This window comes from Adiantum capillus-veneris, chromosome 7 (assembly GCF_014529385.1).
Source record: "Adiantum capillus-veneris isolate H3 chromosome 7, ASM1452938v2, whole genome shotgun sequence".
NCBI classification, from domain to species: Eukaryota; Viridiplantae; Streptophyta; class Polypodiopsida; order Polypodiales; family Pteridaceae; genus Adiantum; species Adiantum capillus-veneris.
In genome coordinates this window covers 129520795-129633052 of record NC_140937.1, presented here as the reverse complement: position 1 = coordinate 129633052, position 112258 = coordinate 129520795, and the positions used below count along the sequence as shown (strand labels likewise).

The 112258-nt window shown below is 42.2% G+C and overlaps 2 protein-coding genes across 2 annotated transcripts; both read left to right on the top strand.

The window, feature by feature from the left end:
- Positions 1-13360: 13360 nt before the first annotated feature.
- On the top strand, positions 13361-75340 carry LOC147454615 (uncharacterized). The gene is made up of 7 exons (XM_086517382.1): positions 13361-13789; positions 63527-63601; positions 63728-63805; positions 74147-74272; positions 74381-74512; positions 74610-74681; positions 74941-75340. Exons 1-7 carry the CDS (start codon positions 13468-13470, stop codon positions 75180-75182), a joined length of 1047 nt encoding a protein of 348 aa, XP_086373508.1. The 5' UTR covers positions 13361-13467; the 3' UTR covers positions 75183-75340.
- Positions 75341-94430: 19090 nt separating this feature from the next.
- LOC147454614 (uncharacterized) lies at positions 94431-95066 on the top strand. The gene has a single exon (XM_086517380.1). The coding sequence runs from the start codon at positions 94431-94433 to the stop codon at positions 95064-95066; it is 636 nt and encodes a 211-aa protein (XP_086373506.1).
- Positions 95067-112258: the final 17192 nt, after the last annotated feature.

The window sequence follows — 112258 nt, the reverse complement described above, 5'->3', positions numbered from 1 at the left end:
TTTTTCTCAAGCTTATCTATTGTCACGTGTATACATGCAAGGCTTCAAAACAAGCACTCGAGACACGCTATAGTGAACCATAGATGATGAGCGCATATACAGGATTGTCATGTGAAATCTTGATGTTGAGAAGAAGATGATGGAAGATCTAGAGGCTAAAATCAACCGATTTTACATGCTTCACATCCAGTGATGAAAAGTGGATTTCACAATACGAGGATGCAAAGCAAGAGCGACAAAGGGTACGAATCGAGTGGAGACAGGGAAGACGACCGCCGATGCATTATCCGACGGGTCTGGAGAGTCTACCAACATTCATGAGCTTAAGATGGTCGCACAACCAATTGAAAAGCGCACAACAGTGCGGTGAAGAAGTGACTGAGGAGGAGTGGGAGTACTCTCGGGGTTGCGCGACCAAGATAAGTTTGCAATGTACGACTAGCGACTTTCTAGATGTTTGAACGGCCACTCATAATCTTTGTTGGTTGTAGTATAAGTCATACATAGCAGTGTGCTATAAAGGTCAACATTTAAGGGTGGAACGGATAGACAAAAAGCGTTTCACACAAGATTGTGGAATCATGGCAAAATTTGAACAGTCTAGTCGATGACGGTCCTCTGATGCAGATCCTGCGGTGGTGGAACTCACTTACTTCGACACGCTACAAGAGATTTTGAGGATCGATTATAGAGGATTTTTTGTCGACTTGTTCGACGTGCAATGGTTCAAGATAAACATGGAGGGTCGCAACGCTACTGTGTGCAGAGGAGAGTCTGGTTTCCTTGAGGTGGATTCAACTAAAAAATGGACCGACCTAAGAGAAACTTTCGTACTACCCGAGCATTGTGAACAAGTAAGTCTATAAATATTTAACATCCAATTTTAGAATCTATGTTCTTGGAAGCTCTCATGTAAATTATGTGGCTCTTGCAGGTGATATTTCATCCTACAAAGTCTCCATCAAACTGGTGGTATGTCATAGAGGTAGCCCCTCGTAGTGCACAAACGTATGAGGTCTACCATGTGCCAATCACAGCGGCATCAATGGAGGAAATCGGAGAAGATGCTCAGTCAGAAGCCGCAGAGGTGGTGCCAGACAAGCATCAACCTGCTTGCAGAGGATCGACAAAATGAAACGGAGGACATCTGCCTAAACGAAGAGCTCTATATAGACATAGGGAGTTATTTTGAGCTATGTGAGGATGAGAGAGACCTCTTAGAGTCATAAACATTGTATTTGAACAATTTTGCTCCATTTTATAATATATATTGTATTCACGTGGCTTTTTGTCCATTCTTGTCTATATGCTATACTTGAGAAATTTAAATTGTGTTTAATCGTCATTGCTTCCACTCCAGGTATGCTCCTTCTCTCTCCTCCCTCTCATATACGCCTTGCTGGGGCGAGCACTATTGTTGCCATGATCACTCATACTGATGGAGTTCGAGAATCTGCAACTGCCCAAGAATATAGAAACTTGCATAAACAAAATAGATAGACATACTGCTCTCTCTCTCTCTCTTGATAGATAAAGATATGTCGCAAGTAATCAAGAAAACTATGGCAACTAGAAAAGAAATTTAATTTATGACCAGAGTGTCTTGTCACAGCTACATATAAAAGGCATGTTGTCCAAAACATAGCATTTACAAGATACGTAGAATGCACCATGGGAGACAAATTCACAAGAACTTCACAAGAATCTCTCTACACATGAATCCCTCCCCCTTTATGAGTCCTCTCTCCCTCTCTCTCTCTCTCTCTCTCTCTCTCTCTCTCTCCCTCTCTCTCTACACAGGAATCCCTCTCCCTATTAACTATAGTATAGATTATAACTTGTCCATGTTTTCTTCTCCATTCAATATTAAGATTAAATGTTCGTGTGTTTAATGCAGGTATGGATGATGATGAGTTTATTTCTTCTTTGTCACCCCAGCAGAGGAGGTGGTACGAGGAGCATCATCGCTCTGGAGCACCATCACGTCGTTCCACTCCTTCAGTGTCTCCCTCTGTTTTGAAGCATTCAGCATGCTCCGAAGCTTCGGTGTCGACGAGACGATCTTCACACTCGTCTAGGCACCGACGCTCTAGTGGTGGCGACGCCGGTTGCTATGGGGATGCCATCGCTGATTCCTCGACACCGCCTCATGTTTGACGAGGCTCGTTACCTTCCCCTTCTTTGCCCGCCCCCACACCAGCCACGACATCGCCATCTATGCCAGGTTTTGTGCGGCTATTGGCCGTTCCTGGCTACACACTACTAGCTACTCCTCTTGGAGTGACCCAGTCAACACTCCTTGCTTCGGGGCCCAGACTCCAGTGGAGACACCTGACATTCGTACCCCCATCGAGATGCCGCTAGAGACCCTTGTTGAGACGCCCAAGTTCACGCGTCAAAGGCGAGAGGGCTTGCCGTACTCAATCGACATCAACGACGACATCATTTTGGATGACGAAGGCAAGAAGGTGATCTCGCACATGCGCGGCCTTTGCTCTCAGGTGTTTAAACACTACATACTAAACACCTAGAGTGAAGTGCCAAATGAATTAAAAGACAGAGTCATCAGCATGCTGCATGACAAGTTTCCCGTGTCAAGTCGGGATGAGCACTTCAATGAAGACTTGATGAAGGTTCGAATGCGCGAATACTGCAAGCACAAGCGTTTGGAAGTACAAAAAGCAATAAAGCATGGGTGGAACATACCAGATTGGATGGCCAAAGAAGATTGGAAGAATGCAAAGCGAGCAACGTGTGAGAATCCTGACAAGTGGAAGCAACAAAAGGAGGCAGCCAAAGCGCGAGTAGAGGCAGGGAGCTCGTACCACTTGGGGAGCAGCGGGTGGGCATCATTTGAGGCCGATTTTGTAAGTGTTTTTGCATTGCTCTTTGGTTTGGTAGTTACGTCTATTTGTACTTTTAAATTATAACATAATGGATTCTTTGTATGTTTTGACTAGTGGTTGATGACAGGACGTGACCCACACCGTACGAGCGGGAGTACGCAGGTAGAAAGGGCTTAAACGCCCTAATGGACATTCTGAGTTCTCGCGGTGATATGGTTAGTATTTCACTTTACTCTTTTACATTTGTTGTATTTTAATGATAAGCTAAGAAAATAGATTGTTTTGTAATTATATGTTTATACTTATAGAAAGTCTTATTGTTTTTTTCTGCAGAATTCGCCAGATACGCCGTTTGGATGCGATGAGATGTCTGATTAGACGACATCAGTCTAGCCATAGCAAGATAGCATTAGTTTTCTTTTTTCATAGCATGTATAATGAAATGACGTGTTGAAAAACCATGTATTTTCTCAATAATGACAATTGTGTTGTAACTATTACATTTGCAAAGCTTAACAATCAAGTGAATTTGTCTATGATGTGTATAATTGTCATTGATTTACTTTCATCCAATACTTTTGTCAGTTTTGTATCTTTATTCTGCAAACAATACTATGCACGATGGAGTGAATGGTTATATTGTCTTGTGGGTGACTGCTTTGGGGTCTATACCTTGCACTTTCAAAGGTGAATTTGAGCTTATCTTGGATTCATTTAGGTTTACTCTATTCTGGAAACATTCAATATGGTTGATGGGTGGCAGGGCATTCAATGCCTTGCCATCCAAAAAATTTTTCTCTCGGACGTCGCTATAAGCGTCTCTATATAAGGTTATGCTACGTCGCTATAAGCATCGCTACAAAAGGGTTGTAACCGTCACTATATGCGTTGCTATATAGGGATGCATATAGCGACGATTATAGTGACGTTCCTGTAGCGACGCTGTTAGCGACGGTCTTAGCGATGCGGGGAGTAGAAAAACCCAATGTATTTTTGTCACTAAAAGCGTCACAAGTGCACATAACCTCTTGTAGTGATACTTTTCATTTGCATGAATTTAGCACGTATACTAGAAAAACCTTTCATCAGTTGACAACCTCGCTTGGATATAATCTCAATTGTAACCATTTTGGGAAGCTATGAAAGTTTGAACTTTTTTTTGGCTTTGAAAAGGTGTTGCACTCAAATCCCTTGCTAACCTTAAAAAAATAAAAGTTTGAAAACATAAAAGAGTTGACGTTTTGGTACCACTTGTTGACCTTCATCACCTTGGAAAGAGAAACTAATCAATGCATCCCTCGATGATGCCTTGGTCAGTGTGCATGTGTGTGACCAATCAAGCCTGCTCACTACGCCCTAGAGAGAGAGTACACTGCGTGTGTGTGTGTGTGTGTCAGAGAGAGAGAGAGAAAGAGAGAGAGGGCATAATGCAACTACTCACAGCTTGAGAGAGAGAGAGAGAGAGAGAGAGAGTTAAGAAGGAGAGGTGGTTTGAAGGTGGGCATGCGGACAAGGTTGCTCTCTCTCTCTCTCTCTCTCTCTCTCTCTCTCTCTCTCTCTCCCTCTCTCTCTCTCTCTCTCTCTCTCTCTCTCTCCCCCCTTCAAGGCACCAAATGCCCTATTTGTGTTGGAGCTATGGGGGGTAGAAGTTGAGTGCAGTTATCTCAGCTTGGCACCATCTATAGGGGAAGTATGCTCTACAAAATTTTCCTCTCCTTGCTTCTCCAAGAACGCTTCACAAACCCTTCTCGCAATAAATGCCGACGACCACGGCAATCTGCATGGGAAGAGACACTCTCATGTGCGTGCGCGCGATATCGTCCACCCGTTGTCCGAACTCCATGTGCGCGGGCGTGCACTGTAGAGATTGCCTGCAATCAACTCAATAGCTGGTACATCAGTGCACTACCTCTCATGTATGCAGGTTACGGCTGAGGTTTCTAAGCGCCTGTTGAGGTTAAATCAACTAGATAGCCGGTACATCAGTGCGCTACCTCTCATGTCTGCAGGTTATGGCTGAGGTTTCTGAGTGCTTGCTGAGGTTAATGCTATAGTGCATATCTATCTCTCTCTCTCTCTCTCTCTCTCTCTCTCTCTCTCTCTCTCTCTCTCTCTCTCTCTCTCTCTCTCACACACACACACACACACACACACACACACAAAACACACACACACACACACACAAAACTATGAAGTAGCACCTATCCAGATTCAGCTATGAATGTTGTAGTGCAATTCTGTGTGTGTGTGTGTGTGTGTATGTGTGTGCAGTTAAACGTCCAGGTGTGTGTGTGCGTGCAACTGCAAAAGGAGAATCTATAATCTTTTCATACTCAAAGAGAGTTATCAAGGTCCTTGATCTGCTGAGTGGGCGCGTGTATGAGCAACTGAGAAAAAACACGGCAAGTTGCTGAATAGCAAGTCAATTGCTTGCTAGAGAGAGAGAGAGAGAGAGAGAGAGAGAGAGAGAGAGAGAGAGAGAGAGAGAGAGAGGTGGGGAGGGATCCACAAGCTTTTCAATCTCTTCTTGAACGATTTTTGCATATTTAGGATTCATGGGGTAGGGTCGTTGCTGAACTGGTTTAGCCATGATATTCATGGGGATTGTGTGTTGCACCATGGAAGGTGGAACACCTTTCATATCATGATATGTCCATGCAAATATATCCATGAATCCCTTGAGAAGTTCTTTAAGTACACACTCCTCAGTCTCTGTCAGATCTTGGGCAATGAAAACAGGTTTAGACTCTTCTCTTGGGTCTGCTAACTCTATTTCCTTAACTATCGTTGTACCGTCATAGACTCCACTGCTCCCATCGATAGGTTTTCTTTGAGCCTTTGCATACACAACCTTACGTTCCTCTGTGGTATAGGATTTGAAATGTTGAGGTGTAGTGTGTAAGTCTGTGGGGTCCTGTTGTTTTGTGGACTGTGATTTCACTTTCGATTCCTTTTGTTGTTGCGCTAACTCTCAATTTTATCGTCTCCTTACAGTACGGCTCAACTTTGGCTTCTCTGTAGCCTCTAGTTGTGCGATGTCAATGGATTGTGGACTACACCACATAACGCTTTGAAGGTATTCACCCCAGTTATTTACCAACTTCCGATGAGTATCACATGCCCCTATATAATTAAGCCATTCTGTGGTAGATTTCTTTTCATTTATTCTAGCACGCACATTTTCTTGATATCTTCGCCTCTTATATCGCTTACTCTTCTTGTCTAATTTTCGATTACAACATATCTCTAGTGAAGAGTCACTAGATGAATCGCTTCTTGTGTCTTCTACTTCCTTGGATAGATTGTCATATGGGGTATCACTGGGCCCTGAATGGTTTGTCCCCACATTTGCACTAAAATTTGACTCAGATTCTTCGTCCTCAGGGTCAATTTCAATTGATGATTCTGACCCCAAATCATGTGGGCTATAGTCTCGTGAGGCACTACTGGTTCCAATGCCAGTCAAACTTTCACCTTGTAGGCCATCAGAAGCTATATACATTGCTTCTAGCATATTTAAGGGTATGAGTGGTGGCATTTCATCCCCCTCAGGTGTTATCCAGGTCGTTCCCCTATTTTCCCAAGTGTCTATGGTTGCTGCTAGATGGACCCAATCCACATTGTTCGACTCAGTCATCCCAGGTAGTACATCCATATAAGGAGAATCTTCCCCAATATCAGTGTCCGCTTTACACGTGTAACAATACTGCAATGGGGCCGAGTGAACTATGGTGTCAGATCTATGATCAATTTTAAACCTGTTTCCTAGAGGATGTGCTCAACCAGTCACAAGATCCACTCGAATGACAAAATCTTGGAACTGCGAGTAGACATGGTTTTTAGACCAGTCATGCACCATTTTTTGCTTTCCTCATGAAAGGACGTCCTAAGATCATCTCTGATGCCATAGTGTGTTTGGAGAAATCCATAACAATGAAGGTAATCCTTATTTTATGTCCAAAGACCTTGATCTTGAGATCTTCTAGCATCCCAATAGGTTTAACAACAGACCCATTGGCCATCATGGTTGTGGTCGTAAGGTGAGGTCTTCCCATAGTTTCCCAATGATTTTTTGTCACAATGCTAACCCCAGCGCCACCATCAAGGATTCCCTTCATAGTTAATCCCTTAGTAGTGATTGGTATGGTCGCATTGGATTCATCACCCTCAAAGTATTGTCCCAACTTGTTAACAGGTATTTCTATAACAAGGTTCTCATCTAAGTTGGGTTGTGGATCTAAATGTTCCTCCTCTATTGGCATCTCCCCAGCTCCATCCATCTGTGAAAATTGTAGTAGCCCAAACTTCAGTTCTCCATTGAGGAAGGCTCGAAGAGCTGAGACTAGCTCAGGGTCTTTATATAGTTTGGACATGATGGTGGTTCTGAATTCTGAAGACATGAAATCCATCAATTTGGCAATGTTTAACGGCACCTTTTGGACTTCAGTCCCTTGACGTGGGGAAGATGGGATCTCCATTTCTTCGATAGGATCAGGTAGTCCCTCTGTAAACATTCTTTCTGTCAAGAAGTGAGTATGCCCACTTTCCCATGACTTTAAGTCACTTTCTTCTTGGATGACACTAGGTATGGCTAAGGGTCTATAGACTTGGTGAGGTTGTTGTTACGTAGGGAACACGGTGTCTGTAATCTCGATCTACCTAGGTGCTGGTTCTAGATCCCTTTGGGTATCTTCTACCAAACTCCTTAATTGCTTGACTCGCTCAATCTCCTCTGTAGGGTTTGGATAAGTTCCTATCTTCTTCTTGGATCCTGGCCATTGTGGCTCATGAAGATCTTCCTTGCTGGTTTCTATCTTAGTGGTCGTTTTTCTCTCCATGGTTTCAGCTGAATCAGAATCCTCTTCAGCGTCATTCATATATACGGGGTCATCACCAGTCCCTATGTTGGTCTTTGAACTGGGGTCTGACTTCATTGCGTTTTGCGATCTCTTCCTTCGTGTTTTCTTCTTTTTCTGAGATTGGGCAATTGATTCCGTGTCTCTTTCCTCAAGAATATAATTTTGTTTTTGGAGCATCGATCGTGTGAGTACGTTCACTAGTACCACAGGTGTACTTTGTGATGGCTGCTCGATAACCTCAATCAAGTTTAATGGCGTGATCTTCGGTGCATTTGGATTATTTGGACATTGGGCAATCAAATGATCTATGCCACATCGATTACACATGAGTATCGTCATTGTAGACGTGCTCGCTTAATTGGTTTGCATTAGTGTGGAATTCTTTTGTAGCCTAATAGGACACTTGGCTACACGATGTGGACCTCCACACTCATAGCATTGAAGAGGTGGTCTCTTAGCAGTGTAATTGATATTTTGGTCTCTTGCCGCAAGAGCAGCTACTTGATATACAGGTTTGACTTGTCCCCAATAGTCCTCCATGTAGTATTGTGGACTTTCTTCAAGCACATCCATCCCATAGGCAATATTAGGATCTATATCTTCCTCATAGCCTTCCAAACAAGCAATAGATGACTCACAACCCACTTGATTCACTGAAGTTGCGGTCCTAGCACTGGAGGTGGTAAGGGTGTTGTTTGAACAAAATTTTGGGCCCTAGGGACCATGTGTTGTGTTGTTTGTTCAAGAGGTGGGACCGGCATCAATGCAGGCACTCAAGGTGTGTCTGTCCATGCTAAGGTTGGTCTATTGGCCATCGCGCGCTTAAATACTATGCAATCCTTAGTTTGATGACCATACCTCCCACATGCATTGCAATTCCCATTGAATTTTACTCTAAAAGTAGGGAATTCACTGGTACTATGCGGTCCATAGCATACTGAGCACCATTTTTTCTCCCTTCTTGGATACATATGATTGTTTTGCGGAGCACGATTGTCTCTAAGACTCTCTTGAATAGCCTTGGTGAGATCTGCTAAAGTCATCTCAGATATCTTTGGCTCCTTAGCAATAAGGCTTTAGGATCATTAGCTGATGCCTGATGCTTGCCAGCTAATAGATTTAGGCTCAACAGACACTCTTTCTCCTTGAATCATTAAATTATCCTCCAATTGGATCACATTGGTGGTGACTGCTTCCCAAGTGGTGATACCTCTAATGACTAGGCCATTGTAGATATCCTCATGTCGTAATCCCCTAATGAATCTATCAAGCAATTGATTATTATTGAAGCGCTCATTTGGATTACAACGAGAATTCAAATGCTTCAAGCGACTAATAAAGTCTCTCATCGACTCTCCTTCCTCTCGTTGGGCTTTCTAGATCTAAAAGGCTACACCCCAAAGAACTCCCTCTCATATGTATTCTTTCAAGAACAGTCTCCTAAGAGTAGGGTAAATCATTTTTTCTTCCACCCTTAGGGTTCTATACCAATCCCTTTCCACTTAAGGTTAGGCTTAAAGCATTACTCTTATGCAGGTCATTGTGTTCTCCTAGAGAATCTCATATTTGTTCAAACACTTCGATATGCTTTCTCACATCCCCGTCTCCACTAAATTTTTGTGTGAGCTTGGCTATTTGTACTGCCTTACTTCTAAGCTCTCTATCAGGCTTGTTACGCATATTCTCAGCAATAGACCGACCAATAGCTTGAGCAAATGTTGCCAAGTCACCTAAGTGAGCAGGCACAGTGGGTGAAGGCGCTCCAAAGACTACATGTGGAGTAGGTATTGACATTGGGCTTGGCACATAGGAAGCCCTTGGGTTCCACGTTTGGTACGGTGTTGTGCCATGTGGCAGCCCAAAGTTCATATGGGTGGCCCTGGGCATAGCAAACGTAGGATGTGACATGCTACTGCTAGCCGGTATGGTCCCATGGAAATAAGAGCTTGGGTGTTGTGGTTGTGGAGCATAGGTCGTTGAAACAATGGGAGGGGTAGGGATTACATGAGTACGAGGACCCATGGGTGTATATGATTGGTACACACTTGTAGGTATTGTTGCAGGCATTGAGCTACCATGTAACGGTGATTTACTAACAAATGAGGTCCATGGCGTGTTTCTTGGCATGCCCATCATTGGGATAGGCATGGTAGCTGTGGTGTCATCAAGGGAAAGATGAGCTAGACTTGGAAAGGTAAAGCTATCACTTGTAGGCTCAGATTGCACTGAGACCCCTGGCAAAACAACATATGGGGGATCCATCGGACTTACCGAGGGAGTCTCCATTTGCGATAAGGTTGGTTGTTTAGCCTTTCCTGTATCCAAGAATCTCATGAGACCTGTTGAAGGCATGTTGATCCCCTTGTTCTATCTCTCTAACTCGATGACCCTATGGATAACCTCACAAACTCTTTGTTGTTGATCCTCCACACTAGTAGCACCCATTGTGGATTGTAGGACATCTAACCAACCCACATGATAAGTGTGACCTGTGTATAGGTCGGTTAGAGTTTGTGTTTGTAGTTCGTACTCTTAGTTCTCATTTAAGAACACTCCATCTAAGATTGGGGTGCTAGGGGTGTCCTTTGAGCTAGATGCAATGTTGCTTTCCAAGGGTTGGCCCTTAGCGGTTGCTAACTCAGGAGCACTCGATTGATCTCCTAGCAAGGATATTGACATAGGGGCTTTCGCTTTTAACTCTCTTTGTTGCTCTGCCTTACGTAAGCTCTCGACTTCCTTTTCCCTAGCCGCAATGATATATCGCTCAACCTCTTGCACTTCGGCAAGGCTTCTACCATAGGGTAATATGACCTCGGAGGGGAATAGTTCTGAAGAGTCAAGAGGTGTAGTGAATGAAGTATTCACGTGCACATTCTCTAAGGGCATAGGGTCTACGTTGGTCATGAATGGAGAATTTACTTCCCCACCCCCCTCATTTACATCATTAGCTCCATGTTCGGAGCGAGTGGCTCTACTAAAGGTTTCCTTCAAGTGGCTAAGCACACTCGGCTCGGACCGCGGGCCCATGGCATGCATGTCTTGACTTGAGCTATCGGGATTAGGCATTCGGAAACCCTCCATGACGTCGTAGTCAGAGGAAGAGTTACTAGCCGCTATGTTTGGGTCTTGGTTTGTACTACCTTGAGGGCCCGAAACCTAAGGTAGGTGGATAATGAGAACTCAAGTAAGTCGAAATTCTCTCTAGTTGCTCCGTCTCTAGCACATGACCAGAGCGTAGATGCATGTGCCTTTCACACCCTACAAGCGTCGGCGAATAACCTCGAAGGTTAACCGCTTACTTTTTTAGGTGTCCGTTTTCACTCGTTTTTTTAAAAATGTTTTTTAATGATCGTTTTTTTTAATTAAAGTGTGTGAAAGCTCGAAACGAGTGTATCACTCAGAGGGTCGCGGTGTGCTTTACAGCACAACGTTCGGTCACCTGAAATTCCGTTGGTCCAAAAAAAAGTCGATTTTTAGCTACGTGTGAAGCTAAAATATGTAATTTTAAAGGGTGACTGAGGCCTGAGCCTGAACGTGATCTTGGGCTTAGGTTTGGGAGATATTCCCGATCCCGATCTTACCTTTAAAATTTTTAGTCGCTGCGGTCTGCGCACGAGCACACACACACTCTACCTACCTACTTCCAACTAATACACCTACTGTTACACACTAACACACTTCATTAGCTCTAACAGATATACTTCCTACTTACTGTACTTTACATCACACAGAGAAAACACAACACCTTTCAAAACTTCATTAACAAAGAAATACACTGTAGCAAAAACAAAATCCTTCTTCTCAACACATACACCTTCCTTCCCTACCTTTCCTACAATTGAAATTGCACCACAAAAGAAGCACAGAGTGCCATTCAAGCTTAGTGTATGGCATTCCCCGGCAATGGCGCCAAAAATGTGTGCGTCTATCGCACGTGTCAATGCAAGGAACTTATCGATACACTGTGTGCGAGCCATAAATGGCTCCAAATACACAACAAGCCTAAACTAGTAAGCTCAAAGATGACGATGGTGTGTCACTCACCGCTCTACGCTTGCTGTCATGGAGGATTCCTCACCGCGAAAAAGAAGGAGCCGCCACTGCGCCGTGCTCAATTGCTTCGCCGCCGCCGTGCTGTCGTCGCAATGCTCGATCGCACTCTCTCTCTCTCTCTCACATATACGCGCACGCGCACGCGCGCACACACACACACACACACACACACACACAAGGAGATGAAGAAGAAGAAGATGGAGATGGAGCAAGAGCACTCTTCAATTGCACAAATGAGAGAATGAGTGAATTTTAGATTTAGTTCACTTTTATATGAGCTCGCCCCATTCACACTTGGGCGCCCATGCTTAGCCAACTACTCCCTTGAATGTTCCAGTTAGAGTGCGCCTCTCGTCGACGATCACTCTTACCGTTTTCCTATTGGACCAACAAGCCCGGTACTTGATCACTCTAACAAATAAATAATACGACATCCGTTGTAGGTGATAGGATTGTGCGTGAGGGTTAATAAGGAATCACTATTATCGTGATAACATTTTAATGGAAGTGCAGGAGTTTTACGGAGGACTCCAAGGATACTTTCATATCAGTGTGTCTTTGAATCGTAATGCAGGTTCAGCTCACATACGGTTTCGCGAGTTCGGAGATCGCTTGACGGCCAATGCAGAATACTCTTATAGAGATAGATAAGAGAATTGGAGGATTGTATTATACACCCTATATGAGGGGCGTCGTCGTTTTGATAGGAGCGTTCGTTGTGTGGGTCCATGGGTTCTACGAGTACCAAATGCAACATCCCGAAGGCTGTCGTTTTGAAGTTGTAGTTGTTTTATCAGTTAAGATTTAGTGGCTTTCAAAAAACTTCTTGTTTAGAGACGAATATTACGTTATGCTTATAACAACTACTTACAGTAATGGAAGTGGATTGTTGTTTTTCTTTTAGTCTCCTTTTCTCTCTCACTCTCTCTCTAAAGTTAAAAAAACCATGTTCTTATTCTACTCTCTCTCTCTCTCTCTCTTATGTGTAGTCTTTTAGATTTATGCTCTATAGTTGTTATGTTCATTTAATTCTGTATGCACTTTTTATTGTCGCACAAAGTCAATGTGATTTAAAGCATTATTGCACAAAGTCAATATGCACAAAGCATTATTGCACATAATAAAGCATTTAAGATATGATTCTCACTATCTTGAATTGGATGCATAAAGAATACTTACACATGTTATCCTTTATAAGAAGGGGGAGGCGGGTTTACACAAAATTGAATGATACTACTTCTTGGCCGCAACAATGTACGGGTCACATACTAGTAGACATTATAGCATTTTCCAAATATATATCCTTTTCACGCAATGCGGTCCTTGTCAAATTAGTCATGCTCTTGTTCCCTTCAGTGCTAAATACTAAAGGTCAATTTGCATATGTCCTTTGACATTCTATAGATGTTATATAGCAAGGCCCACCAAGCAAGTAGGATATACCCAGTCTGTTTTAATGTTTAATAGTGAGAATCTGGGAAGACAAAGCGAACGGGTGCAGAACGAAGGCGACGGCAAAGATCTTGAAAATCGTGATAATCCGTCGATGAAGGTATGTGTCATCACGACCTTTGAAATCGTTTTAGAAAGATCTTCAGTCTTAGTCTAAGGGCGGGTTCAGACGGAGGGGACGCCAAAGGCCTAGATTTTCCCAGGCTGCCGAGCCTTTGCTCGCAAGAGGCGGCGTGTAGGCGCAGGCGAGGTCCCTGATGACGGCTGCGGCGCTGGTGGAGCTGTGCGTGGAGAAAGTGAGCAGAGAACTAGTTGCTTTCAATCCGGAGGATTTGGCGAGCTTACCCCGCCATCTTGCAGAAGAGGTGGTGAAGCGCGTGTTGGAGCGTCCATGGCCGTCCCTTCTGCACCAACTCCTCATTTTATGCCAGGCCTTCTGGAAACCCTCTTCACTCTCCCTTCACCAACACCTTCCCCCCCTCCATAGCCACTCCCTCTCTTACCTCAACTACGCGCCTTCTATCGTCAAGCTCGACCTCAGCTGCAACGCTTGGCTAGACTCGCTTGAGTTCCTCCCTGGTACGTTTTCTTGCTTTATGTGTATGAGAGAGAGAGAGAGAGAGAGAGAGAGAGAGAGAGAGAGAGAGAGAGAGAGAGAGAGCACGCCTGAACGTAATCAAATGAACGACATCCTGCGCACCCCCTGCGCACATGCATGGACAATCGCTCGCAGGCTTGCTGATGTAAGCTGCAGATTTTGGCAGAGCTTGCACAGGCTGGTTGTAGAAGGATTGCAGCCATTTGGATACCCTCCCATCTCCTGGTTAAAAAATGGCCATTTTCCTTTATATCTGTTTGTTGGTAGTGCCTGCTCTGTAGGTAGTGACATAGGAGCGGTGCTTATCAAATTTTGTACACATTTTTTAGGCTTTCTTTTAGGTTTTTCAAAACTATTCTTTAGGCTTCGAAATAAAAATAGCTTGCGTAGATCTCTCTCTCTCTCTCTCTCTCACACACACACACACACACATTTGCGCTACCATTCAAAGCTCTCTCTTTCTCACACACCAAGAAGTGCCGCCGTCTGCATGTTAGTGACGGCCTTGTTTGATAAATGTATCTATTTTTCTTTTTCGTATAAAATTAGTGTAGTTATGGGGTTAATTTTTTGATTAAGTGTTTACTTACTGACACATGTTATAATTTGCTGAAGTTAGGATGATTTTACAAGCTTGTTTTCGTTAGTAGAATTGGAAATGAATATGAATTTTTTGGAATTCTGTAAGTTAAGGTAATGGAGATTACTGTCCTTCTTAGCTTATTTGATTCCTTTAACTTTGAGCCTTGCTCCTGTCCTTGCCTTGCTATGCAAGGCTTTAGAATATTTATCGATGGATGGCTGCTTTTGTATTTGATTAAGAAGGTTTTACTCATGAGGGCTTACACGAGCATTTCTCTGTTTCAATCAAGTCCATAGCTGGACGTTTGAGGCTGGTGGCTTGCTCTTGCAAGGGATGTCGGTGGCTTTGCCATGTGATGAATAAAATATGTTAATTCATGTGGTTTTCTACATTGCCATTGTGGTTAGTTACTTCTATGCATTTTGACAGTTAATAGCGTAGAATAATTCGTTTTAGTCAATTGTATTTCTTTTTTGAACCTTATGGAACTTCTCTCTCTCTCTCTCTCTCTCTCTCTCTCTCTCTCTCACACACACACACACACACACACACACACACACACAATTTGTATCAAGAAAGATCTAAGTTTTTAGCTAAGTTTAATTTGAAGAATTTGCATATTCATAGCTATGGTCCTATTTGTTGGGCTTCTTTCAAGAATGTCTTAGTTAGTATTCATTACACAAGTTGTTTCATAAAAGCCCTCAATCGTTTGAGGTTTAAGGAAAAACATCTTATGGTAGATCCTCCTTTAAGTCTGGTTCATACCTCTCAAGTTATCCTTTCAAACAGCTTTGTCCATTTTCAGGATCACATAAAGAGAAGCGAGAAAAGTTCAAAGTAAGAGCACCGTACGTGAAAGTGTGAAACCGTTGTATGCAGCAATAGCAAAACATGGCTTTGAATCTTTCCGTTGTTTTTCTATTGGTACATAGAGGGTAATTTTAGAAATCCTAAAGAGTTTTGTAAATCAACATACCGTTTTCCTATAAGGTTTCAACTTGGAAGGAAAGTCTTCTTTACGTAAAAATAAGACAATTTACCATAAGAAACCTATGATTTGACGAAGGCATCCCAAACCTGAGTTAGTTCTCCTTTCAAGTCAGTCTAAAAGAACTTGGATTCCTAAAGGTTCTTGTTCAAATCCACCTTCTATCTCTGAAATCAATCTAGTTGTTTTGCAGAACAACTATTTCTAGAGTACAAGGTCTCCCTAGGGCTTCAATCTCTAGAATTGAGAGTGATGGCCCTTCTAACCAAAGAGTTTCTGCATATTAGGTATTTTAAACGGAGATTGATTTACCTATCTAGAGCCATGGAGTTATGTTCTTTTTGTTATAAATTATTTGAGAGGTATAATATAAGGATCCTATTTAAACTCTTGTATATCCTTGAGAACTACTCTTATGAAGATTTAGAGCTAAGAGAGTCTCATAGTACTCAACTTCGAGTAGTGTTAGGCAAATTTTTGAAGTCAAAGTGTCTTAGTTTGGAAAATCCCTTGGTTGGAAAGAAACATTTGTTGATAACTATCTTTACCTCCCCCGACTTAGACAAGATTGGATTAAGCTCTATTTTGAGATCTCAAGAAGCTTCGGATGCTCTCCCTCTCTAACAAACTTGGACACCCCAAGTGAAGATTTTACCGCGACATAGCAGAGATTCGCTTCAAAATACTTCACAAATCAAAAGAGAGTAGACACGGCCCGAGGTAGTTCCGTGCCAAGAGATATTGGCCCCAAAGACTTGTGCCCCTTTTGATATTTCTTTTTATATTAATCTTTGAGCAAAGTATAACCGGCCCGCGGGTGCTCGCTCTTAGACTCTGCGTCTAGATGCTCTAAGAAGTGAGTCTTCTTGGGTCACTTATAAAGGTTTTTACAAGGGTTGCTAAAAGCAGAGCCCCAAAAGCATTAAACTTCAAAAGCCACGTCTCCCAAAAGCTAGCGTTGCCAAAAGCAGCCGACAGAAATTCATACAATTATTGCCACGTTAGCATGCTCTTGGCTTCTTATTTATGGCACCTAGGCCCCTCGGTAAAGGTCCATAAGTTGGACATGCCACGCCATCAATTTGTGACATACCCCCTTCTTGAAAGAATTGTAGCTTTCCAAAAACGCTATGGGCTGAAATCTGCGACTAGTCCAAAAACGTTGTTTCTGTAGGTCTTTGACGTTGAAAATCTGCAGGTCTTAGGTTGAAAACTTAGGCTTCTTGGGGCTGAATGTGCTACTCTTTAGGGGTTGAATCTGCTATGACAAAAAACGCTAGGCATGGGGGTTTCTGCTGTTGGCGATGGCAAGGCTGAAAACGCTGGTGTTTGCAGGCTGCTGAAAACGTTAGGAGAACTGCCGCATTTTGTTGGTAAAAACGCTACGGAATGCTGGTGCGTTTTGGGGTAAAAGCGCCAGGGCTATGTTGGTGTGGGGTTGTTGAAAAACGCCAAGGATGCTTGCAAGAGGGAATCGCCTAGCACTTGGGGAGTCTTGCTTGAGAAGTTGCCTGTTGAGCGGTGGGGCTCTTGCTGCCTCTTCTGCCATTTAGTGCTAGTCTAGGTTTGCTTATATACAAACTTACTCAATTTGCCCTACCTACTTTTCAACAAAAGTCACTTAAAAATAATAAGTGAAAAATGTCAAAAATAGGTAAAATAGGCTAAATGCACTGGAAAATTCCCCTGAAGGATTCTGATGGGAATGCTTATGATCATGTTGTGTGCAACCAGAGGATATGCATCTACACTAAGTGACTGGGCATGCACGGTCTACGAATAGACTCACAAAAGTGCCAGATCACTTCTAATCTAGACTGACTGCATTGACTGAACCTTGATCATGCTGTAGCTTGTCCACGGACACATAGGGTTGGATGTGTCACGTGACATCCCCTCCTTTTCAAAGTGAGGTACTGGTACCGAACTGTATGGCGTCGAGGGAGATCGCCAATAGCATCCGGAATCCTGGAAGGGACTCTTCGCTGGCCCACTCTGATGCGTGGGTCATGCGATACTTGAACTTCATAAAGGTCTACAACGCTTGCTTCTTTGGGCCGTGTCGAAAGCGACAAAGTCTTTTGTGGCTCTTCGATGCTTCAACTGCGTCTAGAGTCATGCTTCTTTCTTCTTCAAGAATCTCCATGGCTGAAAATTCATGAAACCATTTCCAACACAAAACCATGAACATACCTATTTCATGTAAAGTGAGTGGAAAAATCTTGTCTTCCTCAAAGACTGTGCATGCAATGTAGATGAACAAAGAGACGGAGTGCCAAACCGTTCACCACACACATGCAAACAATGAGATCGAATCTTGTCTTTCTGATCTAAAGCAATCAACTGTGGCAATTCACAACGGAAATGCCCATGCTTGGTGCTCATACTTTCATGTGCTCTTTCTACAAATGTGTCATGCCAAGGGAGAGACATGGAATGTGACTTCCTTGAATGCATACTTTTCAGCTTTTCACGAACAATCCGCATACATTCGTGCTCATTCATGATTGAAACGTGCTCAACGTACAATATGTCATGCCTAGGAAAAGGGATCACATAAAGACGTTATTCAAATACAGGAAACGATCACGAATGAAATACTCGAACAATGCGTGCGTATCAATCATGCGAACACATAATACTTCCTGTGAAGGTTCTTTGGACCTAGGCTCGAGAGCCAAGATTGGTTCTTCCTGAAGGGGTTCTTTGGACCTCGACTCGAAAGCCAAGATCGATTCTTCGTGATTGATCGAATGTGCAATGAGGTTAGCTTCACAAGAGAAAGTATCAACTAACACATCATCCTTCTTGTGAACAATCACATCTTCTTCATGCAACTCATCATGCTTGTGAGAAATCACATCTTGATCATGCAAATCATCATGCTTGTGAGAAATCATATCTTGATCATGCAAATCATCATGCTCATCATTATCATCCAAATCATCATGCTTATCATTGTCATGCAAATCATGTGTATCATGCTTATCATCATGCAAATCATGTATATCATGCTTTGGAGAAGAAGAGACTGATAGAGTCTCCTTTTCCCGAATCTCTTGCATGTGTGTCTGCACTTGAGAAAAAAGAGTTGCAACAACTCTTTCATGTGTCGGTCGCTCTATTCTTGTCTTGCTTTGGCTGCCTTTCTTTCTGCTTTTCTTTCTGTGTGTCTACGATCCATTTTTGCCATTCTTGCTTCGCATTCTAACTTCCTTTCCATAAACATATGGTCCAAAGCCTCCATAGGAGTTAGTGCAATCCTTGACGTAGATGGGGAAGGGGGAGGGTCGGAAAAACCTCCTGGTGGGGAAAAATCTTCTTCGCCTCTCTCATGCTCATCACTTCCAAGCGAAGTATCCATTCCGCTTCGAGTGACGACCATCCACTGAAGTCGTGGGTTCTTGTGGTCTTGGGTTCTTAAGTTCACGAGGAACTTGGGGGTCTTGGTTCTTGGGGTTCTTGAGTTCTTGAGGTTCTTGCAAGTCTTGAGGTTCTTGAGTTTCTTGAGGGTCTTCTTTTGCTTGCAATCTGTGTTAGAGAATCTTCTCTTCACCCGAGTTCTGCTCTTTCCTGCGGGCGCACCCCTTGGCGACCTTGCGCTTACACCAAGGTTGCTTTTTCCCACCTCATGTCGATTGGCCGGCCGCCGCTAAGTACACGCTCCGCTCTCAATGAGTGAAAAGAGACACAAGGGGAGGCTGGACAAGCCCTTCTTTCCTGGGATTCTTGCCACTGTTCAAAACATAGTTACATGGGACGGCGGGTCGGGGTCGGGAACGGGGTCGGGACGGCAAAAGTCAAGAAACGGGGACGGGGTCGGAACGGCAAAAAAAAAAAGGAGTTTTTTGGCATTTTTTGACCTACACACATGCCACACACATAGAGCATCACTTTGACCATAAATTTACACTAAATAGACCAAAGAACACGAGTCATATAGGCTGAAATGTGCTAATAAAACATCGATGATTGATGGATACAAAATGAGAAGTGCATGCCACAAGGGCTCAAGAGTCAAAAAGCCTAAAGGACTTAGGACAAGCCTGAGGCCTCAAGGATAACAAAAAGTACAAAGGGCTTTGTAGTAGGTAGAGTCGTATACTCGAGAGTCGAGTGATCAATGATCATCAAACTCAAGAAGTGCTCGCCTGTTGAATCTCCACATCGTCGTCGTAGTCGAGGTCGTCAGCGACGTATGAGGGCTCGGGAGGCTCGCATTGAGGCTCGAAATCCTCCTCTAGCTCCTCCAAAAGAGTATCGGCCATAGATGGATTCTCTTTTGTCATCTCCCACTCAGTGAAAGGATCTGCCTTGTGTGTGACGCTCTTGGCAAGCATGCGTAAGTTAGCGCTCACAAACACCAAATCATTGGCCCTCTGAACCCCAAGGCGATTCCTCTTCTTAGAGGCAATGTGGCTGTACACACTCCATAGTTGCTCCAAGCAACTAGTGGTACATGCTTGGCTAAGGACACGAACAGCCAAGCGCTGCAAATGTGGGCCATCTCCTCCCATCACAAAACCGAGCCAATCTTGTTGCGATCAAGCTGTGCATCTACACATCCATAGGAGCCCTTCTTTTGCCTGTAGTTGAGTAGCTCGTCTCTAATCTTGCGCCTAATGTCACTGCTAGGCTCAAGGCACTCCAATGCAAGCCGCCATCCTTTGCTCACCTCCTTGTCGGTCTCTTGACGCCTTCCTTGAAACTCAGGGTCAAGCACATAAGCTGCCGCATGAAGTGGAGAGTAGTATCCATTCCACCTCGACTCACAAGCCATGAATCTCCGCATACTGAACAGGGTCAGGCACAAGCTTCTCAAGTTCCTCTATCATCCGATCCATGGCTTCGTAGACTTTGCCAATGCATGGCTGCAAGCCATCCACCACTCGAAGTAGGTGTAGAATAGGCTTGACCATGGCGTCAAGAGTCTTCACCTCCTCCCACCGAGCGGCGTCGTCGGCCCATTCTCGGCATTTCAATTCTATTACTGATGTAGACTCCGGCATGGCTTGGAACTCTTCACTGAGAAAGAGGCCCCTTAAGGCTCCGCCACATGTAGACAAGCGGCCTAGCATAAGCCAATTAAATGCAAATCTTGTCTCTGAATATTTGAGCAAGGACAAGTGGCTCCTCTTTGAGAATTCATGGCGCACTTTTTGATGGTTGAGCACAAAGGAGAATTCGAGAGGCGTCACCAATGGTGGGTGAAATCCATGACAAGTTCCCTATGTCCTTGAGGAGGTTATTGAGGCAATGCGCCATGCAAAATGTGACATGGATGCTGGGATACATGCCCTCAATGATAGCTCCGGCTGCCCTATTTGACGCCTCTCCATCTGCAACCATACAAAGGACATTCTCCGGGCCGGTGATCTCTATGGTGCTTGTCCACTCCGCAGCAAGCATCTCGGCGGCCTTGCCACTATCGGATGCATCATGTGACTCCACAAAGTACATCTCCCCCCGAGAGTAGGCCACCACCCCGTGGATGGACCGCTTGCGGGTGTCGCTCCATCCATCTACAAGAAGAGAGACGCCATTGGTCTCCCACAAATCCTTTGTTGCTTGGGCCACTTGCTCCACGACAAGCTTCTCTTTGTCAAGGAGGGTGGTGCGAAGCCTCTCCGATGAAGGTGGCACATAAGAGGAGCCATATTCCCCTATTTTCGTAACCATGGTTCGAAAGTATGGAGACCTATCCACACAAAATAGAGCATGTTGTGTGAGTATGGAGAGTCGAGAGTCGAGAAGTTATAACCCATTATGAATACAAAATGGAAGATTGCAATGTGCATATGTCAAGGGAAACTCACCGCGAAGGATGGAAGGCAATGTGGTCTTGGAAGAAGAATCGGGCAACCGACCTATCCACCTCTTCCTTCAATTTAGGATTCCAATTTTCGTTGAGAGTGGTTTGGCGATGCGGAACGGAAGAGGACGGTGTAGATCCATGGCTCTTGAAGGTTCGAGAGATGTCGTTAAGGTTGGCTTCCCTTTGCTCTCGCGGTGTCGCCGTGGCGGAGGGATCAACGGCAACAAAACGGCCCCTCTTGGCCGCTTCCGCAACCTCATACACTGTGAGCTTCTCAAGAAGATCCAACCTCTTCTCGGGAGCTACATGAGGGCAAAACTTCACGTCGTGACCGGGTTCATGAAGAAGATGGGCTCGCACTTTGTTGAACCACCCGATCTCTTGTATGGACATAGCTTGCACGTCCATGGTCTTGCACCGCTACCTTTGCCACGCGAGCTAAAGTCGACTTCATCCCACCACGACCACGTTTGCACGGCGGGCCTCCTTCGAGAAGAACCGGCTTTGAGAAGTGGAGTTGGCTTGAGACATGATGGTGGAGAGACTCGAGAGAGTAGAGCTTAGAAGTTAGAAGAGTTAGAGGAGAGCTTGTGTGGAGAGAGAGTAGAGGAGAGCTTCAAAGTGGGTAGAAGAGGGAGAGGAGAGCTCTAAAGTTCAAACTTCAAAGTGGGTAGAAGAGGGAGAGACTTGAGAGTGGAGACTAGAGTGTAGAGTAGTCAATGGTCATGCTTCAAGCTTGAGCAATGAGCATTGAGTAGAGAGGAAAGCATTGATGATTGAGACTTGAGTAGCTTGAGCCTTGAGCTTGAGGGAAATGGAATGAGCATTGAGACTATGAGTATTAAGAGGCCCAAGGGAGCCTTTTATAGCCTCCCAAGGGCCAAGGCTCCCAAAATGTGGCAGTTGGAGCTGCACAGATCCGTTAAAAACGGTCAAAAACGGGCAAATTTTTGAATGGACCCGGTCCGACCCCGGCCGTCCCGTTGACCCCGGTTCGTCCGCGGCCGTCCCCGGTCCGTCCCTCCTACAACCTGCCCGTCCGGCCCGATTTCTGTCCGTCCCTCGGCGTTCCCTTCCGTTCCCGGCCCGGTTACGGCCGTCCCCCGGCCCTAGGGCCCGTCCCCCCCGTCCCCTGTAACTATGGTTCAAAAATACGATTAGGAATTGACACGCCCAAGCGAACTTGGGTTCGTGCGACCGCAACAAGCAAAAAAAAAATCTTGTGATTCTTGTAAGTAAAGATGTTGTCAAGGATACTACGCTCCTTGACAAAACTCGTCTGAGTCCCATGTATAATGCTCTCTAGAAGTGGCTGAATCCTCAAACTCAGAGCCTTGGCAAGAATTTTGTAGGGTGAGTTGAGGATGATGATGGGGCGCCACTATCAAATCTCATCCAAGGAGCCACCCTCCTTGGGAATGAGGTAGATGAGGTCCTCACTCATGCTGCTAGGCATCTCTCCTGTGTGCAGGATGCACTGAAAAGCACTACAGAGATCTGAGCCAAGCAAGTCCCAGTACTCCAAGAACAAGCCATCCTAACTTGGACAGCTACCACGTGGGAGTGCCCTAAGAGCCGTGTGTAGCTTCTCTAGCTGAAGAGGCAGCTCAAGCCTCTGGCGCATCTCCTCAGTCACAAGACAAGGCATCTGTGCCCACACGTGCTCTCTACATGCATCCTGACTTTCACTTTACCCTAAGAGCAACAAAGTTTTGTACTTTCGTTCATTTGATTCGGTTCGAGCCCCACGCAATGTGGTACCAATTTTGTTTTCATTTGGCTTTTTTTTTTTTGCCACATTCCTTTGCTACTCTAGAACTCTCTGGCCTGTCTTCAGTCTGCTCTTGCTGTGCCTTTTTGGGGCACTTTGCAGAGATGTGTGTTCGCGGATACGCCGCGACGGACGTCAGTATAGCGAGAACTCACCTAACATATAATGTCAACTGAGGACGGAGCTCGACCCGCAGGCGCGTGGAAGCAAGCAAAGGGTGTCAACCTCTACTCGACCGACTAATGACTACTTCCTACAGAGATATCAAATCTACATGCCATCGGTTCTGTGAATGTGGGAGTCTCCTATGATGCTACCGCAAGTCAAAAGCCCATCAAACGATCTCGAAACTTCACGAAACTCAAGGGAAGTGCTACACACACTGGAATGCTGCTATCCCTAAGGTCTCTGACCACAAATCCTAACCCAATACCCTCCGTGTAGAAAACGCGTAGTATGTCTGGTCGGATTTTACAGGTCACTGTTTCTAAAATCTAACATGCCTAATGCGTAGCTCTCGCTCTGATCGCGTGGATATGTTGAAATGCAAAAACGGACACGTTTACTCACCGAAACTCCAAAAGTAGCTCGCGGGTGAATCTGCCAAAACACAGACGAACGCGCGTGAGGTAAGCATCCACGCGTAGCTCTCCTCGTGGGCAACACGATGCTGCTCTCCGTTTGCGATTCCGACCACCGTAGCTCTTATAGCACACACACACTCTCTCACTCTCTCGTAGTCTCCCAGACAACACAGAAGATAAGATTATTAGAAGTCCCTTTACAACGCTTTAGGTTTTGGTTTATATACTAAGCCTTAGAAAACCTAATGTCCGGCCAAAATGACCTGATTTGTCCCTATACTTCTATAGAGCTTAATTACAACACTGTGAGCTGGCTTTGCTCATCAACAAGCATCTGCGGCCAAAATACAATTGCCGATTTAAAATATGAAGTTTTTGTAACCATTACAAAAGTGGCCGTAATGGCTCAAAATAATAATAACGGGATATTCGATGATGTCCATGAGCTTGTATCTTCACATTTACAACATCCATCTTCATCTTCATCACTTCGTCAGCATCTTCATATGGAATCTTTAGAGAATCTTTGAGGAATCTTCATGGAATCTTTGTGGAAGCGTTGTTGAAAGATTTGCCTGTCAACACTCTCCCCCTTTGAATTCTTGTCGTCTCCGACAAGACCCTATGTCTGTAGTGGCCTTGACGAGTGCTTCATGTTTTGGGTTGGTTAAAGCTTTTGTTGTTGTAGTTGCTTCTACTAGATGCTTTGTATGTTGTAGAGGTACTTTTTTCTTGTACATGTAGTGTAGTTGAAGCCATAGCTATCCCCCTCCGATTGGTGGTTGTATCGTGAATAGGTTGAGTGAGGTTTGTTGTTGTAGCAAGTCTTTATCTTGGCAGCTTTGTATTGTTTGTTCTTTGGGTGTCATCTTGCATGTGTATCTGTAAACTTGAAGCCTTTTTGATTTTTTTCTGGGCCGTTCCCCTTTGATTTTCTAATTGATGAGCATGTAGTTGTTTGGGGATGTGGTTGTTCTGCTTTTCTGTGTTTATATAAAAAATAAAATAGTAAAAATAAAATGTGGTGTATATTACAAAATGAAGGTCTTGGATACCTGGATAGGACTAAAGTGAAAAACCTAGTGGGAAAAAAATGCCTTTAGTCACAATTAAATGTGAGGCTATATGTACTTATGTTTTGATATAACCGAGTTTTGTTGAGTTAAAGTACTTACGGTCGAATGGCTACTATTATTGACTGGATATACATTGGATAAGTGTTAGTAGCTTGAAGTCAGAGTCGTTGTTGAGCAAATGCTTATGAAACCTGTTACCGCTTCGTCATCGTCATTTTGTTGTGTAAGTGCATGGGTGAAACACAAATCGTGTCAAATGCAAATGTCCAATGATGGGACATTATATATGCTTGCACAGATAGATGCATGGGAAACAATATGTTGTGCGAGAAGAGTGTGAATGGGTGCTTCTAGGAGTGAATGTAGCTAGAGAAGCAAAAATATATTTGACTTCAAGAGCTCCCATTACTCACAAGAAGGGTTGTTGATGCTCGAGGTTTTTTCACTCTCCTCACTGTGTACGTGTGCGTGAGTGTTTTGTAGATTACTCCGCCTCTCCACCAAATAATGTTGTTAGACTTTGACTCTTCTGCTCACCTATCTAGCATGAGCGACTCAATTTTACAATATGCTCAACTCTTCCAGCTTGAGCTATAATCTAAATATCTAGACTCATAGACCACAAAAAATATTAAGACATGAAGCTTGGGTTTGACGCTTGCTCATTTAGTGGCTCAGCTGCCCGACTCTTGACTCTTATGCCATGATTTTATGGTGACTTGACTTACTCACGGGAGCTTTCGACCAAGAATAGGTTTTGAAATTCAAAACTCCCATCCTCGAAGAGAGGATTTGTAAAGGATCATACTCGCAATATTGGTTTCTTTTGCCATACCTTGGTGACCTTGGTTGTTAAAATTTCTTTTTGTTGTTGTTGGTCCTTTGGTTGAGAAGATTGGCTCGCTCCATTTTCCGTAACCCTTTGTCTATCATGTCTTGACATTTCTTGAGAGCTAGAGATGACTTCAATCTTCTTCGGTGTGTGTTGTTCTTTTGGCATCCATTTGTATCTGCATCGTGTGATTAGCGCGCGTTTGCAGATATCCCTTGCCTTGACTGTGACATTGTCCTTGATTTCGTCTTCCGTGAAATTGCGATTATTTTCAAGCTGAAGTCGTTTGATTGAAGAATGTTTATCTGGCATCTTTAGTAGCCAGATTCTTCGATTTCCTTGATAGTAACCTTGTGCTTGAAGAATTGTAGATGGCACTTCCCATGATGTTTTGATGTCGTATTGAGATGTACAAGAGTGCCATTTTTGGGATTATTTACCGATGAAGTCCTATGTTGATATGAAGGCCACTTGGATTTGAAATTTCGTGCGTACCTTTGGCGAGCCTTGTTGGTTGGTCTCCTTATATAAATATGAGCTTTGTTGCTTTTGGGGACGCTTTTTGAAACCTTTATCCACCGCATAAGCCGAGGTCTGTGGTTTTGGTAACCAAAGTTTCTTTTGGCCCTCATAATAGCCTTGCTCTGCTGAGCGGTAGTGGGAGGCTATCCATCCCATGTGTTTACCTTTCGTCAGTTGGCTAGGATCATTTACCCATATTGGGTCCTTGACCTTTATTTCTTCAGCTTTAATGTAGACCTTTGAAAACCTTTGGCGGCGGTGATCTCGCAGTGTAGGGTATTTCGGTTGAAAGATTTTCTTTGGAATGTGCCTTTCATGTGTAAGCATGATGTGGTCATTTGATATAGAAGCTCTGTATTGAACTTTTCTGGGTTGGATTGAAGACTTTGATTTAAGGGGCTACTTCTGTTGGTAGGACATTTGTGGGCTCATTTTGGCTTTGCCTTTGTCGGCAGCCGATAATCTTGGAGCGGTAGTACGCTGGCTTTCTTGAGAGCTAGTCGTGATGATCATCATTGAAGTTTCAGATTCTTCTTCAAGTGTTTTTCCCCATATCTTGGACAAAATCAAATGTGTACTCATTTTGGAAGAATCCACTACTAGGAATTTGTCTTTGATTACCTTTGACCGTAGTGTAAGGGTAGCTTTTGCAATCCCTAAACTTGTAACGGCTATTCCATGTGATATAGGAACCTGTACCTGAATTTCATACAGTTTCGGCTTATCTAGAAGTAACCACAGCTCATAAGACATGACATTCATCGTGGCAGTGTCATCTATCTCTACTGTGAAATTGAATTTCAGTTTCTCATGCACATCCAACGAGAATTTAATCTTCTTGTTGGCTGCCAAGTAACTGATGTTCTCTTTGCTTTTGGTACTTGTCTTGGTTTTTTGTGCCTTGGAAGCTTTGTCATCCTCTTGTATGTTGAACTTCTTTGTCATTTGACTGGTTGTAGCATGTCCCAAGTGCTTACTATCTTTTGATCTATAGCTTTGGGGAAGGTCTATAGCCTGAGATGCTTGTTGGTCTTCATTGCTAGTTTCTACTCTGACACCTTGATTCTTGATTTCAGAAGCTCTCTGTCACTATTTACTTCTTCTAGCACTTGAAGGTCATTCAATGGTGACTTTTCTTCTTGGAAATCTTTTGAAGCTTGTGTAGCAGGATGTTGAGGTTGACTCTCTTCTTTTGATGCAGTGGTCGCCGTGGCCTTTGGTTCCCATTGTTCCATGGGTTTTTGTAGAGTCTCTTCTCGAAAATATTCATTCATATCCTGCATTGCTTTTCCTTGGTAGTCAATTTTGGAGTCGGTCATTTCTCTTTCTTCTGTGGGTTCTAAAACTTCAGCTACATCTTCTTTTAGCTTCTTTTGCTCTTTGATTTCTTTAATCATCCTTGTAGAGTCTAGAGTAGAGGAATTCTCTTGTAGAATTTCAGCTTCATCCATTGATTCAACTTGCATGTCTTTGTCTCGTGAGGTGACACTAAGTTTTGTTGTTACCTCTGCCACCTCTTCTTGGGTTTGCTTACCATCTTCAAAATCTTGGCTTCTTTTGCTCTCGAATTCTGAACTGCGAGCTTCATCTTCATCACCTTGTGGATGCTTTGACTTGTCCTCACTGAGGTTCTTTAAGCTATCTTGAATCAGCTGCATCAATTGATCTTTTTTGAAAGCCCGATTCTCTATGATAATGTCGTTGACACCCTTGACTTCAAGCAACTGTGTCTTGAGCCTATCTTTTGTGCTCTGCGACAAGATCTGCTTCTTTTTCGGAGATCTTGTTAGGGATTCTTACCTCCGTTCCCTTGTTGTCACTGTCTGAACTTTGCTTTTGGCTTGTTGCTTCTTCTTTTCCATGTAGAGCTTTGCTGGGCAGTCCTTCACTAAATGACCAATGGCACATTGGTTGCAATATGTCGCTATCTCAACATGTGCACCCTTTGGACGAGGCAGCTCTCCATAATACTGTTGATAATGGTTTCCTGTGGTATCTAGATACAGATATGACCTCTTCTTTGCATGCATGAACCTGTAGATTACGACTGACTTAGGTGTATCCACTAGCTTCGTCTCTTTATCCTCCATCGTCTTGTCCCTTCCATTATTGCTTGCATACAAGATCAAATCACTATCCATGGTTTCTAGCAGTTGTAATGCTAATTCTTCCATCAGCATATGGTCTTTGACGTGGGGCTTCTGCATAGCCTTGGGGCTATGTTTCCGAGTTGATTTTGGCGAGGTTTGCACCGAGGGTGAAGATCGAACCGAATCTTTGTTTTCCGTTTCCCTGGATGGTGCTTTTGGACGGGGTCCAAGTATGTGACTTACAAGTTGCCCACAAATGCTAAACTCATCCATATTTTTCACATTGGCTATTTCATAGTGCCTACCGTATTTGTCGACCACAATGACATCTTGACCTGTTGGGTTCACAGATTTAAACCAATAAAACTTTTTCATTTTACTTAATTCTCCAGGTTTGGGATCTAAGTATATGTAGTATGTGGTAGACTTAGTCTCAGAATTTCAAAATTTGTATAATCCCACATCCCCTTGATCTAAGTCAACCATATATAGCTCACCTGACCTTCTACATTTGGCATTGTGAATTTCCAGTGGTCTCTCCTTCGGCTCGGCATCTTCCAATGCTTCTTGAAATTCCACTTGGGCTCCTGAAAAGGACATTGCTTCTTATAAAATTGGACTTCTTAATCCCACTCTTGAAGAGATAGGGTCTCTTTGTTGAGTTTGAACTCCCCCCATCCGAGAGGGTTCCATATTTGATGTTGGCATCTGTTTAATGCCTGATGATATGACTTGTTGTGCTTTGTTAAGTAGCTCTTGAGACCGAGCTAGTTCTTTTTGAAGTTGTGCTATCTTCATAGCTGGTACTTCTGGCGTATTCCCTGTTTGTGCAAGTTGGTGTGTTTGTGCTTTGTCTTGTGCTCGTACGGTGCACGAGACTTGTGCCATGTCTTTCTATGTTGTGTCTTGTTGTGTGTCATGTGGTGTCACTTATTTGTGTAGTGACAGCTGTAGGTGCCAATTCTTCCAGGTGCATAGTTAGAGCTAAACCTATGACGAGATGGTATACATTACCACCTTTAGACATGTAGTCTTCTCCTCTTGAGCCAAACGCTTCTGCTGTAAAATAATGATTGTTTTCTACAGGAACTTCATGACTTGTGACAGTCTTGTAGTATCGACCGTCTTCGTCTCCATAGAGGGTACCAATTTTTCGTTTTCCATCTGGTGCTTTGTACAAAAAAATACTTGGAGGATATGTGTAGATATCTGTAAGTTGATCTCTATTCAACATTTCTATCTCATTGTTGATGTGTTTTCTGTGCCTCATGTAGATTGATCCCAGACAGTCTTCCATGAAATCTGGATGTGGGTGCAGTATATTCTTCGCTGTTTTAACTTCCACATATTGAGATGTCCGAGTTTCCTCTGTATCTTTCTTTGTCTTGATGTACAAATTCCGATTGACATTCTCATAGCATGGCAGTCCTTTGTAGTGGCCAATCAGATAGATCCAAATTTGCTCTCTTGTAATTTCTGTGGATGTACTTGAAGCTTCATCTCGGCTGGTCTGATTCCTTTGAGACGCCATTGCTTTCGTTTTGACTCCCTTGTTATACTTGTTTAGTGATAGCTCTAATTGCTTGCCTCAATGCTAATAAAAATTATTAGCACCCTTGTGTCGGTTTTTTTCGCTTGAGGTCCTTCAGCTTTTGTGGATGCCTTAATCTTTGAGTTTTCTGAACTGGGCTTTGCTTGCACTGCTTGAACTTCTTAGCTCCCTTGCTTGCCAAGGCGCATACTGACTTGTCTCGTTGCTTGCTTTGCCTAGAGCTTTTTAGCAGGCCTCGATCTATTGGAAGCACTGTGATAAGTTATGCAACTTACCACTATACTGCAACGACTGCTTCCTTCGTAGTGATTCTTGAGTCGAGCTAACCTGTGTTCACTTTAGCATACAATTTGCAAAATTCTATTTAGCTGGCAAACTTTTTCACAATGAATGTAAAAATTCTTGATGTGTCTTTGACGGCCACACTTGTTCCATGGGCTCGGAAGTGACTTTCAAGTTCGCTTTTAGCTGAACTAAACTTAAGCTAGCACAAGACAATTATGCACAAGTTGCACTGATTTGCTAGCAAAAATCTTGTGTTAAAGTTCTCCAAAACTTGCGACTGTTGTTGCAAAATCAAGAGTCGTTGTGTATGGTCTTACTGCTACCAAATTTGTGTATGGACGCTCAAATTTTACACTAGGCCGTAGTTAACTTTTACACCTTCCCGCGGGTGACCAATGGTTTTCCCAAAAGATAATTTCAATCTGCTAACTTAGCAGTCTTTAATGGTCAATTAGAAGGCCTAGAGACCAAATCTGGTTTCAAATTTCAGCTTCCCGATGATGAAAATCTCACATGCACTCATGTCCGCTCCAGGTCGATTTGAGCGGTCTGTTCCAGAGCCTGGGTTGACTCTAGCCGATGACCTCGCTTATGGCTCACTAGCCCCTCTTCTAGAGAAAAGTCAAAACTATGTTCAAAACCGTGACTGTTTTCTCACAATTCTTTCGAACTGTCGGTTTTAGACACTCTTGACTTTCGGATGCATTTTGAGGCCTTAAACAATGTTTTTTTTCAAAGTTGACCTAAATGGTTGCCAAAGTCATACATTTAGTTCAAGTTTTACTCTAAGATTTGTAGTGTCGCTCTCAGGCTACGTTTTGATATAAAAACTTTTCCAATCCAATATCGTTTGTGAAAGTTATGGCCAAAATAGTGAAATGCAGTTTAGAATGGTCAAAATGAGTCCAAATTCAATTTTAAAAGAAGATTTGGGATCTCTGTGACACTGTGAACACCCCTTGTATGGTCAAAATTACAGTTGGATCCCAAAACTGGCCTGGAGACATCCTACGGGTAGGATGTCTTTTTGCTCAGAATTGAATAAAATTTGGTTCAGAGACTCCCCTTGGTGTGTTGAACCTGGTCAAATGCTCAAGAATCTGTTTCAGAAGCTGGATACTCTATCAGCTGATTTTTCAAGTCAAATGAGCTCCAAATTGGACCAAAATTGATTGGCAGGCTTATAAGATGCTATGAAACACTTTGGTATTGTCAAATGTTGGTTTAGGGTCCAAAATCATGCAGGAGACATCCTACGGGTAGGATGTCTTTTTGCTTAGAATTGGCCCAAATTTGAACCCTAGATTCCCCTTGAGTCAAGCAACCCAATGCTATTCTCAGAATTGAATTTGGATGCCAAAAGGTCAAGATTTGGGCTGCATAAGCTTCTGGTGCACTCAGAGGGTAGGATGTCTTTTTTCAGGAGCAAATGATGTCCAAATGACTTGAAACTTGATGGCTAAGCTTAATAGGACATGATAAACAATTGTATGAGGTCAAAATCTCCCCAGAAGTTCATTTAGCACCTGGAGGTAGGATGTCTTTTTGCTTAGATTTGGCCAAAATTTGAACCACAGGTTCCCCTGGAGTCTAACAACACACTGGTTGAAACCGGCCCGAAGGGCGGTAGGCGTTGGATTTCACCCGAAATTCTTTACTTTATACACACACACAGAGCACTTTGCAAAGAGAACCTGCGACGGGAGTTAACACTTAAACACACACACGGCTCGGAAGCTAGAATGCTCCGAGCAGACGCCGACAATCTGTAGGCCCCAAAATTGGCGCCCCTTTCGGTATTTCTTTATTCTTTAGGAGGGTAAATTACAAGGTAAGGTCCTGGGAATCCTTCACGTGTATCCACCTAGATACCATTTGATTTGGCCAAATTTCGGCAGCATAACAACCCCAAAACTTGTGCGAAACCAATTCCCCTGCTGGAACTCGCTTGCACTGTCGTATACCCTCTGATTCCTGTCCAAAAACAGTAAATTCAGCACGCTGTATTTACTGGTTTTTGCCCTGTTTTCAGCCCCAAACAGTCCCCTAACTGTCCTCTGCCAGTGGGGCACGATTCCCAATGATCGTGGCGTCCGTATGGCTGGAAAACAGTAAATATACAGCGCATACACAGCGCTGATTTTGCACCTGTATGGTGAGGTTATGACCCTCACCAGTGCCTGCTTTGGAGCAGCAGCTAGCTACCCCTGTTCCTGCTCAAGGAGGCTCTTGCCTCAGCACAAAAGCATGAACCCACACAACTGTACATCAGTCAAATGAGGAGCCCTCTTGTGGGGCATCACATAACTGCACGTAGGGGGGAGAGAGAGCAGTGTGTAGTGTGCAGGGCATCACTCCTAGCACCACACTGTACATGAGAGGGAAAGGAAGCACTCCATAGCTCTTAACCTGTGACAAAAGCTGAAACGAGGCCTCTCCCAGCATAAAAATCAGCGCCCATTTTTCTGCAAGAGGAAAGTTCACGAAAATGTGACACTTGGCGCATTTTCAAGCATTTTCCAGTTTCGGGTTCGCCGCTTAAAAATATCCCAACCGACGCGTCAGTTGACTTCGCGGCAGAGTTATAAAGTGTTCCCCTAGTCATACTGGAGGTAATGACGTGAACACATTTCACGGCCCAAAATAGCAGTTCTCTAAATTTTAGGAGATGCTTCCGTTGGGTTGCCACTGGTCTTCTGACCATCTATCCTCATTGGAGCCGCATCAAAAAGTGCAATGTGGCCCAACTGTCGGATACTTTTTGTTGGTAGTCCCACCTTGACTTTACGCCTTAATTGAGTTCACTTCCTAGTATCCACCAACTTGCTAAGTGCGACGGGGGGGCCTATATGATCTTGCTCTGAGCCTAGACATCCTCTTACCATACGAATTCCAGTGCCGACCACTTCCCGTCTGCGGGTGAATCCACCGTTCACATTGGCCATACAATGTCCGACCGTTTGCTACTTCAAAAAGAGGGTCTCAAAACAAATAAAATAAACCCCATTGGAAAGAAACCAACAACCAAGGTTAGCAGTTGCCACATCTCTGTGACATGGTTAATAACTACCACGTCCTCGTGACATACCCCCCTCTTGAAATCGCAAACGTCCTCGATTGCATACCATAAATACACGCCATTGATGATCTTGTGCTATTAACACTCTTTTATCATCGCATGTATCCGCAAGAAAGGTCGTAACATACATAGATACAAATGACTTAATGAGGCCTTCATACTTTTGCCATTTCCATCTATGGCACTGAATTCATATGTACATTTGATGTACTAGCTCTATCATTACCCCTCCTTTGCACACGTTGGGTTGGGGCATAAGTAGGCTGTAACCCAAAGGCTTCAAGGTAAAGCTGCAATACATTTGGTGACTCTGACAGTTCATGCTCTTCCATCCACTTTGCATCCATAGGTGGATAGTTCTTGAACTTCACCAAATAACGTCTTGCAACTTGTCCTTTAACTTTTCTGTCCTTATGTGCCAAAACTTGCTCAGGTACCAGGATCTCATCAAGTTCCTCAACTTCTGGCTGATCCTCAACTGGCATATCTTCTGGCACATCACCCACGAAGGGTCTTAGAAGACTCACGTGAAATGCATTATGAATCTTCCACGCATCAGGCAATTTCAGCCTGTAAGCCACATCGCTGATCTTGTCAAGCACTTGAAAAGGCCCATAGTAACGCATGCTGAGCTTAGGAAACAGCCGTTCCTTGCCCTTCATCTTCTTTAACCTTGCCTTTTCGAACCTTAAGAGAACCCAATCACCAGGTGATAGTAACAATTCACGACGGTGACGATCAGCAGCCTTTTTCTGTTTTGCCTGAGTCTTCTCCAAGGCAACTTTAATCTTCTTATACATCTCATCCATGTTCTCAACATATCGATCTGCCTCAAAGATCTTTGTCCTTTGTATGCAAAATGGGAGGAACCTTTTTGCCGCCTTCAACAATTTCAAAAGGTGCTTTGCCAGTAGATGAATGCACCGTATTATTGTACGCATACTCAAGCATAGGCAAATACTGTTCCCACTTGCCCTTATTATCTGACACATAGCATTTCAGCAGATCTAAGACAGTAGAATTGGCCTCTTCTGACTGTCCATCAGTTTGTGGATGAAACGAAGACGAGAACTTGAGCGTAGTACCCATGTTCTCAAACAATCCTCTCCAAAACAAACTGGTCATGCGAGGATCACGATCACTGATAATCGATTGTGGCATACCATGGTACTTAAACACATTGTACATGAACAAGCGTGCCATCTGATCAGATTTTATCTTCTTCTTGACAGGGATAAAATGGGCTTGCTTGCTGAACCTGCAGATAATGGTCCATATACCATCATTCCCTGTTGGCGTCCTTGGAAGATCAAAGATAAAGTCCATAGCAATGCTTTCCCATGGCTTATCCGGAATCGGGAGTGGTTGTAACAACCCTGGTGCCTTTTGCCTGTCAAACTTGACCTTTTGGCAAACTATGCATGCTCGCACAAAGGCATCCACATCTCTCCTCAAGGTAGGCCAATAGAAGAACGTCTCTACCGCTCTAACTGTTGCATCAATGCCACGATGCCCTGCATACGGTGGGACATGACTCTCTTCCATGACCTTATGTCGCAGTGGCCTAGTGACACAAAGTCTGCCATGCATCATCATAAAACCATCTCTGAGGAGGTAGTGCTCGTGATGTTGCCCCTCTTGTAACTGTTCAAAGATCCTTGCAAAATCTTCATCAACAGTATACTGTTCCTTCATGTCATCTAACTCATGATGATAAGGAATTGACACAGCTGAAATTTGTGGCTTTCTTGATAACGCATCAGCCACAACATTCTTCTTGCCTTCCACATGCATAATCTGGAAGTGGAACATGGAAAGAATGTTTGCCCATTGCATATGCTTTTCGGATAACTTTGACTGTGTCAAGAAGTATCGCAAGGTTTGATGATCTGTTTGGACAACAAAATCAGCACCTAAGAGGTAGTGCTTCCAGCTAGAAAGCGCATGAATAACGGGCAAGAGCTCTTTCTCATAGATTTGCATAGTCCTCTCTGGCCCTTGCAAAATTCGGCTTTCATAGGCTACTACCCGTCCATCTTGCATTAGCACTGCTCCGATGCTACTGCCACACGCGTCACACTGGACCACAAATGACTTCCTGAGATCTGGCAAAACAATAACTGGATCTGAAGTCAACTTTTCCTTTAAGAGACTAAAAGCTGAAATCTCTTTTTGGGTCCATCTGAAAGTGACCTCTTTCTTTTGCAATGCGTGAAGAGGCGATGCTATCTCTGCAAAATTTCTGATAAACCTTCTATAGTAGGAACACAATCCCAAGAAGCTTCTGACATCGTGCACAGTCTTCAAGTCTGGCCATGTCTTGATAGCTTCGACCTTTGCGGGATCCATTCTAACACCATCTTTTGAGACTATATGGCCCAGAAAGTGGATCTCTTCGAGGAAGAATTCACTTTTCTTAGGATTGACAAGTAACCTGTGACTGCGCAGCTCTTCGAACACAATGGTCAAGTGACGCCTATGCTCCTCTTCATTCTTCGAATACACAATCATGTCATTGAAGAATGTTCCAACAAACTGTTGATGCGAGCGGAAAATCCGGTCCATCATTCTGTTGAACATGGCAGGAGCATTTGTTAGCCCAAACGGCATCACTAGAAACTCATAAAGACCAAATGTCGTTCTAAACGCAGTCTTGTGCACATCCTCTGGGCTTATACGAATCTGATGGTACCCACTCTTAAGGTCTATCCTGCTGAAAATTGCAGCACCCTCTAAACGATCAAGAATATCATCAATGCGAGGAATAGGAAACCTATTCTTGATGGTATTCTTATTCAACGCACGGTAATCAATACACATGCGCCATGAGCCATCCTTCTTCTGCACTAGGAGCACTGGGAAGCAAAAGGGTGAAGAACTAGGCTGAATCAGCCCCTTCTCTAATAACTCCTCAACCTGGCCCATAATCTCTTTCTGCTGCGCCGCACTAACCCTGTAGGGAGGTCTATTTGGTGGGTTACACCCTGGCACCAAATCTATCTGATGGTCCTCAGGTCTCTCTGGCGGCAATTGCGACGGTAATGAATCAGAAAAACAGTCACTAAACTTTTGCAAAAATGCTGACCTTTCTTTATCTAACACAGATAAATTTGACTGATCCCTATATGAGACATCACGTGCAAAAATCAAGTACACAGAAAGATGATTCTTTATTACAGAAGTGATAGCAGAAGCAGATACAATAGGGACTGACTCTCCTTTAAGCTTTACATCCAAGATGTGAGTTTTGTCCCTATGCTGTACAGTGATCTTTTTGTTGTAGGCATCCAAGACTCCATGCACTCGGAACATCCACGGGATCCCCAACAAGGCGTCACAACCTTCCAGCGGCATGATGTAAAACTCTTCAGTGTCCACATACGACTGAATATGCAGACGCAGTTTTCCAATGATGGGAGTAACACACTCTGAGTGGCCAGGACATGCCAACCCTGCCTCTGCTGTGTACCCCATCTCTTCAGCTCTGATGCCCAGCTTCATAGCTAACTCTGGTTAGATAAAGTTGGCTTTGGCACCTGGATCAAAGAAGATGAGTGCCGTCTGATCCCTAAGTTTACCCCATGCCCTGCATAACTCACTGGCATCTGTGTTAGGCCTGTCACCCACCATGTCTGGCACTAAACCTGCCGTGGGTTTAGGCTTGTTGCCTTTCTAGTCTTCTTTATCTTCTGAGTCAGCTGGCCTTTTCCTTTGTGGACAATTGATAGAAATATGACCAGGCTGCTCGCATATAAAGCATTTGTTCTCAGCCATTAGGACCTTCTTTTCCTCGAGCGACTTGCGCACAAAAGGCTTCCTTTTTTGTTTCTTTGCCTGCGCTCCAGAAGTCCCAACTGAATCCTTGTCTTTGGTGGCCTGTTCTGACCCCTGTGACGCATCAGGAGCCGTTTTCACAAAGGGCTTCTTCGCTGAATTTTTCTTTTGCTGCCCTCCTTTATCACTGCTCGGAAATCCACTGTCCTCTCCTTTCAACAGGGCAAGACCAGTGTTCGCAACTTCCATAAGCTGAGTAAGGGTAGCCACTCTGTTCTTTATACAGTAATCGCGAAGCCCTTTAGGCAGCCCACAACAATACTTCTCTATCTGCTTTGTCAATGGCACAAATCTGTAGGAGGTCACTGAGAGTAATGCTTTGCAAAACCTCCTATTGTACTCCAGCAAGCTCTTGCACGAAGCTGCCGTAAGTTGGTGCCAATCTGTCAGGACATCGGCTTCAAATTCATTTGATAGCCAAGCAGATGCAAACATTTGCTTGAAGTAAACCCAAGTGGCGGGTGCTTGTCCTTGCATTAACAATGTCGTCCACCATGTAAGCGCATTGTCCTTTAAGAAAGTGACAGCTTTCCTGACCTTCGAGGCCTCTGTAAAATTCCCTCCCGCATAAGCTGTATCAAACTGCTGGAGGAAAGTGAGTGCCTTTGTCTTGTCCTCGAAACCACTGAAGGTACTGAACTTTACCGCTGCACCACCTTCTTTGTAAGCCTTCGGCTTCTCTAGTGTCCCCAAGTTGTCATACGGAATGGTCTGCAACATGGGCACTGTACTAGGCATGATCGGCACGTGTTGGCCATTCACATTTTGCATCAGAGGTGCGATATCTGGCTGCTGTCCAGAAAAACCAGCCATGCCAAAATGAGCCTGTGGCACCCCAAACTGGCCCTGGTTGCCGTGGAAACCTTGCTGCATGCCGATAGTACCATACATGGGGTTTGGCATGATGCCTTGCATACCCCCGAACACTGTTCCTGGCATGTACGGCTGACTTCCAGATGCATAACCAGCCATACTTTGGAACACTGATCCACCCCCGAAATACCCAGGATGTACCGTGGGTGGTGGAAAAACTGAGTGCATAGCCTGGTATCCAGCTCCTTGTCCATTCAAGACAGCATGCTGGCTCTGAAAGGTGGCGGGCTGAACTGGCATAACCTGTGGAATAGGCGTTCTAGCCACCTGTTTAGGCACGGGAGGAACCTGCTTTGGAGCCCCCGACTCCGCAACATGCGAGTGTTCCCTTTCCTCCTGCGCCTCATGAAGTACCTGGGCTTGAGCTTCAACAAGCTCCGTACGCGGCGTAGGTTGCCTATTTTGCTGTTGCACTGGTGGCGCTTGCAAGAATTTCATAAACCTCGGATTCTGCACCAGCTGCGAAAAGACATTCACCGCGGCAACTAACTGAGTCTTAAACGCATCATCCTCAAGTTGCCCTGTCATAAAGCCCTGTACTACTGAAGGGACATTCACGTTGACAGGAGGTACAGACTGACGTGGCCGTGAGCTCTCACCAATCTCAAAAACCATAGGAATCTCCTGCCTCTCCTTTGGAGAGGAACCCTCTTCCATAATTCCCTTCCCCTTGTCGGCCATAGTGTAATCCCCGCGTTCTTGCACTGTGTGCCTTTACCCTGAACAATTCAGGCTCACTCTTTGAGGAAAAAGTGATTGATGTCCCGGTGACGGAACCATGAAACCGGCCCGAAGGGCGGTAGGCGTTGGCTTTCACCCGAAATTCTTTACTTTATACACACACACAGAGCACTTTGCAAAGAGAACCTGCGACGGGAGTTAACACTTAAACACACACACGGCTCGGAAGCTAGAATGCTCCGAGCAGACGCCGACAACCTGTAGGCCCCAAAATTGGCGCCCCTTTCGGTATTTCTTTATTCTTTAGGAGGGTAAATTACAAGGTAAGGTCCTGGGAATCCTTCACGTGTATCCACCTAGATACCATTTGATTTGGCCAAATTTCGGCAGCATAACAACCCCAAAACTTGCGCGAAACCAATTCCCCTGCTGGAACTCGCTTGCACTGTCGTATATCCTCTGATTCCTGTCCAAAAACAGTAAATTCAGCACGCTGTATTTACTGGTTTTTGCCCTGTTTTCAGCCCCAAACAGTCCCCTAACTGTCCTCTGCCAGTGGGGCACGATTCCCAATGATCGTGGCGTCCGTATGGCTGAAAAACAGTAAATATACAGCGCATACACAGCGCTGATTTTGCACCTGTATGGTGAGGTTATGACCCTCACCAGTGCCTGCTTTGGAGCAACAGCTAGCTACCCCTGTTCCTCCTCAAGGAGGCTCTTGCCTCAGCACAAAAGCATGAACCCACACAACTGTACATCAGTCAAATGAGGAGCCCTCTTGTGGGGCATCACATAATTGCACGTAGGGGAGAGAGAGAGCAGTGTGTAGTGTGCAGGGCATCACTCCTAGCACCACACTGTACATGAGAGGGAAAGGAAGCACTCCATAGCTCTTAACCTGTGACAAAAGCTGAAATGAGGCCTCTCCCAGCATAAAAATCAGCGCCCATTTTTCTGCAAGAGGAAAGTTCACGAAAATGTGACACTTGGCGCATTTTCAAGCATTTTCCCGTTTCGGGTTCGCCGCTTAAAAATATCCCAACCGACGCGTCAGTTGACTTCGCGGCAGAGTTATAAAGTGTTCCCCTAGTCATACCGGAGGTAATGACGCGAACACATTTCACGGCCCAAAATAGCAGTTCCCTAAATTTTAGGAGATGCTTCCGTTGGGCTGCCACTGGTCTTCTGACCATCTATCCTCATTGGAGCCGCATCAAAAAGTGCAATGTGGCCCAACTGTCGGATACTTTTTGTTGGTAGTCCCACCTTGACTTTACGCCTTAATTGAGTTCACTTCCTAGTATCCACCAACTTGCTAAGTGCGACGGGGGGGCCTATATGATCTTGCTCTGAGCCTAGACATCCTCTTACCATACGAATTCCAGTGCCGACCACTTCTCGTCTGCGGGTGAATCTACCGTTCACATTGGCCATACAATGTCCGACCGTTTGCTACTTCAAAAAGAGGGTCTCAAAACAAATAAAATAAACCCCATTGGAAAGAAACCAACAATCAAGGTTAGCAGTTGCCACATCTCTGTGACATGGTTAATAACTGCCACGTCCTCGTGACACTGGTATGCTCAAAATTTCAATTGGACCTAAAAATGACCTTGAGACATCCTACGGGTAGGATGTCTTTTTGCCCAGATTTAGCCAAAAATTGAATCCAAGGTTCCCCTTGATGTGCTAAACACACAGCTATTCTCACTTTTTGATTCTGACACTTGTAGGGTGGTCAAATGATCAAGTATCTATTTCAGAAGCTGGATACTCTATCAGCTGATTTTCAAGTCAAATGAGCTCCAAATTGGACCAAAATTGACTGACAGGCTTATATAAAGCTATACAACACTATGGTATGGTCATAGTAGGGTTTTGGCGTGAAAATCATGCAAGAGACATCCTACGGGTAGGATGTCTATTTGCTCAGAATTGACCCAAATTTGAATCTAAGACTCTCCCTGTGTTCAGCAACCCAATGATATGCTCAGATTTGGGTTTGGATGCTAAAAGCTCCCAAAGCTGGCTATTCTTGCCTTTGTTTGGTACAAAACACTAAAATCCACTTAATCTTCAATTTTACTCATCCAAATGAGATGAAACTTGTCACATACACTCAATACAACATTTAGAACATGCATATGATGTCAACTTATGGTTTGGTCTCAAAATCACCCCTTGTACACAATTTGGGTAGGATATGTGGCAATTCTCGTCTTTTGCCTTTAATCTATCAAAATAAGGTCAAATTCCTGGTTTGAGAGTGTAGATATGGTAAAACCTACCTTCTAAACACACTGGTGGTCTCAGAATTCCCAAATTCCTGCCCAAAAACTCCCTGGAGACATACTACGTCCAAATTTTTTTCTGCTCAGAATGAAGCAAGATCTAGTTCAAAGGTTCCCCCTTGAGTCTAGCAACACCTTGGTATGCTTAGAATTTCATTTGAATATCAAAATCACTCCAAACAAGCAATTTATGAATTTTTCGCTTTCTGACTTCGCCTTTTGACTTTTGGACATCAAAAACATGGGAAAACACTCAAGTCAACATGTTCCTAGGGTAAAACCTACCCTCTGAACGCACTGGTGGTGTCAGAATTCCCAAATTCCTGTCCAAAAACCCCCTAGAGATATACTACGCCCAAATTTTTTTATGTTCAGAATGAAGCAAGATTTGGTTCAAAGGTTCCCCTTGAGTCTAGCAACACCTTGGTATGCTCAGAATTTCATTTGAATGTCAAAATCATCCAAAACGGCTCTTCCGGACACAATCTTTCCAAAAAAGCTAAAGTCCACTTCACCCCAGTTTAAGTGTCCAAATGAGATGAAACTTGGTAGACACCCGTAGAAACACTTTTAGAACATGTGTATGAAGTTAGCTTATGGTTTAGGTCTCTCAATCACTCCCCAACATCAAATGGGTAGGATGTCTGGTATTCACTGTCTTTTGCCTTTTTGAAGCCGAAATAAGGTCAAACTCCTCGTTTCAAGGTGTACATAGGGTAAAACCCACCCAATGAACAATTTGGCAACCTCAGAATTGTCAAATTCTTGCCCAAAATGGCCTTGGAGACATCCTACGCCCAAATTTTTTCCTGCTTAGAATGAAGTAAGATTTGGTCTAGAGGTTCTCCTTGGTGTGTTGATTCCCAATATGTTTAAATCTGGTGATTTTGACAACTTTGAGCTAGTCAAACACTCAAGTTTTTGCTTCAGATTCTAGTGTTTCCTCAAGCTGTTTACCCATTCAAATGATTTTCAATTTTGTCTAAACTTGGTGTGAAGGCTTCTTTTATGCTAAGAAACACTTTGGTTTGGTCAAAAATTGGTATGGGCTCTAAACGATCCAATTTTTGTCCCACTTAATCCCCTAGATCCTGGGAACACTCTAGTGATATCAGTTTTGCAAAATGCTGCCCCAAAATGGCCCTAGAGACATCCTACGCGTAGGATGTCTCTTGCATAATTTTCCTGACTGGAGTATTTCTGATGCTTCTTTATGGTCTCTACATTTGATATCAATCACAATCAACACTAAAAAGCACAGAAATCACTCAAAACAAGCACTTAATGAATTTTTCTCGCTTTCTAGCTTCGCCTTCACCAAAAACATGTAAAAACACTCACCTCAACATGCCCTTAGGGTAAAACATACCCACTGAACACACTGGTGACCTCAAAATTTTCAAAATCTTCACAGTTTTACCTCTAGAGACATCCTACGCGTAGGATGTCCTTAATGACAGAATTGTGATTTTTTCAGTTCTAACTTTCTCTTAAGCTCTGCCAACCCCTTTGGACTACTCACAGCAATTATCAATCATCAATCAAGCATCCAAATGCAATGTTACTTTTTCCTTGATTTTATGTTTTCACAACTTTGATGAGCCTAGTTGGCATGCATGAAATGCTCAAGATCACAAATCAGGATGTCCTACCTATCCTACTCCTACTCATCACATGGGATGGTGAAATTTTTGATGCTCAAGTCACTTTCTAGCCTCACATGGACTCTCTAGCTGACTTTTCACCTCTTCCACCTCACCAACTCCCCATCAATCCACACCTATCTCCTACCTAATACTACTTAAGTCAAAGGATCTAGGCCAGACACACGCTCCCTAGACTCCATTTAAAACCAAAAAAGTCCACCACTCTCCGATCCTATCTAAAAGAATGAATATACTCTAGCAAGCCAGAGGGACCTCTATCCTCAAGGACTAGTCTCAGTCACCTACTTAGGGCCCTTGTCCCCGATAGCGGTGCCAATGTTGGCGGATACGCTGCGACGGACGTCAGCATAGCGAGAACTCACCTAACATATAATGTCAACTGAGGACGGAGCTCGACCCGCAGACGCGTGGAAGCAAGCAAAAGGTGTCAACCTCTACTCGATTGACTAATGACTACTTCCTACAAAGATATCAAATCTATATGCCATCGGTTTTGTGAATGTGAGAGTCTCCTATGATGCTACTGCAAGCCAAAAGTCTATCAAACGATCTCGAAACTTCACGAAACTCAAGGGAAGTCCTACACACACTGGGAGGCTGCTATCCCTAAGGTCTCTGACCACAAATCCTAATCCAATACCCTCCGTGAAGAAAACGCGCAGTATGTCTGGTCGGATTTTACAGGTCACTGTTTCTAAATACATGCCTAATGCGTAGCTCTACTCGCTCTGATCGCGTGGATATGCTAAAATGCAAAAACGGACAACGTTTACTCACCGAAACTCCAAAAGTAGCTCGCAGGTGAATCTGCCAAAACACAGATGAACGCGCGTGAGGTAAGCATCAACGCGTAGCTCTCCTCGTGAGCAACACGATGCTGCTCTCTGTTTGCGATTCCGACCACCGTAGTTCTTGTAGCCTAATCTTGGAGTGCTCTAAGTAATGCCCTCCAGAGAAAGCTATGTCAAACTGCTGAATGAAGGCCAAAGCCCTCGGAGCATCTCGGAACCCAAAAAAGGATTCAAATTTAATCGACTGTCCACCTTCTTTAAATTCTTTTGTTTTCTTTCTCTTGTCTTCGAGGAAGGCGTATTGGTTGGCTATGTAGAAGTGATTCTTTTCAAAAGTGTTTGTCCATGTCTTTCCGCGAGTACAGGTTCCGCTTTTCTGCACTCGTCTGTCTTTTTGGCTTTCCTCCCTACCTAAGAGAAGCAAAGGCCACACGCCATCTCGAGTAAATCTTATCAATCGCGTAATTCTTCAATTGTTTACTTAATCAATCTGTTCATACATATGCCAATCTGCAGTTGACGTTTATACTCCTTTTCTGGCAAACTTGTCCGAATTTTTTTTGCCCAAATCTTCATTCTTTTCTTCATATCCCGCGCTGAATTTCCAACTTTTCTTTGCCTTCCCACTGAGAGGTGTCACCCATGTGTAATCTGGGATTCTTTATGGCTTTATGCCCTGTAAGACAAAGCGATGAAGACGGGAGCGCGCGCGATGCGCGATGTATGAAGGGTGGGAGTGACTAATAAGTCCGATCGCGTAATTCTTCAGGTGTTTCGCCAATCTCGGGTACCTCGAGTAATTAATCAATCTGTTCACACATATGCCAATCTGCAGTTGACGTTTGTATCCCTTTTCTGGCAAACTTGCCCGAAAAAAAATTTGCCCAAATCTTCATTCTTTTCTTCAGATCCCGTGCTGGATTTCCAACTTTTCTTTGCCTTCCCATCGAGAGGTGTCATCTCTGTCAGATTCTTCATGAGAACCCATGTGTAATCTGGGATTCTTTATGGCTTTATGCTCTTATAAGACAGAGCGATGAAGACGGAAGCGCGCCGGATGCGCGATGTATGGTGGGAGCGGCTAAAAACTGTGTGCGCTGCAAAAAGGATCGGATCCTCCGTAGAAGAAGAATCTTTCTGTGCTCTAATACCATTGTAACAAACTTGGACACTCCAAGTCAAGATTCTACCGCAACACAACAGAGATTCACTTCAAAACAGTTCACACTTCACAATTAAGTGGACACGGCCCGAGGGAGTTCCGTGCCTAGAGATATTGGCCCCAAAGACTGGCGCCCCTTTCGGTATTTCTTTTTGTATTAATCTGTGTTCAAAGTACAAGAGAGTGGGAGGGTGCTCACTCTCAGACTGTGCGTCCAGATCCTCTGAGAAGTGAGGCGGCCCACTTATTTATTGATACAAGGGATGCCCAAAAGCAGAGCCCCAAAAGCATGTAATTTAAAAGCCCCTTAAAATAAAGGAATTATCCCCAAAAACTACTAATTCAGCCAGCGAAAATTCAGCCAGGGAATTCCGTACGCAATGCCACGTCAGCATCTTCGCAAAATCCGGAAAATCCATGTCAGCAGCAGTTAACTTAAAAACCAGGGGTTTCCGTACTGTCTGCCACGTGTCACTGTTAGCGCATTTGTCGGGCAGACTCTGTGTGTGTCCGGGTCTGTTGCCACGTCACCCATTTGTGACAGAAAGAACTGAATCAAACTGAAAGAAAGAGAGAGAGAGAAGAGACGACACAAGGATGTCGGGTCCCAACCCTCAAGGGCCCCTTTGCTCTATTGCCAGAGCAAGTACTTGTTTTATTCTTGCACAAATGGGTACTGATGCTACTGATGTTGGGTACTGGGTACTGAGGCACTAAAGGGGTACATTGAGGTACTGAGATTCTATGTCGATGATGATGATGTCGACGACAAGGTGCTTGTCACGAGTCTGTGTAGCCTTATTTGTTGATTTTCTTTCGGGGGAAACTTTATTTGACTTGTTTTTAGAAGCACCCCTCTGGAAATCTAAAGGCCCGAGAGTTGCATAGTGTGAACGGACGGAAAGAATTGCTAGAATTGCTAAGGCTAGCTAAGGTGGGTTTGCCAGTAGAAAATCACTCGATAACTGGGCTACATTGCATTTTTGGATGTGGTCCCAATGGTGAAAGATGGTAAGATGACCAGTGGGAGTCTAATGGCAGCATCTCCTAAAATTTAGGGAACTGCTATTTTTGGACCATGAAAGGTCTTCGCGTCATTAGCTCCGGAATGTCGAGGGGAACATTTCATTGCTCTGCCGCTAAGTCAACTGACGTGCCGTTTAAGATCTTTTTAGACCTGAAGGCTGGAACGGGAAATTGCACATTTGAGTGCCAAGTGGCACATTTTGGCACACTTTCCAACAGAGAGAGAACTAGCGCTCGTTTTTACAAAAGGGTTGATTGTTGCAAACTTTTTTTAAAGCGGCTTGCAACAGGTGAAGAGCTATTGAATGCCTGCTTTCCCTCTCATGTACAATGAAGTGCAAGAGTGATGCCTTCAGCACATTTCACTGCTCTCTCTCCCCCCTGCGCACACTAATGTGATGCCCCACAAGAGGGCTTTTCAATTGACCTCATGTACAGTTGTGTGGCATTATGCTTTTATGCTGAGGCAAGAGCCTCTTTGAACAGGAACGGGAGTAGCTAGCTGCTACTCCAAAGCAGGCACAGGTGAGGGTGATAACCTCACCGTACAGGTGCAAATTCAGCCCCAAATTAGGTGCTGTTTTGGACTGTTTACGGGCTGTTTTTCAGCCATTGCAGTGCCAGAAGCATTGGGAACAATGCCTAACTGTCAGAGGACAGTAATGGGAGTGATTAGGGCTGAAAACAGGTAAAAAACAGTAAATTACAGCGAGCAGGAATTCACTGTTTTGGGCTGAAAACGGAGGGTTTAGCTCATTGGAAGTGAGTCCAAGCATGGGGGTTTATTCCGAGCAAGTTCTGGGGTTGTTGTGTTGCCGAAATTTTGTTGGAACAGTAGCCACCTAGCGGGATATAGGTGGAAACCTTCAGGACTCTATTTTGTAACTTTTCCTTCTTAAAGAATAAAGAAATACCGAAAGGGGCACCTGTTTTAGGGGCCTATTTGGTGTCAGTCTTGGATACAGGTGCGTTCTAGTAGCCTGTACCTCTCTTTTCTACTGTGTCTTTAAGTACAGGTTAAGTGGGCGATAATAAATTGGGTGAAAGCTAGATAAGGTTTACGGACTACTGCCCAGTTAAGTGAATAGGCCGGTTACATGGTTCCTATCGCCGGGATTTAAATCACTTTTTCCCTAAGGAGTGAGCTAGGGTCTGTTTGAGTGAAGACACACAGAGTTTGAGTCAAGAGTTAGAGACTTGCACGCTATGGCTGACAGGAGGATGGATGGCAATAGGGAAGAGGGTTCCTCTTCACATGGGAGACAATCGATTCCTATGGTTCATGAGGTTGGCGAGAGTTCACGACCGCCACTCTTTGTCCCTCTTGTTGATGCGAATGTTTCTCGGCAACAGGTTCCAGGGTATATGACTGGGCAGCTTGATGAGGATGCGTTCAGGACACAGTTGGTTGCTGCTGTGAATGTGTTCACACAGTTGGTGCAGAACCCAAGGTTCATGGATTTTCTGCAAGCTCCATCAGGGTCACAGCAGGCAAGGTAATCAACTCAGCCAGTAGAGCCTATTGAGATTCAAGCCCAGGTACCCTATGTGTCCCAGCAGGGCAGGGAGCACTCGCACGTTGCAGAGTAGTTGGGGTTCCAAGACAAATCCTTTCCGTCCATGAACAAGTGGTTAGGACACCGGTTCCACAGGTTTTTCCGGTTCAGCCCGCCACTTTTCAGAGTCCACATGCTGTGTTGAATGGATAGGGAACAAGACTCCAAGCTATGCAACAGGTTTTACCACCACCCACGGTACATCCTGGGTATTTCGGGGGTGGATCAGTGTTCCAGAGCATGGCTGGTTATGCGCTTGGAAACCAACAGTACATGCCAGGAACAGTTTTTGGGGGTATGCAAGGCATGATGCCAAACTCCATGTATGGTAGTATTGGCATGCAGCAAGGGTTTCAGTGCAATCAGGGCCAGTTTGGGGTGCCGCAAGGTAATTTTGGCATGGCTGGTTTTCCCGACCAGCAGCCATATATGGCCCCCGTGATGCAGAATGTCGATGGCCAAGGAGCACCGATGATCCCTATGACAGTGCCCATGTTGCAGACACTTCCCTATGACAATTTGGGGGCACTGGAGAAGCCCAAGTAGTACAAAGATTGTGGTGCAGCAGTCAAGTTTGAAACCTTTAGTGGCTTCGAGGATAAGACGAAGGCTCTTACCTTCCTCCAGCAGTTTGACAGTGCATATGCAGGGGGAAATTTTGCCAAAGCATCCAAGGTCAGGAAAGCTGCCACTTTCTTGAAATCAAATGCGCGTACATGGTGGACGACATTGTTGATGCAAGGACAGGCACCCGCCACTTGGGTTTACTTCAAGCAAATGTTTGCATCTGCGTGGCTATCAAATGAATTCGAAGCCGATGTCATGACAGATTGGTACCAACTCACTGCGGCTACTTGCAAGAGTTTAGAGGAATACAATCGGAAGTTCTGTAAAGCTTTGCTCTCAGTAACTTCCTACAAGTTTGTGCCACTGATAGAGCAGATTGAGAAGTATTGCCGCGGGTTGCCAAAACGGCTTAGGGATTATTGTACAAAGAACAGAGTGGCCACCCTAACTCAACTTATGGAAGTTGCCAACATTGGTCTTGCCTTGCTGAAGGGAGAGGACAGTGGGTTCCAGGGCAACGTTAAAGGGGGCCAGCCTAAGAAAAATTCAGCAAAGAAGCCCTTTTTGAAAGCGGCTCTTGATGCATCACAGGGGTTAGAAAAGGCAGATAAAGGCAAGGATTCAGCTGATGCGTGTGAAACACAGGGCAAGAAAAAGAAAAGAAAGCCTTTTGCGCGCAAATCACTCGAGGAAAAGAAGGCTTTAATGGCTGAGAACAAGTGCTTTATTTGCGAGCAGCCTGGCCATTTTGCTGCAGATTGTCCCCAGAGGAAGAGGCCAGCTGATTCCGAGGACAAAGAGGATAGAAAAGGCAAGAAGCCCAAGCCCACGGTAGGTTTAGTGCCAGACATGGTGGGTGATAAGCCCAACTCTGATGCTAGCGAGTTATGCAGAACATGGGGAAAGATCAGGGATCACACAGCTCTCATTTTCTTCGATCCTGGTGCAAAGGCAGAAGATGTGCATAAGACTGCGTTTAGAACGACATTTGGTCTTTATGAGTTTTTAGTGATGCCATTTGGTCTTACGAATGCTCCTGCTACGTTCAATAGGATGATGGATCGGATTTTTCGCCCACATCAAAAGTTTGTTGGCACATTCTTCGATGACATGATAGTGTATTCGAAGAATGAAGAGGAGCATAGGCGTCACTTGACCATTGTGTTTGAAGAATTACGCAGGCACAGGCTGCTCATCAATGGAAAGAAGAGTGAGTTTTTCTTGGAAGAGATCCACTTTCTCTGGCACATTGTGTCAAAAGATGGTGTCCGAATGGATCCTGCGAAGGTAGAAGCAATCAAGACATGGCTAGCTTTAAGGACTTTGCACGATGTCCGTAGCTTCCTGGGACTATGTTCTTACTACAAAAGATTCATTCGCAACTTTGCAGAGATTGCTTCACCTTTACATACTTTGCAAAAGAAAGAGGTCACTTTCAGATGGACCCAAAAAGAGATTTCAGCTTTTAATCTCTTAAAGGAAAAGATGACTTCAGATCCAGTCATTGTGCTGCCAGATCTCAGGAAGTCATTTGTGGTCCAGTGTGATGCTTGTGGCAGTAGCATTGGTGCAGTGCTAATGCAAGACGGCAGGGTAGTAGCCTATGAGAGCAGAATTTTGCAAGGGCCAGAGATGACCATGCAGGTCTATGAGAAAGAGTTATTGGTTGTGATTCATGCGCTCTTAAGTTTGAAACACTACCTGCTAGGTGCTGATTTCGTTGTCCAAACGGATCATCAGACCTTGCGATACTTCTTGACATAGTCAAAGCTATCGGAAAAGCATATGCGATGGGCAAACATTCTCTCTATGTTCCACTTCCAGATTGTACATGTGGAAGGCAAGAAGAATGTTGTGGTTGATGCGTTATCAAGAAAGCCACAGATTTCAGCTGTGTCAATTCCTTATCATCATGAGCTTGATGAAATGAAGGAACAATATGTGAGTGACGAAGATTTTGCAAGGATCTTCAAGCAGTTACAGGAAGGACAACGTCATGAGCACTACCTCCTCAGAGATGGTTTTATGATGATGCATGGCAGACTCTGTGTCACTAGGCCGTTGCGACATAAAGTCATAGTAGAAAGTCATGTCCCACCGTATGCGAGGCATCGTGGATAGATGCTACAGTGAAAGTGGTATAGATGCTACAGTGAAAGCGGTTGAGACATTCTTTTATTGGCCTACCTTCAAGAGAGATGTGGATGCCTTTGTGCGAGCATGCGTGATTTGCCAAAAGGTCAAGTTTGACAGGCAAAAAGAACCAGGGTTGTTACAGCCATTGTCGATTCCGGATAAGCCATGGGAAAGCATTGCTATGGATTTTGTCTTTGATCTCCCGAGGACGCAGACAGGGAATGATGGAAGATGGACCATTATTTGCAGGTTTAGCAAACATGCCCATTTCATTCATGTCAGGAAGAAGATAAAATCTGATCAGATGGCACGCTTATTCATGTCCAATGTGTTCAAGTACCATGGTATGCCATAGTCAATTGTGAGTGATCGTGATCCTCGCATGACAAGTCTCTTTTGGAGAGGATTGTTTGAAAACCTGGGCACAACGCTTAAGTTTTCTTCTTCATTTCATCCACAAACTGATGGACAGTCAGAAGAGGCTAATTCTACTATCTTAGATTTGCTCAAATGCTATGTGTCAGATAATAAGGGCAAGTGGGAACAGTACCTACCATTGCTTGAGTATGCATACAACAATACGGTGCATTCGTGGACAGACAAGGCACCTTTTGAGATTGTTGAGGGTAGCAGAAAGGTTCCTCCTATCTTGCACACAAAGGACAAGATCTTTGAGGCAGATCGATATGTACAAAGTATGGATGAAATGTATAAGAAGATTAAGCTTGCCTTGGAAAGGACGCAGGCAAAGCAGAAAAGAGCAGCTGATCGTCACCGTCGTGAATTGTTGTTTTCACCTGGTGATTGGGTTCTATTGTGCTTTGAAAAGGCATGGCTAAAGAAGATGCAGGGCAAAGAGAGATTGTTTCCAAAGCTCAGCATGCGTTACTACGGGCGCTTTCAAGTCATTGATAAGATCAGCTTATAGGCTGAAATTGCATGACAGTTGGAAAATTCACAATGCGTTTCACGTGAGTCTTCTTAGACCCTTCTTGGGTAGTGTGCCAGAGGATATGCCAGTTGAGGATCAACCTGAAGTTGAAGAACTTGATGAGACCCTGATACCTGAACAGATTATGGCACACAAAGAAAGAAAAGTCAAGGGACAAGTTGCGAGACGATATTTGGTGAAGTTCAAAAACTATCCACCTATGGATGCGAAGTGGATAGAAGAAAGTGAACTCACAGAGTCACCAAATGATTTGCAGCTTTACCTTGAAGCCTTTGGTTTGCAACCCACGCACTCTCCAACTCTAGTAGAGCAAACGTCAAAAGGAAAGAGACCTGCTCGAGAGCGGGATGATCTACGAGCTAGCACTTCCCATGTCTATATGGATTCTGGGCAATAGAAATGACAAAAGTATGAAGGTCTCATTAAGTCATTTGTCTATACGTTTGATACTCTTTACATGTGATGATAAAAGAGTGCTAATCACACAAAATTATCTGTAACGTGTATAGAATGCATGCGATCGAGGACGTTTGCGATTTTAAGAGGGGGGTATGTCACTGTTGCTAAATTGGCTTTATCTTACAGAAAAATAATTCTAAATGAATTATTGGATTTATAAGTGAGAGGGTTTTCTCGCTTGGAACACCAAGGAAAAATGATTCTAAATAAATTATTGGAATTTTAAGTGAGAGGGCTTTTCTCACTGGAGGCATCCGAGTACAGAGTATTCCTAGTGCGTCATTCAAAGAAATGACGGGAGCACTGAGAACGGGAATATCTGTAAGGCCACCAGGAACGGGTACTTCTGATGCGTCACATCGGATGGGTGACACGGAGCATCGGAAAGAAGTATCCGACCATCCGGGAACGGACATCTCTGATGCGTCATAGGATGGGTGACATAGAGCATCGTGAAGGAGATTGTACCGTAAGTTCGGTAGGAAAGGACTAGGTGATGGGTATTCCTGATGCGTCACAAGGTGGGTGACGGGTGCATCGGAAAGGGAATATCCATAGTCGGGAGGAAATTCCGAACTGTGTTAGAATTGTGCACAAGGAAAAACAAGCACTTGAATGAAGATGGGTTCAGAGGAAACTTTGAGAAAAAAACAGATGCTTTCTGAGAAAGCGGATTGCTTTTCGGGAAAGCAAATGCTTTCCGCGAGGAAGTTTATGTTTGCATTGCAATTGTGCGTGTGATTGCATCCAGGGACACCTGGGAAGTGCTGTGAAAGCATTGTTTTTAACTTATAAGGTTTTATTGAGTTTTTGGGCAGGTTTAGACTATTTTTAAAATACGCCGGCCGCCCATTTAATAAGTGGGCAGCCATCTGATAAATAAGGCAACAGATCAGCCAACGTTTTCTCTCTCTCTTTTTCTGGCAGAACGGTGAAAAAAAAATGGAAAAAAAAAACGGCCGCGATTTCTACGCGAGCAGCTATTAGTGCCCGTGGCTAGGAGCTATAAAAGCATCACATGCCCTCACTCAGAGAGGAGGACCAATCTTTGCAAGGAGGAGATGCTGCTGCAGATTCCAGCCGTAAAGAAGACGTTGCCGGTGATGCCCATGGCTGCCCCAAGTGTACTAGATGTCGCCAAGAACCAGTGCGCGAGTTCCCTCGCGAAGAAGTGCCTACAAAGCGTGTTTCCATCGCGACAAGTTGCTGTTTTTCTCTGTTTTCAGCCCATAAACGTCGTAGACGGGGCTGATTTACGAGAAGGAACCCGAGAACACACCTCTTTTGTATGTAGGATTGGAAGAGAGGATTTTCTATGGAGAGATCTCTACTGGGGAATTGCTTTTCGAGAACAAAGTTGCGTTTCGAGCGTCGAGACTTTGAAGGTAACGGTTTTCATGTTATGAACTCTGAGTATTTGTTTGCAGGTGTACTTCCTCTTAGTGAGGGAGTAGGAGCAGAGGAAGGTATGAGCCTCTACAGGAGAAAAGCGCTCTGAGGAACTAGAGCCAGATCAGCCCAAGGGTTTCATACCCGAGTTTGGGAAGTAGATCCACGGATCGGAGAGAGGTAGTCTCTCAAGTTGTGATCCGGAAGCTTGGATTCCCAAGTACGGACTTCGTGTCTGGGAAAGCAGAGTTGTTCTGCGGGAAGAGGACTCTGGAAAGAGAGTTGGAAAAGAGTTGCAGGGATGCCATGCCCCGAGTCTGGAAGGTGAGATCCAGAGGCGAGAACCTCGATTCTCGAGGAATTGGAATAAGGAACGGAAGTTCCTTGGAATAGGGTTTTGCCCTAGGATTCGGAAGCCGAGGCTTTCGGGAACCATCAAGTCTTATTCTAGAACGAACGTGGTAATACGTTCGGTTCAAGTGCTTGTATAGACTTCTCCTCAGTAATAAAGATGCTATTACGGGGGGGACCAGCCCATCTTCTGGTCCCCAATACTGTGTCGATCTTCTCACTCTATCTCTCTCTCTCTCTCTATCTATTTCTCTATATCCTCTGGCTTCAATATTAAGTTATAAATTTTATTTATCCGAGTATATTTTATATTGCTATGCGAGTATATTTTATATTGCTATGCGCTCCCGTTTGTGACAATCACGAGTCTGTGTAGCTTTATTTGTTGATTTTCTTTCGGGGGAAACTTTATTTGACTTGTTTTTAGAAGCACCCCTCTGGAACTCTGAAGGCCCGAGAGTTGCATAGCGTGAAACGGATGGACAAAATTGCCAGAATTGCTAAGGCTAGCTAAGGTGGGGTTGCCAGTAGAAAATCACCCGATAACTGGGCTACATTGCATTTTTGGATGTGGTCCCAATGGTGAAAGATGGTAAGATGACCAGTGGGAGTCTAATGGCAGCATCTCCTAACATTTAGGGAACTGCTATTTTTGGACCATGAAAGGTCTTCGCGTCATTAGCTCCGGAATGTCGAGGGGAACATTTCAGTGCTCTGCCGCTAAGTCAACTGACGTGCCGTTTAAGATCTTTTTAGACCTGAAGGCTGGAACGGGAAATTGCACACATGAGTGCCAAGTGGCACATTTTGGCACACTTTCCAAGAGAGAGAGAACTAGCGCTCGTTTTTACAAAAGGGCTGATTTTTGCAAACTTTTTTTAAAGCGGCTTGCAACAGGTGAAGAGCTATTGAATGCTTGCTTTCCCTCTCATGTACAGTGAAGTGCAAGAGTGATGCCTTGCGTACATTTCACTGCTCTCTCTCTCCCCTACGCACACTAATGCGATGCCCCACAAGAGAGCTCTTCAATTGACCTCATGTATAGTTGTGTGGCATTATGCTTTTATGCTGAGGCAAGAGCCTCTTTGAACAGGAACGGGAGTAGCTAACTGCTACTCCAAAGCAGGCACAGGTGAGGGTGATAACCTCATCGTACAGGTGCAAATTCAGCCCCAAATTAGGTGCTGTTTTGGACTGTTTACGGGCTGTTTTTCAGCCATTGCAGTGCCAGAAGCATTGGGAACAGTGTCTAACTGCCAGAGGACAGCAATGGGAGTGATTAGGGCTGAAAACAGGTAAAAAACAGTAAATTACAGCGAGCAGGAATTTACTGTTTTGGGCTGAAAACAGAGGGTTTAGCTCATTGAAAGTGAGTCCAAGCATGGGGGTTTATTCCGAGCAAGTTCTGAGGCTGTTGTGCTCCCGAAATTTTGCTAGAACAGTAGCCACCCAGCGGGATACAGGTGGAAACCTTCAAGACTCTATTTTGTAACTTTTCCTTCTTAAAGAATAAAGAAATACCGAAAGGGGCACCTGTTTTAGGGGCCTATTTGGTGTCGGTCTCGGATACAGGTGCGTTCTAGCAGCCTGTACCTCTCTTTTCTACTGTGTCTTTAAGTACAGGTTAAGTGGGCGACAATAAATTGGGTGAAAGCTAGATAAGGTTTACGGACTACCGCCCAGTTAAGTGAACAGGCCGGTTACAGTGCTGATGGTCTATGTCGAAGACGGGGAGGTCTGCGACAGGTACTGCTGGTACTGCCCGTCTATGTCGAAGACGGGGAGGTCTGCGATGGGTATTGCTGGTCTATGTTGAAGATGATGATGTCTACGATGGGTATTGCTGGTCTATGTCGAAGATGATGATGTTGACGAACGACGACAATACTGACGACGACGACGACGACGATCGTCACGGACACGACGACGACGACGAGAGGCTAGGGCTGAAAACTGAGATCGTCGGGAATCTACTACGATTGGGTACTGTGCCGACGACGGTTGCTGTTCTAAGGGCTGAAAACTGAAAAGGCTGGCTGATCTATAAGGTTGAGAACTGGCGCTGATGTAAGGGCTGAGAATGCGGTACTATCTCGGGGCGATGACGATGACGACGATGAGACTATGACGATGACAACGATGGGTCGTCGTAAAGTCTGCGACCTGCGATGACGATGACGATGACGACGGCGTCAAGGCTGAAAAACGCTAAGGCTGAAAACTGAAATCTGTCGCGATGGATGGCTTTCCGGCGAGGATCTGCTATCAGGAATGGAATTGGGGATGCGACGAGTCTAAAGGGATGGTATTGTTGCAAAAACATTGATGACTGAAATGTGCTCCAAAAACGCTAGTGCTGTTGGGGTACTGTTGAGAGAGAGACCACTTGCTGGGTCCAACACTTGGTACATCACCTTCTGCTGCCTCCGCTACTTCTAGTGAGTGCCCAATGGGTTTCTTTTATAGTTTCTTAGCAATTTCCCCTACCTACTTTTCCAACAAAAGTCACTTATTAATAAATAAGTGAAAAATGTGTACTTTGGCAAAAAAAAGGTTCTATGCTTTGGAAAATGCTCACGCTGAAATGACTGTATTGTGTAAGAGAGGGTATGCAACTATGACCAGCCTGGGCATGCACGTCTTGCTAGAGGCTCACAAAGTGCCAGGCTCAATCCTAAGCTAGGCTTTGACTGATGCTAGACCATGGCAAAAGCATGTCCACGTGACACTGCACTCCTCATTATACCAACTGTTCTGGGGCATAGTCCTAGAACGGTGTCTCTGCTCGGGTTGTGTATGTCGATAAGCCTTCCTAGCCGCATCTTGTAGAGTCTGTGTGAGAATATGGGTGAGCTCCTCCAAAGGTCTCCCTGTATCCCCTGTGCATAGGCATATATAAATCCCATCCATGTCAACAGAGTCCGTCTCCGAAGTGAAACTATATTTTGTATGATCTCCTGCTCGTGTCCTCTGAGCTGTGGTGAATTGGAAGGATATGTCCCGTGTCAAAAGGGCATGGTCCACTGCTACGCCAATGGGCGGGGGTCCAATTTGTAAAGTCCCCAATATGGGAAAGAAAGCTCGGCGTGGCCATAATATAATTTATTGTGCTAGCCCTGTGACGATGTGGGAAGCAAGTAAACCCGGTGGCTGCTAGGAATCTCTGTAAGCCATTAAGTGTGGCTAACCCATGTGCGGTGCCCATATCTAGCAAGTATCTCCCATACTGTGTATACATTCTGTATCGTGTGAGAATCTGTCCAGCCCTATGTCTATGGTGTCTAGCTCTGTAAGGTGCAACGGAATGAATGTTTAACTTTGCTCGAGATGAGTGCTCCGAACTGTGCTCAAGGCTCCTTTTACTTACGGAAGGGAGAGCCTTCCGTTCCTTTAGTGAGAGAGTGCAATGGACACACACAAAGTGAATGGACACTATGCGTGAAGGTGCATGAGACTGAGAGATAGAGAAGAGAATACGACACCAGAGACGTAAAACCCTCCTCCGTAGGCCCTACTCTTGATGGCGAGAGTGGTCTACTATTGATTGCACAATCTGGTACAAGATGTTGAATGCAAATCTAATGGCTATGTCGAGGTCGACGAAGGGGACGATGAGGACATGCTAAGGCTGAAAAACTGAGTGCTTCGACTCTGACTATGGATGAATTCTGCTGTGTCAAAACCACCGTTGTACTGTTGTCCAAAAACGCTAGGTATGCTGAAATCTGCTGATGCAAAAACGCAACCTGCAGGTCTTTTAAACGCTGCTGAAAACTGATGTGCTGCTGCTGTCCAAGGACGCTATGGTTGGTTGAAATCTGCTGCTCCAAAACGCTATAGAGGGCAGCCCAAAAACGTTGGTTGATGTTGCCAAAAACGCTGGTTAGATGTTGTCGAAAAACGCTGGATGTGGTTGGGAATTCGCTGATGCAACGATGCAATTGGACACTCCAATGCAAGGTTGGAAATGCTGTATGCAGAGGCTGAAAACGCCAGCCAAGAGTGGGGGAAAACGCCAGCCAAGGGTGGGGGTCTTGCTGAGAAGTGTCTCCAGAGGCCTGTTGCACCTGAGTGCCTGATGCTCTCCTTCTTCTACCAGAAGTGATAGCCTTAGGTTTGCTTATATATTATCTTAGCAAAATTGCCCTACCTAGTTCCCAACAAAAGTCACTTAATAAATAAGTGAAAAATGTCAAAAATAGGAAAAATGGGTTTAATGCAGTGGAAAATTCCCTTGATGGATTCTGATGGGAATGCTTATGATCATGCTGTGTGCAAGCGGAGGATATGCATCTAATCTAAGTGACTGGTCATGCACGGTTTGCGAACAGACTCACAAAAGTGCCAGATCACTTCCTATTCTAGACTGACTTGACGGAACTGAACCCTCGTCATGCTGTAGCTTGTCCACGGACACATGGGGTTGGATGTGTCACGTGACATCTCCTCCTTTTCAAAGTGAGGTATTGGTACCGAACTGTATGGTGTCGAGAGAGATCGCCAATATCCTGGAAAGGACTCTTCGCTGGCCCACTTTGATGTGTGGGTCGTGCGATACTTGAACTTCATAAAGGTCTGCAACGCTTGCTTCTTTGGGCCACGCCGAAAGCGAGACAGTCTTCTAAGTCTCTTTCCATGCTTCAACTTCGTCTAGAGTCATGCGTCTGTCTTTCTAAAAAATCTCCGAGGCTGAAAATTCCTGAAACCACTTCCAACACAAAAACATGAACATACCCATTCCATGTAAAGTGATTGGAAAAATACTACTCTTCTATAGAGCGTGTGCATGCAAAGTAGATGAACATAGAGACGGAGTGCCAAACCGTTCATCAAACACACACAAACAATGAGGTCGAATCTTGACTTTTTGATCTAAATCAATCAACTGTGGCAAATCATAATGGAAATGCCCATGCTTGATGCTCAATCTTTCTTGTGCTCTGTCTACGACTGTGTCATGCCAAGGAAGAGACATGGAATGTGACTTCCTTGAATGCATACTTTTTAGCTCTTTATGAGAAATACACATACATCTGTGCTCATTCATGAGTGAATCATGCTCAACGTACAATATGACATGCCTATGAAAAGGGATCACATAAAGACGCTAACTAAAATACAGGAAACGATCACGAATGAAACACTCGAACAATGCGTGCTGATGAATCATTCAAACACATAGTACTTCCTGTAAGGGTTCTTTGGACCTAGGCTCGAGAGCCAAGATCGGTTCCTCTGATCTATTGAATCTTCTTGTGGGGGATCTGTGGACCTCGACTTGAAAGCCAAGATCGATTCTTCGTGATTGATCGAATCTGCAATGAGGTTAGCTTCACTAGAGAAAGTATCATGTCACAAGACGGGCACCACGTGCCAATAGAAAAGAACAGACTGAACAGACCTTTAGCACTTCAATAAAAACAGAATTGAGAGAGAGAGAGAGACGACACGCGACACGGAGTGGTGGAATTCCACCCCAGAGAGTGTTGGCCCCAAACCTTGGCGCCCCTTTCGGTATTTCTTTCTATTGCATCAACACAGTACAAGTCGATACTCCATACTCTGCACCTTCTCCAGGAAACATGCCAGAGAATGAGTCCTAACCTCATATTTAAAGGCCCTTGGCCTAAAAAGCAATTACAGTGAAAAGCCTTCAAAACTCAAAAGCATCAGGTCCAAAAGCAAAGCCAAAAAACTGCTAGCGTAAATCACGGAAATCCGTACAGCCTGCAACGTCATCAGCCATCCCAAAATGCGGAAATCTCCCCGTTGTCCTTAGGGTTAGGGTTAGGGTTTCTAGCAGCAGAATTAGGGATTGCAGGTTTTAGGGTTAGGGTTTTCTAGAATTAGGTTTTCAGCAGTTAGGGTTTCTGCTCTCGGGCAGCCACGTCATCACTTTGTGACAGTTTAGGCCCCTCGGCCACATCTGTAAGTTGGCTCCATTCTTTAGGCTTTGACATGTCAGCAATTTGTTACATCTCCTCTTCTTGAAAGAGAGTAATCGTCTGCGATTACAGCATATCTGCAAAACAACTCAAGTTAGCTCAAAAATTTCCGAGGGTCATTCCAAGGGACAATCAGTTTGCTCTTTTGATCAAGGAGTTAGCTTCTCCTTTCTGCTCTTTTGAACAAGAAGTTAGCTTCTCCTTTCGTCTAGATCGGAACTCTCGATATTTTGGCGCAGTAAAATTAGCCATCACACCCAAACCGTACTGATCTTCCACGGGTGTCTTGATGCACTAAAATCACATACCCAGGCAATCTCATCCAATTGGGAATATTTAGTAGTTGGCACATTACAATGCAACACAAATGCTTACATATGCATGTTACAAGACATAGAAACATAAAGCCGCCGATGAACACTCCTCCCGCATAACCTAACGAGGTCCTGGCCGGGAGATATTAAACGACTCCCTCATCACTCCTCTCGCATAACCTAAAAATGTCCGGGCCGGGAGATACAGAGGCCTTTTACAACCAAACGCCCCCTAGACCGCAGTCAGCGTCGTTTGGAGGTGCTGAGAGTAACCACTGCTGAGACTTCTTAATACTCCTCCCACATAGCGATCCAGGTCCGGGCCGGGAGTCACAACAACAATACTTCCCCCGTAAATAACCACAAGGGTCCGGGCCATGAGTACGAACAAGCATTCTCAAACATCATTTCTCACTACTCCACCTGGGAGTAAAATCACCAATCATTGAAACCAATATTAAAACCAGAGTCAAACATTTCAAATTGGCAACAAAACAGGTTCAAAACAGATAGCATCCATTTCAAACAAATTCCAAACAGGATCACCAAACAAGTTCTCAAACAGATTTCAAACTTAAAAAGTAATCTCGACATCAATCGAGCATGAAAAGTCGATTGACTTTCAATCCTGAAACCTGCACCAAAAATTAGGGTTAGGTTCTTTCCATAAGGTCGTAGCCAAGCACAATATGGTTTGTTAGCTCTTGGACAAACATTGTTGCTTTGGTGGCGATGGTAGTCCCAAGATAGCAATCACAATAAACCTCCAAGGTTATCTGCTCGTGAAGAGACATCTACTGAGAAATGTCGAGAAATTTCAAGTTACAATCTGCTAGGGTTTCCATGGCAACCATTTCAGGATACCCAACTCTGCCAAAAGTTGCACTCCGAAGGAAGATGTTAGAAACCATATAACTTTGGGCAAATTTTTTTTTTTTTTTGAAAGCTTGCCAAGTACTTGGAGTATGCTGCTTGGTAGCTGTGGACATCAACATCTACATACATGGCACTGCTTTTGAGAAAAACAGTGACTTGAAACAAATCTGGATGCTTCTCTTGCAAGTGATCTTAATTGGCTTATGCCCTGTGAGACATGAGCGGTGAAGACGGGAGCACGCCCGATGCGCGATGAAGTAAGGGTGGGAGTGGCTGATAAGTCCGGGTTGGAGGACAAAGATACCTCAAATAAAAATCCCAAAAGCTTGTCTGCTCTTTTGTAGGACCGATATGCTTTCAGAAAAACACACGCTTGATGCTCTGAAACCACTGTCACAAGACGGGCACCACGTGCCAATAGAAAAGAACAGACTGAACAGACCTTTAGCACTTCAATAAAAACAGAATTGAGAGAGAGAGAGAGACGACACGCGACACGGAGTGGTGGAATTCCACCCCAGAGAGTATTGGCCCCAAACCTTGGCGCCCCTTTCGGTATTTCTTTATATTGCATCAACACAGTACGAGCCGGTACTTCAGACTTTGCACCTTCTCCAGGAAGCATGCCAGAGAATGAACCCTAGCCTCATATTTAAAGGCCCTTGGCCTAAAAAGCAATTACATCATTCTTTAGACTTTGACACGTCAGTAGTTTGTTACATATCAACTAACTCATCATCCTTGTGAACAATCACATCATCTTCATGCAAAGCATCATGCTTGTGAGAAATCACATCTTGATCATCATGCTAATCCTCATGCTCATTATTATCATTCAAATCATCATACTTATCATCATCATTCAAATCCTCATGCTCATCATTATCATGTAATTCATCATTCAAATCCTCATGCTCACGCTCTATGGTTGCTTTTCTTTCTACTTCTCTTTCTGCGTGTCTGCGATCCATTTCTGTTTTTCTTTCTTTGCATTCATGATCAAATTCTGCCATTCTTTCTGCTTGTCTTGCTTCGCGTTCTAACTTCCTTTCCATAAACATCTGGTCCAAAGCCTCCATAGGAATTAGTGCAATCCTTGGCGTAGATGGGGAAAGGGGAGGGTCGGAAAAGCCTCCTGGTGGGGAAAATTCTTCTTCGCCTCTCTCATGCTCATCACCTCCAAGCGAAGTATCCATTCCGCTTCGATTGATGACCATCCATTGTGAGCTTTGGTTCTTAAGTTCACGAGGAACTTGGGTTCTTGGGGGTCTTGAGTTCTTGATGGTCTTGAGGTTCTTGAGGTTCTTCTTTCACTTGCAATCTGTGTTAGAGAAAGATCTTCTCTTCACCCGAGTTCTGCTCTTTTCCGCGGGCGCACCGCTTGGCGGCCTTGCGCTCACACCAAGGTTGCTTTTTTCCACCTCACGTCAATTGGCCGGCCGCTAAGTGCACGGTCCGCTCTCAATGAGTGAAAAGAGGCACAAGGGGAGGCTGGACAAGCCCTTCTTTCTTGGGTTCCCTGTCACTCTTCGAAAACACGATTAGGAATCGACACGCTTAAGTTAACTTGGGTTCGTGCGACTGCAACAAGCAAAAAAAATTATGTGGTTCTTTCCTTGAGTGATACAGAACACTGCCAAAGCTCTGATACCAATGTAAGGTGCAACGGAATGAATGTTGAACTTTGCTCAAGATGAGTGCTCCGAACTGTGCTCAAGGCTTCTTTTACTTATTGAAGGGAGAGCCTTCCGTTCCTTTAGTGAGAGAGTGCAATGGACACAAACAAAGTGAATGGACACTATGCGTGAAGGTGCATGAGATTGAGAGATAGAGAAGTGAATACGAGACTAGAGACGACGTAAAACCCTCCTCCGTAGGCCCCACTCTTGATGGCGAGAGTGGTCTACTATTGATTGCACAATCTGGTACAAGATGCTGAATGCAAATCTAATGGCTATGTCGATGTCGACGGAGGGACGACGAGGACGATGCTAAGGCTGAAAAACTGAGTGCTTCGACTCTGACTATGGCTAAATTCTGCTGCGTCAAAACTGCCGTTGTACTGCTGTCCAAAAACGCTAGGTATGCTGAAATCTGCTGATGCAAAAACGCAACCTGCAGGTCCTTTAAACGCTGCTGAAAACTGATGTGGTGCTGCTGTCCAAGGACGCTATGGTTGGTTGAAATCTGCTGCTCCAAAACGCCGTAGAGGGCAGCCCAAAAACGCTGGTTGATGTTGCCAAAAACGCTGGTTAGATGCTGTTGAAAAATGCTGGCTGTGGCTGGGAATTCGCTGATTCTACGATGCGATTGGACACTCCAATGCAAGGCTGGAAACGCTGTATGCAGAGGCTGAAAACGCCAGCCAAGAGTGGGGGAAAACGCGAGCCAAGGGTGGGGGTCTTGCTGAGAAGTGTCTCCAGAGGCCTGTTGCACCTGAGTGCTTGATGCTCTCCTTCTTCTACCAGAAGTGATAGCCCTAGGTTTGCTTATATATTATCTTAGCAAAATTGCCCTACCTAGTTCCCAACAAAAGTCACTTAATAAATAAGTGAAAAATGTCAAAAATAGGAAAAATGGGTTTAATGCAGTGGAAAATTCCCTCGATGGATTCTGATGGGAATGCTTATGATCATGCTGTGTGCAAGCGGAGGATATGCATCTAATCTAAGTGACTAGTCATGCACGGTCTGCGAACAGACTCACAAAAGTGCCAGATCACTTCCTATCCTAGATTGACTTGAATGAATTGAACCCTGGTCATGCTGTATCTTGTCCACGGACCCATAGGGTTGGATGTATCACGTGACAAGCTCTCTCACATTTCCTCTCAGGTATCATAGAAGATTGTCTGATGGTTACCCATTCAGGCATTGAAGTCCCCCAGGAGAATGATGTCTCCCTCTTTAGAGAAATCCCATATTTCATCATCAAGCAGAGAGAAAGGAGACTCTCTTCTAGGTGACACATAGGTTGATGTACTTAAGGCAAAGTAGCATATGGCAATATAGAGAAATCTACATGTGTCAGCCATCAATCCCACCCACATATACCTGGCATAATCGTCTCTCTGAACAATATGTACAAGCGACTGCAAATCTTCCTTGAAAAGAATTGTTGCCCTCCCCCCCCCCCCGAACAATATGTACAAGCGACTACAAATCTTCCTTGAAAAGAATTGCCTCCTTCCCCCCCGATCCTCTACTCCCATGCTCAGATCTCGCATCTACCTGATGAGCCGTCTCTTATCTGTATCCAATCACGTGTGGCATCATCTGACCGGGGGCCTGGTGAGTCTGGGACAATATCTGTGTCTCTAAAGCTGTCCTCAAAGGTACCCACATCAAGCTTGAGAGACCCATTGCAGTTCCACACTGCTATTTTAAGTTTGGTCCCATAGGTGTCCAACCGTCATGTGGAGTGTCGCTTCATAATGACCACCTTCCCTTCTCTATAGAAGGCTATCTTTCCTTTTTTTCTTGCCGCCCTAATCTCTGGCATAACTTCCTGCATGAGGGCAAGCTGTGATAGAGTGAGGTCATCACCAAGGAATATGCCGGTCTTCTTTAATGTGGGCCTTTTCTTCAAAAACTCTTTCTTCGCAGAGAGAGAGAGAGAGAGAGAGAGAGAGAGAGAGAGAGAGAGAGAGAGTACTGCTTTCACAGAACTCATGCAGCTGCAATGCCTAAATCTACGGGACTGTTGGCGCCTTCCAGAACAAACATTGAGTTATATTGGAGGTATTTTTGTTGTTTGTGGTGATTGCTTCCTGTATGTTAGCACATGAGTATTGTTGCAGTTTAGGTCGGATGCATTATCAGTTGATGTGATTTTATTTGATCCATGATATGTTGATTTTCATACAGGGCTCTCCAGATTAAGCTGCCTTGACATGCAAAATGTCAACTCTCTGACTGACTCATCAGCCTCAACATTTCTTACAGGTTTCGATATTCAATTCTGGTCTCTATTCATGTGTAATCCTTCCATATTTTGTTTCTTGTGGTTCGTATTCTTACACCTTAATCATTGGGTTTGTCTTTTGTGTAGCACACGTGCCATTCAAAGTTTTTTCTTAAGAGTGTTATGCTCATTGCTTTGATCATGACTTGTATCATGCATGCGATGCCTTTTTTATTGTCTGTATCGAAGAACTCACTCGTTCAGGATTTTTGGTTTAGATGACTTCTTAACAGAGACCCTACTCTTCTGAGTGAGATTAGGTCTTGTTCGGGTTCATCTTGTTGTCAAGTTACTTTGGTTCCTCTCTCTAATTATGTTCGATTAGTTTCTTCCTCTTATCGATTGTATGGCGTCGTCTGTTTTTCACATTTGACTCAGCTTTTGTTCTTGGACTTTTATACTATATCAATCATGGCTTTATGTAAACAATTCATCTTGACAGAATTTGTAAACATAGTGGCTTCGAACGGTTCCTACATAATCAATCAGTCTCCATTGGGATTTTTGAAAAATTGTAGACTGTTTTGATGGGTGAATTTCGCCTCATGGATTCTTCATGTTTATGCTTGTCTATAGTCGTTCATTGTGTTTGTATCTCGTCTCCTCCTGGATTGCTACCTATTGCTACCTGTGTGGCTATGAGTGAGCTTACATGTATGCAATCAAGACCCTTCATTTTCATGGGCCTCCTATTCACTTGTTGCTCACGTTACTCAAAAGTGCTTTGTGCTTGAATCTTCTTGTTCTAGCAAGACTTCAGCACATTGAAGGCCTCCACACTCTCTCCTTTGCCTGGTTTGACTCCAAATACGTGCGTGTCACAAACAGGATCCCATAACAAGTTAAAATATCTAGGATTTATCACTTAACACCAAGGCGAACTGAGAGAGAGAGAGAGAGAGGGGATGGATGTGACGAACTTGGACACCCCAAGTCGGGAATCTGTCATTCCACACGAGGAAATACTTAAAACCCTTAACAAAATCTTATCGCAATCTAAGAGAGAGCGAGAGAGAGAGAGAGACGACACGGCCGGCCGGCCTAGTTCCATGCACAGAGGTATTGGCCCCAAAGTTGGGCGCCCCTTTCGGTATTTATTTTTATATTAATGCTTGAGCAAAGTACAAAGTCCGGAGGGAAAGAGAGACCTTAGTTACAATTTATAGGCCCATGGCCTACTAAAAAGCAGTACATGAAAAGCTTCAAGTTTTAAAAACATCTCAAGCTCAAAAGCTAGCGCACAAGGCAGCCAGCGCATATCATGGAAATTCGTACGGTGCCACGTCAGCAGTCGGCGAAAAGCGTGGGTTGTCCGTACAGCGCTGCCACATCAATATCCTTGCGCAATTTACACTGCCACACCAGCATGCTCTCTCATGTAAGTAGTGTTTAAGTGCATATTTGAAAGACGAAATAACTGCAGCATTTCGGTTTTGTGATTCCAAATGAGATGGACATAATAGCAATAAGAATTAGTCAATCGAGACAGTGAGATCTGGGATAGATCTAGATGTGATTGCTAAACATGTTGCCAATAGATCATGGTCCGATATCTCGATGGACAATATGTTGTGAATGTGATTTGAATGTTCAGTGACTGTCGTCTTTGTGCAAGTGCTTGATTTGTGTTGTCTAGTGTGTTAGTACTTAAGAGTCAGTGTCTACTGAACTGGTTTGTCTTATGTTTGATTTTGTAGGCATACAGGCATAATCAAGGGCGATTACAATTGTTTTAAGAGGGGGGTATGTCACAAAGTGATGACATGGCGTAACCATTTGGATGGACTCCGGACAGTAGGAGATTCAGCCCTAGAAAAAATACAGATGAAGTTTTACCAACTTGCAGAACTTTCCGAGGGGCCTAAATTAAAAGGTCTGAAGCTTATAAGTTGGTACAAATTATGGTACACCATCCGAAGAAGCCCAAGGGACAAAACGTAAATCAGATTCATTTCGAGAATTCTCATTTCAAAGTACTTCTTTCATAAAGTCATAGAGATACTGTCAGCCCATTAGTATCCTTGAAATCCAAAGAAAATTCAATGACCTTATTCCATCTTGGTAACCTGTGAAAAAGGAGCGGAGTAACTCCCCTCTTGTGCAGTCTCATCTGCACCAGATTCAACCCTGCTGATCTCCGAGATCTCTCGGAGTAGTCGAAGCTAGACCAAAAGCCTCAAGGTAAAGTTTAAGTATCTGGGGAGTATCTGCCAGGTCTTCCTCCTCCATTCACTTCGCATCCAATGTCGGATAGTTCTTGAATTTAACTAAGAACCGCCGTATCACTTTACCTTTCACTTTCCTTTCTTTGTGAGCCAGTGTCTCTATTCTGGAACGAGAATATTGCTAAATTGGCTTTATCTGATAGAAAAATAATTCTAAATGAATTATTGGATTTATAAGTGAGAGGGTTTTCTCGCTTGGAACATCAAGGAAAAATAATTCTAAATGAATTATTGGAATTTTAAGTGAGGGTTTTTCTCACTGGAGACATTCGAGTACAAAGTATTCCTAGTGCATCATTCAAAGTAATGACAATAGCACTGTGAATGAGAATATCTGTAAGGCCACCAGGAACGGGTACTTCTGATGCGTCACATCGGATGGGTGACAGGGAGCATCGGGAAGAAGTATCAGACCATCCGGGAATGGACATCTCTGATGCGTCATAGGATGGGTGACATAGAGCATCGTGAAGGGGATTGTACCGTAAGTTCGGTAGGAAAGGACTAGGTGATGGGTATTCCTGATGCGTCACAAGGTGGGTGACGGGTGCATCGGAAAGGGGATATCCATAGTCGAGAGGAAATCCGAACTGGAAAGAGGAATACGCGTAAAGACGCAAGCACAAGAATAAAGATGGGTTCTGAGAAGCTTTTCTTAAAAAGCGGAAAAGTGAACGAATTTTCCGGGAAGAGCAAACGCTTTCTCGCGAGGAATCTATGTTTGTATTGCATTCGTGCATGTGGTTGCATCCAGGGACGCCGGGAAGTGCTGTGAAAGCATTGATTTTAACTTATAAGGTTTTATTGAGTTTTTGGGCAGGTTTAGACCAATTTTAAAAATATGCCGGCCGTCCACTTAATAAGTGGGCAGCCACTTAGAAAATAAAGCAACAAAACCAGCCAGCGAATTCTCTCTCCCTATTTCGGGTAGAACAGAAAAAAAAAAAAAACACGGCCGCGATCTCTCCGCGAGCAGCTATTCGTGCCGTGGTGAAGGAGCTATAAAAGCACCACATGCCCTCACCGAAGGGAGGTTGCCAGCGCCAGCAAGAGAAGACTCTGCCGCCAGAAGACGCGAGAGATCGCGAGACTACGAAGCACGGAAGTGGCTTTTCTCGCGCAAGAGCGACAGGTACCTATTGTGGATTCGCCATACGAATTGTTGTCGTGTGTTTGCATGTGTGTTTGCAGGTACTTCATCGCGAAGGAGAAGCGAGAAGGCTTCGGCCTACGCTTTGGAATTTCGGAAACGGAATTCAGAAATTGTCTGCGGAGTCTCAACTCCGAGTACAGACGGAAAAAGGATTGAGAGCTTGTCTCTCGGATTTCCCTTACGGGAAGGAACGACCATCGAGTCAGAGATTTAGAACGGAGGGGTTTTCTCCGGTTCTTGTGCTTGTAAAAAGATTCTCCCTAATAAAGAATTCTCTTTAAGGGGGGGGGGGGGACCAGCCCATCTTCTGGTCCCCAGTACTGTGTCGATCTTCTCACTCTCTCTCTCTCTCTATCTATTTCTCTCTATATCCTTTGGCTTCAATAATAAGAGATAAATTCTATTTATCTGAGTATATTTTATATTGTTATGCGCTCCCGTTTGTGACAGTGGTATCAGAGCATGGACTCCTCTCTTTCTCTGTAAAGGAGGATGACTCTGGGAAGATACGGGAAGAAGCCATGACAAGCCAAGAGAGAAGTAAGCAGGCGGAAACCTAAGTCCTGCAGGAGAAAGCTCGCAGAGTTGGAATTTTTTTTCTCTCTGCAAGAAGTCGACACAAGACTTGGGATTCGCCGAGAAGGCAACAAGAGCATGATGCTGAAGAACCTAGAGAATCCAAGGAGCGGAATGCTCGAGATCCTTCAGAATTCAGAAGATATCCATGAACATCAATCGAGAACCATAGCCAAGAAATCCCGTAATCTCGGGAAGGATATGAAGAAGGTCTTTAGACCTCAGAACCCTTCGATCAAGTTTGATACTTTTGACGGAAGAGAATATGCCCCGAAAGCTACCGCTTTCATTTGACAGTATGAAGTTGCCTTTGCAAACGGAAATTTCTGAGAAGCGTCAAAGGTAAGGCATGTGACCAAACACCTCAAGGGGATTGCAAGTACTTGGTGGTATACCAAAGCTTTGCAAGGAACTTACAACAAGACTTGGATTCAATTCAAGGCTGAATTTTTTTCCTTTACGCTTTGAGGAAGGCATCCAAGAAGATTGGGATCGGTTTGCGCAATAGAAATACGAGCAAGTCCAAGCAAGTAGTGGTTCACTCTTGCCAAGGTAGCTCCACTCTTGACCCTCTCTGAGGAAGGAAAGATGAAGAAATTCAACGAAGGACTTTTGCCGAATTTTGTAAACCCATTTGCAAGATACTTTGCAGCAGATGGTGGAGTCGACAATAAAAGCTGAAAGTGTACACCTTGATGTACATAGAATACAATCCCCGCAGTGGGACGAGAACCATTGAACACAGGAACAACGAATTTTTGTTACCTCTCCTCGAAGGATACATTGCTATCCAGAGAAAGTTTGGAGCAAGGGAATTCAATCTAACTCCCGAGTTTTTGACCCTCAAACTTTAAGTGAGAGGATAGGTCTTGGATCAAAGTTAAATCTTTCAGGAACTCATAAAATGCGTATTGCTTTTATGCACGAGATATGCATGTGTCTGACCAGGACAATCACTCTCGCGTATTTATGAGAGTAGGATCAATTTGAAACATTGTTTTCTGAGATGAATTGGTTTGCTCAACCATCTGGAAGGTCAACTATTGATCTCGTATCCGGTAGTTCACAAACAAATTACCTGCTATTGTGGGTAGGACGGCAGAAAGGAAGGAACCATTCAGATCTTTCAACCAAGAAAAGCTTTCACTAAGCTTGAATACTCTTTAAGCCCACACCCCCTACCCGGTAAGGGAAGATATGGTAGTGCTTTTCGCACAAGTGAATGAACACTCTTTACGAGGGAAGAAACAAGCGACGACTACGGCGTGTGCTCGAGGAATCCAAGGATTGAAATCCTAGATTATTTGATGAGCGGGTTTTGCTCTAAGATCGAGCCAAGGGATCGTCAAGTTGAGCGTCTTTGCTCTAAGGATCTTACGAAGGGAAGGTAATTTCCCAGGTTCATTGAAACTCTAACACAGCTTAAGAATTATGTACACTTTTGAGTACATGGATAACACATGAAGATGCAGACCTATGCCAAGGAACTGGACGAGAGTTTGTTATACTCTCTTGAGCGCCTTTTTGCGCGCAAGAATATTCCGACACGAGAATCTCTATTTGAGATGTGTTTGGTAGAAGGAATCTACGGAGAAGAGGTTTTCCGATGGTCGTTAAGCGCAAGAATATTCCGACATGAGAATCTCTATTTGAGATGTGTTTGGTAGAAGGAATCTACGGAGAAGAGGTTTTCCGATGGTCGTTGATCATTGAGTACGCTATGTGCTTTTACCATTACAGTAGCAACTTTTGGTTGCGGTATATGTTTCTCCATGAGCAGGTCAAGTAGCATTTACACGCTGCTGGAATAAGTTCGAACTATTATGTTCGTAAGAATATAGTTCGTCAACCGTTTCAAAATGGTAAGAATTACATATGGGAGAACATCCCTGAGAATCAAAGAGGGTTCGCTCTGTTGTGAACCGGGTTTGAACGTACGTTCAGAAAATGCTATGCTAGAATCCTATCTGCCTGAGATTTTGCAAGTCGTCGTTGATGCTCGCAAGGTGAATCATTTTTTATGATTTTGTAAGAAAGAGACGCTAATGGGCGTCCGAAAATCACTGCTGGTGTAATAACTCGCAGGAGGAAACGATTGGAAGAAAGTGCTGTCGTGTTACAAGGAATCTTCGGCCTCGAACCGTCCGCTACGTTGAAGCGACGGCCCTGGAACAAGAACCTTCTCTTATGGTGTCGATCGCAAAATTGTGGAAGAAAGACATCGAGCTTAATGCTCTATGACTTGAGCATTCCCTATGTGGGAGGACACAAGAGGTTTAATACCCTCTAGACTAACAGCGCAGGATTATGCGCAAAGACAGATACCTAGATTGATTTCTAGGAGGATTATTCTTCTCGGGATTGAGAAGGTGGAATTGAGTTAACAGATTCTCGGATGAGGAAACTTCCAATCTGTTGGAACGACGCAAATGACGAGTTCTTGCATGGCTCGTAAGTTTGATGAATGGTGAAGGATATCCTCGAGGTACTAGAGGAAGAACATGAAGCGGTTAGGTAAGTATTAAATTCTTGAATTTTTGTTTAATTTACTGTTCCGCTTCAAAAATCTTATCTTTGGTGCCTAGGAATGGAGGAACCTTCTTAGCACCCTCGATTACTTCAAATGGCGCCTTCCCCATCGATAAATGAATTTGTGTTGTTGTAGGAAAACTCCATCAAGGGCAAGTACTTTACCCCTTAAGTCTTCTGATCCGAAATGTAAGACTTCGATAAATCCAAAACCACTGAATTGGCTTCTCAGATTTCCTGTTTGTCTGTGGGCGGAAGAGGAGGAGAACTGCAACCGTGTGCCAATGTTCTCCCAGATTGCCCTCCAAAACAAACTAGTGAATTGGGGGTCTCTATGCGAGATTATGGACTCAGGCATGCCATGTAACGAAAAATCTGTGAAACAAACAGTCTTGCCAAATGATCTGGCTTAACTGTCTTCCTTACCGGAATGAAATGGGCCTTCTTGTTGAATCTGTCAATGACTGTCCAAATGCCATCATGCCCACTTTGAGTCTTGGGAAGATAAAAAATGAAATCCATAGCAATGCTTTCTCAAGGACGGGAGGGTATGGGTAAAGGCTGTAGAAGTCTTGGTGCCTTATGCCTGTCAAACTTGACCTTCTGGCATACTAAACAACTACGAACAAACTCATCCACATCCTTTTTGAGCCTCAACCAATACAAGTAACTCTCAACACCCTTCAAGGTGGTATCTATGCCGTGGTGGACAATGGCACTCTGTCAAAACCTTTTCCCTCAAAGGTTGTGTAACACAACATCGTTTTCGGCATCAAATAGCCGTCCCTTATGGAATGGCCTGCAACTGCCTCCCCACTCTATATCCGGTGAAAATTGTCAACAAAATCATGATCTTTGGTGTACTAATCTACCATATCCTTGAAGCTTCGATGATGTATCACGGAAATAGCTAGAACCAAGGGCTTGCGAGACACTATGACAGAATGTTAGCCCATCTTATCTGCTCTTCCGAAAGCTGCTTTTGCAACAAGAAGTAGCGTAAACTCTAATGGTCTTTAAAGACAGTAAAGTCGGCTCCGAGTATAAAATGTCGCCACTGTGTAAGAGCATGGATAACTGCCAACAACTCTTTCTCATAAATCTGTGCAACTAGTTCAGGACGTGAAAACATCTTGCTTTTGTAAGCAATAACATGGGCTGCTTGCATCATCAACCAAAGCACATCCAAGCACAACATTTTTGTGCAATAGTCCGTGACGAGCAATCTCATTGTGAATTCTCTCCCCATGCCAACTTCTTGCGCAGGGCCACATGCCTTCAAGGTGGAAGCACGGGTGAATACATCTGGAGAGAGGCCTTCCCTGAGCATTGAGTGAACATCCCATCAATAACTTTTTTGCTTTTGTGATGCCACACTTGGCATATATCTCGGCCAAAGTACGGCTAAGGACGACATGGGAGAAAACAGCAGTGTGCTTCCTTGCCATAGCTATGTCGGGCATGTCCTGTAATCATTGCATTCGCATTCCAAGTGATGACATTCCGGACAGTAAGCCCATCAAGAACTTCTCGTACTTCCAGGAGAATACCACATTTCGCATACATACTCATTGATGTGCTGCTGGGCAGATCATTCATTAAGCATTTTATGTGCTTTTGTAAAGGCATATACATTTCGACCAAAGCATTGCCATATTTGTTCAACAGCCTCTGACTAACAATCGCATCGTGAATTTTCTCACCCATGCGAAGGTCTTGCATACGGCCATATGCTGTCAGGTGCAAGCTAAGGTGATTGCTTTTAGAGAAAGGCGTTCCGTTTGCATCTTCTTAAAACAACCTAGAGTGTCCTTGCCACAGCCAGGTTGGGTATACCCTGCTATCAGTCCGATCAGAAAAGCAAACCCGTTGTTTTTAATTCCTCATCATGCTCTGCTTGTCTATGCTTGACTTGTGTTCCGAATATTGCTTCTTCCCTGGATTTTGTTAATCGAAAACTGAGAGAGTGAATTGTGTGAGAAAAAATTTGAGAAAAAGAATTGTGTGTGAGATTGTGCCTGCGTGTGTGAGAAGGAATTGTGTGTGATTGTGCCTGCGTGTGAGAAAAAATTTGAGAAAAAGAATTGTGTGTGAGATTGTGCCTGCGTGTGTGAGAAGGAATTGTGTGTGTGATGTGCCTGTGTGTGTGTGAGGAGGTTGATGAGTTGCTGCTGCTTCTGCTGAGAAAAAGAATTGTGTGTGAGATTGTGCCTGCGTGTGTGAGAAGGAATTGTGTGTGTGATTGTGCCTGCGTGTGTGAGAAAAAATTTGAGAAAAAGAATTGTGTGTGAGATTGTGCCTGCGTGTGTGAGAAGGAATTGTGTGTGTGATGTGCCTCTGTGTGTGTGAGGAGGTTGATGAGTTGCTGCTGCTTCTGCTGGGTTGAGAGGTGCCTAGATTCAAGGAGCTGCGAGTGTGCAAGCTATTATAAACGACGATAAGAAAAGCTAAAAAAAGCCATCGAGCTTGTTGTTTAAAAACCTCCGCCACGTGGATTAATGACGAGCCAGATTTTTGGATGGAGATATATCACTACTAACGAAGTAAAAATTCTACTTTTTTAGTAGCAAGCTCAAGTTTACACAGGTTGTGCAATAATCCTTATAAAGAGCAACGTCATTCACAGGGTCTTTTAGAAAAAAAAATTTGCGGAGTTGAAAAATCAAAACTGAGATAGAGGTTTTGGGTTGTAGAGCTTGGTGTTGTTAAACTTGCCCTATTATATATAAATTTTTCGTCTGTAGTCTTTATGGATCCACTACAAAAAGTAAATCTGAGGTCTTCCTGGAAATGATGAGCATTGCAAAGAAATGTATGCATTGGCAATTTGTGAGGAATCCTCATAGAAAGAGGTTTGTCTCTAACGATTTGGTTGATCATAAAGTATGCATTGGCAATGGAAAAATCTGTGTGGAATCTTCTTTAGAAAGAGGTACTATTTTGTAGACAGTGGAAGAGAATGGCCAAATAATGAGAACCCCAGTTCCAAAATTGACATTCCTTTACCGTTTGTTGTCTGTCTTGAAAATGATATTCGAGAATGTGCTACGTCCTTTCTGCCCAGAATAATCAATTGTGGTCACATTCATTTATCCGCTGCATAGGGCATTGCTTGCCGTTATCTAATGGACTCATTTGAAGTCCTAAAAATAGGATTCTTGGCTCGTTGTGAGCATTCTTTTGTGGATCACTACGCTTGGAGTCTGGTCCTTGGCAGGGTCATCAGGGGGACTCTAGCTATTGAGGTGGACGTTCGTCCCGTGTGTTGCTAGCTCCCTGGCTTTAGTTGAGTGCATATTAGCCCTATGATTGGCAGGTGCTTGTTGTCCCTCTGCTTATTCTATGTGCATGTATGGCTTCTGTCATGTCGTGTGCAAAATGGATCGTAGGGAAGACGAAGAGAGGCAACAGATGCTGATGAACAAGATTTGAGAGGATGCATGAGCCTTGGCCTTTAGACAAATTGAGTATTCTGGGGGAGAAAAAATCATGAGGCCTGCATTAATGTGCGGTGAGAAAGGAGTCTGGAATTGAAGTTACAAGCTGAAGGTCATTGCACTTCCACAATTAGTTGGAGAAGTTGTTACAATCACGTTCTATACAATAATTTGTTTGTTGGAGACGTTGGTATTGTATTTGATAAAAACGGACTTTGTGACATAAGGACATGCTTTCCATTCATTGTGCCGACTTTTGTGAGTCTTTCTCGTTTGTATTCAATCTCCACTCTTGTTTATGCACCTTTGAAGTATCGGGCTCATGAGAAGAGTGGGATGATGTGGCTCAGAAATTTAAGAGTTGTTGATTGGTACTGAATGAGCTTTTGGTCTGTAGAGCAGGGATTACCACTCTTCGTAGCTTGAATCTGAGTGGAACAGGAGTGTCTGATGGCGTACTAGAGGGATTGACATATGGTCAAAGGTTGAGAGCATGGGTGGACCAGAAACATATTACAAAGTGTGCAGGTAAGTACCTAGAATTGTCTACAAACAAGTTTTGGCTTGAAAGAGTCTCAAGGTGTTTTTTGGGGTATACATGGAATTAGTTCTCATCACCCATTTTGACTCGAGTAGGAGGAACAACCTTCAGCACTGAAAGTTCTGACCATACACACAATTTATTGGAGCAATGGAAGCCTTTTGAGTTAGTGTACCTAAGGCTCCAGAATACTAGGGTTACAAAGGCTGCAGTACCTTTGATGTTGGGTAAGTAAAGTTTAGCAACATTCCCTTAGGTGCAGGTCAAATGTGGGCAACTTTGCTGAGCTGTTTTGTGGAACGACCTTGGTATTTTGAATGACAGCATTTGGGGAGTTACTTTTTGTGGATGTTCGTGATACTGAAATATCAGGAAGGTCTTTGAAGAGTTTACAAGGTAATAGCTATGCCCATTGTTTGCATGGTTGTCTTTTTTGTATGCTAGAGTTAGGGTTGGGGTGGATATTTTAATGAACCATTCATATTAGAGAGAGAAGAATCAAAGCATAACTGAACGACTTTGATGCAGAGCATTCAGCAACCCAATTGCTGCTATAGAATCACACTTAAGCTGCATCTGTTCACATCTGGGCTGCCTGCACATATGTGACTTCGGGAGGTCTAAAACCTTCAATAATGATGGGCCTGTCTTGCAGCCAAACATAAGTTGATTTCCCTTCCCAACAATGCCAAGATTCTAGCTCGCTGGAACTCACTAATTGTGTCCACCTTACAAGGATCGTGTGGTTGCTCGTCTCTTGAATATAGCGCACTGACTGCACAGTTTAGGTTAAAGGAGCAATGTGACGGAAGCACTCAATGGGAGCAGGATGGTGTTACACGTCTCTTACTAGCTGCAAATAGAGATACATCGTTAAGGTCAAGAAATGGTCATTAAGCAGTCAAATAGCATGCTGTCAAAAAGGCAAACTTCTTGTCATATTGTCACCTCCTATGTTTTGGAATGATCCCTGGTGGTGTAAGGGCTCTTCCGCCATGTAAGAAATATAATATGAACCGCATCGGTAAGTTGCAAATATGGCAAATTGACCTGTATTTCAAGTGCAGATGTCCCTTTTTCTGCAAAATCCATGAGTCCTGTGATTGAATACTGAACAGAGTACAAGGAGGTTTTTATTAGGACCTGTTTCTGTAGTACGCATGTAGAACCGTCAGTGAGAGAAGCTGCAGTTGAAGGCTTAAGTTCATTTATTCTCTTGCCACTTATTTCGGTTGTTTTTCTCTATTCTGAGGTGTCAAAACACATACTTGAGCAGATTTGTTTGACAGGAAATGTCAGCATCCCTCGGGTGTTAAGAGTGACGGCTTATAAGCTTGGACAATCTGCAGTACTTCTCTCTTAAGAGATATACTGCATATATTTCATCTATATTGTCTGCTTGTTTTGGGACTTCCTTAAACCACAAGATAGTGGGAGATATGCTTAAGTGATGGTTTATAGGGAAGGTGCAAGGTTAGACTGCTGGAGGTTTTTGTCATAAATCATATTTGAGTCCGAAACCAGAGGTAAAGTCCAATTGCAAAGTTTGGCTCCTTTTTAAAATTAGATGTCCAGGAAGTGTGCCTTGGAAACATTTTGTCACCTCACTTAAATTTCCAACTTCCAAGCATGGAAACCTCCTTCAAAGAGCGGGTTGAGCAAGGCACATTCGCATAGGCTAGAACGTGGAGCCTTTTCCCCCCTGATCATCATCTGCACCCTTATTACCCACTCCACAAGTTCGTAATCACTGCCGCAATCCACTTGAACTCCGGCATGGCCACAGCGCGGACCACCACGCAAACCACTCCTCTTACAAAACCTAACTTGCACACCATACTCAGCACCCGCCCATCCCCTTATACTGAGCACAAGTCACAAAATGATGACATGGCATGCTATAAGTTGTTCCAACTTATTGTTCCAACTTATGGGCACCTGCCAATTGTCGACAAGGCCCCAAGGGACACTAGGCTTAAGAAAATTGGCTTGCGGGCAGGCTGTATGGACGTCGAAAAACGTGTTGGCCGCTGATGTGGCATTTCGTACGGAACCTTCGTGAATTGCGCTGACATTGATGATGTGGCATAGCGTACGGACTTCTGTGTTTTATGCTGGGAGTTTTTGGAACAAGTAGCAACAACAAGAAGTTTATTGTGCAAAGCAAATGCTCCATTTTTCAAAGGATTCCCCAATCGATGAAGTGCATTCTCGATGGTAGACATCCATTGACTTTCCATCAAAGTCGTCCGTCAAGAAACCTCTTATACCATTGATGTTTATTGAAGATGAACTCGATAACGTTGTCGAAAGACAAGTCAACCAATTGTTGGGGGCGAAGAAGAAACCGAAGAAACGCAACAAGGGAAGAGACTACCTTGGCTATTTGGACCGTCAATCTTCTTTCGTGAATGCAAGAAAACAGAAGAAGCATGTACGCTTCGCGGGATTGTCTAGTTCGTCATCTTCTTCTGATAGTTTGGATAGCTCTCTCTTTTGATTCGAGTAATGAGAACAAAAAGAGCAAGGAACGATGAAAGAATCAGAGATATGGAAAAAATAAGAAGGCAACCAAGAAAATCAGATCTCGTCGTAGATCTCAACAAATTTTTGACAGTTTTGATGAGGATTCGTCCTCTTTTGAGAGTTGGGACTCCAAGGACCAAACGTTTTATTCGAAGAGGAAGCTTTTTAACAAAGCAAATCAATATGACTTGCTTGAAGACAAGAATAAAAAGACCAAAGATTTCAAGGAAGGTGGACAAGCAATCAAGTTTGATATCTTTTCAGGGTTTATAGACACCCACAGAGCCCTTGCCTTCATTCGGTAATTTGACATAGCTTTTTCTAGAGGGTGTTACACAGAGCACTCCATGATTAGAAGGGCAACATCCCATATGAAAGGAAATGCATAGAGATGGTGGGCCACTCTTCTGTTAAGAAAAGAAGCACCAACAAACGGAATGTGGGCACATATTTGCATGGTGCTTTGAAAAGGCAAAGAATAAGAACGATTGATTTATTGAAATAGGAGTGGGTGAGGAGATACTCACTCTAGAATAGATACTTGATAGAAAATTCAAAAAGATACTAATGTGTTGACAGTATTTTGTTTTATGAATGAATAATTTTGGTTTAGGACGTCTTTGATTTATGTATGAAATTAATGTTTTCTAGAAAGCCTTGCTATTTGTACATGTGAAATCGAGAATGACATGATAATGAATTAGGAGAAATGACAGCTTCAAAATGAACCCGATCACAATTCAAGATAAGAATCATGAATTTGACGATGAATGATTGAATAAAACTGTGGTGAGTGCATCAAGAGTTCTCGAGGGATGTGATAGCTACACAACAATAAGATGACTAAAACTGAATGATTGATGAAATGAGTGCAACATTTCGGCCTTGAGAAATCTATGGACATGATCGCAATAAGGATTAGTTAATCCGACATCAGTGAGGTCCGCTAAATACATTGTCAAGAATTATGGTCCTAGATTTGAATGGTTTCTATGTGAGATGATTTGAATGTGATGTGATGTGACTGTCGTCTTTGTACAAGTGATGGATTTTTCTCGACTATTGCGTCGATACTGAGAGTCGGTGTCTGTTGAATTGGTCTATGGCTTATGTCTGATTTTGCAAGCGTAATTGATGGCGATTACAATTCTTTCAAGAGGGGGGTATGTTACAAATGATGTGACATGCTATGAGTTGTTCCAACTTATGGGCACCTACCGGCAGGGCCTCGCTAAGGGACACTAGGCATTAAAAAAAAAGGTTGGCGGTAGACTATAAGGACATTAAAAAACACATGAGAATTGCGTTGAAAGTGATGATGTGGCACAACGTATGGACTTTCGCGTTTTGCGTTGGGCGCTTTTGGTTTTGAAGATTTTCATGTAATTGCCTTTGAGAGCCCTCAGGGCCTTTGAATATGACCCCAGGACCACTCTCTGGCTTAGTTTAAATATAATCGAGGACCACCGCGAGCATTGTAACTTTGCTCAAGCATTAATTTTAAAAAATATACCGAAAGGGGCATCAGATTTTGGGGCCAATACCTTTAGGCATGGAACTACACCGGGCCGTGTCGACTAAATTGAACTGTGATTTAAAGTCCTGAAGTGTTTTAAGTGATTCTCTCATGTGTTGTGCCCGATTTTCGACTTGGGGTTTCCAAGTCTGTTACAACGCGCACAACTTTCCTACTTAACTTACGCAGACCCACCATCGCACTCTGCAAACGTTTTCTCAGGCGCAACAATAGTACACAATAGTGCATCATTGAAGTCGGCAGCTTCCTACACTCTTTTGAGGTGAACTATTCTTATAAATGAAGCTCGTGTTTCTCTTCAAAAGCTATCCCCAACCATATTCCGCCGGCAACATGGAAACCTCTTCACCAAGGGAGAATCATGGCCCACAAAACATCTCTCCCCCAAGGGAAAATATCGAAACCTACCCACATCAAATATTGGAGGACTCTCTCACCCTCAACGACCTCGCTTTGGATCCCTACAAGATCATCACTAAGGAACTTGAGCATCTCTCGGAGGACTCCTTTGGTTTCTCTCTTAATCCTCAACGAGTATTGCTCCAAGAAGACGAAGATGAAGAGGAAACTTCGCCCATTCGCCTCAACCTTAGCCTGGAGGATACTACCCCACTTGCACCTATTAAACCATACAAAAAAAAACTACTTCAAACCTTCAAATTACACTTAATACCACTAAACCCAACCCTCACACACCAATTCGCTCAGTATCCTCATCTAGCCTTCTCCCTATTTGTTTGCCCTCTTTTGATCCGACACATCCCCCACCGAAGCCCCTTCCCTCTCCCTCAAAAACGTAAGGAGTTCGACCATATCATCTCCTTCTCAATTTTGGATTCTCAAAAGCTCTATAAAAGGATATGCAAGACCTCCACTTTCATCACACATCTAGAAGAATGGCCCGAGCAACAAATTGCTCCCAAAAGCCTCAATATGAAGCCACCCCGCTTGCAACTTGAAGGTTCGCAAGCTTAAGCCCTCCTTAATTCAAAATTTACCTCTCTTACAACCCAATGCCAATTGGATTGCACCCAAGCTCGCATCCTAACTAGTAAGCTTCTCCTCCAAAATCTTAATACGGAATTGAACGACTACCACTATTGTGTAACCAACCGCTTGTTTAGCCTCACTAAGAAACTCTCTTATTTCCCTACCCCTTGTAACCATCACCGATTGGCAACACCACCTGAAGGAATGGAGAGACTCCTCTTTACAATGTTTTCTCTCTCTAATGCAAACCCATATAGTTAACACACATAACCTCTCTTCAAAGAAGAATCAATCAAAGAGCTCATGCAACTTGAAGTGAGTAAACGAATGAGCTCTCTTCCCACCTCAAAAAACCTTAGCTCTAATAATCCTCCACCCTATAACACTCACCCCCACAAATCCAAAAATTCCATCTAACATCCACCTTCCAAAGTACCCTTTTTTCCACCAAGAGCCTCTCATTCCTTATACTCATAATAACCCTAATAATCTTGGGCCTCCTAAAAGGATAAACAAATCTCCTACACATCGCTCATATACCCAAGCCCCACTCCATCCAACTCTCCCCCTTCCAAAAAGCCTAAACTGCTCCCCTCCCACTCTTTCAAAGAGCCTACCATCCCTCCCAAGTAGCCTCTCAATCGTATATATAGCCCTTCTCCCCAAAACCACCACGTAAGTCGTACCCCCACTCCTACCCCTAATCCACCATGCAAAAGGATCCCAAACATAACCTCAACCATAATTATTGTTACAAATTCTGGAAAAGGGAAAGGGAGGAGGGATTAGGGCAAACACACCCTACTTCATGGGTGCATTTACTCTTTGACAAGCCTCCCCTCCTCCCTAAACTTTGGATGCTCAATGGCTTCACCCGCACTCCCTCATCCTTGAATTTTCCCAACCCGATGAACCCCTCCACCAACCTCACATCTACAAGAAAAAGCATGAGAAGAAGGAAAAAGTTTTGGCTCCTACTTACCAAACCATATGCCTACAAGCTCTCAAATTTAGGTAAGCAACCGGCGTACTCCTTCAATGATGCGTTTTCTTTCAATTTGGTTCACAATCTCACCTCGTGTCCTCTCGCCCACATGCCAACAAGCTCTCAATTTTTGGTAAGCAGCCAGCCTACTCCTTCAATAACACTTTTTCTTTCAATTCGGTTCACAATCTCACCTCGTGCCCTCTCACATTGAATGAAAAGAAATGCCCAAGTCTAAGCCTTAAATATATCCATGCGCCCGCTAATCCTTCACCCCACACTATCGTAGAATTACACAAGACCATGGCAAGAAAGCTTCAATTAAAAGCATTCTTAAAAAAAAATAAAAACTCCTCATCCTCCCCCTACAAACTACCTAAACCCAATTGGAAACCACCCGAGGAGGACCTTCCCCTATTAATGATCACACAACAAAAAACAACACCACTGTGAACATATTTTTGAAATATACAATACATGTTGCTCCAAATCTCCCAAGTTTGTGCACTTGACCGATTAAAACCGCAAATTAACCATTTTTTCTAAAGAATGTTATGAAAATGGAGCCATTATGCAACTCAATGATCCCACCACCTACCAACCAACCACTCCACCCTCCTCTAGCTACCTTGGCTCCCTATTCTCCACCATACACAAATATACCCTCCTCCCCATCGAACAATGCACCTTAATTCTCTTGCTCCTTTCCAATGCTTTCAACCCTTACACAATCTACTTTCTCTCTAAACTACATTCCCTACACTTGTCCCCTAACATACAGTTTTTTGAGCTCTTTATAAATTCCCTACGCTTACTCCCTAACACAATGTTCTAAAATTACTAGGTTTTTTTGGCCTTTTGCATGCCGTGGTGCACTCGGCGTCTTTGCGGCTCCTCGTGTTCCAAAAAATCCACCAACGGGGTTCTTTGGTGCAAATGCTACCCGATTTGTCCTTGGCCTCACGTGAAAAATCCTATTTATGACCCTAAAAAGATAGCATGGAACTTGATCATGGTGCAAAAATACCCCCATACTTTGATGGACCCAACAAGTCCCCGATAGAACACATACATTCGTGTGTAAATCTTGCAGAGAGGGTATGCAAGACGACACCCTTGATGAAAAGGCCAAAGAAATCTCAAAAGGGGAAGAAGAATATGGTTCAAACCATAGAGGAATAGGCAACCCCAAAAGAGTGAAGAAGAAAGTACAAGAACGATGTATTTGCATGGAAATGGCAACCATTTCCTCCCCCACCACCAATGACTAAGAAGAATGGGAAATGGATGGCCAAAATACTGGCCTTGCTTGATATACAAAAATATTAAAAGATCACAAAGCCCATAATTCCCAAAGCTCCATTCTCAAGGGAGGAGCGTGAAATAATGTAGAATTTATCATCCTCTCACAATCCCACAGTCTTTGAAACGTTGTTAAGAAAAAGAAAGTGATAACCCTTTATCACCATTGCATACAAATGAGTAGATGGAAGTTTGGAACCGCCTCCATCACCTCATCTACCATGATCTAATACTTGATCTATGTCATCTACAAAGCTAGAGTCTTGTAGGAGAATAAGTGCCATTGAGGCTTCTTCATGCTCACTTATCTCTTCAACCTCCCCATCTCTCTCATCAACAAGGATTACAGGGTATTCTTGCTTGCTTTTTTCTTTGTTCTTACCCCTCTCCGTGCCATCAAGCACCAACAAAGCTAAGACCATGTCCCAATTAAGGAATTAGGTGCCCATACACCCCTGCCCAAGTCCATGAGGTCATCCTCATCCTCTACCTTGTAGTCCCTCTTAGCAAGCCCTTTGAGAAATCTCAACATGCAGTATCAAAAATTATTGTCAAATTTGTACACATGCTTTAGAAAATAAATTGACAACCACATGGTGTGAGTCCCTTAAAATAGTTGTGTATTCATACATGTGGCCCTCTAGATACTCTACAAACTCCTTGAATGCATCGGCATGAATGAATGATGTTGCTCCCAGGTCAATTGTGCCTTCAAACACGAGAACTAGTGTATCGATGTGATCAGTAAAGCCCACCTTTGCCAGCTATGCAAGGAGTGCCTCATGGGGTGTCACCATGGAGGCAGATGGGAGGAACTAGCGTAGAAAGCAGAAGAGCTAGAGTCTTATGAGAAGGAAAAATGAACTTAGAACTCCACAAATGACTTTAAAAGTTGATACGTTCACAACTCAAAAAATTAATGAACTATCCAAAGCATCACCTAAATTGAATTAAAACTTAAAAGAACTTAAACTTTACAATTAATAGCTATGCATAGAGATGGGATGTAAAACAAAATTTTCATTAAGATAGAGCTCTGTGGTTGAGCTTGTACAATGATAAATCTCGGGAATGAGATGTCCTTTCTAGAACGTCCAACTTTGCTATTCACATAAAAGGAATACTATTCAGGCAATTTATATCTAAGATTGAGGTACTCATGAAGATGGCCAAGAATCACAATACCATTGTCTGGCACATTTGAAGGTCCACAGTCTCTTGAACAACAATATCCGAGACAAGGGCCTCCCATAATCCCATCATTTGCCTCCATATTTTGTATGAAAATATCATAAACCTCTTAGGATGACAAGCATCTAGAGAAGCCATGAAAGGAATGCATCACAACCCTGCAAAAAAATTCAAGATTAGTTCATATACACGGTTATTCTTAGTGTGGCATAACCAGCAATACTAACATGTATACAAACACAGTCAATGATACCACTACAAATCTCTACATGCAAGATGAAAAAAAAACCCAATATGGTGAGCAAAGTTATGAGAACATTGCAAATAGGAGTGAAGCTCATTGTTTTTACCAACATATATGTTGAAAGAAGCCCAATGATCTTACCAAACTATTGTTGTGCTTAATTTTCAAAACCATTCTGATGAGTGAGGGAGATCATTTCAGATCTAGATGAGGAAGAAGGACCAAGGAAGATGTTGAGGAAGATACTCTATAAGTAGCCATGGATTCATATATAAAACTTTATGTAGAGCTGTGAAGGTGATTTGAGCGATCAATAGGTATTTAAAGGGAAAGGTGGGCTTGAAGAAGGAGATGTAGGTTTCATAGCTGGAGGGGAGAGAGGATAGAGGTAACATGCTTGAAGAGAGTAAAGAGGAAAGAGAGACTTGAAGAAGGAGATACATGTTTCCTAGTTGGAGGGGAGAGAGGATAGCCGTAGCAACCTTGGAGAGAGTAAAGAGGAGACAGAGAATGTCATCACATTTTTTGAAAGACCCTCTTTTAGGGAGGGAGGGGGATTCAATAGCCTCTAGAGAGAGAAAGTATTGGTTCTTGCACCAACTTTATGGGAAAAGGCTCAAATTTTTTTATTTTCTCATTTTATTAAAAACATGAAAAGACCCCTTTATCCCTATGCCTATAAGTTTGACCACTCGGACCTACCACTCCCACCATTTTAATCCATGTGACAGTCCCCCATTTGCTCATTCCTTAATCTCATTTTTAATCTCATGGCAATTAAAGAGGCCCTTCTACACCCCTAATGCCATTTTGATCTTGGGTACACTTCTTTTAGTTGCAGCTTCCTGCTTAGGGCTATGATTGTCAACCCATAAAGGTGGGCCTCGAATATGCATCTTTGGCTTTGAGTCCAAGGTTCCTTCATGCACTTTGAGGTTTTTAGTCACCCATATGGGGCTCCATAAAATTGAAAAAAATCAAAATTTTCCCATTGTCCCTATTCACTACCAACTTCAATCACACATAGCTCCATACATACAAATCCGATCAATGACTCGTAAAGCACATCTCATAGCTCTCCTCAAGTACTATTGTCCAAAACCCTAGTAAGCTGGAAAAAACTTTGATGCATGTATTCCAAAGCAAGCCCAATCACTACCCCAATCCCCAGAAAAACTTTGAGTAGCCATATTACCTCCGTTTGAACTCCAATTTGAAAACTTTAAAGCCCTACTCAGAGAGAATACTTAGGACTTTAGTTCGATAGCTTTAACCACCAATTGGACTCTTGTAGAATTAGCAAAATATTGCAAAAATCTTTCAACTTCCAACTTCCATAACTTGATGACCGTAGCTTCATGTGATGAGCTACAAAGATAGTATTGAAGATTGCATCGAATGCTACATAAAAACACTTTGAAGCCAATACTTTGACAATATCCAAGCATTCCAACCATAAAGCACCAAAATCAAGCATCTTGGACTGAAAAACTACCTGTAGCATACACATATTGATTTCATTTGTGTGCATTTGTATCTAGCGTTTTCCAAACATATTGGCTTGCTCCTACTTGCAACCATATCCACATTTCCCACATTTTCTAGCATCAACAACCTTTGGTGGCATCAACATGTCCATAATGGGGCTATGGCACCCCACCTTAGATCCCTTAATATAAAAAAAAATGTGGAGATAGTTGGGGAGTCCTCAATATTATGCTTTATAAATCATCATCTCAATGTCCCAACTCTCTATATGGGATCATTGATAGCTTTCTGAAAAAATCCAAACAACATCTCCCCATGATACAAGCACCATTTATGAGATCACCCCATTAGGTCAATCACCATCGACAACTAAGCTCTACCATTATCATGACAGTAGGCTAACACCCTAGCAACCACTACACTTCATAGGTTTGCCAACACACATGATTACATAAATTTCATGTGCACCTTTAATCAAGGAAATAGGATCAATAGAATCAATGTCCTCCATGCCCTCTAGTACCTCTAATGAGTTGAGCAACAAAAGATCCATGGCCCATAATGACATATGCACCCACAATCAAGATGAGTGTGCCCTCCCTACCTTAGAACCCATAATATCTACAAAAATGTGGGGGATATTGTTAAGGGTAATGTTGAGTTTATTAGAGTTACATTCATGATGATTAACAAAATACTCAATGGACACAAGAGAATGAAACCAAAATGAAACTAGATTCGCATTGATAATGAGAGCCATAACAAGGCTCCACAGTAATTTTTATGTAGAGTTTTTTTTTGGCAATGATTTAAGAAAAAACCAATGAGTTTCAAAATTAATAAATTTTAATTGACTAAACTATCAAGCTTTAAAACATTACAGATAGTTGCTTTGTCTTTTAAAGTAGATAATCATCAGTGATTCAGTAAGCATCATACAAGCTAGTGCCAAAAAAATCATCAAATTTTGTAGAGTCATACTATGTCCAAAACTACGAGGAAGCTATAGAGAAGCTAACCCGAACTGGGTCAACCGATAGATGTGATAGCTTATCTCTATAATCGTATGCTTTGATACCAAGTGAGAGATACCCCTCCCCGACAAGTCTATGCAAAAATATACAATTTATACTTTTATGCAATTTTAATATACATTAGAGTTGCGGAAGCGTTTTTATGGGAGAGGAGTTCTCAACACCTGACCTAGCATGGAGATTCGGCCATGAGCCAGACTATATATAGAGGCACCTAGCATCAAATAGTTATACCCTTGAATGAATGAAAGCGTACTAAAAAAAGAAAAAGGTGGAGGGTGAATATGTGTACACCACACAAGGGGAATAGAGAGAGAGAGAGAGAGAGAGAGAGAGAGAGAGAGAGGGAAGAGCAGAGGTTGAAATGGAGTGGGTAGAGACACATGAAAATGACAAAAGGGAATCTTTAAATGCCCCATCTAAATGACACAAGCAACCATGAATTAATGCAATAACAAAATCTGGGTATACCATAACATAAAAAATAATAAATGACAAGCAGAGCATCAAACCTTGTGTAGATATTACCCGGTCCACCCATCCACTTCCACTCTGCTACGAGCAGAGAGAATTTCACTTTGCAGGGAGCGAGCCACAACACCTCCAACCTATCGGAGCCAGACATAAGAGCTGAGTCCTCTTTGCCTCCCTTCATGAACCCGAGCTCTGAAAGGATCCCAAATACCAATAGGTGGTAGGGAATCAACACCAACCATACCGATTTAGGTGCCACGCTTCTTCGATGCCGAGCATCTGTGTTTAGGCAAAGCCATGGAAAGATCCCCGACGTGTTAGCCATGTAGGTCATTCAACCCCTAACGCACCAACCGTGTAGATGAGCCTAACAAAAAAGAAGATGTAAGAAACACCCCCAATCTAAAAAATCCCCAGGTCATTGGATCTTTTATCTAAGGCTAAGCGATGTAGGTAATCATAATCTTGTAGCTACACTACCACGAAAAACATAACACATGAGTCCAATCACCATAGCATCTTCTATATGCAAAACAATCTTTTCCAAGTTGTCAGATTGTACACGGTCTTCACCCTTATATGTTCACTATAAACCATCAAACCACTTCATGATCCAATCCAAAACCATAATCTAATTCCATCACATGGGTGAGCACTCCGCCCAACTCAGGGTGATGTACATCTAATCTTGCAAAGCCACTTTAGCACATAACATGGCTGCAAATGTTTTGACAACACAACCATACCCCAAAAAAATCCAAGAGCCACACCGGCTTCCACGATCAAAATCATAATCATAATCCATGAAGGATCTCAACCCTTGACCATAGAAGATATTCCTTATTGAACCCACTCCCACATTTAGAGTTTTCCATATCCACTGCAATCAAACTGAGCCCACACACATGGCCCTTAAGACATGAACTTTTTATGCATGAAAGAAGTCCAACTAGAGAGTAAACCTAGTTTAAAATCCCATTTTGACAATGTTTATCCATGCATAAGTGATGCACTATGACCACGCCTCACCCCCTAGCACATGGAGCTAGTTTTGACCTAGAAGGGTGGAAAGCAGTATACAAATGCACATGAGGTATCCATATCCATCCATGAGGTTCCATACATCATATGAAAACATCCCATCAACTTAACCATGATGCAAAACAGGCCCGTCACTTTGATAAATCATATGCCATAACATCACATATATGAAAAATATAGTTATTTTCAAGTGTATGCATAACAAGAAAATGAGAGTATTTGACCTCAAACCAGTGCATCAAGCGCATGCCCATAACATAGACTAACACTTTATCACATCAATTTTTCCATAAGAGGCTTTTTCAAACAACCGTAACACAAAAAGAAAGCCACCTTATTCATATTTTCCTGTACGGTTCGGGTTGGCTAATCCTATACCCCCATATAATTTTATGGATATCAAACACTTGAAATCAATTCATCAAAACAAACCATCAAACATATGTGAGCTACTCTTCGAACTCACGTCGTCATATGTTACTCCCCCTTGTAGCACCCCTACATGTGTAGGTAACCCCGTATAAGGAACGGTTAATAACCCATACTCACAAAATGATGTCAATGATCTAGATACATTCAATCAGAAACTTTAATCAAGTCTTTTATTTGCTTAAGTGGTTTTGTTCATCCAATGAATCTATATGGTGGTTCTCCAAGGAGCTTGGGGTTCAAATTTTTTATCGTGCAGTGGGTAGCAAGCTGTATTTTGACCATAACTCTTTGCTCATGCAAAATTTTCACATGATACCCATAGAGAAAATGTTCTAGATGCTATGTTTAACTCTGATTTAAAGGGCTTGATCCAATTCATAGCAGTTTGGGAGATATGATCAAAACCGTGTTCCTGGTGCCTATACAACGTGAAACGAAAAGCGCTTTTTATGCCTTACATCACCATAAACACACCGTGTGCAATAAATCAACGTGCTAAACATGCTAAAACAAGCATGGAGCATCCTTGTACATATCCGGCAAGTCCATACATGCCCTTGTATATGATACAGCAACACTGAGAAGGTAGTTACTTAGAAAACGAAGTAGAGAGAGAAAGAGATGATGGCTATGGAATTTAGAGCTTCTTGATGTTAGTTAGAAGAAATTATCAGTTGTCGAAAGGATTCTTGCTTTGTCGCAAGAGAGCGGTAATGAGAGCTACATAGAGGTTTTTTCCATGAAGTCGTTAAAGAGCAGTGCACACAAAGTGAAAAGAGAAGTGGTGATGGAGAGCTTACACCACTCCATATAATTCATATGTATAGACGTGGCAACTGTCGAAACTGAAAACTAAGCACTATAGGATGATTTATAGGCACTGGGTGAGGCAAGAGTGTGCCCTAAGGCAATAGGTAATGCCCCCTCGCTGACCAGATAGAACTGCAAGCTTTTGGAAACTTTGTTAAAAACAAGGCATTGCTTTGGGGGGGTCAACGCTCACCCTTTCCCTTCAAATTTTATAGCAAAAATTGATCAATTGGACAATATCTCGACAACTAATGTGATTGTGAACTATGATGCACTGTGATGCCCCGACATAATTATGACTTTCCTGTACTGTCTCGGCGTATTTAAGGTGTCTTTTTTTATGAAAATATTTTTTAATGAAGTCTTGTTTATTCCCATTTCTTCTTCGAATGGTTTTTATTATATCCAATAGTGACCAAAAATATCATTTTCATATATAGGTCATCCTAGAAAGCACGCTGCTTTTCAAAAACCCCAAAAAGCACAAAAAGCTAAAAGTAGCATTAAAAATAAAAAAGAAAAAATCTAAAATTGAACCATGGGTTCCCCTTTTCTAGTCGAACAAGACAGCAGACTCCCTTTTCACTAAAAGCACTAAAAATCATGAAAAACTAAAAATAACGTGAAAAGCGCTCAAAAAGCAGATTTCTTACAGAATTGAACCATAGCTTCCTTGGAACTTATAGATTAAGGATTTGGTCCTGCTTTTTGCAAAAAAAACATTGAAAGGCCCAAAGAACATAAAAAAGCTATTTAAAAAAAATATTTTTCCAAAATTGAACCAAACATCCGTTTGACATACCATACCAGAATGAAAATGACCTTTCTTTTCATTTTAAATCCTTATAACACTACCAAAGAAGCATTCTAACCAAAATTTCACTGAGTAGATATCAAAATCTATTTTCTTTATTTTTAAAAGAGACCCAACAATCGCGAATCTTACATCCTTCGACACTTGAAAAATTTGAGGTGTCATCACTTGGACATGAATATCGAATAAATAAGTGTGAAATCTTCTAAAAATATAATGCTAATTTGACTAATTTACAGGATATTTACTTATGATTCTGTCCTGGAGAAATTTCGATTGCAATAGTTATAAAATAATGTTGGAGCATTAGCGAGTCCAAAAGGTATCAAAAGTTCTTCATTTTCTCCTTCATCTATAGTGGTTGCATGGACAAAAAATTCACTAAGCGGATATTGAAATCTATTTTTTTATTTTTAAAAGAGACCCAAAAATTTGGATCTTACAACTTTTCTTGTTGAGAGTAAATGTATTTGTTCATTTAGACACACATTGTCAAATCTTTTTATGTGTCATAGGAAAGTCTAACTATTGTTGCTTGACTAATTGTCCCTAGTATGTCAGCATTCCATGTTTTAGATGGACTTGCTTCAGAGTAAGAGCAAGAGCAATTGTTGCTTGACTAATCTGCACTAGTATGCTAGCATTCCATGTTTCTAGACGGACTTGCTTCAAAGTAAGAGCAATATATTTTGCTCAATTTGGGAATCTTGATTGAGGTAAGCTTTTCTACTAAAATCCCTTTTGGACAAAGGGACAATCTCTTTAGAGGTTTTAATTGATAGTCTGATTACCATCAACCAATTTTACAATGTTAGGCCGTTTCTACAAGCTGATAGTTAAGCCAAATGTTGGTTAATTAGGAAGACATTTGTGCTTTTGAGAGAAAAAAATTCATTAATGTTTTTTATTATGAAAAGTCTCCTTCAAGGGAAGAGTAATATCAAGACTAGGGTTTGGGAAAGAAAGAGTTGGATATCAATAGCTAGTGGCTTCATGTGGGAAGAAGGGCAAGAGGGAGGTTAGCATTTGGGGAAGAAATCATTGGAGCCCAAAATTGATTGTTGTCCTCTAGACTCCAATATAGTTTTAGTGTTTCTGGACATGCGAGAGAAAGGAGGGAACAATCATCAAAACACCAACTTATTCCCTATCGCTTGCTTCTTATAATTGGATGCATCAAGATGATGCTCTTGGATTACCTAGCAATTTGTAGATGCTTTTCTTACCTCCTCCTAGAATAGAGCGCTCATTTGCTTGCCTTGTGGGGTTTGGCCACTAGAATCTACAAATGGGTGCGAAAGACTTGGAAGATTCTCTTCTTTATTATGATACCTAGGGCTGGACATGCATAATAATCTCCTCCCAACCTCCCAATTTATAGCCCTTGGCTCTTACAAGTAGGAGCCCTTACCTTATGCCCTTGCCCTCAGCTCCTAGCCATACTGAGCCGTTCAGACCCTTTGGCCCTTGGCTTGACATTACTTCTCCCTTGGATAAGCATTTTCATCCTAAAAAAAAATCGGTGATATCTTTATAAGAACATTAATGTTTTTTGCAGTGGCATCCTTCGTAGATCCAGTTGTCCATTTGATCGAAACACGGTTCACTAGGAGGTTCAATGAAATCAAGAAGAGCATCTTAATTTTTTGCATTGTTGTCCCTTTGGAACCATCTTGTGTAAACGGACCATATCCAACATAACATGTAGACTCCATTTAGAACTCACTTGAGCATGCTAAACGAGTTTTTACAATAAAGATGTACCCCAAAAAGTACCTCTTTTACATTCCATGAAAGTAACTGGCTAACGTAACTCATCAACAAAGTATAAGTCCTTGACTTGTTATCAATCTGCATTAGTAGACAACCCCACTGTAACTATTGATCGAGATTGAGAACCTTATGTAAACATGAAGAGACTAAACTACGCCTCACAACATGCTTTGCCTCATGATAAGCAAACTCCAACTAGAGAAATAAACTTTCCAATAGGAGTGCTTGGTGCCAACGTACTCGCTTAGAATATCTTTTAGCACAAGATTAACACTTATAATCTTTCTATCCTCTCTAGATGACTGGTAGTACTGAGATGTATTTCTCCACCGTTTACAAACATGAAGAGACTAAACTAGGCCTCACAACATGCTTTGCCTCATGATCATAGCAAACTCCAACTAGAGAAATAAACTTTCCAATAGGAGTTCTTGGTGCCAACGTACTCGCTTAGAATATCTTTTAGTACAAGATTAACACTTATAATCTTTCTATCCTCTCTGGATGACTGGTAGTACTGAGATGTATTTCTCCACTGTTTACAAACAGTGCACCAAAATGACTAGTAAACATGGATCACAATTCTTTGCAACAATGTTAAGAATAGACGTCTTGGTTAACTTTAATGAGCTGATCTACAAGCACCCAAACCGAGCCATGACCTATATTGGTGATTGATAGATCTACAATTAATCTCATAAAGATATTGCACATAGAGTGCGAGCGGCTTTAGAAGCTAATCAACCTTTGCTGGAACACTAGGGCCCATAACACCTAGTGTGCATGCATTCAAAAAAATAGATATGAATATCCATGACCGGACTTGCCAATGCTTATGGATAATGTTATGCTCACGGCTCATGGAGAAGAACTAATTACTTATTATGTGAAAACCGTGCCAACATATTTGGACCTTAATAGAATGTGAAAATCCATCAAATCTAGATACCAAATGAACTAGTTCATTAACTGAACATAACTTTGCTACGTGTAGAAACAACCGTTTGTTAAATTTGTTTAACAATACTGGTAACCTTAACAAGTCTTACTAAGTATTTGACAATTTCTGGCCACTGAAATGGTTCCCCTGGGGGACTTTGTTGTGAGACAAAACTAAAATAACGGGCACCAATGTCAATCCCAGAGACTCATATTCTCCACATGTGAATATGTCGCAGATAAGGAGGTTAAAAAAAAAGACACCCATCAAGTACGAGAGGTACTTGTGTGTGGAGGTAACTGTAAACACTCAGCGACATGAGTGAGAGGGACCCTTGTTATCCTTGCTTCACACTGGCTAAACTGAACTCCTTGCTAGACTCTGTTGCTCCTCTTGTGACAACGTGTGCCAACAAACAAAACCCTCCATGTAGGTCCATAACTTCATAATGCAGAAATGTATTTTGGACACTATGGCCCAAAATACTTTGCTCCTACATGACCATGTCATGTTCTGAAGAGAAAAATGGATGAAAGTATAGAAGCGTATACATCCTACTTGGAGAGAATCAGTTAAAAAATATTTAAAAATGAGATAAAATCAAATCAGATGCGTATGTAGCGATTGAACATAGTATTCACGTACCCGTAGCTAAATGCACATGCCCAAAGTAGCTAAATATGCATGCTTAAATTTCCCACATGTAAAGGCCTAGGAAACCTTATTGAAGGACTAGTAAAGATCAAGTAGTAGAGCACTAGTAATCATGGGTGTTGGCTTTGCAATCAAAACCTGTTGGTTAGAACCTACATTGTCAAGCCTCTTGTTTGGATTATGTATGGAAATTGCTCAAACTAGTAGCCAATAGTGACTAAGACAGTCTATTGTGTCGAATAATAATTAAAAATAAACCTTGGAAGTTGAACTTGTCCACTACCCCTTGGCATATTGCCGAACGTTTTCCTTCAAAGTATAATTGTGATGAGATCATACCCCTCCGCATATTGCGGACTTTTTTCCTTGAAAGTATAACTATGATAAGTTCAACATGTGACCCTCAGCACCTATGGAGTGAGTGTATATCAGTTGGGTCATGCCCCAACAATTACCACTCCAAGAGACACATTCAGTGTTGCAACTAAGCATAGAGCATGTCTTAGTTGGAATCATATTCACAATTGAAGTTCAGAATGATCATATCTCTCTTTGAACAAAAGAGAATGATTCCTAAAACCCCAAATAAAGTAGTCATATGATATTTTCTTATGTTAATGTTGACTGAGATATTTTTGAGTCGGATATTTGCTAAGCCAGATATTTGTTGACTCTGATTATTGCTGACTCTAATATTTGGTCAGTCAGATATTTGCTGACTCTGATTATTGTTGAGTCTGATATTTGGTCAGTCAGATATTTGCTGAGTTTGAATATTGTTGGGTCTGAATATTTGCTAGGCCAGAATATTGCTAGGTCGGATTTTGCTGACTCTGATATTTTATGTCAAGAACCTTTTTGGGTTGGACAGTTATAACCATCAGTTGGCACTTGTATTGGGACAAGTTCTGAGTAGGGGAATGCAAGAGAAGCTTTAGCCATGGTGTTCTCTACTCTGTCTGATCTTTTCTCTATGTTTTGTTTGCTGACTCTGAAGTTATCTAACTGTGTCTTTTGCTGAGTCTAATCATGGAATGAGTGTTTATTCTCTGATTGAGAATAAGTGTGCTAAGAGATATTCTTGTGTTGTTGAACTCCAAAACATTTGGCGATCATGTTGGGCCATTGAAGGTTTTGCCAACACATTTGGTGAACCTACTGCAATTGTTTGTGTGTTGTGTCTGACATTCTTGTCTTGTTGATTACCTATTGTAATGGTATGTATGTTGGGTCTGATAACCTTCTGTGTAGCATTCGAGGTTGTTGTTTGTGTTTCACGAGAGTGATGATGCTATGAAAGAACCTATCCTGAAGGAAAAATTGTTAGACCAAGGAGTGGAATTTCAGGAGCAGTAGAGATGATGGATTTCAACCATCATGTTTGATTAGAAGCATTGTTACACATTCAAAATTCAGATTTTGCTGCTATAAGTGTTGCAGATTCAGGTTGCACAAATTTAACCAGGTTCTGCAGATTCAAGCTGTGCAAAATGGCAAAATTTTGGATGATTTTGCAGAGACAAAAGAACAATTTCTTGAAATTAGACAGAGAAATCTGATGCTGAATTGATGTTGATAATGAGATCTATCGAAGCAAACAAACTCAAGAATGGTATCTTTTACTGAATTTTTCCAAACATATAAAGACTTCACTAAACTTAAATTTTCCAATCAATTTAAGCAACCAATTAAATGGACTATGCGGATCCTCGTACAATATTATGGGGGGTGAAAGGAAGAAAGATAAATGTGAGGTTTGCATGAGTAAGAAGCATGAGGTGGATGATTTTTCGTATGTAGTTGATGAGTGCTCAAAGAGAGATGCTTGTAGGAAGTGGTGCATGGTGGATTTGTGCACAAAACTTCATAACATTAGCAGCAAATTGCAAAAGGCAACTTCCTATAACAAAATGGAAAGAACCTTAGAGAAGTTAGATGATTTTGAAGATGACTTGGAGAATGCATATGAATGGCCGGATGATCATAAAGGGGATAGGCGAAAATCATGTTCTAGTAGAAAGAAGGTTTTCAAGTTGAAAAAAGCATGTGAGAAGCTAAGGGATGCATATGAGAATGAGTTTGAAGGGGATTCAAGTGCTGATGATGACGATGGATGGAGAATGGGTCATGTAATCCACCAAGTAGGGATACCAAACATGGAGGAGAAGGAGGTGCAAAAGGAGGTTGGCCAAAAGAGCCTAGAAGAGCCCCTAGATACCCCTAACCTACCACTAGAGTATACGCATGGAGTGCAAGAGGAAGATCCATTGCTTAAACTTATGTTGTTTGCATATGGAAAATGTTGTTACCCTATTTGTGGGGAGAAGCATGTCATACATAACCATGATGTTGTTCATGTTACTCAAAGCCCACTTGAATTGGTGAATAGTAAGATGAATGCACTAGAGGAATTGTTCGAAATCAGATTTCTTGAACTCAAATTTGTTGAGGAGGAATTTCTGAAAACCATATCAATTCAGGAGGAGTCTCCACCAAAAAGATCTTTGCAGGTGAAAGTGTTGCAAAGGGGGTTGAAGGAACATTGAAGGAGTTTACTGATGCTAATTTTGATGATCGGCAAATTCAGTCGAAAAATCATACCACGATGCCAAATGTTGCGAATGATCAAGTGAATCAAAATTTTGGTTTTGAATGTTTTGAAGGACAGATTTTGATGTCATAGGTTGATATCAAGCCAGGATAGGCTTCAATTGCAGAGAATTGGAAGAAGCAGATTGATCGTTGTTCCAATCTAAACAGGGATGAATCAAAAAAAGGTCTCATAGATCAGATTGAGCATGAAGAATTTCAAGAGCAAGTCTTTGAGGAGTATAAAATAGGTTCAACAGTTTGTGTGGAGCATGCAATGATGTTTGAAATACAGAATGATGAAATTTCAATGGATGTGCATTCTGAAATTGATGTAGGACAAGTTGTTCTCAATCCAAGCATACTTTTGTTGAGAGATGTGTGTTTTAAATTTGATGAGATAGTAGAAGTGAATTCTTACATGATGGACTATTAGATGTGGATGGCAGATTATCAGAATTCACATTTTCATGTGCTACAAATTATGGAGTTGCAAATTGGGCAAAGAACAATACATTACAAGAATAATTAGGTGGACTTAACAATTGGATTAGGTGGAATGTGCCTTTTACAGGAGGATGATCTAATTTTGGAAAAATATGGAGGATGATCTGATTTTGAAAATTTGGACTTGAAAATATTGGAATAACTGAAAGTTCACAATGCAAGAAGGCAACAATACATCAAATCCATCAAAAATGGTAAGTCAATCAATTGCAGCAGTGGTATCTCATAAATCTACAGAGGAGCATTTTGTAAATGGAAAGGCAGTGGATACTCAGAATTTTAAAGAGGATGTTCAGTTGGAGTTTCTGTGGAAGTTTTTCACCAAGTTGAAATTGTTTTCTATACTTCATCTTTGGAGTAGAGGATTTCTCTTTGAATTTTGGTTCCATAAGTTTGTTTTGTATGATCTGATTTGAATGTATTTGTATTTGAGAGGTTCCCTACCTTGGCATGTTGTCAAAAAGTGGTGTACAATGATATGGGATTGCACAATGTAAGGTGGAAAAAGATTCAATTTTTGAAGCGACATCAGAATAAGGACATGTTGTTGCAAAAGACAATGGAATGGCTGTCAAGATGTTTGCAGATGTGCAAGAGTACATAAGTATGCAACAAATTCAGTTAGAGACTTAGATGTAGTAGGTAGCAAATTTTGGTGTATATAAAGTTTTTCTATAAAAACAAACTCGATTAATGGATAGTCTCAAATCAAAGATGGAGTCTATGGAAGAGAAGCATAAACAAGAGCTGCAAGAAATTCTGACTCAACATCCGAGTGAAGTGAAAAAAGTTAAAATGTCACTTTACATGTTTAAGGAGTGGAGATAAACTTTGAAGATCATAGTTAGCTTGAACTAGAGCAATTGGAGAGCAGAAATACAGATTTATAGGTTTAAAATGAATTTTTGAATCAATGGCTTCAACCTTTGTTGGAGTTGAAGAAGCATGCATTAGGTCAAGAAGATGCAGATGTAAATGGTTTGTTGATGTTTGAGGAGATCTTTAAACTGTAAAGCAAAAAATGGTAGAGAGCATGCAAGAAGTTTGGAGGCCATTAAGGTCCATGAGTATAGAGCCAAAGAATTGGGGAACTAGGTTTTTTATCAAAAGCATCAAGAATCTAAGCAGGTCAAGAAGGTTCTAGAGCAAGGAGAAGGATCAACAACACCTATGGTTAAACAAATAGAGCCAAAAACAACAAAGGATCAGTTTGGAGAAGCAATTTGCTAAGTCTGAACTATCAATGACTAATCCAGACAGTGTTGCAAAGATGCAAACAAAACCTATGAATGTTTTATGATCAAAGGATATGTGGATCCGAGCCGGATTTTTACAAAACCCACCATCGGGACGTGCCATGTGTTGACTGTGATATTGTTGAGTCAGATATTTGCTAAGCTAGATATTTGCTGACTCTGATTATTGCTGACTCTGATATTTGGTCAGTCAAATATTTGTTGACTCTGATTATTGTTGAATCTGATATTTAGTCAACCAGATATTGCTGAGTCTGAATATTGCTGGGTCGGAATATTGCTAGGTCAGATTTTGCAAGTCTGATATTTTATGTCAAGAACCTTTTTGGTTGGACAAATATACTCATCAGTTGGCACTTATATTGGGACGAGTTCTGAGTAGGGGAATGCGAGAGAAGCTTTAGCCGTGGTGTTCTTTACTCTCTTTGATCTTTTCTCTATGTTTTGTTTGCTAACTTTGAAGTTATCTGACTATGTCTTTTGTTGAGTCTGATCATGGAGTGAGTGTTTATTCTCTGTTTGACAACATGTGCGTTGAGAGATATTCTTGTGTTGTTGAACTCCAACACATTTGGCAATCCTGTTGGGCCATTGAAGGTTTTGCCAGCACATTTGTGAGCCTACTGCAATTGTTTGTGTGTTGTGTCTGACATTCTTGTCTTGGTGATTACCTATTGTAATGGTATGTATGTTGGGTTTGATTACCTTCTGTGTCAGCATTCGAGGTCGGTGTTTGTGTTTCACGAGAGTGATAATGCATGAAAAATATCAGATTGACATGTTGCCAAGTTTTCACAAGTTCGTATGCTTCTAGCAAATTTCAAACTTTGGAAGCTACTAGGCATATACCCTAAAGGGAAGACTTTTCTTCACATAAGTTCATCAAGGAGATGAGATAGAACCATCGTATCTAATAGGTGCTCTTGTTGACACAGAGATGTGAAAGTAAAACAAAATTGACCTTGTCGATCTTGCATAGAGAATTGGCCTTGCCAAATCGTGTATACTATTGAAAATCCTTAGATTGCCCAACCTTGAATTAAATGGCTCAGGAAGCTTAGCTAACAAATTTTTATCAATGTACTTTGTGTACTTACTTTTACTACACTCTGGCAAGCTGTAATCTCTTTGGAGGGATCATGCATGTAATGCATAAATATAGATAGGGAGCCGTGCTCTTAAAAGCCTTGCTTTTCCCCTTTGCTTGACAACACAAAGAGGATACATTAAGGAGATACTGGCCGACGGAACACACAAGCTAGTTTTTTGAGTATTTGTAGATGGAGCCTTGCTCCTGTGATGCATCTTATGGTAGTGTTAGATTAAATATAGTTAAAAGAAAATTAGCCCCATCAATTATCAGCCTTGTTGAGTAATATATCGTATTGGGAGCATAACAATATCGATAGTAATTGTAGAAGAAAAGCATACCTAAGCTGACTAATACTGCTTGTATGCACCTGTTGCCAGTTAATTTTCAAACCCATCGGATAAGGTACAAGACCTGCCCTCATTGAGAGCTATGCTGATAAAAACTTGGGTGCTATAAACCCTTGTTGGAGAGCTTTCTTGGATTAAACGACCTTGTTTGTCTAAATGGCCTGCATAGTAGCTTAAACAATTGCCTTTATAGGCCATCAAAAACACAAAGCCTTGCTTGATTGTGATCTACAAACCTAGCTTAGATTTTTGCTAACAATGCTAACAGTGTATTTAGCAAAAATTAGTGCTTATGGTAACTTCTACAAGCCTTGCTTGTGCTTGCAATACCGAAACTGCACTAGTATGGAAAAAAAACTTCCATGGCAGCGCACGCACGCACACACACACATGTTGCATGCCATAGTTATCGTGAGCACATTCTCAAAAAACGTGAAAATCAACTGCATACCTCAAGTGAAAATCAACTTGCCGAAAGAGATTCAACTTGAATCCATTGTATTGGTTCCGAGAATTCTCAAAAATCACTTGGTCAAGGATGACCACGTATGCTTGGCAATAATCACCTTGGTGATGATTGCATGATCTTGCATTAAGAGGTGGTTGTTGAATCCAATGATTGTCAAAAACATGAACTTGAACTTAAGCAAGCTTTGAAAAATTATCAACTTTGCTATTTGCACTTGCCCACATCGTTGCAATGCCGATTACAGCATTCCAAAGCAACTAAAATAATACGTCCCTTTGGAGTTTGGGACAGCTTCAAATTGCTTTGAACAATGCTCATTGATCCACTCCTTGATCGACTAAGAAATTTTCTATAATTTTCTATATTTTATCTGCAATTCAACACGGAGTACCTGATGCTGCTCTCAAACTGTAGCAAGAGGGGACCTCCCTAGCTTGAGTTCGGTGTATTCGGGTGGGTACACCCCTTATTTTGAAATTTGATTGACCAAGGCTAATGGCCTTGGGCTGGCCAATGTTTGGAAACAATATCCAAGAATTGGCTATAGCATTATTGGTGACACAAAAGAACATGAGAGGGAGAGTCCGCACAGTGTATTTCTCTGCTGGCCATGTTGTAAGGTTGTGAAGTGCTCCCCACAGTAGGGAAACCCCAACAAGCCCAATCTTGCCTGGTTTGCCTCTTCCCCCTTCTCGACACAAGAGGCCCTGCACATGGCCGTCTTCCTCTCCACGGCCGATCTCTCCCCCCTTCTTGACACAAGAGGCCCTACACAAGGCCTACCTCCTCTCCACGGCTTGCATGCTCATGCAATTCATGTATGTGCAGAGAGACCATGTCCCTCTTTCCCAAAACAATTTGGCTCTGAAATCAATGTGAGACCTAGGGGTGGACATGCATAATGATCTCCTTCCAAGCTCCCTACTTATAACCCTTGGTTCTTGTAAGTAGGACCCCTTACCTTATGCCCTTGCCCTCGATTCCTAGCCATAATGAGCCATTCACCCTTGGCCTAACATTTACAGATGGCCTAATCCTAGGAGGGCACACGTTGCAAAGCCAAGCCATTCTAGTTCTCACCCAAATCACCAAATTTGAAACATTTGAATCAAATTTGGAAAGCCAAGAACCTTCGTGTCTTTGAGGCAAAGCTTGTTGTGGCTCAATGTGATGATATTGTGCATGAGAGCACTGAGATCACGTAGGATCAAAGGTAAGGACAATCGCTAATTTCAAAGAGTGGAACCAAACAGTTACTTGCCTTAGCTACTCGAGAGGTTTTACTTAGCAACTCTATGTTTGGGTTATGTTGCATCTATGATCAACAATCCCACTTTTGTAATTGTTGCCCCCTCAAGGCACATGTAGGACCCCTTACCTTATGCCCTTGCCCTCGATTCCTAGCCATAATGAGCCATTCAAACCCCTTTGGCCCTTGGCCTAACATTTACAGATGGCCTAATCCTAGGAGGGCACACATTGCAAAGCCAATCGATTCTGGTTTTCACCCAAATCACCAAATTTGAAACATTTGAATCAGATTTTGAAAGCCAAGAACCTTCGTGTCTTTGAGGCAAAGCTTGTTGTGGCTCAATGTGATGATATTGTGCGTGAGAGCACTGAGATCACGTAGGATCAAAGGCAAGGACAATCGCTAATTTCAAAGAGTGGAACCAAGCAATTACTTGCGTTAGCTACTTGAGAGGTTTTACTTAGCAACTCTATGTTTGGGTTATGTTGCGTCTGTGATCAGCAAGCCCACTTTTGTAATTGTTGCCCCCTCAAGGCACATGTAGTGCTTGATGTTGATTTCATATTCCTTTCCGAGTCAATATAACCTCTCTCTACGCACAATTGTATGGCAAAAAAAAAGACCTTTGAGATTATTTCTTTGTCATGTGCATGTGGACCCGCAGAGAAGGGGAGGGGGAGGGAGGCAAAGGTACTTGCATCCTTTTGGGGAGTAGATAGTGGACAGAGGGAGGGGTAACTCTAATATCAATTATTCCCCCGCATGGGGCACCCCCTTAATTTAGCCTTAATGAACAAAAGGGATAATAAATTTGAAATATAACTATTGAATTTCTAGCACAAGCCTCATCAAAGAAGTTAGGCATGCACTTGACTTTTGCGTGTAAAGCATTCATTGGTTGAATTTTTTTTGGTATTTTAGTTTGTAAGTGATCCTTTCATTTAAGAGCTTTACATGGGTCCTTTTCATTTTTACCTATTTTGCAATGCCATTGTGACCTTTCATCTTCTCTCTCTCTCTCTCTCTCTCTCTCTCTCTCTCTCTCTCTCTCACACACACACACACACACACACATAGTCATTGTCATTGTCATTATGTTTTGGATGACCTGTTGCTAAGGTTAGCTACATGAATCTTTGGAAAATAATGATGCTCAATGCTTAACTTGGGGTAAATTATGTGACCTTGAACCCATCAGATCTTTGTATATTGATTGCTTGGGTGGAACATATTTTATCAGGAGGTGGTATAAAATTAAGAAAATTATTTCTAGTGCAACATATTTCATGGAATTACTATTGATTTTTGTTACTTCTGGTTATTGGGATTTTTGTCAAAATAGAATGTACTACTATATCTGATTCCATAACTTTAACTTGGGAATACTCACACTTGCATTTAAAAGATCTGATTTATTTCAAGCTTTTAAAAATGGTCCTCAAGACAGGATTTTGATTTAAAAGGAATTTGATATGCTTATAGTTTTGATTAGTTGGGATTGTGACTTAAAGTTTTGACTTTGGCTAGTATTGATCTTTATTGGTTTCCCTTGGCTTGGAAGGATGGCAAAATAAAATGTACAAGTGGGTTTGATGTGTTGTCTGCAATTCGGCTATTGCTTTTTCAAAATCCAAAATTTAAACCTTGGATGATTCTGCATTCTGTAAAAAAATGTTCATTCAAATAGCTATACATGTTATCTTTTTGGCATGGAATGCAACCCCACTTTCAAATCGGGTAGAATCAAAGGCCTAGTGTGGGTTTTGCCTGGCTTTAACGTAGGTGAGGATATGGATGTTGTATTTGTTGAAAAATTTCAATAACTACTATGGTGGCTGACTACTATGGAACTTATTCCACATATTTTCTCTCACTATTTTTGGTCTTGTACATTCATTATTACTAGCTTAAAACTTGATTCTGACCTGGTACATCACCATAGCTCTATTGCCTTTATTGAGGTATGAAGATCCTATATATTGACTAGTTTCTAGGTTATTTTGGTACTTCTCTAGGTTTATGCTTGGCTTAGATATTTTTGATTTTGATCTACTAACATGGATCATCCTCTCAAGGAGCTTTTGATTTTCTACTGAATACAAAATTGGCTTTTATTTCATACTTTAGGTTGCTTAATCGTGGAGATTTTTTTGGTATGGAGAAGCTTTTACTGGCTTTTTCTATGTTGTATACTTTGGAGATGCTTCTCTTATACCTTTTCTTTACTTGATTGTATTTTTCTTTGTTGTGTTTATACTCAGATTCTTTGACCAATTATAAGTGTAGATTGCATCTACTACTCAAATTCATTAATTATGACTATTGTACAATCTTGCTTCACTTATAAAATGAAAGACTCTTCTTCTGCTCTCTTGGATTTTGTCTACCTGAGCTTACCATACTTAACATGGTTGGTTGCATCGTATTCCTTGATCATAATACTTCAAACGCCAAATGAATTGATCTTGCTGAGCCTCGAGAAGAGCCAAAACCGGCATACATAGCCAAGGATCTATCACAAGAAGAAGAGGAGATTCTCACGCGAACGTTAAAAGAATACAGGGATATTTTTGCATTGTCTTACAAATATCTCAAAGGGGTGGATCCTGCCATATGACAACACACTATCCCTATGAGAGATGACACTAAGCCAAGTAAACAAAGGCCATACACATATAATGAGACCTTTGCCAAGAAAATCAAGGAAGAGATAGAGAAACTCAAATGTTTGAAATGACTTTCTCGTTTTGTAGAATGCACACAAAGATCGTCCATGTATACTTCCAAGAAATTTTGCAGATACTCCTTAAAGGCATGGCTCATTAGCCTCTAGAATGTTGATGGTGCATTGATCAATACAAAAGGCATTACTCGATAAGAAAAAGTTTCCCACTCCGTGGCGAAGGACGTTTTATGTTGGTCCTTTGGATCGATAGTCAATTGATTGTATCCAAAGAAACCTTCCAAAAATCTATAGGCTTCCTTGCCATCCACTGGTTCTAGCACAAGATCGATGATGGGAAGAGGATAGTTAAAGAAGAACTATCAAAACAAGGTATATCATTCAGACCGCATGAATGTGTCTCTTGATTGTACTCAAGGAAGTACAGGCCTAGAGTCATATTATCAACATTTCTTGATCCTTGTCAAGCATGCTCTAGTAGAAATGACTCAGGAAGTCAAAGTGGCACGATTTATGCCGAATTTATATAATCCTATGAAGACTAGACTTCACAGTCTTTGCCTAACAAATTTTGCAAATGTTCTTTATGCTAGTAATTTCATTGAGATCGAAATATCAAATGATAGTAAAAGACCTCGATTACAGAATGAGACTAGATCTTCACTTTCTCATAATCAAGAATGTTACATAGGAGGGCAATAAGAGATCACCTTTGCTTTAATTGTTTTGAGCATGACCATGTGTCTTGGGATTGTTCATTTAATGGTCCAAACAATTATGGGCTTGCAAGACAAAATGATGCTAGAAATATGGAAACTAATAGAAACCTCAAAAATTCACAGTTTGGCCTAATACGGCACAATAGAACTTGTATCAAGACCAAAGGAAATTTTAGACCTGAGAATCCAAATATTTATAAGAAATGGACCACCCAATAACAACAGACCACCTCATTCAGGAGCAAATCAATAACCTCAAAGAGGAACTCAAGTCAATAGAACTCAGAATGCCGTGGAGGAAATTTATCAAATGTTTGTGACCATGTAGCCCCTGCAGATGAAGGAAAAAATGAAGAATTTTTTGTACTTTTTGGACTTGCTAATGCTCCAGCATTATTCAATACGATTGCAACCGAAATCTCTCTAAGAAAGAATCATAATTGAATATCCTATAGAATAGTCAAATTAGCATAATGTTTATAGAAGATTTCAAACTTACTTACTTGATATTCATGTCGAGGTGAGGACACCTTGAATTTTTCAAGTATGGGAGAATGTAAGATCCCCTATTTTTGGGTCTCTTTTAAAAATAAGAAAAATAGATTTCAATATCCGCGTAGTGAAAATTTGGTCCATAATGCTTATTTGGCAATGTTGTAAGGATTTAAAATAAAAATCAAGGTCGTTTTCATATTTTGATATGTCAGACAACATTAGGTTTAGTTTTGAAAAAAATCCATTTTTTTTAGTTTTTTCATGTTTTTTGTGCTTTTCGGTGTTTTTTTCAAAAAGGAGGGCAGTCAGATCCCCCAAAGCAGTGCCTTGTTTTAAACAAAATTCTCAAAATCTTGCAGCTATATCTCGCCAGAGAGGGGGCGCTACCTCTTGCCTTGGGGCACACACCTATCTCACCATGTGTCTATAAATTGGTCTATAGTGCTTAGTTTTCAGTGCTGATAGTTGCGTCTACTATGGCACGGCTATACGTATGTATTATATGGAGTGGTGCAAGCTCTCCATCACCATCTCCATAAGATCTTCTCTCTCAATCGCGGAAAGAAGAAGAAGAAGACCACTCTCTCTCTCTACTTGCTTACTATCTTCTCTTCTCTTTTCACGTTGTGCGCGCTCTTTAACGGCTTGGTGGTGGTGAAAACCTCTATGTAGCTCTCATAACCACTCTTGTGTGGCAAAGCAGGAAGCTTTTTCATAGTTGGTAATCACTTGTAAAGTACGGTAAGAATCTCTAAATTCCATAGCTATCATCTATTTCTCTCTCTATATCAATTTCTGAGTAACTACCCTCTCGGTGGTTGCTTTTTTGTATACGAGGGCATGTATGGACTTTCCAGATTTGTACAAGGATGCCCCATGCTTGTTTCATCATGTTTAGCATGGCACTGATTTATACACACGGTGTGTTTATGGTCACATAAGTGCATCAAAAGTGCTTTTCGTTTCACGTCATGTAGACAGTAGGAACTTTGTTTTGATCATATCTCCTAAACTGCTATGAATCAGGTCGAACTCTTTAAACTAGAGATTAATCATATCATATAGAACATTTTCTCTACGGATATCATGTGTAAATTCTACATGAGCAAAGAGTTATGGTCAAAATAAAGCTTGTTGTCCACTGCATGGTCAAAATTTTGGACCCAAGCTCCTTGGAGAACCACCATATAGATTCATTGGATGAACAAGTCACTTAATCAAATCAAAAACTTGATTAAAGTTTCTAATAAGTGTATTTAGTTTGTTGATATAACTTCGTGACTGCGAGTTATTAACCGTTCCTTGTACGGGTGCTACAAGGTGGAGTACCATATGACGATGTGAGTTGGAAGAGTGGGTCGTATATGTTGATGGTTTGTTTTGATAAGTTGATTCCAATGTTTGATGTCCATAAATTATATGGGGATATTGGATTAGTCAACCCAAACCGTATGGGAAAATATGAATAAGGTGGCTTTCTTTTTGTGTTATAGTTGTATAAAAAAATTTCTTATGGAAAAATTGATCTGATAAGGTGTTAGTCTATGTTATGGGATTGATCTTGATGCATTGGTTTAAGATTAAATACTTTCATTTGCATGTTATGCATACATCCAAAAATAGAAAAAAGTTGTTTTCTGCATATATGTGATGTTATGGCATATGGTTGATCAAAGTGACGAGACTGTTTTGCATCATGTTTAAGTTTAGAGGATAATGTCATGTGATTTATGGAACCTCTTGGATAAATAAGGATATCTCATATGCATGTGTATACTGCTTTCCACCCTTCTAGGTCAAATCTAACTATATGTGCTACGGGGGTGAGGCGTGGTCATAGTGCATCACTTATGCATGGATAAACATTGTCAAAATGGGATTTTGAATCTAGGTTTAGTCTCTAGTGGGACTTATTTAATGCATAAAAAGTTCATGTCTTAAGAGCCATGTGTGTGGGCAATGGATATTGCAAACTCTAAGTGTGGGATTAGGTTCACTAAAATGAATATGATTTATGGTCAAGGGTTGAGATCATGGATTATGGTCATGATTTTGATTATGGAAGCTGGTGTGGCTCTTGGATGTTTTTGGGATATGGTTATACTGCCAAAACTTTTATGGCCAAGTGGTTTGTAGGATTGGATGTGTATCACCTTGATTTGGGTGAAGTGATCACCCATGTGATGAGATTTGGATTATGGTTTATGGTTTTGGATTGGATCATGAAGTGATTTTGATGGTTTATGGTGGACATGTAAGGGTAGAGACCCTGTACAATTTGAATGCTTGGAAAAGACTGTTGTGCGTATGAAAGGTGATATGGTGAGTGGACTCATGTGTTATGTTTCTTATTTTAGGGTCACTACAAAATTAGGATCACCTACATCTCTTAGCCTTAGATAAAAATATCGATCACTTGGACTTTGTTAAATCGAGTTGTTGACCACATCTTCTTTTTTGTTAGGCTAATCTACATGGTTAGTGCGTCGGGGATTGAATGACCTATACAGCTAGCACATCTGGGATCTTGCATTGGCTTTGCCTAAACACCCAATATTGGGCATTGAAGAGACGTGGCACCTAAACCAGTATGGTTGATGTTGATTCTCTACCACCTATTAGTATTGGGGATCCTTTCAAAGATCGAGTTCATGGAGGGAGGAGAAGCGGCCTCAGCTTATGTCTAGCTCATGTATATTGTAAGTGTTCCGGATCACTCCTTGCGAAGTGAAATTATCTCTATCTATAGTAGAGCGCAAGTGGATGGGTGGACCGATTGATCCTTACACAGGGTCTGGTCCTTTGCTAGTCATTATAATTTTTTATGTTATGGTGTACCCATATTTTGTTATTGCATTAATTCGTGGTTGCCTGTTTCATTTAGATGGGGTATATGTAGATTCTCTTTTTTCATTCTCGTGTCTCTATGCACTCTATTTCACTCTCCACTCTCTCTCTCTCTCTCTCTCTCTCTCTCTCTCTCTCTCTCTCTCTGTGCAATGTGGTGTACCCTATATATTCACCCTCCACCTTATTATTTTTCTTGAGTATTCTTTCATTCATATCACCCATTTAGAGGTAGCACGAGTCACTAGGTGCCTCCAAATGCAGTCTGGCTCATGGCCTAAACTCCATGACCGTCAGGCATTGAAAACTCCTCCTCTATGCAAACCCTTTTGCCACATTGATCTATATTCAAATTGCATAAAAGTGTCAATTGTATATTTTTCACATAGACCCCTACGGAGGGGTATCTCTTAGAAGTAAATCCCAAACTAGTGTTATTCTCTAGAAAAGAAGAAGATCGTGGTGTGGAGTATCTATAATGAGCTAAATGAGATCTTGAAATAAATCTAACCTCCCAATCTAATGTATTGGCATCTTTACTTTTAAAGAATCAATGCCTATATTGTTGTTGACTACTTTGTATTTGAAAAAGAAGAATGTGATCCTTCATATGATCAAGCTAACTCATTCCAAGGCTCTTTGCGTGAAATGACTATCGTAAGCAATCCACATTGAGAAAAGCATATGATCAAAAAAGAATAAATAAATAGCATTTATTTAATTTTTCACAAGGACAACTAGACCAAATGGCTCCAAGCATGTCCAAAACATGGAAATCATCATACACCTATGAAGACTGAGGTTGATGGATTGTACTATGAAAATACAAATTCTCTCTATTAGCTCGTTCATTTTGAGTACTAGCTAAAATCTAGAGCCCATGACCCTCTTGACAAACTTTATATCTGAGAACAAAAGTGTCTATCAATGATGAAAAGGTCCAAGTGCCAATCCTTCTCATCATCATCGTAGAACAAAGCTTATGCAATTGCGTCTTCCAGTGTCTTTGGTTGCAAGTGAGTAATTGTAGCCTTGATGTCCATATGCAGCCCACAACAAAAACCTCGAGTCTTGTGGAACTCATGGAGCTTAAGGATGATCTTCTGAAACTTGGAGATATAAGTGGTTCGTGTAAAATTTTCCATGTAAAAAATTGTCCCAAGACTTCCAATTCTTCTTTGTCTCATTATTGGGTGAAAATTCCTTTGGAACACAATCTTAAATTGTGCCCATCTCTTCGGTTTTTGTATCAATAGCAGATGTAATCTACCACTTGTAGGCCTCTTGCCTTCCAAGGTTAGATTAGTCTCTCTAGGCCAAAAGAATCTTGTGTAGCTCAAAGATTATGTACGTCGGTCCACTTATGAACAAAAATATTTATGGCATCCTTATTATGTTATCAATCTTCACATTTGTAAACCAATGGCTTAAGATTTTTCATCCATATGTAGTCTTTTGTTTGCCAAAATAGCATGAATAGGAGGAGACTCCAATGATGGAGGAACTCCTATGGAATCAAGTTTCATCATGTCTGCACCTAAGTGCAACATGAAACTATTGACCAAATCAATGAGTTTAGTCAAATTTGTAGGGATTTAAGAAAACTTAGTTTCCACCTATTGAGTGCGATTGTTGAAATCTCAAAGGGTTAACAAATCCATGATCATTATGTAAATCATCAATCTCATCCCCTCATACATTTGACGTAGCCGCATTTGGCCCCAATGAGGTTATTTCAAGTGGTTTGAAAGCGGTAAATACCAATTTGAGGAGACCACTAAGGTGGAAGAAATTACAACATCCATTTGCAAGTAACCTAACAATGGAAATTCAAATCCTCTTGAGTTGGTCGCTTATACATTGGGGTTCCTAGACACATAAATGAGCTTGGTTTCTGTTAGCAGACACACTTTCTCTCTCCCCCTCTCACAAAAATTCCCATCGGCACCCTACAACACTGATTAAAAAAAAATTGGGGGTGAAAAAGCATGTATCCTAGAAATTCAATTTTCTCGTTGCATGTATCCTAGAAACTCAATTTTTGTAGGTCTCTCTCTCTCTCTCTCTCTCTCTCTCTCTCTCTTTGCATGTGTGTGTGTGTAGCCATGTTGCTATATCAAAGTTGAGCTTCTAGGAAATCTCGTGTTTACTTAGCCTCTACTTACCATGATATGTCTAAGTAAGCTCTCATTTATCAATTCTATTTGCACAAATTCCATCTATGAAAACCATTTGCTTCATCTGTTGCATCATGAACTTCTTCTTGCTTCTATAATGCAAGTTGCACAACTCTCAATGTCAAAGCTTGTTGATGAAGCTAATGAAAGAAACACCACCAAACTTGTGCTTGGTGTTCTAGCCACCTTTCAAAAAAGTAAGAGTGCAAAAACCTCAGCAACATGATCTTCTAATGCCTGTACAAATGGTCATTACTTGGTTCAATAAACTTTCGTTACATCAAGCCAACATATCATGCATGCATTTTCATAACTAATGCCAAACCATTTCTCACTCTTTGGCTTCAATGAACAAAATTGCAGCTTGGAATAGTTCACATTTATCATTTCTATGTTCTTTTGGAAATTTACTAGAATTTTTCATTGTTCTCTATGATGAGATTTATATATTGTAAAGAATGGTAATGGCACATGTATTTAATAAGAATTTTGGATTCCATTTGTGTATTCACAAGTTGCAAAAACTGCCACTTGAAATTTGTTCAGTTATGCAGATTGAGCATTCTTATTGCAGTATCGCATAGCATAGTTATGTGTCTTACCCATATTTAACAAAGGTCATACGACATCTAGAAACCCCACGTTTTCTTTCAATTCCTTATAAGTGGAATGAGAAAAATAAGAAACAAGGAAGTGAACGTATTTGATTAAGAAAGAAATTATCATTAAAAAAAGTAAAAAACTTTATTGAAAATCAACCATAATCACACAAATATGAGTATAGGACACAATGTAAGGGCCTTCTCCTAGCCCTTACATATGGCCAGCACGTCTAAGCCACCAACTAAAAAGCAAGAAAATAATAATTTAAAAAATTAATAATTAATAAAATATTCGAGCCAAATTCAAGCCGATTCAAGCCTTAAAGTGACCCCCGAGCCACTTCAGGCTTACGTCATGGGAATAGGGGCATAACCAATGCATGGAAAATTAGCTTTTAGAAAAAGGAAAAAAGGAAGAGAAGATAAGGATAAGCATGAGGTGAGTAGGAAGCTTGTTGAAGAAGCTTTGAAAAGGAAGAAAGGCTATCAAGATAAGTAAAAATAACTTATCAAGATAAGTTGAGGCCGTTATCTACTCATTCAACACTTCTCTTCTCATTTTTGGAAGTGCAAACTTGAGATTAAGCTTTCCATAGCCAAACCTCTTTCTCATGCACATCTCCTACACACACACATCTCTCCAAGAAAATCCATGGCCAAAACCCCAATTCAACTTTCTATTATACTCTCCCTCTCCTCTCTCCAAATTCTCAAGCTTTCCATAGCTTGAATCCCTTTGCTTCTTGCCGTTCTCTAATTCCAAGTAGCCAATCAAGCAAAGGGAAGGAAAAAAGAGCGGGCTACATCAACACACTTCTTTGTTACTCTTACAAAGCAAGGAGAAGACCCTACCATACACACAGTAAGATAAAGTTCTCTTTTTATTTCTCATTCTTGAAAGAGATTTACTTAAATTCATGCTTAAGCTCTCACACTTTCATAAGCGAGACTTTTTGCTTAGGAAGAAGACATAATTTCTTATGTTTGTTGTTCATTTCTAATTATACTTCCTTTCTAATATTTACTAACCACGTTGCTAACCACTAACCCGATGTTATTTCAAATTTTGTTATTTCAAGTTTCTTTATATTACCAGACTAATATGGCATAGAGAGAGTAGAAAGCACTCTCTTTAACCATAGGTGACTGGAGATCATACGTATCTAATTAGTATGCATGATGATTGATGAATAATTTGTAAAATTTTCCCTAAATCCCCGCAACAATCTCTTATTCATTTCCAAGTTACTCTTTTTCTTGAATTACTTAATGGACTTAAATGTCATAAACCATAGGCAATCAAGTTATGAAATTTTTGAAACTAACCATAATTTCCAAAGATGCATTATAATTTCTCAAAAGAATAAAATGCTCTTATGAAAGGCTCACAATTTTTTCCTGATTATGCATTCAAATGAGAAAATAACATCTAAAAAGTATATCTGCAAGGTTTTGTTTTAAGTAATGCAATTAGGTGAATATTTAACTCTCTCAAGAGAAAGTTGAGTTTTGAAGGATAAATTAGCATAATCAAAGAAAGTTCTTTGACAAAGAGGATTCTCCATAAGATCATTCCCTCCCTTCCCTCTTGTCAATTGGAATAAATTCAAATCTTTAAACCTCTCATGGATACGTGAGTAATCCTCTCCACGGTAGAAGAGATAAACCTAAATCCCATCTTAAGAAGGTTTTATTAAGCATTCATACTCCCTTGTACACGTAATTCTCACTACATGAGCATATCCACCCTTAAAAACTTTTTATTTTACCTTTATACTATCATTCATTGAATGGTTCTACTCTTACACAATCTAGCATCGCGACTGTTGTATAACCCCTCAAAATAAGTTTTCAATTGAAAGTTGGTGCACTCTAAAGTTCTATGTTTGCAATTCATGACCCACACTAAACTGAATATCATCATAGAGAGCATATGCATTGTTCTTTTCAAATTTATATTCCTTCAAATTTGTTTTGCAATCGCGATATGGGGGGGCATATAAGGAATTAGATTCACGTAAGTGACCGCCGTGTTGCTTGAACATAAAATTCTCATCGCTTCCATAGAGATGCCCCATGGATGGCAAGTGATGCAAAGAAAACATATGGGATTCGTTTATGACAAGGTTAACTTGAAACTTGCGTCGAGACAACACCTTAACTTCTAGGAGCCTCGATGTTTTCTTAAGGTCTTGTTTGAGTAGAGATTAAAAGAAAATATGAACTAAGGATTTATCATTCAAGAAACCAAATGCAAATTTCAACTAGAACTAAAAACTTTACCAAGAAGATTTGGCGTGGATGGCCCTAGCATAACATAAAAGTTAAGTGCGATATCTGTCTGAAATGTTTAGAAAAAGGCCAGTGCAGGTGTTTACATGTGGGATGCAATGAGAGATGGTCCTTTTTGGCTAGGACTGATAATCGTTGGTCTATATTTGGAGCTCGAATTCATTTAAGTCCCTAGAATTGGGATGGATAGGAGTGTCTCCGAACCGGGTGGTGAGATCCGTAGATGCGTTATGAAATTGGCCTAGTCCGGGTAGGCCTAATGCCGATGAAAAGAGAGAAAGAAAAGTGGATCCAAAAAGGGATCGAAAAAGGGAGGAAGGATGTGATTAATTAAGGAACTCTTCTATTTTTTGGTAAAAATAAACCTTGGAGAGGCTAGGAACTTATATAGGCTATCTCGGCATTTGTCC

Coding starts and splice junctions, on each gene's coding strand:
- LOC147454615 (XM_086517382.1), top strand. CDS start 13,468: ATGACGGCTGCGGCGCTGGTGGAGCTGTGCGTGGAGAAAGTGAGCAGA. Junction 63,806..74,146: donor AGCCTCAACATTTCTTACAG/GTTTCGATATTC, acceptor TCTGTAGAGCAG/GGATTACCACTCTTCGTAGC. Junction 74,513..74,609: donor TGCAGTACCTTTGATGTTGG/GTAAGTAAAGTT, acceptor TTTGAATGACAG/CATTTGGGGAGTTACTTTTT.
- LOC147454614 (XM_086517380.1), top strand. CDS start 94,431: ATGGAAAGAACCTTAGAGAAGTTAGATGATTTTGAAGATGACTTGGAG.